Raw genomic sequence first — 108358 nt, 5'->3', positions numbered from 1 at the left:
CAGGGCACTGCTAGTGCTGAAGGAAGCGTGTGGTTACCAAGGGGGCGGAGAAAAGAGTACAATTCAGCAGTTCAGTATATTCACAGAGCTGTGCAATCACCAGCATGATCAACTTTAGAACATTTCATCACCCCCCAAAGGAATCCCTGTATTCTTGCAGTCACTCCTTGTTTCCCACCACCAGCCATCCCCCAGCTCTGGGAACTACTCATTTACAGTTTTTCTCTATAGATTTCTTTGCGTATTCTGGACATGTCATCTAAGTAAATTATACAATATGTGGTCCTTTGTGTCTGATTCCTCTCACTGAGCATATTTTTAAGGATCCTCAGTGTCATGACTTCTATCGGTACCTCTCTCCTTTGTACTGCCAAATAATATTCCATTGCAGGTATATACTATAGTTTATTTATCCACTTATCAGTTGATAAACATTTGGGTAGTTTCCACTTTGAGGCTATTATGAATAATACTGCTATGAATATTCATGTGCAAGTTTTTGTGTGGACATATGCATTAATTTACCTTGGGTGTATGCCAAGGAGTGAGATTACCGCATCATGTGGTAACTCTATCTTTAACCTTTTGAGGAACTGCCAAATTGTTTTCCTAAGTGGCTGTACCATTTACATTCCCACTAGCAATATTTGAGGGTTCCAATTTCTCCACATCTTCTACAACACTCATTATTATCTGACTTTTTTATTATATTCATCCTGGTGGGTGTAAAGTGGTTTTGACTTGCATTTCCCTAATGACTCATGATGTTGAGCATCTTTACATGTGCTTATTAGTCATTTATATAACTTCTCTGGAGAAATATCTATTCAAATCCTTTTCCCAGATTTATTTGAATTGTCTTATTATTCAGTTCTAAATGTTCTTTATATATCATATATAGTCACTTATCAGGTATATGGATAGCCAGTATTTTCTTCCATTCTGTGGGTTGTCTCTTTACTTTTTTGATAGTGTCCTTTGCGGCTCAAAACATAATTCTGATGAGATCCAATTTATCTGTTTTTTTTTCTTTTGTGGCTCATACTTTAGGTGTCATAGTTGGAAAACTGCTGCCTAATGCAAAGCTAGGAAGATTTATTTTCTTATAAGACTTTTATAGTATTAGCTCTTACATATTGGTCTTTGATCCATTTTGAGTTAATTTTTGTATACAGTGTGAAGGATAGCTTTGTTGTTAAGTGTATATATGTTTATAACTATCATCTCTTAGATGGATTACACTTTTTATCATTATAAAATGTCTTTCTTTACCTTTAGTAACTTCCTTTGGTTTAAAATCTATCAGGTCTGGTGTAACACAGGCGAATATAGTCAATAATATTGTTAACAATTTTGTATGGTGACAGATGGTATCTAGGCTTATTATGGTGACCATCTCTTAATGTATATAAATATGGAATTATGGGGAGCCCTGGGTAGACACTCAGTGGCTTAGTGCCTGCCTTTGGCCCAGGGCGTGATCCTGGAGTCCTGGGATCAAGTCCTACATTCGGCTCCCTGCGTGGAGCCTGCTCCTCCCTCTGCCTGTGCCTCTGCCTCTCTCTCTCTCTCTTTCTGTGTGTCTCTCATTAATAAATAAATAAAATCTTTAAAAAAATAGACTGAGTCTGATATTAGTATAGCCTCTCCAGTTTTCTTATGATCATTGTTTGCATGATACATCTTTTTCTGTTCTTTTACTTTATATCTATTTGTATCTTCAAATTTAAAATGTGTCTCCAGGGATCCCTGGGTGGCGCAGCGGTTTGGTGCCTGCCTTTGGCCCAGGGCGCGATCCTGGAGACCCGGGATCGAATCCCACATCGGGCTCCCGGTGCATGGAGCCTGCTTCTCCCTCTGCCTGTGTCTCTGCCTCTCTCTCTCTCTCTCTCTGTGACTATCATAAATAAATAAAAATTAAAAAAAAAAAAAAATAAAATGTGTCTCCATAGACAGCATATCGTTGGATCTTATTTTTTAATTTGGTCTGGTGATCTCTGCCTTTGGATTGGATTGTTTAATCTATTCATATTATTTATATAGTTGTATTTGCCGTTTTACGTTCTAAATATCTCATGTCTTTCTTGTTCCTCTGTTTCTCCTAGACTGCTTTGTTTTACATTGTGAATATTTTCTAGCATAAAATTTAAATTATTCCTCGAATTATTTTTTCATACTATTTTTTAAGGACTTTATTTATTTTGAGAGAGAGAGAGAATAAGCAGGGGGACGGGCAGAGGGAGAGGGACAAGCAGACTTCCCACTGAGCAGGGAGCCTGATGCGGGGCTCCATCCTGGGACCCTGAGACCATGACCTGAGCTAAAGTCAGACGCTTAACCTGAGCCAGCCAGGATCCCTTACTAATTTTTAAGTTATTTTTCTAGTGGTTGCTCTAGGCTAACCTGTGGACAGCTTACTATGCTGTCTTCCTGTCCCATCCAGGTAAGCTGTTCCCAGGAAAGGTCCTGGGCAGGAAAGTTACCTAAGGAAGGATGGTCTTGGACAACTGATGCCACCTGGAGGAAGACTGAAGCACTGAGATGGCCACACGGTGGCCTCCGTGAGCGATACGGAGGATACAACTCTGGTGGAGTATTGGGGGGCTGCATAGCCCTTGGGATCACCTCAGATTTTAAGTCAGATGTTCAGGTGCAGGAAAGCGTGTGTCCTAAGGTCTGGGCGCAGCCCATTGGGAGCCCTGTGGTCAGGCTCCAATGCTGCTTCTTCCAGAACCTTGAATACCTCCCAGTAGAATCCTGGAATGGATCCACATTCCCTTCTGCCCCTGGCAGGCTGTGGGGGGCAGCGCTCAGTGGATGGGGTAGCTACCCCCTGCCTTTTCCCTAAAGTATCCTAAAATTCAAAGCCGGAGCTGAGCCAGGCTAGAGGGCAGACACACAGGGGTGAAGGCTGGAATGGGGGGATCTGAATGAGAGGAAGTGTGAGGAGTGGACAGCTGCTGAAGCTTCTGCCTTTCTGGTCAACCAGCAGCTCTGCTAAGAAAGCAAAGCATCCCTGTCAGTGCATCTGGGAATCTTTGGGACTAGACCTAGGAGCAGGGAGCAGGTGGAACACAGGACAAGGGGAAGACCAGGGTCACCACACCCCAGGGATGAGTTCACTCACTGGAGATAGGGCTCCCTGCTGCCCACTCAGGCTTCGGTGGGGTCCCAGGCCAAGAGCTCTGGGGGCCAGAGTTCAGCTCCTGGCTGGGGCAGGGGGAAAGCTGAAGCATAACAAGGGGTACTCTGCCCTTAAACCGTCACCCCAGGCCTCTGCTCCTCATCCCAGGTACTGCCCAGTACGGGGATTTGTTGCCTTCCCAGCTCTGGTCCAAGGTAGAAGTGGGGGACATGCTGCCTGAGGACCTCCAGGAGAGACCTCTCAGAAGGGGACCTTCTGAGTGGCCTCCCCACTGCCCACCCTAACCCCCACCCCAATCTGCTGGTGCTTGGACCCTGAGACTGAGCCCTCATGAGGTCTTAACCACCTCTCTGCCTAGACACCCTTGGACCCACAATAGCTTTCACCAAAAGCCCAGCCGGATCAAAGGAGGTGCAGGGTGCGTGCGGGAGGGGTGGTTTACGACCTGACCAGGACCCTCAGGGGGAAGGATGTAGGACAGAGAAGGCACATGTACAAGTGCCTCAGGGGCTGAGGAGAAAGCCTCTTCCTCCCCATCAACTGCCACCAGCCCTACCTCCCAGGGCACTCTGAGAACATTCGAGGTCCCAAGACCAAGCTCTGCTCCTCCCACTGGGGGCTTGCACTGGGGAGCATGGGGGCTGCTGTGCAGATGTGCACACTACAATAATCAGAGTGACAGGCCCCTTGGTCTTCACTCTGCTGTGCCTCCCCTCCCCTGCAGCATCAACACCTGACTCAGCCCTGCGAACTTGCCCTGAGCGGCCCAGATGGAGAAGATGGGGTCTCGGTGGGGGGTGGATGGTAGGGGGTGGGCACCTCACCAGGGTGTTTCCAGTGAGAGGGGGGAGCAAGGCCTCACGTGAAGGACCACGCAGGCTCCCTGGTGCCTGGTGGCACCCCCTGCCTCTGCCATGGCCTCTGCTTCCCTAGCTCAGGGGCCTTTGGAGGCCTCCAAGTGGGTACTCAGTTCTTAAGGGTCTAGAAGGGCAGAAATCATGGGGAAAATGATCTACCTTATTCTCAGTGCCTGTAGGAGCCCGCCTCTTCCCATTCGATCCATCACTCTCCCAGGAAGAATTCATTCATTCATGCAGGAATTCCCAGCCTGGAAGAGGAGCTTGGATGTTTGTCCCCCAAGGGAGAAGCCCAAGGTAACAGTGTGCCCCAGGGTGTGCCCCCGCACCCCCATCAGATCCCTCCCTTCCCAGCGGCTCTGGTTTCTCTCTGCCTGCCACCCCTCCCTATCCATCCTCTGCTTTCTTCTGCCTTACTCCATGACCCAAGGAGGCTGACCTCCTCAGCCTGCGTGCCTGGGGCTCCCTTGGCCTTCAGATTCTGGGTGGATTTGGCTAATGGGAGGCAGTGACAAGAGATAGGGGCGGGGATATGGAACTGACTGTGCCCCACACCTTGCTGCAGCCACAGGTCCTGGAAGGTAATCCCTTGGAGGCTTCCCCACTGATGCTAGGCCCTGGGTGCCTGGACATTGCCCCTGGCTTTCATAACTCTGTTCACGCCTCTGTGAACTTGCCTGCATTTGACGGCACCTGCCCAGGACCCTGACGTGTACACCTGTCACCTGGAGCCACTCATACTGGGGGTTGGCCCTGTGTCTGGTTCCGTGGACAGTCAGGGAACTTAGTAGAAGTCGGTCAATGGTCAGCCTCTTGAGAGCTGAGAGGAGGTCAGGAGAGGGGTTGCAGGCCCCCAAGAAGCCAGGCTGGAGGGAGGGAGAAACAGAGAGCATGGGGGCAAGGCATCGCCCCCGCCAGTCTGTGAAGGATGTGTTCTTTTTCTTTGCTTTGCTTTTTAAAAATTATTTAGAGTGTTTATGCTAGATTTATGTATGTATGTATTTAGTGAGATTTTACTCATCCATTCATGAGAGACACAGAAAGAGAGGCAGAGACATAGGCAGAGGGAGAAGCAGGCTTCCTGTGGGGAGCCTGATGCGGGACTCGATCCCCGGACCCTGGGATCACGACTGAGCCAAAGGCAGATGCTCAACCACTAAGCCACCCAGGTGCCCCTATGTTAGATTTATTTAAAGGGTTTTCTAAGACATATTTATCATATATCTGACTTCTGCTTGCATAAAGAAGTAACTACAAACTAAGTAAATTTGTTAAACTGTTCCCAAAACTTGACATTTAGAATTTGGCTCTTCTGGATCACTTAAAAAAATTTTTTTTTTAAAGATTTTATTTATTTATTCATGAGAGACAGAGAGAGAGAGAGAGAGAGAGAGGAGAGAGAGAGAGAGAGGCAGAGACACAGACAGAGGGAGAAGCAGGCTCCATGCAGGGAGTCCAATGCGGGACTCGATCCTGGGTCTCCAGGATTGTGCCCCGGGCCGAAGGCAGGCGCCAAACAGCTGAGCCACCCAGGGATCCCCGGCACCCCACTTTTAAAATCTTTGTCATTCCCATATGATAAAACTCACTCTTTTTAGTGTACCCACCATTGTTACTCTTCCCACCACTTCATGCTGCTCCTTTGTGGTCAGTCCTTCCCTGCACCTCACCCCCAGTCTGTTCTCTGATACTATAGTTTCTCTCTCTCTCTCTCTCTCTCTCTCTCTTTAAAGATTTATTTATTTATTTGAGAGAGAGAAAGAGAGCACGAGCAGGGGCTCTGAGGGAGAGGGAGAATCTCAAGCAGACCCAAAGAGGGGCTCGATCATGAGATCATGACCTGAGCGGAAAACAAGAGTTGGACGCTCAACTGACTGCATCACCCAAGTGCCTCTGGGGAGTGGGCAGCCTCTCTCAGGCACTCCAGTTATTCTCTGGACACACGGACCACCTTTTCTTTCTTTCTTTCTTTCTTTCTTTCTTTCTTTCTTTCTTTCTTTCTTTCTTTCTTTCTTTTCTTTTCTTTTCTTTTCTTTCTTTGAAGATTTTATTTATTCATGAGAGACACAGAGAGAGAGGCAGAGACACAGGCAGAGGGAGAGGCGGGCTCCCCCCAGGGAGCCTCGATGGGGGACTTGATCCCAGGACCCCGGGATCACACCCTGAGCTGAAGGCAGATGCTCAACCACTGAGTCACCCAGGCACCGCTGGGCCACTTTTTCTACACAGACGACCTCCAGGGACTTGAGCAGGAGGAAGGAGGCCCCCAGCTGCTGACTCCCCCTCCCCTCTCCCTGTCATGAAAAGCAAGTGTGACTCCAGTGTTTGGTGCAAAGTAGGTTACATGTTAAATATGGTTAGGGGTTGAATTGTGTTCCCTCAAATTCATATGTTGAAGTCCTAACCCCTGCCCCCACCCTGTCCCTCAGAATGGTGCTTTATTTGGACGTAGGATCATGGCAGATGTAATTATTTCAGTTAAGATGAAGTCATTAGTGTGGGCCTCAATCCAATATGACCGATGTCCTCATCCAAAGGGGAGATTTGGACATAGGCATACAGTGCAGGGGAAGCACCGTGTGAGGATGAAGGCAGAGATCAGGGTGGTGCTTCTACAAGCTGGGCATAATCCTGACTACAGAGAAGTAAGCAGGGTAATTTGTTCAAGTTCACCAGGTTAGCCTGTTTCTGAGCCTGCTTCTTTGTCAAGGGGGATACTCAGAATGCCCACTGCATGTTGGCCGGTCAAGACAATTAAATGCAATAATATATGACAAGTGCTTAGTAGTGTCTAGCATGTATTAAGGGCTCACTAGAATGATCTGGTTGCATTTGCTCCTCGGGTCAGCCAGGCACGTGGCCTGCCCCCTCCCCCCTGTATCCAGTTCCAACACGGCCGTGAACCAGCGTGTCCCCTAAGCCTTGAGAGGCTACAGCACCAGTGGTGACCGCTCCTGGCCCTGCTCCGTAGCTTGGGATAGGCTGTCCCTCTGCATGGCACCCACTGCCCTTGTCTCTCTCACCTGAACCTTGGGCCCCAAACCACAGTAAGAATGCAGGAGTGAGCACACTCGCTCCCTAAGTGGCCAAGTTCCAAGTGGGCCCCAGGATCCCTGGGCTCACTGTCCCCTTGCACAGTTCTTCTGGGAACTCTGTGACCTGCTGCTGCAAAGCAAAGCCCTTGCAGTGAGTGGGGGATGGGTGGTGGCGATGAGGAAGGACCCGTGAGCTCTTTCCTGTCGGAGTAGGTACCTCTTTCGTTTTCCTTTTCCCACGATGGGCCCTGGATCAGCTGTCAAGCCACGCCAGCCTCCCTGCAGCTTTGGGAGTGCTGCCCCAGCAAAGAGGAAGGAGGATAGGCTGAAAGAGGATATGCATGGCCCTGTAGACTGGCACAGATAGTGGAGACTCCTAATTCCACATACCCACCAGCACCTCTGTTGCTCTGTGCCAGTCTGCCTGGCTCAGGGACTCAGGGGGACATCAGAGTTCTACCTGGCTCCTGGCTTGGAGATCTGTGAAACAATGGGGTTCTAGAACACTGGCCTGGTAAGAACCACTCCCCAGATGCCCCTCCAGTGAGATCTGACAGTCAGCCTCCTCTTCTCTGGGAGGGCCTAAGAGAGCAGGGTAGGCCTGTCAGGATCCTTTAGCCCTTAGAGCATTCCGCTTTCTGACTTTCAATCCCTGGCATCAGAAGCTACCAGAGCAGCAGAGAAACCTGGGGGACACCCCACCCAGGGCCCCCCAGAAGCCTGACCCCCAGGGAATAGTAGGCCAGGAATACCTGGTTGGCAGGAACCAAGCACCTGTTCCCACTACTACCAGCCCCCAAGAGTTCCCACTCCTCCCTCCACCCCAAGTGGGACATGCTCAACTCACAACCCCCACCCAACCTGCCCCTTAGAAGGCCAAAGAGGGGCAGGGGACATCCCCCCTCTATGGTGAAGTAATGAAAGGCCATGTAGGATGAATATCATGCCCCTTTGCCCCCCTCCCATGACCTCATACTTCAGCTGCTCCAGGCCAGAGATCACTTCTTGCAGAGTCCCAGAGCCAACCCTAGACCTTCTGTAATCTCCCCACCACCCTGAGGTCCAGCTGTGAGAAGAGGAGCGCCCCCCTATGCCTTTGGGCCCAGCTGACATCCTGGATAGAATTGACTCCTCCCTCATTTCTCACCTCAAAGGAACAACAATCCTGCACCAGGCAGGATTCCAAGCACTGATTCTAAGCTACAGGGGCTTGAGGTGGATTTGGCTGGTAAGCGCATTGGAGCCTGTGACTACAGGGCCTCCTGCACCCCAACCAACAATGGGTGGGCCTCGTGCACCTGAATGGGACTCCAGTCCCTGGTGGGAACATCTACAGACTCTGGATTTCAACCAGGTCTGTTTGGGACAAGACAGGACACTGAGGTCCACACCTGGATCCTGTGAGGCCAAGTGGCCTCTGTCCCCCACAAAACAGCCATTCACAGTGCAGGACCCTAGAAGGCTTGGGTTTTCTCCTCTTTCTTTTCCTTCTTATCCAGGTGCCTCTTGCTCTACACAGGCAGGAAGGATGGAGTCCTGATCCCTTCTATGACAGAGCCCAGGAGAGGGGAGGGAAGTGGTTTGAGTGAAACACTGAGCTCAGCAGATTTGGGGAGCACTTGAATCATTGTGTGCAGCAGTGAGGGTGGGGTGGGGGTGTAAGGATGCCTGGGTGAGGCATCCTGGCGTCTAGAAGGAGGATGTGAGTGGGGGAGGGGTCAACAGAAGGACCAGTGATGACTGCAGCAGGAGGCAGGGCAGCCCTACTCGAGGGGGACAATGTTAGGGCACTGAGGTGTGTGAGGAGAGTCTCCACCACCTTTATTTAAAGAACTGATGAAAAAAAAATAAAATAAATAAAAAATAATTTTTTTAAAGAAAAAAAAATAAAGAACTGATGAGAGAGGCACCTGGGAGGCTCAGTCAGTTGAGCATCTGACTCTTGATTTTAGCTCAGGTCATGATCTCAGGGGTGTGAGATGGAGCCCCATTTCTGGCTGGGCAGGGAACCTGCTTAAGATTCTCTCTCTCCCCCAGGGGCTCAGTGGTTGAGCATCTGACTTTGGCTCAGGTCCTGATCCCGGGGTCCTGGGATCGAGTCCTGCACTGGGATCCCTGCAGGAAGCCTGCTTCTCCCTCTACCTATGTCTCTGCATTTCTCTCTGTGTCTCTCATGAATAAATAAAATCTTAAAAGAAAAATAAAAGATTCTCTCTCCCTTTCCCTCTGCCCCTCCCCTCCCCCTGTCCTCTCTTAAAATGAATAAATACATAGCAAACCCATGAGAAATCTAGGCAACAATGAAACCCCGGGATTGGAGAGTTTATATGAGAAAGAGATACAGAGACCAGAGTTTCTGGGAGTTCCTGGGACTTCCAGGGCCTGTTTGAACTGTGGGACCGAGGTTCAGAGCCAGAATCCATGGAAGAGGGGTAGGCCAGGTTGCCGGCGTGGGGAGGTGGGGGTGGTCAGGGCAAGGAAAGGTGCTGACTATGAAGGAAAAGGGAAGTAGCTTTTGCTCTTAAAAGGGCCAAGGGAGCAGAAAGAGCCAGGTCTGGGATGGATGGGGCGACAGCACAGGTCCTTAGGCCTCAGGCCATGTGAGGAGGTAAAGGGAGCTGCAAGTGGGGGAACATGGGGCAGGAGGTCTAGAGGTGTGCATGTGACAGTGCTGGCCAAGTAGGGGACTTCCAGGTCTTGCCCTGGAAAGCTCTGAGGAGGTGGCAGTCACTGGTAAGAAACGGGGAGGAAGTCCCAATGAGGCCTCCTGGGCATTGATCCTACTAGAGCTACCACTTGCATGCTTACAGGAGCCCAGAGAGGCCGAGTCAAAGCCTAAGTCAGATCACATGGGCTCAGCCTGCACGATGATCCACAAAGACCACTAATTCTGTTACTTAAGCATCTGCCTCCCCAGAATGGAAGCTCCAGGAGGGCGGGGGGTTTAGACCAAACAGACTCTTGCTCACTGTTTTATCCCAGCATATAGAAGGTGCTCACTGGGATGTGCTGAATTTAGGCCTCACCACCAACCTGTGCAGTGATGGAAATGGGGATCCCAGCGAGGCTGTGGTTTGCTCAAGGTCACACAATGCCTCAGTGGTAGAGCCAGGGAGTGACTCAGGCCTGTTAGACTCCAGAGCCTGGCATCTAGCCAGCAAGTTCCCAGAAAGAGGGGTATCTAGGAGACAGGTGAGCCTGGGGAATCCCAAGGGCTGAGCCTGAGGGGATGGGTCTCCTGGAGGGGCGGTCGAGGCAGCTCTCATTCAGGCCTGCACTGAGAGGGGCAGGTCCAGAGTTGGGCGGGGGCTCTTGTCCCACTGCCTCTTGCACCTTTGTCCTCTCTCCCTACCCACTCACACTCAGCTTCTTTCAGTTCCCTTTGGTGATACAGCTCCCCCCACCCACACACTCATGCACCCTGGCCTCTACCGGAATTGGGCTTCTCACCACACCCTCAATCTGCTACCCCAGGCAGGGGAAGTGGGGGCAGGGGCTAGTTCACCATTGGGAGTGAGGGGCCTGGGCACATGTCCGGGGCTGTGGAGGCCAAGTCTCCCTGCTTCCTTGTGGCCAGGCCCTGCTGGGGGCACAGGGGTGGGGTTGAGAGACCAGGAGTGATTGCACCGGCATTGGGTGTAGCCTCACTTTCCCTTTGCTTTTGCTTCACCATGGGGACCCTTCTGTTTTGGAAGAGCCTGGAAGAGCCCCTGCTCCTTCCTCCCTATGCCATGTCTCTGGCCCAGAGTGGTTCTTCCTTCAGATTTCCCCCAGTCTGCTCAAGGCAGGCCCCGGTGGAGCAGAGCTCCTGTGTAGCGCCTATCACTGGAGCCTCCTGCCAATGCTGTGAGCTCGGTAACATCTCCCCTTTACAGACAGGGAATCAGATTCATAGAACCTGCCTAAGGTAACTTGGCACCAGAGATGGATGCCAGCTCAAGTGTGGTGAGCTTCCTGTACACAGGCCCTGTAGGGGTCTCCCCCCCCCCCCCCCCCCCCCGCAGGGCTCTTAACAGAGTTCAGAGTCTCTAAGAGCTGGGACCTCACCTGAGCAAGAGGGGCAGTGGGTAGAGGGCAGGGTGCAGAATCCTAGAGTCTCATGGTCCCTCAGACTCTGTGTGGGACATCTGACAATAAAAGAAGTCTTTTGGTGGCTCTTGCTCCAGATATATTTTCTGGACCAATGTAGAATATTTTTCTATCAAGCATTGGTGGGAAAGGGTTCCCATTTTGTGGTGGCCACTTTCTACTTAATGGCAGTTTCATTTTTACAGAAGAAAAATATAAATCTACTATCCACACTTTAAATTTTTAAAAATATGAAATAGTGAAATACTCAGCAGATACAAATAATAAAATACTTGTACATAACTGTATTTCCATTTTACGTTAGGACTGAGGTTTGGGGGAGAGGAGAGGGAGATGCAGAAATGAAGAAAAAAAAGACAACACATAATGAGTAATGATACATATTAATAATGAAGAGCAACCCAGGTGTTCCTAGAGGGAAAAGCAGAGGAGGGAAAGGTCAAAGTTCTGATTCATCAACTAACACTGAATTTGCAAAAAATACAGTGCCCGCTTTAAAGGGCAAGTAATACAGCTCCCCCCACCCACACATTCACGCACCCTGGGCTCTACAGGAATCTGGCAGTATTTTGATAATATTAGAAAAAATGAATATATTCCAGTTGCTATCTAAAATTTAACTTGGAAATTGCTCTTCATTAACATTTTTTTAAATTAAAAATTACTAGAGAAAATGAAAAGACAAGAAGAGCCCCCCGAGTAAGCTGACTGCAGGGGGAATCAGACATTAAAAAAAAAAATTCATAAATGAAGCCAACAAGGACGAGCTTGGGAGCTCAGACACCCGACCAAGGAGAGGAAGTCAAGGTAGGCTTTCCAGAGGAGGTGATGCTGAGACAAAATTCAGAGAGCAGCCGTATGAAGGCAAGAGGAGGTGCTCCAGGAGAAGGAACAGGGCATATGAAGGCTGGGGCCGGAACCGCAAAACGAGAACCGCTCAGCGCGGCAGATGGACGGTCCCAGCCGCCGTGAGCGTGACGCGCGGGGCGAGGGGCCACGCACTGGCGCTGGAAGGTCCCCAGGGCGGCCGGGAGGGAGAGCAGGCGGGCGGTGCGAGGGCTGAGACCCAGAGGGGGGCCGAGCGGCGTGGGGCGCCCCCTGCAAGCCCGTCGGGGCGGGGGTGTCGGGCTCGCGACGGCGGCGACCCGGCCCGGAGCGCGGCGCCGAGGGGACCTTCCAGGGCCAGGGAGGACCCGGCCGAGCTCCGCGGCGCCTGCGGCCGGGCTGCGGGGCTGTCGGACGACTCTTCCGCAGCTGCCGGCGCCCGAGCGAGCCCAGGAGTCGGCCTGGCGGGCCCGGCGGGGCCGGATGCGCCGGGCGCTCGGCCGCGGGGTCGCTGCGGGCTGGGGCGCCTCCGGGGTGGTCCCGAGGGGCAGGGCGGGGCGCTGCGGGCGCTCCCCGGCTCGGCGGCCGCGGCCCAGGGGCGGGGGCGGGCGACGCGGAAGTGCCGGGCGGGCGGGCGGGCGGGAGGCGCCGCTCGCGGAGAGCGCAGCTCGGCCCCGCCGCCGGCCGGTGCTCCCGGGCGCAGCCACGCGGGCGCAGCGCACACAGGTAGGTCGCGGCCGCCCGCGCTCCTCTCCGCGCCCTCGGGGCACCTGCCGGCGGCGGGCGGGGGGACGGGGCGGGGCGGGAGCGCGGGAGGGGTCGCGTCCGGCTCCGCAGGCGGCCGAGCCCGGGCGGCGGGGCGTTGGGGGCGCCGACTGCAGGGCGGCCTCCTCCGTGCCTCCTGCGGCGCGATGGGCGGAGGGCGCGCCGCCCGGCAGCCTCGTCCCGCAGGCGCCCGGAGGGCCCGGGGGCCGCGCGGCGGGGGGCGGAGCCCGGGGGCCAGCTCGGCTCTTCGCTCGCTCCGGCTCGTCAAGCCACCGCCAGGACCGGGAGCGCCCCGGCGCCCGGCAGCGGCCTGGCTCGGGTCTTAGAGGGGGCCCCTAGGCATCCCGCTTTCGGCCAAGAGGATGAGGCTTAAAGGGCTCGTCTCCCCAGGACCTTAAGGCCAATGGCAGGACCGGGGCAGAGTGTGCGGGAAGACGGTGTCGGGCGGGGGCGCCTCCTGCCTCGCGACCAGCAGCGAGAGGCGCTGAGCCTCCCTGCAGAGAAGAACCGCGGGAGCAATTCTTGGACTAGGTCCTTCCTTCGAACTTAAAACAAGGAAGAGTCTAAAAGTAGAAGGAAAGGCGGATGGCCGTGGCCGCGAGGCGGGTAGAAGGTGTCCCCCTCGCCACCCCGCCCGCAGGAGTCTCTGGGCAGGCCCTGGGCAGCCCCTGGGGTGGCGGGGCGCAGGCAGGGGGCGCCGTCAGCGGGAGGAGCCCGGGAGCAGGCGAACGCGCCGGCGCCCTGGAGGTGGCTCCGCGGGACCCGCCAGGTTGCCCCCCAGAGCGGGGCTAAGTGCCCAGGAGCAGCCAGGACGCAGGCGGCCCGCGGAGGAGGCCAGGAGGCCCACCGGGCCAGGGCAGAGTCCCCGCCCTCCCTTGAACTATCTGGTCTGGCAGCTGGCTCCTGTCAAGCCTAGGGAGGCATTGGGAAACCACTTTTTTTTTTTTTTTCTTTTAAGCCTAAAGGCCTTACTTTGGGGTTTCCCCCTGCACCTCTGCTTTCCCCTGAAGGAAGCCGAGAGAGGCATCTGCTTGTCTCAAGATGTGGTCAACTCACCTGGAGGGTGTGGGATTAGGGTGACGCAGGTGTAGGGAACCCTTCGCCTTCTCCCCGAGTTTAGTGTGGGGTTTGCAGGGAGACAGTGTAATCAAAGTCCAGAGGTGGCAAGGGGCTTGATGCTCCTCACACTATGGGGCTGCAGAGCTTCCTTCCCTAGGGGTCCCTGGGCCCTATGGGGTTCCAGGCTCCTCAGGTGGTTGCCTCCTGGAACTTTAGGGTCCCGGTGTGAATTGTGGGGCTTCCCCACCCCAGCGTGAGCTCCTGAGGTGCCCCTCTAGATGCTTCACTTTTATATAATTCACCCATGAGGGCTTCCTCAGATCCTCAGCAGCCCACACCTCTTTTCCTCATTTCCGTGGAAACTGATGCAGGTTCTTTTGGCTTTCCCCACTCTCCAGAGCTCAAATCCTAGGTCTGGAGGCTGCAGAAATGTCACCCCCAAGTCTCCAGACTCCTGAGAAGGCAGGCCTGAAAAATCAAGTCCTCACAGCAAGGGGGGATAGAATGTAGGATGGAGTTTTTAGGTTGTGCTATAGCTTCTGAGGTCCCCTGGGAGTGTGGGTGACTGTTTCTATCTGGAGGGAAAGTAGGGATGGGGTGCAAACGCTTTGAGATTCAGAACTCTTAGCATTAGGATAGTCTGAATTAGATCTAAGCCCACCTCCAGGCAGGAGGAAGGCTCCTTGGGAAACACACTGAGCCTGGTCTTGGTGCACCTGAGGCTGAAGATGTTTGTTTGGCCTGCTGGACACCCTCCCTTGGCCCTGGCTGGACTTGTCCTGGGAGCCTCTTCTCCATACCCCGCTCCTTAGACTGCCCAAAGGGATTGTACATTACTGACATGAGTCATTTCAAAATCTTTGTATTGAACAGCACTGCTGGGCCAGGCTAGGTGGCAGGACTCACCCTGACTTCCTCCTTGCCCTGGGCAGAGGAGTAGGCCTCTCTGGTCTCCCCGCTCCACCACCCCACGCACAGCTGCTGGCCTGACCATGTGGAGAGATGATCATCTGGTTCGCTTGCCTTCTCCTCTGGGTCTTCAGAGCTTTCCTCTGTCCACCTCCACTTAGCCAGAATTGACAGCTACCGGTGCCTATCACCAGTCTGTTCGAGGAGCAAGGCCTCTCTGCAGAGGGTGCAGCTGGGAACTATAAAAACTGATGTGGTGGGCGAGGCTCTACCCCCTGCTGTGAACCACGCTAATGTATAATGACCATCAGCAAGCTTAGGGATGGGGGGCAATGGGCTACAGGGTAGAGGATTAAGAATGTGGTCTTGGGGACCCAAATGTCACTTTTTCCATGTTCACAGTGAGTCAGATTTCTGAGTTGTCTGGTCTGGCCACTTTCATTTCCCCTGGGTCTGGGTGGAGTTTGGTTCAGAAAGGGGAACTGAGCCACCAGTCTTTTGAGGCCTGGGGACTGGGCTGGGGGGTCTCTTACTCTTCCTGTCGCAGCCCGGATCTGGGCACTGCTCTGAAGAGAGGCCTGGCCTATGGAGACTTTTTAGCAGCGTGGAAGTGGCGCTTAACAACTACAACCCAAAAAGGTACCGGGCAGGGAATTTCTGGGGAAACCGAGCTCCAAGCAAGCCTGGAATGATGGGGCCCACACCTGAGAGAGCCTCTCGCTCCAAGCTCACCCCAACGGCAGGCCAGGAAGCTCACCTGAGCTTGAGTACCTTCAGACACCAGTTGCTCCCAGGCCTAGCCTGTTTGTCACATGGCTTTAGCTTTCGGAAAGTTCTTTTTTTCAACCTGGTCTCTAGTCTGCCTCTGTGGAGGCTGTTCAGGTGTTGACTCAAACCCTAGTCCTTTTGTCACACGGTGGTACCACAAACGCTAAGGATAGCTCTTGTCCCCATCTGCCACCCGGATGCCCCATTTCCTCCAGCCATTCCTTCCCTGACAGGCCTGCCCCACCTTGGACCCTTGCCTGTGTCACAGCCCCAGCGGCCTTCCTCTGACCTCTGGTCTCACCCCACTCTGAGTCAGAGGAGGATCCTGGAGAGAGCAGGGCCGGTGGAGGAGAAACGGGTGCAGGACAGAATCTTCTAGCACCTGGGGTATATCACTTGGCTGGTATTTCTCAAGTCCTACTTAAGGCTGCTGTCCTGGAGATGCAGGAGGTGGGCTGAGATGGCTGGTAGGATTTCTCTCAAGACGTCCAGCTTTCCTCAGAGAAACTTCATCCCTGAGGAAAACTGAGGAAGAAAGGGAGTTCTGAGGGATAGGCTGGGAACCCTCCCTCCATTCACACATGGTGACCTGCTCTTGCGCCAGGTTTCCTCGAAGGTGCTGTAGGGAGGGAGTCCTGGGGACAAGGAGAGGGAGGGCAGCAGGGTGGGCAGGAAGAAAGCTGAGCAAAGATGTGGGATGGGCTGGAGGCAGCCTTCAGCCCGGCCGCAGGCAGTTCTGGAGCACACGTTGCACCGGTTTGCTCCACGGAAGCAAGGAGACTGGCTTTTTCTCCTCACCTGTCAGTCACATGGGCCCTGGAGGGAGCCCCGGGAGTGAGACAGCAGTGAGCAGCTCAGTGCCTTTGTGCTGCTCCAGCCTCACAGCAGCTGGGGAGCTGGTGCCCCACTTGGGAAAGCATGTCTGGGTGCGGCACGCACAGCATCCGCTGTATCTGTAAACCCCGTCCCCCCCACCCCCCCAAACTCAGAGCACAGATGTAGTGACCCTGTGGCAAGAAAGCTGATGGTTGGAAAAGGGAATTGTCTGTGCAGGCTGGAGACACTCTGGCCCCCAGTGCTGGGAGGAAGAGAAAGCCACAGTACCCCTGGCTTGGCAACCCCCACCCTGGGTGCCCCCACCCCACGTCTTTGTGCCATAGGCAGCGTCTATCTGCAAAGCTTCTGATGCGCCGCCTCTGGGTTTCTCCCACAGACCCCTTGGCCATGAACCAGCCTGCCCCCAGGGCACCCCCTCCGCCCCGCCGCGTGCGACTGAAGCCCTGGCTGGTGGCCCAGGTGAACAGCTGCCAGTACCCAGGGCTTCAGTGGGTCAATGGGGAAAGGAAATTCTTCTGCATCCCCTGGCGCCATGCCACGCGACATGGCCCCAGCCAGGAGGGGGATAATACCATCTTCAAGGTAAGCTCTGGATGGGGGTTACCGCCTGGACTTCGGAGGCACCACCCCCAGAAGAGGATCCCCCATATACCAAACTGACCACTGTCCCAGCTGCCCTGCTGCAGGTGACCCCAGGCTTGGACTAAGGGGATGCAGGCATTCCCACAGCTGTGCCTTTTTTTTAACCTGTTGCCCAGAGCAAGGTGGGGACAGAAGCCCCTCCCCCCCAGGAGACCTTCCTCCTCCTCCCTTTTCCTTTCTCATTCTCATCACACGTCGGTACATGCGTGTGCAGGGCGCCTGTGTGGAGTGCACATACCCTAAAAGAAGACCCCAGAATGCCTCCGTAATGTTAACACTAGGAGGTAACGACTTTGGATATTTTTTTGCTTCTATTTTCAGTTTTCTGTATGTGTGTCTATAAAATTAAAAAATGAAATCAACCGTATATTGTTTTGTATCCTGTATTTTCCACCCAACATCAGGCCCAGCTCTCCTCTGCCATAAATGTCACATCACTTTCAGTGACCACTGGAGGGGTTAGCAGTTTAGTTATCCAGACCTGGCTTTTGGACACCTCACTTGGCTTTTAGTGTTCCGGTATTGAAGACCTGTTGCCATGTACACCTTCTAAACTCTTACTTACCCTTTGGATATCATAAATGATTTTCTTTGGGGTTAGTTGCTAGAGTTCAGCATTGCTGGGTCAAAGAGAATCCTTATTTTTAAAGATTTGGATGTTTTCCAATAGTCTTTGCAAGTAGATACTTCCTTAGTCTTTGCAGGTAGATATTTTACCCTTTGAAGGTTCTTTTCAAATCTGTTTCTTATTTTGGAATAGGTAATGCAATGCAAAATTTAAAAAAGTGTACAATGGTTTGCAGCAAAAAGGCCTCCCTCCCACCTCTGTCTCCAGCCACCCAATCCCTCCCTGGAGGCAATTAGTATTGTCAATTTCTCGTTTCTCCTTCCTGAGGGATTTTTGTGCATACACACAAATAGGTACCTATCTTTCCTCCCTGCTTTTCACAAAATGACAGCTGTATAGCTACCCTTCTGTACCTCATATTTCTTGAAGATTATGACTTTTCAGTATATCAAAAGCACCTCCTTTTTTTTTTCTTGCTGCCCAGTATTCCATTCTAAGGATTGGCCATAATTTAATCAGGTCCCGTTGATGGGCATTTATTTATTTGGGGTCTTCTGCTTTTACAAATAGTGCTGCAGTGAATAACCTTGTATGTGCAGAATTTTATGTGGATGCTTCTGTATCCCCAGGATAAACTCCTAGAAGTCAAATTGCTAGGTTAAAGGGGAGAAATAGGGGATCCCTGGGTGGCTCAGCGGTTTGATGCCTGCCTTTGATCCAGGGCACGATCCTGGAGTCCTGGGATCAAGTCCCACATCGGGCTCCCTGCATGGAGCCTGCTTCTCCCTCTACCTGTGTCTCTGCCTCTCTCTCTCTCTCTCTGTGTGTGTCTCTCATGAATAAATAAATAAAATCTTTTAAAAAAGTGTGTGGGGGGGAATATTTGGAATCCTGACATCAGCCAACTTACCCTCAAAAATAATACCAACAGCTGAAGTGTATGGAGCCCATCCGAAGTGCAGGCACAGTTCTGAAAGCTCTGTGGGCTCTGGAGTCTTCACTAGCACACTTGTGAGGGGACACTCCGATGGAGACATTACAGCAAAAAGAGGCAGAGTGACATGCTCTTGGCCCACAGCTGGTGGATGGCAGTTTCCAGATTCAAATGAATCCCACTCCAGATCCAGTGTTCTTACCTTCCATGTTGCACCGTCCTGCTCGGAGATTTTATCTATTTCCCCTCCCGGGAGTGGCTGATGAAATGCCTTTCAAAGCACGTAGGTTTCCTATAGTTTGTCGGAGCCCTGAGGAGACTGGGGAGGATTGCAGGCCCGTCTCCCAGTCTCCCACCTCGCAGAGAGATGCTCTGGGGCTCCGTGTGTCCCTGAACTTCTCACCGCTCAGCAGTGACTTCCGTAGGCGAGGAGGGGCTGGGGCATTGCTGAGGGTGGTTCTCGGCGGTGGCCTATCTTTTCTCCCTGCCTCAGGCCTGGGCCAAGGAGACAGGAAAGTACACCGAGGGGGTGGACGAGGCGGACCCAGCCAAGTGGAAGGCCAACCTGCGCTGTGCCCTTAACAAGAGCCGTGACTTCCGCCTCATCTATGATGGACCCCGGGACATGCCGCCTCAGCCCTACAAGATCTACGAGGTCTGCTCTAATGGCTCCGCTCCCGCAGGTATCAGGCCTGGCCCTAGGTGGGCCACCTAGGAAGCTGTTCGGGAAGGCCCAGGGTCCCTCCAGCGTGCAGTGGTCAGGGACCTGCTTCCAGGTCCTAACACCCCAAGTTCCCGTGAGTGGCCTGCCATGGGGCCACTTATGAGGCCGGGAATGACTTGGCAGAGACCAGGCTCCATGTCTACCTTCCTCAGTTTGCCCTGTTCGTGGCTCTTGGCTACAGGGAGTGTAGGTCTAGTGACTTAAGAAGCTTAGTGCCATGGGGTCAGGGAGGTCCCCAGTGATTCCTGGCAGCTATGTGGGGTTTCACCTCACTGTGGGGGCCACTGTGGGTGAGGAAGAACCACAGCAGGAGCTGCCCCGTGGAGCCCTGGTGGCCTTCCTCCTCCTCCTCCACTGACTCCCTCTGTTTTCTCTCCCTACTCTACAGAGTCCCAGCCTAGTGAGGATTACACTTTTGGTGCAGGAGAGGAGGAGGAGGAAGAAGAGGAAGACGTGAGCTCGGGGCCATTCCTGGCAGCGTCGGCCTGCACTGACGTGGTGGGCCTTGTCGGGACCTCTCTGCTGCGTGCTCTGCTTTAGGATTCCGCGGTCCTTCCTCCAGGCTCCTGCAGCCTTTTTAGTAGCTCTGCTGTTGAGTTTCTTCTTGGGGTTCTGAGGCTAAGGGCACAGTCACTGCCCTGAACTCCCTTAGGGCTTTGTTGGCACAAAACACACCCACATGTTGTCTGACACACCCGCACAGGAGCTGGGGCTGAGTAGGGACCGCTACCTGCAGTGAGAGCTCATGGAGCCGCCTGGGAGGGCAGAGCTGGGATGGAAGGCAGACTCTGGCCTTGCAGAGCTGAGCACCGGGGAATTGCCTGTTGTTCTCATGTGTTTCTTTAGCTTCAGATCAATTCATTAACCTGTCCTCCCTTCTATCTCTCTGGCCTATTCCCTCGTCTGCCTGGGTCTTCCCTTCAGCTCCAGAGGATGTTACCAAGCCTGAGCATCACAGGTGGGGCCGGGAGGTGGTGTGGTTGGGGGCCTGGTAGAAGTAGAGGCTGCAGGTACCATAGGTACCTGGGAGGGGGCTGAAGGGAGGCTGGGGGGATGCCCAGGACTGGGAGTAGGTGGGCCTAGGGGGAAGTTTCCAGAAGTGGCATTAAAGCTCTGCCTGCCCCCACCCTCTGTAGAAGCAGTGCAACCTGGCCCCCCCATGGCACCCTATTCTTTACCCAAAGAGGATGTCAAGTGGCCGCCCACCCTCCAGCCGCCTGTGGTGCTGGGCCCTCCTGCACCAGACCCCAGCCTGCTGGGCCCCACCCCTGGCAACCCTGCTGGCTTTGGGGAGCTTCTCCCTGAAGTCCTGCCGAGCCTGCAGCCTGGGCCCCTGGCTGCCAGCCTGCCCCCCACAGGCGAACAACTCCTGCCCGACCTGCTAATCAGCCCCCACATGCTGCCTCGTAAGGACCCACAGGAGGGCTGGGTGGGTAAAGCAGAGCTGGGGGGTTGGTTTGCCAGAAGGGTGGAGGATGAAGAGCAAAGATGCTCAAGCCAGTCCCTCCTTGGGTTGGGGGCAGGGTGGGGGGGCAACTGGGATTGCTGACAGGATGGTCTGGCCACTGGGCAGAGGACAGAGCAAGTCAGTGGGCTACAGAATGAGGAGGCGTGGGGCTCATGGCCTGGGCGGGACTGCCCTCTGCCCCACAGTGACGGACCTGGAGATCAAGTTCCAGTACCGGGGGCGGCCACCCCGTGCCCTCACCATCAGCAACCCCCAGGGGTGCCGGCTCTTCTACAGTCAGCTGGAGCCCACCCAGGACCAGGTAGAGCTCTTCGGCCCCGTGAGCCTGGAGCAAGTGCGCTTCCCCAGCCCTGAGGACATCCCCAGCGACAAGCAGCGCTTCTACACAAACCAGCTGCTGGATGTCCTGGACCGCGGCCTCATACTCCAGCTGCAGGGCCAAGATCTGTATGCCATCCGCCTGTGCCAGTGCAAAGTGTTCTGGAGCGGGCCCTGCGCCTCGGCCCACGGCTCACACCCCAACCCCATCCAGCGGGAGGTCAAAACCAAGCTTTTCAGCCTGGAGCATTTTCTCAATGGTGAGGGACCCGCATCGTGTTCTTCCTGGCTTTCTCTCATCCAGGGGCATGGTTCTAGCCTCTAAGGGTCTTGATCTTGCTGCAGAGCTCATCCTGTTCCAGAAGGGCCAGACTAACACCCCACCGCCATTTGAGATCTTCTTCTGCTTTGGGGAGGAGTGGCCTGACCGCAAACCCCGAGAGAAGAAGCTCATCACTGTACAGGTATACCGCCATCTCACCCCCTACTCTGCTTTGGTTTGAATATTGGGGAATCCTGGGGATCAGCCGTTGCCCCAGGTAGAGGCCCAGGGCTCTCTGAGCAGTGGGAACTCCGTGGCCAGAGATAATCAAGGCCGGAGGCTGCCCACACATCAGCAGCCTTTGTATGAAGTAGAAATTGGTGCCCCTTCTTCTTCCTGGTGGATGCAGTCCACCACCTGCCCTCTGGTGAATGCCTCAGGCACAACTGGATTTGACTGTTTTTGTCTCTGCCCCACAGGTGGTGCCTGTAGCAGCTCGGCTGTTGCTGGAGATGTTCTCAGGGGAGCTTTCTTGGTCAGCTGATAGTATCCGGCTACAGATCTCAAACCCAGACCTCAAAGACCGCATGGTAGAGCAGTTCAAGGAGCTCCATCACCTCTGGCAGTCCCAGCAGCGGTTGCAGCCTGTGGCCCAGGCCCCCGCTGTGGCAGGCCTCAGTGCTGGCCAGGGGGCCTGGCCCATGCACTCAGTTGGCATGCAACAATGAGACTGCATGCAGACGGACATTGGCACAGCTTCCCACCTAGGGGTGTGGGCTCATGTGAAGGGTGATGGCCCCAGTGGGCATCTGACTGACTACGGGGCCCACTATCTGGGTGTCCTGGAGTGGATTTGCACGGAGAAGGGAGAGGGAAGAGAGGTCCAAGTTCCAGGCTCTTTCCCGTAGCATCTGAGGGAAGCTGGAAGCCAGTTTTGCTTTGAGGGCTGTCTCCCTGTATGTGCCTCTCCTCTGCTCACTCTGGAGGAACTCAGCCATAAGCCCCAGGAAGCAGAGAAGTAACTCCCCCACCACCCCTGGGGGGTTCGTTGAGAGGGAACGGTCTCAGAGTGGCCCAATCTTGTGGTTACCCCAATTCCTGTGGCCAGAAGAGCCAAGTGCTATGGGCCATGCTGCCTCAGCAGGGATGGGCCTGATCAGGTTGTGGGGTTCCTTAGTTTGGGCCTCACTTCTTCACATCTCTCTCCTTCCTGAGAAAGGCACTTAGGTATCATACCGGATCCTTAAGGCCAGCAGCTACCTCTTTGGGGTAGAAATGGAATTTTATGTATTTTTCAATTAATAAATATTAAAAACAGATTCAGCTTACTTTTTCCAGTACCATCTGCTTCCATGATCTTCTACCAGACCCTATTTCTGGCATCAGCTGGCCCTTTCCCCTAGCACCTGCCTTCCATCTCTAGGGCTGCGACAGGAGGAGGGCCAGCCTTCCAGGTTGATGAGTCAGTGGGGCTCCATAAGCACTCAGCTGGCTGGCTCTGCTTTCCAGGAGGAAGCTAGCTGAAGGGTGGGCGGATTTTTAGATGTGTGCGGTCTAAAATCCTGTCCAAGTCAAACTCTGAGTACAACTGAGGTTATGCAAGAAGGTTCAGTTTTACTGATTCCAAACACTATATAGAGCTTTGCAGTCAAACTTATTAGCTCAAAACCCAACTGCTTTAACATACTATGTGATCCTATTTATATAAAACTAAAGAAAATGCAAACTAATCTATAGTGACAGAAAGCTGATTAGTAGCTACTGGAGGATGTAAGCGGCATGAGGAAACTTTTGGGAGTAAAGGTATGTTCACTATCTTGATTGTGTTAATGGTTTCATGGGTGTATCCTATGTCAAAGCTTATCAACTGTGTAACTGAAATATGTGCAGCTTATCCTGTGTCAATTATAGTGCAATACAGGTTTCTTTTTTTCAAAGACCAAATACCATAGTCAGTGTGTTAGGAATCAGTGGGTTAGGAATCTACTTGGGTGGCTTTGTAGAGAATATATGTGCCGCATTTTTGTTTCACATGTGTAGGGACCCATTCTCTTGGCTCCTGAGGCTATATGAAAGAATAAAGTGTAGCACGAGGAGTTTTAGGATGAACTAGAAGAATAAAAGATGCAGGAGCCATTTCTGAAATATGAAGTATCCGTGGCATCAAGGGCAGGGGCCTGCTGTTTAAACTTGATCCACAGCCATCTCCCAGGTAAGGGCTAAGACTGCTCACTCACGCAGTCTAGCTGTATCATTTCAGAGCTATGAGGCAGTGAAAAGAGGAAAAACAAACACTGATTAAATTTTAAAAATTTATTATTTTTTTCTTTTCTTTTCTTTTTTTTTTTTTTGTTGCTGTTGATTTGTTCTTGCGATGGCTACAACACCAGACAGAACAGTGCCCTCATAGCTAACACCTGTGCAGGGCTGCAACTCCTTTAAAACATTAAGATCTGCTTTGGGCTTCCCTCTCCCGCCTCACCCCTCAATGAAGTCAAATAATTTCCACATTTTTTTTAGTAAAATACAGTTAGCCCTGTAAACACTTTCCCCCATATGCCCACCCTCTTTTTTGTCCTCTCTCATGTCTGGGGGTGACAAATTAACTAAAAAAAACCCACAAAAATCTTAAAAAAACTAAAACTTAGAATATACATTTGTATCCCACTCACCCTAATTTTGGCTCTTTTCTCCAAGTTTGATGACAATCCAATGGGGATTAGAAATGGATTTAAGAGATTGGATAGGGTCAGGGCTGGGAATATACATGAATTTTGGCCCTGGCAGGTCCTAGTATCACTGATGTGACCATGATATAAAACAAACAGGCTCCTCCTTGTCTGAATAACTCTAGAGGTGGGAAGAAATGCTGGGGAGAGTGGGAGGAAATTTCCACTCATTTTCATTAAAAGAGAGAGGAAAAAGGGAAAGAAGGGTGGGAGAAAGAGGTAAAAACAATAGAAAACCTTAAAAGATGATCCTGACCCTTTTCTTTCAATTGCAGCTATTTAGTCTGAATTCCCATTTTCCCTAAGTAAAGGTTTCTGTTTCACAAAAATTTGTACTTTTATTTTATTGTGTGCACATGCATGTTAGCATGTGTTTAGGTACATGTGTGTGTGCATGTCACTGCTACCAAGTGAACGTTTCAGTTCTGTTTTCAGTTTAGTTTTCCTTTTTTTCCTTTTTTATTTCTTTAAAATTATTTTTCCTTTTGAAACAAGTTCACCAGGAAACCAGCTCCCCTCCCACCACGCCGGACAGGCCCGCAGCCATCTTTTTTTAAACCGCGCTGATTTTCCCTCACACCCCCAAACAGGAACTCCTCAGGATGGCCTCTGAAGGCTGGAGTCTCTTCCTGTCTGGCGGAACGCCGTGGTGGCGGTGAAGGCCCCTCTGCCACAATGGAGGTTTCTGATTGTGGGACACAGTCTGGTTTTTTTTTCTTCCTGTCTTCTAATTAAAAAAGACATTCCTGACAAAAGAGACAAAACAGTCAATAACTGTGGTTCAGGAGATAGGAAAATTTCTACCTTGACTTTATAAGAAGCTTATTATTTGCTCAGGTACCTCACTGGCTTTTGCCATAAGAACTCAGTGAAAAAAAGAAAGTTGGATTTTTTTTTTCTTGTGATTTCAAGAGGGCTACCGCTGTAATGATACTACCTGCAGTCCCCTTCTGAGTGTTGTAAAACTAGGGATGATATGTTGGGGGTAAAGAGTGAGCCAGCAGGTCTAGGCTACCCACCTTAAACCAACCAGAAAATCTCTACTTTAGTCTAAATTCTGGTGTGTTTCATGTAAGAGTTTATGCTGAAGGAAGACTTTGTCTACTAACAAAAGTTTAAAAATCACTGATTTAGTCTGTATCAAAATGGTACTACGTGAAAGTATGAAGTAGAGTGGTTAAAAGTGAGGACTCTACCACCAGAATATCAGTGTTTGAATTGTGGCTCTATCAATTACTCACTGTGAAATCAAATCGTTTAACATGTTGGAACCTCTATTCCCTTGTACCATGGGAACAATAATGGTAACTAAGCCAGAGAACCACCTGAGGATGATCTTAGCACTTAGAACAGTACCTGGCGTGCACACACACACACACACACACACACACAGCGCTCCATAAGTGTGAGCTAAGAGCATCCACAGCTGTCCACCAACAAGCCTATGTGTACCAACATTAGCTGTTACTGACACTGCACAACTTGAGGATCCCAAATGATATCACTACTTGCTAAAGAATAAAATTTAGAAATAATTTCTGGCGTGGCAAGGCACTGCTGAAAAGTGCCTTAATCTACTAATACATTTAATGGCCACCAGTGAGGTGCTGCATATCCACTGAGAACTGCCTCCAGGGAGGATAATGTCTAAGACGTCAAAGAGAGGGCATAGGACAAGAGCTGCCTTTCTTCTCTCAGTCAAGAAACTGGTACCCAAATCCCACTACCCACTTCTTTCTTTCCTTAGCTAAGATTCTTGCTTTGCTTTAGAACCAGGAGTCACAGAAGCACATGGAGAAAAACTGATGATGAGGAGCCAAAGATGCTACCTCCTGTCTTGGTCAGAACCTGGCATTTTGGAGTTCACAAACTTAAGAGTGTTAAGAATAAACATCTCTGCTCATTAAATCTGAAAAGTCAGTTTTAGGAGAATGGTGTCAATGTAATTATAGTCAACTTTAGGTCAGCACTGTTTTCACCAAAATAACCAGATTAAAAAAATATTTATTAACGTATATACTTACCAACCTCAAGTGTCTGTAAAGGATGAGAGGAGTAATGTTTTTTTGAGATCTCCTACAATAAGAACTTTCCTATGGGGGTGAAGAAGCAGGTGCTTTTCCAAAAGCACCTGACAAGATCATGGCTGCCTTGACCTAAGCAAATCAGGGTCCTGCTTTTCTTCTCTCTCTCTCTCTCTTTTTTTTTTTTTAATTTTATTTATTTATTCATGAGACACAGAGACAGAGAGGCAGAGACATAGGCAGAAAGAGAAGCAGGCTCCATGCAGAAAGCCCAATGCGGGACTCAATCCTAGGCTCTGGGATCATGCCCTGAGCCAAAGGCAGATGCTCAACTGCTGAGCCATCCAGGAGTCCTGGGTCCTGCATTTCTTAACCGTTCAGCAGTGTTAAACTGTTAAGTCCTTTCCTAACTAGCTATAGTACAGGTTCCATGATAGGCACTAAAACCTATGCCATCCCCAGGCACTGCTGACAGCCAGGGAAAAAGCCAGGAACTATAACCACTCACCTGGGTGACAGGCACAGTGCAGGAGTGTAAGCTATCGAAACAACCTGGTGAAGTCCCGCAAGGCCCAGCAAACTTGTTTACATTCCTCAGCACTAGAAAAGAAAAAGTAGGTTGGTCCCTGATGAGAAAGATAAAATATGCTCAAAACAACTACAACACCGAGGTCCACTGGGAACTATCCTAGTTGTTTGAAGCTCTCTCCATTGTCTCTGGACTCTGCTTCTGATCTTTCTGTAACTCAAGGGCAAACATTAACTACTGCATGTGAAATAATTATAAGCTGTATCGTCCCTAAAGACTGGCTTTAGACAAAAACTGCCTAGGTTTGAATCTTGGTTCCACCACTCTTGGACGAGTTACTAAGTTGCTTCATTTACCACGTTACCTACCTTATAATGTTTGGAGGACTAAGTCATTCAACACTTGGTTGAAGTCCCTGACATAAATACAAGAAAGCCAGAACCCCCGAATAAAAAAGCAAGCATATTCACCTAAGGCTAATAATTTTAACTCTATGAGCTGAGCTAACTTAGGTATCCTGGTTTCCTCATTCTCTTCCAAAGGCAGATTTTGTTTACAAAGCCCATTCCAGCAACTAAGTCTCTAGCAGTCAGCAATTTTCTAGTTGGACAGGCTGCTCAGGGTTTCCTCCTGTGGGAGGAGAAAGGAGAGGAGAGAGGAAAGGGTTAAGGCATGTAGAAAGTAGGGAGGGAAACAGGACTGGGTCCTCAGATAAGCACTGAGATGGGATTTGAAAAGCCCAATATTCACCTGACCCTATTTCTTCAAAAAGCCTTTGTCCAAAACTGTCCCTGAGAATCCAGTTGATGCCCACTTTGTTCTTTTGTGTCAATCTTCATAATAGGCTTCAGTAAATGGGCATGGAGCTAAGCTAAAAACAGGGGGAAGAGGAAGAACTTCCAAATATGCTCATTCTTCTGTGGCCCTCTCTTTGGTTCTAAAAAAAAACTCAGGACCACAGCCTACTGCCTAGGATTCAATGTTAGAAGAAAGTGCTTTCTCCTTCTCATAATGGTTAAACGGCAGGGGAAAGAACTGATAAGTGGTTCCACAGAAAAGAAGGTGAAAGGAGAACTATCTCCCTTGTGCCTACATCTGGATTTCCCTACCTTTTACAAGGTTGGAAACATTAAGAACCTTGATTCAGACTCCAGGATTTGATTCAACCAAAGATTCTAGAAACTTTCTTCCAGTCTCTCCACCCAAAAAATTTAATGAAAATGATAGTCTTTTGGTTTTATAAAAATTCTGCCATTTGTAAATTTAACATGCTTCAATACAACCATTACCTTCCCTCACTCTATTTCCAAATCAATACTATTAAGGAGGCAGTTGGGTTGGCAAGCACATAATCGCTCATGCTCCCACGGTCACAAAGGAAGAAGATATGCAACCCACGAGAAGTCACTGTGTGGCATGTTATCATAAGGAACTATGACAGTACGAAACAGTTAAATGTGGGGCAACAGTAGAGACTTAAGATTCTTTTGCTGTTCTAATGCCTCACATGTTTTAATTCTACCCTCTTTCTACCCTTGGTTTAATCCAGAAGAGAAATGATAATTCCATCCTTCACCTCTCTTGTGACACAGGAGAAAAAGTGCCAAAGCCAGAATGCAAGTACAGAGAACTGTGTGAGCCAGGGTGAAGGAGGGGTCGGGCAGCATCTTGAGTCAGCTCAGCTCCGCTCCCAGTCCTGTCAGCAACTGCCCTGGTGGGGAGAACCTCAGCCAAATAGTTAATGTGTCCTTGGTGATTAGACCCAGAGAAATGGATTTAAAAATAACAACCAAACTTAAAAGCTACTACTATTTTGTTTTCTGCCTCAGTTCTTCTGGCATTTATTTTCCATTTCATCTCATTTCATTCATTCGTTTAAAATAGGCACTATTTTTCTAAGCTCTATCTTCTGGCTTCTAGTCCCACAATTCTGATCCTTTCACCATACTTCTGAATACTTTTATGGTGCTCGTTCCTCAAGCCCCGTAATCCTAGCAGTGTGCTGAGAAACACAGCCCTTTTCACCTGATGTTCTGGTGGATGACAGAAAGTAACCAAACTCTAACTGATGATCTGAGCAAGAAGATACCCCATACTGGCTTCTAACTCTAGAATCAATGTTTCCTTAATTCAACATCTTCTGACCTTGTGATCCTCATGCCAAGTGTTAAGAGTCAGAGAATAAACATCAACACAGAGAAATGGGAAATGATGGCAGGATTTCTTCCAGTCATAATTAATGGTATCTGGAGAGCAAGAATATTTCAGAATGAAAAACCTCAGCTTTCTTCAAGTTGACCAACCAAAAATGTTAGAGAATTAGTTAATTACCAGTACCATTTGAAAAACAGGCTTGGACTTGCTGAAATGAAACTGAACCAGTTTGCCCTCCCTGTTAGGATGGCAAACAAAGCAACATGTTGAGGCAGGAGTTATAAGACCTTAAAACCAAAAGGGAGACTGAGTCATGCATGGAACAGAAGGTTCAAGAGCAACACACATACTAGAGAAAGAGAATTACTATGAGGTGAGCAATCACAAACCTTCTCTAGCACCTCAACATTACCTCTTCTACTCATTTCCCACGACTGTGTCACAGCCTACTCTAGGAGGAGCAGCAAAACTTGTTCCGCAATGAGAGATCAAGTAGGCCAGGTTGGTAGTGCACCTTATTTCCCCATATCACAAGGCAAAAATCAAAGATATTTTTTTTTGTAGCATTGCATTATTTGGGGTCCTTTCCTGTGTGCCTCAATTTTCCTTAAACAAGGTAATGTCCATGACTTTTCAGATTTATTCTATTGTTCTACCTATCATAGATTAGCCCAGATAAGGGAATACAAGTTTGGTGGAGACCTATTCTAGAATGTGTGGGTGGCTGCCTTAGAGCTGTCAGGAGACATGCTCAAGCTAGCTTTGCAAATGCTTAACAACATTCCTGCAGATTCTGTTCCAAGGAGAAAGTTAACATTCACTGATCACCTACAACATGCCAAATCTTTAGATTTCCACATGGTATCTCATAATAACCCTTTATGAATAAGATAGGTATTATCCTATTTTACAGATGAATAGGCTGAGGTTCAGTAAGTGGCAAGATTCATGCCAACATCCTTGACTCTAAGCCTAGTGGTTTGATGGTTCTCTCCAGGTTCCCATTTGCTTTAAGGAAATTAGAACCAATATGATCTTCCCTTCTATACCACTAGATGGGATAGAGCAAAATAGAAGCAGAAAGAAGCTATACTCTTTCCCCTGAGACTGCTTATGGGTGGAATAGTACTTCCACTGGGAAGATTCATAGTAAAAATAAATAAAATAATTTTGTAAAGTCTTCCCAGTCAATATACACCTACCTAGAAGAGGGGAAATTCCCTTCTGGCAAAATATGTCATGAAGGTAGTCACAAGCCATTTTTTGGTCATGCATGTCATTTGGCCTATGGCCAAAAGTCAGTTACTCCTGGGACATGATGTTAAGCCACTTCTAGTAAGCTACAAAATAGAACGCACAGGCTTTGAATTTTAACAAATTAACAAAATTATTGGTGAAACCCTGGGAGATGAGAAACCCTGGGAGAACCCAAACACTTGCATTTTGGAAAGCAAGATCAAGAAATTAGTCTCAGAAAAGATTAGCTCTTGTACCACCACTTCATAAGTTGTGGTGGGGAGGAACAAACAGATTACTTGCTAAGCACAGAGCCCGATGTGGGGCTCAATTCCAGGACCCCAAGATCATGACCTGAGCCAAAGTCAGACACTTAACTGACTGAGCCACTCAGGCACCCCTCTCCCCCCTTTAAAAAACTAGGTCTGGTTTTAATTACAAAAGTATACCACATGCTCATGAAAAAATGAAAACAATATAGAAAGTTATGAAGTAAAAAGTCTTTTCTCCTTTCTTGGTCCTAGCTATCTTTCCAGAAATTTACTATGGATATATATAGCAGTTTTTAAAAGTGCAAGTTGGTTCCTTTACAACTGGATCAAAAAGAATGTAATACTTAAACTATAAGACACTGCTGAAAGAAATTAAAGACTCCAATAAATACAAAGACATCTCCTTGTTCATAGACTGGAAAACTTAATTTTGTTAGGATGTCAATACTACTCAAAGCAATCTATAGGTTCAATGCAATCCCTATCAAAAATCCTAATGAGGGCAGCCCAGTGGTTTGGTGCCGCCTTCAGCCCGAGGTATGATCCTGGAGACCCCGGATCGAGTCCCACGTTGGGCTCCCTGCATGGAGCCTGCTTCTCTCTCTGCCTGTGTCTCTGCCTTGCGTGCGCGCTCTCTCTCTCTCTCTCTCTCTGTCTGTCATGAATAAATACAATCTTAAAAAAAAATCCTAATGATATTTTTTGTGAAAATAGAAAAATCTATCCTAAAATTCATAGGGAATCCCCAAAGACCCCAAACAACCCTGGACAAAGAACAAAGTTAGGGGTGTCTTATATTTCCCAATTTCAAAATTATTACAAAGCTATAACAACCAAAGCAGTATGGTACTGACATAAGACAGACACAGAGATCAATGGAATAGAACAGAGGGCCCCCAAATAAATCCCTCAATATATGGTCAAATAATTTTCAATAAGGGTGCCAAGACCATTCCATGGGTAAAAGGACAGTGCTGGGAATTCTCTTCAATCCAAAGGAATTGAAAGTAGGGTCTTTTTTTTTTTTAAGGGGGGAGGGGCAGAGAGGAAGAGAGAATCTTAAGGCAGGCTCCATGCCCATCACAGAACTCAATGTGGTGCTTGAGACCATGACCTGAGCTGAAATCAAGAGTTGGACACTTAACTGACTGAGGTTCCAGGTGTCCTGAAAGCAAGAGTCTTAAAGAGATATTTATACACCCATATTCATAGCAGCATTACTTAGAACAGCCAAGAGGTAGAGGCAATCCAAATGTCCATCAACAGATGAATAAATAAATGTGGTATATACAGAAAATGGAATGTCATTCAGCCGTAAAAAGGAAGGAAATTCTGTCACATACTACCAACATGGATGAACCTTGAGAACATTACACTGAGTCACAAAAGTACAAATACTGTATGATTTCACTTATATGAGGTACCTAGAGTAGCTGAATCATAAACAAAGTAGAGTTTATGGTTGCTGGGGACGGGAGGCTAGGAGGAGGGAGAGTTGATGTTTTAGGAGTATAGTTTCGGTTTTATAAGACGAAAAAAATTCCGGACAGTGATTGCACAATGTACTTAACACTCCTGAACAGTATATTTAAGAATGGTTAAAATGATAAATTCTATCTGTATTTCATCACAATTAGAAATTTAAGAAAACCGTCAGTAGAAGCTGGGTTGGTTATATGATACTGTTATTTTTCCCCTCTATAATATACCTTACATATACTTCTGTATCATGACATTCTTGCTCCTTTTTGTTAGTGCCTATTTATTTACATTCTGTTAATCAGTTAACCAATTTCTACTAATGAGCAATTAGAATATTTATAGTGTTTTTCGCTATTACCAACCCTTCTGCAACACTCAATTCTCAGACCTATAAATAATTCCACTACTGTATGACTGTAAGCTAATACCTAAAATCTAGGCAGAATTCTAGAAATACTAGACATATAAAAAGATGTATTGGGGCAAGGTAGCACACAGTTACAAAATACAATTGCTATCAAGAGCCATAAAATCTCATAATCTTGATCCAATGACTGCATTTTAAGGAAAATAGTCAAAAAGAAGGAAAAGGCTAGAGTTTTAATATTACCTGTAATACTGAAAAATAATCTAAATGTATACTAACAGAGGCACCGTCCAGAAATTAAACAACTCCTTTACAGCTATGAAGTAGTAATTAAGACTATGCAGCTACACTTATAATGTTTACTATGTTCACAGTAAAAAAAAATACTCATGTATACTTCTTAACATTTTAACTAAGCTTCAAGCAATTGACTCATGGGCTTAAAGCATCTCAGATATTTCATTTGGCCTGCATGCAATTAGAATTTCAGTATCTTAGGCATAATGAGTATTTTCCAATTCACTTCAGTTTACATCATCTATGTTTTACAACTAATGGTTTGCCTAATTCACATCTATAGTTCTGATCCCTGAATACAGACAAGAACAGAGGACTCCAGAAAGATAAAGATAGATCTTGTGAAGGGTAGTGGTCTGCTGAATGTATTTTTCTCTTGGAAGAAATAATGCTTCCACTTACCCATAAAGATCTTATACCTGTTAATAAGTTTGTACAGTAAAAATGATGCACACCTATACAGCATGGTGATATTTCCCCTCAAATTGGTTTCTAATGTCAATGTGGGCAATTCAACGCTAAACAGACACTGAATTGTGAATTTTAAGGCACACGAGAAACATACTCCTGGGTGTATCTGGTATAAGAAACAAAGATATATTTTTTCTGCACACCATTTCTGTTCACATTAAAACACAACAACAAAAAAAAAACCCCACATCACTCACCTAGTGACTTGTTTGTGGAAATCTGTAAGTTGTTTGTGTGTCACTGTGACCGCTCCCACAGTTGTCTCCTTTGGCAAACCTTTCAAGGAGTTCTCTAACCATCGACAAAAAGTCTGTGCAGAGAAGATGGTTAGAGTTTTAAGAAGAGGCAGGGCTTACTCAACTGGACTCTACAAGTAAATAACACAACCCGCAGGTTTTCCTTAGCAGCAAATTAACAAAAGCACTACTATGTTTAGGTCTTCTAACCCTCTGGGGTTTGGAATGGTCTACAAAGGCAAATCTAGATTTCACTTCAAAGGTGCAGCAGGCCATCATTTCAAAAGCACTTCTCTACCTTAGAAATGAAGTCTCTTCTGGATGAGACTATTGTTCTGTTCCTATCATTAAACTTCTGTAATATTTCAAAAATTAAACAGCTGCCAGAAAACTCGAGTACAATGATCAAAGGCAACTTACAGCAAAAGTTCAGTACCACAAAGAGCAAGGACAAAAAGTATAGTAAGTAAACATGTCAAAGAATATACATATAATACGAATCCAGAGTCTAAAGGATTTTAAGGTCAACTATTCAGTCAACTCCTTTGTGGTACCTGCCTTTTCTCTGGGCCAGAAAATTTTATTGCTCACTCTGGTTGCTATCTATCTATCTATTTTAAAGTTTTTAGAGGTTTATTTTTTAAAATTAATTAATTAATTAATTAATTAATTTATGATAGTCACAGAGAGAGAGAGAGAGAGAGAGAGAGAGGCAGAGACACAGGCAGAGGGAGAAGCAGGCTCCATGCACCGGGAGCCCGATGTGGGATTCGATCCCGGGTCTCCAGGATCGTGCCCTGGGCCAAAGGCAGGCGCCAAACCGCTGCGCCACCCAGGGATCCCTCTGTTTGCTATTTAAAAGAATATTATTGGGGTGCCTGGTGGCTCAGTGGGTTGAGCATCCCAACTCTCTGTTTTGGTTCAGGTCATGATCTGATGGATTATGGGGTCGAGCCCCATGTCGGGTTCCAACGCTAAACAGGTCATCAGCTTGGGATTCTCTTTCTCCCTCTGTCCCTACCCCAACTCACAGACTCTCTCACTCTCAAAGAAATACAACTTTTAAAAAAATGTTGTAAAAGAATATTTTTTATATCTGAGCACAGTCTCTCTCTTTTTTTTTTTTTTACAGTCTCTCTCTTTATACCTTTCATATGCAGAAAAACTGTCTACCCCTACCCTTCTTACTTCCTTCCTCTTCAAACTAAAAAATCAAATTCTAGAGACTTCCTCTGGGTTATTTTCAGTTGAATTGTTCTTTTCTGAGTTAGCTCTAATTTTCTACACCTTTTTCTTTAAGATTTTATTTATTTTATTTATTTATTCATGACAGACACACAGAGAGAGAGGCAGAGATAGGCAGAGGGAGAAGCAGGCTCCATGCAGGGAGCCCAATGTAGGACCCGATCCCCAGACTCCAGGATCACGCCCTGGGCCAAAGGCAGGCGCTAAACTGCTAGACCACCCAGGAGTCCCTTCTACACCTTTTTTCTTTTTTAACACCTTTCTTAAGTAGGGTGTATATTTTGGTCATAGTTTTCAGCAGTAAAATAACCTTTTATAACTATATTTTTTTACATTATATATTCCATTATGTTAATTTATGGTAACAGACTGGAGCAAAAGTAAATATTCCATTACAATGTTTAAGAAGTACTGCATAATTCTCCAAGTGTTACTCCCAAAGAAGACAATACTACTAAGATAAAAACAAGCAGGGGCAAGAAATTCTGGAAGAACCATTAATTGATAAAGTTTTGGAATCCAAAAACAGCCTGTGAATTTACAAGATAGCCCCAAATGGAACAATCAGAAATGAAACTAAAAAGCAAAACTAATCAGCTAGCACACAATGGGTCTAATCATCTACCAGTAAAGGAATCTGAGAAATCTGGTTGAAAACACTGAGTAAATGGCTACAGATGGGTATCCAACAAAGAAAGAGAGGAAGAGAGGTAAGGGTTTAATAGTATATTCAAGTCACGTGATGAAGATGATACACCATCTTCTATTGAAGAATCTGTGTGCTGAATTTTGAAAATGGTACGATTAAGAAAGTGCTCAATGCAAATTTTCTTTGGACTTACATCCTTAGAGAATTTCAATCAGTTTACAGGGTATGGACAACCCAAATTTATGTAAGAGTTCCTTTACAAAAACTTAGCTGTAAGTTGATGTTTATAGAAAACAATCTTTTTAAATTGCTTGACCACCATTCTGTGGTTATCTATATAGTAAACTCTTATGAGCCCATGGCTATTTCATTTCTGTTCCTGCCTAAATGTGTGGTTCTAATTTTCTTCTTCTGTTAGCACTTAACCATAGATTTACAAATCCAGAATGTTTTCGTTTTTATTTTTTTAAAAATATTTTTAAAAATCCATTTATTTGGGGGGGGGGGGGGACGGGGGACGGAGAATACAAGCAGAGGGGAGGACCAGAGGGAGAGGGAGAAAAAGACTCCTGAGTACGGAGTCCCACATGGGACTCGAGCCTAGGACCCTGAGATCATTACCTGAGTTTAAGGGAGCTGCCTAAGTCACCCACGGGCCCCAAGAATGTTTTTATAAAGTTAGGTTTAGTGCCACTCTTTTGACCTATGCTGCCCTGTCTGCTGCCTCTGGGGAAGAAGGGAAGCAGGAGAGGAGCTCGCGTCGGCCGTCACCCAGGTCCTCCAGCCACGCCGTTCCAAAGAGTGTATGATGTTTGCCTGCGCCAAGCTCGCTTGCATCCCTGTTCTGATCCGAGCTGGATCCAGAGTTGCATACAGACCAATTTCTGCATCATTGTTATATCGACCAGAGGCTAGGACTGGAGAGCACTCTACAGTATTTAATCGGGCCCAGAATGGTGTGCCTCAGCTAATCCAAAGGGAGTTTCCAACCAGTGCAATCAGGAGAGACATTGATACTGCTGCCAAATTTATTGGTGCAGGTGCTGCAACAGTGGGAGTGGCTGGTTCTGGTGCTGGTATTGGAACAGTCTTTGGCAGCTTTATCACTGGTTATGCCAGAAACCCTTTGCTGAAGCAGCAGCAGTTTTCATATGCTATCCTGGGATTTGCCTTGTCTGAAGCTCTGGGTCTCTTTTGTTTGATGGTTGCTTTCTTGATTTTGTTTGCTATGTAACAGAAATTACTGCTTGAAATGTTGGCATTCATATTAATTACAGATGTAATTCTGTGTACCTTACTGTGACTCCATAAACTGTACTATTGGTGTCGTGGAAATGTACATTTCCAAGGTCATTTCATTAAAGATGAAAACTTTAAAAAAATAAAGTCAAATTTACATAGTAAGTTTTCTGTTACCTGGGAACCAAGTATATTTGTAAAAAAAAAAAAAAAAAAAAAAGTAACAGTATGGAAATTTCACTTCTCATGTCAAGGACTTTTGGAATTAAACTTGGTCCTGAGGGGTTCACAGAGTACTTTCTTTAGGAAAACACAAAAATATAGCCATATTAGATTGAAATAGAACATAATGAACTACTAGCAATAGGAACTATAGACACTATTCATTCCTGAAGCATTTGAGCTTACATGGAAGAAGTGCAGAGCTATCTGATGAAACTAGAGTCACATAGAAGTCTCAAGAGTTTGATATATCAAGAATTGGGGGTGCCTGGGTGGCGCAGCTGGTTAAGTGTCCAACTCTTGGTTCAGCTCAGGTCATGATCTCATGGTCATGAGATCGAGCTCTGTGTTGGGCTCCACGCTCCGCATGGAGTTTGCTCGAGATTCTCCCTTCTGCTGCTGCTGCTCCCATTTCTGCTCTCTCTCAAACAAATAATTAAGTCTTAAATCAAGTAAAGCATATACTCACTTGGACAACATACACTGATCACTAAATTTTGGAGATAAATACACAAATCCAAGGCAGAACCTTTGGCTCAGTAACATCTGTTTTGTGAAACTGCTGAAGTTGAAGCTAACAACTATTATCAGTGATACAAAGCAGGAAACAACATTAAGGTGCATGTGGACTTAAAAGTTACAATAAACTTGTGCATCTGGATTTTTCTGTAGTTCTGGAAGACAGTTCACTTTAACTGAAGCAACTGTGTACTTTTCTGAACTGCTTTTATATTAATATTAAAAATTATAAATCCTATTTAAAAATCATGTACAGGCTATATATACTTTACCACTATGCTCAAAACTTTCATGCAGTACATATAACCTGATTTATGATCATGTGGCCCAGTAATGAAATTACTGGATAACCTAACAAAAACTTCCTTGCTCAGGTGATAAATGACCTGGATCAAGAACTGAAACATCAGGGGTGCCTGGGTGGCTTAGTGGGTTAAACATCTGCCTTCAGCTTGAGTCATGATCCCAGGGTCCTGGAATCGAGCCCTGCATTGGGTTCCCTGCTAAGTTTCTCCTTCCTCCTGCACTAGGCTCCCTGTTTCTTGCTTCTTCTTCTCCCTCTGCCTCTCCCCCCACTGCTTGTGCTCTCCCTCTCTCTCTCAAATAAATTAATTAAAAATAAAATAAAAAATAAAATAAAAAAAATAAAATAACTGAAACAAGATGCAAATTAACCCAAAGGAGAAAAAAAATCCAAGAGTATGTTGTGAGCTAATTTTCTGCTTCTATATCCCCAAATGCCCTGGCTAGATTTATTAGCATGGAAAACCATACAGTGCTATCTAAGGAGCTTGAAGTAAATTTACTTCTTGAATATATCCATCTGTATCATTATATAACTGATATATGGGCATCTCTTCACACAAGTGAACAAATTTCTCACTGGCCAGCCACAGAACTGAATTTAATGCTTAGTATTCACTTCAGGTAATATAAACCCTGTTGACAGTGAAACCAACATGTTTCAGAAACCTAATAATGAATCACTGGCCTTCTGTAGGCCCCATCATCTATTAATTAAACTTAGCAATATGCCTAGAATAGGTTCCATGGATATATAATAGAGCTGTTTCCTTTTTTTTTTTTTTTTTTAAATTTTTATTTATTTATGATAGTCACACAGAGAGAGAGAGAGAGGCAGAGACATAGGCAGAGAGAGAAGCAGGCTCCATGCACCGGGAGCCTGATGTGGGATTCGATCCCGGGTCTCCAGGATCGCGCCCTGGGCCAAAGGCAGGCGCCAAACTGCTGCGCCACCCAGGGATCCCCATAATAGAGCTATTTTCAAAGTTATAATCGGCCTCCAGGAACTAAAGTTTAGGACTGTGAGAATGGGTTCTTCATGAAAATGATCTTACCGGTCTGTCAACCTGCATGATCTCCCAGAGTACTTCAGCCACATCTGGTAGGGTATAGGGGGGCAGACAAAAGCAGCATGTGTGGAGCAGCTGGCTTACAAGCTGCTGTCCAAGCTGGTTCATCACTTGTCCAATCAGTTCTTTCCGTAATTCAAAATCTTCTTCATGCTATAAGGAAACAGAGTAAAAATAAGCTCTAATTTCAAATCTCCACTCTAATAGTAATTCCTCTTTCCTAGAGAAGGAAATGTATATATAACAGCTAGATTCACAGATGCCACTAAAATGTTCTGTCATTAGGAAGAAAATATTAAGAGTTTAGTATCAAGGAAATGGGCATGAAATCAGCTGAGACTAACTTTAACCCTTAGATTTTTCATGAACAGAAAGCAGAAGAGAAACAATGATTAATGGTTATAGGTAGCAATTTTAATTCTTTTTCTGTGAAAAATAGTGTCTATTTCCTTTTTAAAAACCAACTGATGGGCAGCCCCGGTGGCTCAGAGGTTTAGCGCCGCCTTCAGCCCAGGGCCTGATCCTGGAGACCCGGGATCGAGTTCCACATCGGGCTCTCTGCGTGTAGCCTGCTTCTCCCTCTGCCTGTGCCTCTGCCTCTGTCTCTCTGTCTCTCTCATGAATAAATAAATAAAATCTTAAAAAAATAAAATAAAACCAACTGAAAAATCAAAGACTTCTCTCAGATACCTAATCTTTTCTATCAAAAAAACCCTTATTTTCTTCCTTTCTATAGTCTTGAATATACATATACTTCTAATATCTTTAAAAAATTTTTTTTTATAAATTGCTTTTCACATAGTTTTCTTCTTTTTCTTTTACTACCAAACTTGTTAAATAATTAGCCCATTCATGTAATTGCTTTTCTTTTTCTTTTTATTTTTTTGTAATTGCTTATTTCTTTACTGTTCTGTTACCTTCAATTCTATTCCACATTTAGCCAAATCTACCTTTGAAAATTTTGTGAGCCATTATATACTCCAGCCAAACAGGTCTTTTGATTGTCTAACATACTTAGTACTATCCTGACTTTCTCTGGCTATATTAATGCCCCAATTAAGACTACCCTCCCCCTCTCTAATCCATCCAAATTCTATCTATATCTGATGGTTGCACTGAGGTCCTGCTTCTTCCAGAAACTAATCCCAACCCACTTCTGACCAAAGAGCTTTCCCTCCTCTGATCTCACGGTAATCATGACTTTTATCAGTCATCTGGCAATCAAATACTGCTTTTCTTTTGTTATTTAAATCTATATATTTATTTATCTCTTCAGCCAAACCTAAATAACATGGAGGTAGAAATATTTTTAGACTGTTTTATGTAGCTTACAGCACTTAGTAGAGTCTATCTTAAATCTAATAATGTTTTGGCTAGTGAATGGTATGTACCTACCAATACATATCAAATAAGGAGAATCTGGTTTTCCCCTAAGAAATGAAGAAGAGATATAAAAAAGGCGGTGAGCTGCAAAATAAAGTACAACGTTTATACTTACATCATTGGCTACCCCTGTATGGATAAGGTCTCGTAGGAACCTCATGACACTGCAATTGGCATCCCGGTGGTCCAGGGTAGTAGAAGCAATGGCCCACTGTAAGATAGGGATGACCACTTGGCTTCTCAGCAAGGTAACAGGGCTACGCTGAATAAACCTGGTGTAGAAAGATAGGGTAGGTATAAATGACAGGATTAGGCTCTACAAGCAACCAGAGTAAAAAGGCAAAACTATGAATACAGACAGTAAATAGATCAGTGGTTGCTAGCCATCAAAGGGTAAGGGAGGACTCAACAGGTGGAACACAGTGATTTTCAGGATATTAAAACTATTCCATATGATAATGGTAGATACATGTCATTATACATTTGTCCAAACCCACAGAAGGTACACAACCAAGACTAAACCCTAATGTAAACTATGGACTTTGAGGGAGGCGTGGGGTGGTAGTGGTGCAGGGGGTGTATGGGAACTCTCTAAACTTTCCACTCAATATGACATGAGATTTCTCAGACCCTTTAATGTACGTGGAGAATCTCTGCAAAAAAGACACAATATTTTCCAAATTTACTTTACCATGCTTATTTGTGCAAAGAGCATCTCTGGGGATCAGTTTTTCAAGGAACACACAGTGGGAAAGCAGAGACTAGAGAGCCTACCCAACAGTTCTCTCATATCAATGATGACAACAACAAAAACAAAGGTGTTTCTAACTTGTCCAAAAACTAACAAAAAAAGTGTTCAATAGTCAATCCTGAAACAGTCAATACTATTTTGCATTTTTAAGTGATACATATTAAATGTATAATTACATATAATAATCTATTTTTAATAATTTTTAAATGCTTTTATGCTCACTACTGATTTGGTTCAAATTCCTTACCTAGGGACTAAAGAAAGAATTCAAAGGTTTGGCAATAATATAGTCAGTGTTACTGGTAGAAGGAATTTAAGCAGTAATTGGGGTGGAAAGCTGAGGGTAGAACCAGAAAGTGCAGAACAAGTTAATTTCTAAGGCACCTTAAAATCTTAAGAACTTTTTACTCTGAAATATGATTTTATCTAAAAGATGCCAAGCCTCCTAAAGGAAAAAGCTGAAGTGAAGCATGTCATCATAGCAGCACAGAAAGTTAAAACTAGAGGGGATTCTAGAGATTTTCTAGTCAAATGTTTTTTGTCAAGCTGGTTTTATTGTCTTGTGCATGTTCCCTCCTTTGTTATAGAAACCCAGCTGCTTTCCCCCACTCCCATCCAACTCCTCTTCCTCACTTACAGGGATATTCCAGTTCATATTTAACTTTGGGCTAGGAATCATTAACCTACCTATACTCCTCTAACCTCATTTATAGAGAAGCAATCAAGTGTTACATGACAAGACTAAGCAGTGATGGGGATAAGCAATAAAGTAAGGGTTGCTCTTCAGAAGGACTGACCTGGTGGCCAGCCTGAACAGATCATCCACAGTGTCAGGGTGATTCTGGAGCCCATTCTGCTGTTCCAGCAGCTGAAAGGTGGGGATGCACAGTGCCTAAAACAGAATAGAGATTTTAAATAAGTGCTAGTACATAAATCTAACAGCATTCAGACTTGCTAAATATCACAACATACACAAAAGGAACAAAGTGGGGGAAGTACAGATGGGAAAAGAAAAACACTCTGAGGAGAATTAGATCAAGAAAAGGAAGAGAGAAATCTTTCTCAGTTGATGTAGTTTTCACATATGAAGTGCATATTTCAGATAGGGTTGAGGGTATAAATTTTAGTTGATGAAACTAGATAGATGTCATCTCAAAGTTTTAGAAGTTTCTGGGGGCACTGGAGTGGCTTAGTCAGTTGAGCATTTGACTTTTGATTTTGGCTCAGGTTATAACCTCAGGGTCATAAGAGCAAACCCTGTGTTGAGCTCAATAGTGGGCATGGAGACTGCTTAAGATTCTGTCTTCCTCTGCCTACAGGCGCACCTTCCCCCAGCTAAAAAAATTTAGAACTTTCTGAAAGTAAGACTGCTTATGTACTAGATTATCAGGTGCCCCTGATCCTTACATTCATATGGCCAATCTCTCTCTCATTCTCCCAGGCATGACTGTCCAGAGAGTAACTAGAAAGTTTCTACCTCCCTGTTATTAGGTAATCAATATGCCTGGAGGATAAACACAGAGAAGCAAGAGAATTCAAAACATGGTGAAGAACAAACTGCTAAGCCTTTAGTCCCTCCAAGAAACTCCCCAAGAAAAACAGACCTGAAGCATGTCTAGGAGTCCCTGCCGACAGCCCTCTTCCATGCCATATTCATCCACGAGGATACTGCCAAGGTACAGGAAACAGGAATGCTGATGTACGTGGTATACATTCACCATCTGCCAAGGGAAAAACCAGTTAGTTCAATTCTTTACTCCCCAAAAAGTATTAACTTAGGAAACTGTTTAGATGAAGAAATTCAGAGACAGACTGGTTTCTTCTCTTTGAGACAACACTGTAAAGCTTGCTGGCTACATTTTTTGAAAGAGAGGGCTCAATTCTTCAATAATTTTCCAGTACTCTTTTTGGAGTCCTTTTATGCCTTTGACATTTATCTTCCCAAAACAATATTTTAAGAGAGCTGATAATACTTCAAGCTGGAAGCCATTAGGATGCTAGAATCCAGGATATTTGCAAAATCCTAGCATATATCCTAACAACTTAAAGGTCGTTCTTATTTGCATTAAAGATTAACTCTTTAAAAAAAAAAAGCATATATAGCTATAGCAGGGCTAAAAATGCCAACTATCCTCATCCTGAAAGAGACTGTGAAAGCACTGTTTAAATTTTGAGTGGCTCCTAAACCCTTCTACTTAAACTTTTAAGTAAAAAACAGTGTTTCTGATCAAGATACCTGGATCTCAAGAGAATAAAAATGTTAATATATATACCTGAGTTAAATGATTTGTTTAGGATTTTTCCCCTACTCTCCTCCAAAAATTAAAAGGTATCTATACATTCATCTATTTAAAATGCCATTACAGGGGCACCTAGGTGGCTCAGCAGTTGAGTATCATCCTCCCGGGGTCCTGGATCAAGTCCCAGCATTAGGCTCCCTGCAGGGAGCCTGCTTCTCCCTCTATGTCTCTGCCTCTGTCTCTCATGAATAAATAAATAATATCTAAAATAAAATAAAATAAAATGCCATTACAACACATGTATTGATTTTTTAAGTAGGCTTCATGCCCAGTGTGGAGCCAAACATAGGGCTTGAACTTCGAATCCTGAGATCAAGACCTGAGCTGAAATCAAGAGCTGGACGTATAACTCAGTGTATTGGTTTTATTATATAAATTTATCTCAATGAATGTGGAGGGGGCTGAAAGACAAGTGACTGACTCTTACCATTAACATATACCATAGAATGGGCTATGATGGGAGCTATGAATCTGTTTGGTGTTGTATACTCAAAACTATATGCCCTACTTGAATGATTGAAGTCATGAGCTGGTAAATTTTTTTCTTTCTTTCTTTTTTTTTTTTTTTTAAAGATTTTATTTATTTATAAATAAATAAATAATAAATAATTTATATTTTTTTAAAGATTTTATTTATTTATTCATGAGAGACACAGAGAGAGAGAGAGAAGAGAGAGAAGAGAGAGAAGAGAGAGAGAGAGAGAGAGAGAGAGAGAGAGGCAGAGACATAGGCAGAGGGAGAAGCAGGCTCCATACAGGGAGCCTGATGTGGGATTTGATCCCGGGTCTCCAGTATGGGTCTTCAGTATCACATCCTGGGTCAAAGGCGGCACTAAACCGTTGAGCCACCCAGGGATCCCATGGTAAACTTTTTCTTAAAGGGCCAGATAGTAAAAATTTTAGACTTTGTTGGCCATATCATCTGTCTACTCAACTTTTTTTTTTTTAAAGATTTTATTTATTTATTCATGAGAGACAGAGAGAGAGAGAGAGAGAAAGGCAGAGACACAGGCAGAGGGAGAAGCAGGCTCCATGCAGGGAGCCTGGTGTGGGACTTGATCCCGGGTCTCCAGGATCACGCCCTGGACTGAAGGCAGCGCTTAAACCGCTGAGCCACCAGGGCTGCCCTGTCTACTCAACTTTGCCACCGTAGCACAAAAATGGCCAATACAGAATACGTAAATGAATAAGCATGGCAATCTCTAAGAAAACTATATTTACAAAACTAGGTGACAGGCCAATTATAGTTCTGGTTTACTGACTTCTGAAATTTGGATTTAAAAAAATACTTTTCATTTTTTCACGTGTACTGATTTTAGAACACACTTCCTATACAAGGTGCTACTCTATTGGGTTGGTCACATAATCAGCAGGAATAAAAACAAAACAAAACAAAACAAAACAACAATAAAAAATAAAGTCATGAGGGTATCCTCTAACAGCAAAGAGGCATTAAATCAAGTTACATTTGATCCAGAATGTATTACACTGAGGGGGATACATACCGAAGATGGAAATACATGCAGTACAAATATACAGTGTCCTCAGGGTATAGTAAATGTAAACTTTAAGCTAATCTACAATATAAAGAAGGCAGGGCTGTGCATATGCCAACTGATACTTCACTAGCATGATCCTACTTGAAGGTGAGTGCTTCCTTATGATTGAGGTACCCAAGGGTGCCTGGCTGGCTCAGTCAGTGGAGCATCCAACTCTTGATCTCAGGGTTGTGAGTCCGAGCCCCACACTGGGTGTAGAGCTTACTTAAGAAACACAATTTTAAAAAGAAAAAAAAAAGGAATGAGGCACCAGGGTGCAGAATTTAAGGAGGCACTCACTGTCAGGGTCAGCTCCCCAGAATATTTAACTCCTTAAAATCTGCATCATGGATACACTGTCTAGGTAGAGAAGGGTCACTTCAGGCTGAGGAGGTGGCCCAACCTGGAGCTGTGCATTTTCCCTCAATGCATGGAGGCAAAACTTAAGAAGGCACTTACTCCAAGTCCTGTAAACACCAAGGCTGACACTTTGCCTTGCCTTTCAATTCTGTGCCTTTCTTCAATCTGGTCCTGGCTCTGCTATAAGGTTAACATCAATTACTTAGTGATTTAAGTCACTAATTACAGGCATCTCATATGGAGTAGTTCTTGATGTGAATGTGATCTTACAGAACCTCATACAGTGAGTCACACCATCATAATTACGTATCAATCTTGGTGATTATAAAAGAGTCAAACATTTCTTGACAAATAACAGACTTATGTGACTTATGTGACCAAATCTGGTCAAGTTAGAAAAAAATTCCTTTGGGCCAAGAAATGGCAAAATTTGACATAACACATTTTAAAAAGAAAAATTAGTATAAAATGCTTAGTGCTAGTACATGAGAGCTGAGCATTAAAGTCATTCTCTTCCTAATTTCATGCCAGAATGTGTTACTATTTAGACTCTCACTATACAGAATAGATTATAGGCTGTTTCCCTCAGAGACAACATACCATAGGTACTACTTATCTCCTTCAAATATTTTGGAGTTTGTATTTAATAAACACAAGTATTCCATTTCATCAGCAAAATTTTTGTTCTATTTCAGGGGCACTTTGGGGCTCAGACAGTTAAGCATCTGCCTTCGGCTCAAGTCATGATCTCAGGGTCCTGGGATCAAGCCCTATGTCAGGCTCTCTCCTTCTCCCTCTCTCTCTGCCCCTCCTCCCTGCTCATGCTCCTCTCTCTCTCTCTCTCTCCTCATCCCCCAAATAAATAAATCTTTTTTTTTTTTTTTAATTTTTATTTATTTATGATAGTCAGAGAGAGAGAGAGAGAGAGGCAGAGACACAGGCAGAGGGAGAAGCAGGCTCCATGCACCGGGAGCCCGATGTGGGATTCGATCCCGGGTCTCCAGGATCGCGCCCTGGGCCAAAGGCAGGCGCCAAACCGCTGCGCCACCCAGGGATCCCCAAATAAATAAATCTTAAAAAAAAAAAAAAAAGTGAAGACTCCTACTTCAAATTCTATACACTGTACATTTTCCCTCTCAGGAAGAACTTACCTGTGTAACTAGTGGCTGCAGCAGGGCTGCAGATCCTTTGCCTACACAGCGAACAGCAAAGCGGAGGCACCTGCAACAACGCTCTACAATCCGATTATCAGCCCGGTGTTTATTTAGAGTCTCAGATAAAACTGGCCATATCTGAGTCAAAAGTCAAAGAGCACAAGAAAGAAAACAATGAACAATTAAGAGATGAAAAAAATGCTCCAAGTTGGTAACATCTAATTTGGTTTTCAAATAATTTGGAAAAAGCTTTCTTTATAGAAAAACATGTGGCCTCAATCTGGTGTGCATGAGTGCACACATGCATTTGAGTGTGTAGAGGGTCAATACATTATCCAACACTAAAACACAACCACTTCTTAAGAGAAGCATAGTGACTCTATAGAACAGGAAGAGAAGCATGTCTAACTTTCCTAAAAGATAAACTTTGGACTTCCTAATTCAGGATGAAAAGAATTAGTATGAGTTACAGAGGAAGAGATGTTTATAGACAGTTGTGAGTTGGAATACTTTGAACAAAAGGGCTGGAGCTAACGAAATGGGATTATCTGATACTGTCAAACACTAATGGATACTTGGGGATTTCCCACTGAAGCCTGAAAAGCACTTCTCATAACATGCCTTTTGATCCTCATTTTACCGTCAGTGAAAAAAGCAAAAGTACATTTACAATGGGGAAACAAAAGCCATGAGGGATAAATGGCTTTGTCAAAAAAATTTTGCTAGTATTACACAGGCCTCCTACTCCTAGCAACTCTAGGATTCACATAGATAATCTCTTTCTACTTCTCTGGGCTTTGAGTACATTTCCCCACAGTCTGTTTTCTTATCAAATCTATAGTAAAAAATATTTATTTGAATGGTTCTCTCTTCTATTCATTGAAACTTAAACTGTATCAACAAACTGAATCTTCCTGTGAGCCTAAAAGACAGTATCTTCTCATTTTAGTTACCCACAGCCTTATAAGGAAAAAGGAAGGAAGCCTTGTTTCACAGGCATGTTAAGCACTTACTTCCTGTATGACTTTTTGGCAAGGATGAGTTTGTCCATTTTCCACAATGGGATTGGTGTGTCTGGGGAAAGACAACAACCCAAAACATTAAAAGAGCAACTTAACTGAAGAGCCATAGCTCTGAATCCTGCTGGCTTACTTAGTAACACTGTCATCACATAAAGAATACCAAATAATAAAGTTATTTATGACTCAAAACCTTTTCCTTCTATTCCAGTCAAACAAACACAAGCACATAGTTTAAATCATCCCTTGCGCCGTTTTTTGGGTCACCTTTAAGCCACTTCCACTAGAACATGCCAACTCAATCTAACTCTGGCTTACATGGGTTGTGGAGCACTATAATTATCTTTTTCATTTTTTTCTCTTTAAAAACCAGACTTTTCCAAATTAATAAAAAATATTAATTAAAAACCAGGCTGTCTCAATCGACTATAAGAAACCAAGTACTGCTCCAGTCTCAGCATTAAAAGGCAAAAGCTTTAAAAATTCTAGCCTACCCAGTATGTTTTTCATGGCTGTAGTCAGAATCCAATGATATATAATATGGGCCCACTTACAATATGCCAAATCCAAATACTTTTCTAGTTCTAGAATCCACTAATTTGAAAGAAAGCAGGAAAACAAAAAACAAACAAACAAAAAAAACCTGTATGATTACCAACCTCTTTAAAGGAAAGAAATTCTTGAATTTCAATAAACTCAACAGCATCTTAATTTTTTAAAAAATTTCATTTTCTTTAAATTGGGGGATTTCCATCTATTGCAGATATTCCATTTATTGTGAAATAAGGACTGTTGGCTGGACTTTCAGAATGTCAGGTAACAGGGCTATCATAATTATACAAGAAAAACACTGCACCGGGGATCCCTGGGTGGCTCAGCGGTTTAGTGCCTGCCTTCAGCCCAGGGCTTGATCCTGAAGTCCCGGGATCAAGTCCCACATCAGACTCTCTGCATGGAGCCTGCTTCTCCCTCTGCCTGTGTCTTTGCCTCTCTCTTTCTGTGTCTCTCATGAATAAATAAATAAAATCTTAAAAAAAAGAAAGAAAGAAAGAAAAACACTGCACCAAATTAAAAAAAACACCTGTTGAACAAATAAGCTAAAACACCTCAGTTTTAACTTATTCCACATAGGCTTTTACACAACTACTCTAATATTCCACTTATATCTATGGGTCTGACAAATAATAAATTATGTAACTCAGGAAGGATCACTCTGAACACTGTCACTCAAATTTTTTTTTTAAACATTTTTTTTCCTTTTCTTTTTAATTATTTATTTATTTATGATAGTCACAGAGAGAGAGAGAGAGAGAGAGAGGCAGAGACACAGGCAGAGGGAGAAGCAGGCTCCATGCACCGGGAGCCCGATGTGGGACTCGATCCCGGGTCTCCGGGATCGCGCCCTGGGCCAAAGGCAGGCGCCAAACCGCTGCGCCACCCAGGGATCCCTCAAATTTTTTTTTAATCATTAGGCTTCCCTTGAACTTCAAAGAAGGATTAATTTCACCTGATCAATGAAAAGGCTTTATTATATTTTGCACCCCTACAATACACAGCAATAGTTCTGAAGTGTGATCCTGGGAATAGCAAGCAGCAATGACAGCATCACATGGGAACTTATTAGAAATGTAAATTATTGGATCCTACCCCAAATCCAACTGAATCATACTCTGGGGATGGAACCCAGCAATCTATTTTGATAAGCCCTCCCATTTGATACCCATTTGATAACATGGCTGTTATGCATGTTAAAGTCTGATAATCACCAATCTAGAGATTTAAAAAATTAATTACATTTTAAAGTATCTTTTGACAAAGGTCTATCAAGAATAAAGTCTTAGAATTTGTCTTTGCACCAAAATTTCCAGTAATGGGCTTTTCAGTCTCCTAACAGAAGTACAGGAAGACAGAAAGACAGAAGACAGGAAGTACCTGGAAGTTTACGGAAAAAACACATGCTTTTTAAAATACATAATGGTCTTATTTGAGCTGTTAACCCAAATCAGGCAACCAGTCTCCCTTCTTACCTAAATATCACTGCAAGGCGATCTAAGAACACAGTGGGATCTGAGGATATGCCATTGCTGGGCTCCTGAGACAACAGCTGAAGAGACAGAGAGATATTAAAACTCTGTTGTTACACATACATACCTACAGCAAACACTGCAACATACATCCCTATACATCAACCTCCCTCCCAATCTCTGCTTATTTCCTTATAAGAGATTCCCAATAGTTACTACTTTTAAATTCATATTGTCAAATTACTTTCCTTTATCTTACTGCATCATGGCCAAGACTGCATATTACTACATGATCATTGTGGTGTGGAAAAACAGTATTATTTTTCCCCCATTTACTTTTATAATACCAAGACATTATATGCATTATATAATATAGATCATACACAACATTATTATATAATCCTTATTTTTATTTCACTTTCTGTTACAACACTTCAAAATGACTAAGGCTTCATAATATATATTTTTTTCATAATATATTTTAAGAGATAAAGTAAGTTGCCTCTTATTGTTTCCTAAAACTTCTTAAATAGTTCTAGCAGGATATCATTAGAGATAAACTTTAGAATCATTATGTCAAATTCTTCTATTATTGCACTACAAGTGTAACTTGAGAAGAGCTGACATCTTTTCAATATTCTTGAAGGAAACATGGTAGGTTATGGTTTTTTGTTCCTAACTTAAATGGTGTTTTTTCCATTATATCTTCAAAATGGTATTACTGATAGTGAAAATCTACTGATTTTAGAATAAACCATGGATGCAGCTTCTTTGATAGACTTATTAATTTTATTTTATTATTTATTTTTTTAAAAAGATTTTATTTGACAGAGTGCAAGCACACTCTCTGTGTGCTTGGAGTGGCAGGCACACTCTCTGTGTGCTTGGAGTGGCAGGCAGAAGGAGGCGGAGAAGCAGGTTTCCCACTGAGCAGGGAGCCTGATGGAAGACTTGATCCCAGGAGGCTGGGATCATGACCTGAGTCAAAGGCAGACACTTAACCAACTGAGCCAGGCACCCCTGTCTACTTTTAGTAACTTTTTAGTTCATTCTCTTGGCTTGTCTATACATAAATAAAAGATCACCTGTAAATACATAATTTCGTCTTTTCCTTTCTAACATGTAAGCATCATATATATATTAAGCCTCTTATTTAATTGGGACTCACCTTTTTCAATGCCATAACCTGAACAGAACATAGTTCACTAAGGCATTCAGTAATCTTATCCAAAGGTAATCTGGCTAGGACAAGTGCTGTCCCTGCAAGACAAAGAAAAATACAAATAAAACAAAAGTTCAACTGAGGGAATTCATTGATCTCTATCAGTTGGCTATTAGAAGAGGCTGGCTGGTTTCATTCTTTTCAAAAGATCAGCACTGTTTTTTCAGTTATAGTATTTTGTTATTTAGGTTAGTTTCTCTTTATTTGGCTTAGACAAGGAAATCACTTTCACTTAACATTCACAACTGAAGTTAATATTAAATTCTCTCTCCTCAGCCTATGGGTTTAAAGATGTTTAAATACAACTCCCCTTCCAATTCTTCAAATACTTTTTAAAAATTCCTCACAAAGCCAATATCAAAGCTATTTTTATATAGCATAGTAGAATGGTTCTCAAACTTCCCAGGGGTTCTGATCTAGCAGGTCAAGGAAAGCCTTTATTTTTGATAAGTACTGTAGGCAATTCTTTTCATGAGATAAGTTTGAGAAACAGAGACAGTTTTTTTCCTAAGAGGTCTGATTCTAGTTATACCATAACAGAATCTATGAGGTAGGTAAGGTATGATCTTTGGGCCTGTAAAATGAGTGCTTTGAACAGAAGAATAAGTTAAGTTTGCCTTTCTTTCATTTTTTAAATAGTTGCAAAATCTCCCCCCCATCTCTTCCATCTCTTAAGTTGGAATGCCAATAGGTTAAAAAAAAAAAAAAGTACCTAGCTTAAAATGGGAACAGAAGGCCCAAACCCTTCTCACTCAGCCTTCCTCTTGTCACAATCCTCATCAAATACTGAAGCATCTCCCCTTAGAGCCAAAGAATTACATATTAGCCTAGTTCCTTTCCAAGGTAAAAAAAAAAAAAAAAAAAAAAAAAATTCCAGGACTATGATTTTTCTAATCTCCCAAAATTTCATTCAACAGAACAGTTATCAATCCATAAGTCTTCAAATGTGAATTAAAAAACTAAATGATTTCTCCTGGTAATCTATAAGTCATGGATGAGTTAGACCTATTTAAAATCAGAGGGAGGAATTTAACTTAAATAGGATTTTTCCTTTTAATTCAGTAGGTAAGTAGTAAGAATATTTGATTCTGTTTCAATGCCTTATTATCTATGCCTATGAAGGGAAACAACAACAACAAAAAGCCATGCTATAAAAAGAAAATCTGTCTTGGAAAATGCAAATATACTAGCTGGAAAGGAACTTGGTCATAAATATAAGAAAGAACAGTTAGTTCACAGACAAGGTCATCCAACTTAGCCAAGACTAACTTGTTTTTTACTCACAGAGGCTTAAATAATGCCACACAGGTTGTATTACCCAATCTTTTATTTGATATACCCTCAATTCCCTCTATTTATCAGCTATAGGATTTCACTACTTCACAGGGCACCCCAATCTGTTTTCAGAGTTTAGCTTCAAGTGTTTTCTTTCTAAGAGCCAGTACATGTCAACAACTAACTCCTATTCATAAAATAAACTGTTCCCTCTTTTATAGGACAATCTTTCAAATATTTAAAAATAGCCACCATGCTTAAAGTCTCTTCTGTCTTTTCTTCCCTAGCTTTAATATCTCTAGTTCCTCTTCCTCTGAACTTCATCATCACTCTGGCTCCTTGCCTCTAGACAGGCAATCACTGAATGTAAAGCTGATGCATAATGGTTAAAGACCAGTAAGAGACCAAGTTTCTACTGACAAGACTGATCACACACTATCTTTACATTTCCAACTACCTCTTTGGTATGGCAATGCTATTTGGTCTTTTTTATTCTTCCCCCAACTTAAAAAGGAACTATGTTTAGTTCAAATGTGTCATTGCCAACCCAAAATCTAGGTTCTAGGTCTGTGCTACACAAACTGTAAGCAGTTTGAATTAGTTATATAGCCTTAAAATATTCTAAAGAATGCATCTATATATAATCAACACCCTCCTGAGTGGAATGGCTGACTTTGTCCATCACTAAGCATGCTGCAACTGAAAACCTGGGATGTCACTAGTAGAAGATAATCCCCAGAAGTGACTTAGAGATGTTATTGGTTATCATCTGAAGTAAATACCTTTTAGCAAGCCCACAGCAGCTTCTGGAGACAACATGAAGGAATCAAGGGAACGGGCAATCTCCAGGAGTCCATTAAAGTGCTGAGCCATGTGGTCTCGGCAGACAGAGCAAATGTTATGAATGGCTTTGGCTGCAGCAGAAGCCAGAGGCTTTTCACACAGGCCCTTCATCAAATAGCCCAACACGGGATCTAACAAAGAAACCACACAATAGAGATTACATATCTGAAACTCAAGGAAAACTTCTAATTTCTTAGAACAGAGGTTTATATCCCTGTCCCCTTCCCCCCTTTTAAGCAAAAGAACCATCTTAGAAAACGAAATGTGTTCAAACTCCAATATATAAGACATACAAAAGGAGCTGATCTCACTGACATAGTGTAAGGGAGCTTTGGGTCCTAACTATTCCCCTTCTAATTCTTTCCTCATGGCTAGGCCTTCACACAGTACAATTTAAAAACCACTGGTGGATAAGACCATACAAGTATTAAGAATACGGCAATATAAAAAAGAATATGAAGTTCAGAAAGCTACCATTATTTACACTCAGAGATGAGTCACTATGTAAAAACAGCCTATGTTAATTAAGACAATGACGGTTCTCTAAAGTGGACACTTTTATACTTGCTTCCTTTTTTTTTTTTTTTTTAAAGATTTTATTTGTCAGTGTGTGTGCACAAGCAGGGGGAACAGCATGCAAAGGCAGAAGCAGGCTCTCTGCTGAGCAAGGAGCCTGATGTGGGGCTCGAACCCAGAACCTTGGGATTATTACCTGAGCTGAAGGCAGACGCTTAACCGTCTGAGCCACCCAGGCACCCCTATACTTCCTTTCTTATAGTCAGAAAAGGCTTTAAAAACACATAGATTGAGCTTTAGCACTTCTAGAAAAATTGTTTTACTTTGTGGCAAATTGTGCCAAAGAAACTAATTATAAAGGTGAATTTCTATAAAAAATTATATTATCTTTTACCTTACTTTGTAAAAATCACAATGTTTTTTAAGTTTTTATTTATCTGAGAGAGAAAGAGAGAAAGAGAGAGAGAGACAGAGAGACAGAGAGCACACGAGAAGAGGGGTAGGGGTAGAGGTTAGAGGGAGAAGCATACTCCCCACTGAGCAGGGAGCCAGATGCAGGGATTGATCCCAGGACTTTGGGATTGTGACCTGAGCTGAAGGCATACACTTAACCCACTGAGCCACCCAGATGCCCTCAGAATGATTTTCTATGGGAAAATCACATATGACTAAAAATCACTTTGTGAGTACTTTATACTCTAACTTCATACCAAACCATAAAAGGAATCAAAATAATAGTATCTTAAAGCACATTTAAACATTATCTTCATTTCCAGTCTAATGACTGATATGATGCACCAACCTCCCTGCCCCCTCCACAAAAGACGACTAAAAACTTTTAAGCCTAAAAATCAGAAAAACAAAGTATAGGCAACTATAATACTGCAGGCTTGTTGTGATTCTCAAATGGAATATTTATTGTTTTAACTATCCTTTTTTTAAATGTTTTAGATTTTATTTATTCCTGAGAGACACAGAGAGAGGCAGAGACATAGGCAGAGGGAGAAGATTCCCTGCAAGGAGCCTGGGATCACAACCTGAGCCAAAGGCATTCGTTCAACCACTGAGCCACCCAGGCATCCTGTGTTTTAACTATTCTAAAGTAAATATGAACATGAAGCAATCTGTCACAGTGTTGAAGTTTATTTGAATAAAATAATGCAAGGTGATAGTGAATGATAACAAACCCACTTTGTTTCTTGTGGAAAAATCATTCAGAAAAGCAAGCCAAATGTTGAGACAGGTAATAGATGTGGAGAAATCTAATCTATTAGAAAACCTATTAGAAAATAGGCTGGGATGCCTGGATGGCTCAGCAGTTAAGCTCTGCTTTCATCTCAGGGCATGATCCTGGAGTTCAGGGATCGAGTCCCACATCGGGCTCCCTGAGGGGAGCCTGCTTCTCCCCCTGCCTATGTCTCTGTCTCTCTCTCTCTCTGTGTCCCTAATGAATAAATAAATAAAATCTTTAAAAAAAAGAATTAGAAAATAGGTATTTTTAAAAATTTAAATGATATGTTGAATTTGAAAATGTTTCAGCTATAATGTGAGCATGTCTGTCATATGCTCTGTATACAGAAATAAGAAAAAAGAAACATCACTTCTTAAGCAAGAGTTTCAAACAATAAAGTATATATAAAATAAAATCAAGCTGAAAGGTGGTAATAAATGTATAATTCAGTAATTCCACTACTGCTTATTCACTCAAAGAATATGAAAACACTAATTCAAAGAGATATATGCACCCCTGTTTAATGCAGCATTATTTATAATAGCCAAATTATGGAAGCAACCCAAATGTCCATCGACAGATGAATGGATTAAAAAAAGGGGGTATACACACACACGCACAAATATTACTCAGCCATAAATGACTAAAGTCTTGCCACATGCAACAACATGTATGGATCTAGAGAGTATAATACTAAGTAAAGTAAATCAGTCAGAGAAGAGAAATACCATATAATTTCACTCATATATGGAATTTAAGTTCCATATATTTAAGAAACAAAACAAAGAAAAAACAAAACAACCAAAACCAGACTCTTAACTAAAGAGAGCAAACTGATGGTCACCAGAAGTGGGGTGGGTAGAGGGATGGGTGAAATAGGTGAAGGGGATTAAGAGTACATGTATCTCGATGAGCACCAAGTAATGCAGAGAACTGTTAATCACTACTTTGTACACCTGAAACTAATATAACACTGTATGTTAACTCTACTAGAGTTTTTTCTAAAAGGTGGTAATATAAGCATAGAAAATACATCAAACTTAATAATATAATTAATGATATTCACAAGTTTGGGGGTTCTTAAAATTCTCAGAATATATCACTACTGAATAGCAGGGGGGCTTAATATTATCCAAGATAAATTATTTAGTCTTTTTGAATTTGTTTATTTGCAAAATGAGAGGGATAAAAGAAATGATTTCTACTATAATATTTATATTTTCAGGCCAATAAGTGCATCTAGAGGTTATATAATTCAACATTCTTCATTTAATTTGAACTTACTTTGTTTCAAATGATAATTCTTGATTTTTAAAAGGATCATGTATTTAACACTGTAAAAAAAACCTTTGGGGAGCCCCAGTGGTTCAGCACTTCAGCGCCGCTTTCATCCCAGGGCGTGATACTAGAGACCCAGGATCGAGTCCCACGTCAGGCTCTCCCGCATGGAGCCTGCTTCTCCCTCTGCCTGTGCCTCTGCCTCTCTCTCTCTGTCTCTCATGATTAAATAAATAAAAAATCTTTAAAAAAATAAATAAATAAAAATAAAATTTAAAAAACCTTTCCTTTGCTTTAGCCTATTAACACTAAGTTAGAACTACAAAAAAAAAAAAAAAAAAAAGGTTAGAGCTACAGGCAAATCTGATTAGCTCAACCATGTGCCAAAGACTAACAGACAGAAATGTTCATGCCAAAGCAGACTACTAGAAGCAAACTGTTTCCCTATCTAAAAATCTAATCTTTCAAAGATTCTTTCTCCAAAGTATGGATTATAAATGTTGTGTCAACTAAGCAATCTCATAATATTTACTCTTAGTGTCTAGAAACATTCTACCTACAAATAAAAATAGAAAGCAAGACAAGAGCAAAAGCAAGAGAGGAAGAACAAAATCAGAAAAATCAGACACAGTAGCTGCAGAGGAGTAAGTTCACACATACCAAGAAATTGAGGATTTCGATCAACCACTTCGCTCATCTCTCCAACCAATTCAATGCTGGTATATCGCACAGCTGTATGTACAGTCTCTGGAAGACGGACAACTCCTTCTAGGACCTCCACAAGTGTTGGATTGTTCTCCCTGGGTACAAAAAGCAAGTATTCATAGTTACTGATTTCAAAGGTTAGATTCTGGCCTAATAATAGGCTGCAATGAGATAAATCATTGCTAAAGGGCTTTTTTCTAAACATATAACCATTTGGATGAAAGTGCTTAATATTTGGTATGAAAGTTTTTTAAATATTCAAAAAGAGGCAAAAAGACAGAAATAGAAGATATTGTTTCAGGAGGAGCATACTGCTCCTTAATCTTCTAAATGCCAGTAAAGTATCTAAAGACACATCCTGCTATCAAATAAGGCTCTTCAAATTGGAGAGGCAAGTATTTACTGTGGATGAATGTCTTCTCTTAAAGAATCCATTTTAGTTATTCTTATAACTGCAGTACCTAGAACAGTGCCTGGCACATAGTGGGCACTCAATAAATATTCCTTTTTTTTTTTTTTTTTTAATTTACTTATGATAGTCACAGAGAGAGAGAGAGAGGCAGAGACACAGGCAGAGGGAGAAGCAGGCTCCATGCACCGGGAGCCTGATATGGGATTCGATCCTGCGTCTCCAGGATCGCGCCCTGGGCCAAAGGCAGGCGCCAAACCGCTGCGCCACCCAGGGATCCCTCAATAAATATTCCTGAATGGCTAAATGAATGAATGAATAGACCACTTGCTATTAGTTCTTCTCCAAAGATTTCTTATAGCTGGATACTGGAAACTTTAAGAACAGGTAAGTATGGGAGGGCCAGCTCACTAACTAAAGGAACAAGAAAACAAGCTGCAGAAATAGATAAATGTGCGACTTGGAACCTAAGGGAAAATTAAAGCTAACCAAATACTCTCCATGGCTCCATGAATTTATTTTCCCCCTTTCCTTATCTTTTTCCACTCCACAAGAATACTGGTTGAAATTCTTTATTTCCTCCCACCCCACAGTGGTAGGATATAATCCAGAAACAAAAGATGTTTAAAATCCAAATAATGTCCTGGATTAGAGCAAAAGCACTCTGTGTTGATAAACTAAGTCTAAGTCCTTTGTATACACTAAAAAATTGTTATCACACAGTTTGCCTGAAATGTGGATAAACAAAAAACAACATAAAATTTCTCGCTTATGCCTTGTTTCCTGAGAGCACTAATTTTTGAGACTCTCTACCCACCTCTTTTCACACCAACACATATCAGTTAGGATATTAGTGATTTTAATAATCTTCAGACTATCACTGAAGGTTCCAAAAGATACCAAAACAAATTTAAGAGCAAACAGTATGATCTGCAATTCAGGACCAGTGCATTTTAATAGAGAAAAAAACCCTACTCTATCTCCTTGAGTATTTACTGGATTAGAAACATGTAAGACTTCATTGACTAAACCCTGAAAGGCAGCTAAGAAAGCACTATACTTTTCATAAATAGATACCTTAACTATCTCTCCAACCAAGGCATGGGATAGGGCTCGATTGCAGGTATCTGATCACAACAGGAAAACTTGATAGATATTAGCATCAATTTATAAATTCACATCACAAAGAAAATTCTGTCTTTAGGAATTCATGTTAAAATCATAAATAGAATTTCTATGCTATTCAAGTAGAAATCAAATTCTAATAACTTAAAATTTCCCATGGCAATAACAAAACTAATAATTGCCCCTTAGATTTTGCTATTCTTTTAGGGTGAAATGGTGCCTCTCTTGCCTCTCAAACTCACAAATGATTCTCTAAGGCAGATGAAAAGGAGAACAATATAATGAAATACTTGTAAGGATAACTTACCAAGGTCCAAAGGAGATGAGAGCTAATTAGTGCCTATTCAACTGCTTTTAAGCAAGTACCAACAATTTAACAGCCTAACAAATTTTTTATTGTATCAACTTTCACAGGGGAGCCTCAGTTCGAAAGATAAATCAGCATTACCTTCTTAGCATCAAGAACAAAATAATTTTAATTCAAAGAAATATAGTTTAAAAAAATGGATATCAGCAATACATGCTACTCTGGAACAGACTCTAGAAGTCAGAAGACTAGGCAGATTACATTACAGATGTAAGACGTTTTAAGAGTTTCCAAACATATACCATATGAGGAAAAATGATGTAATTTTCCTTCCTTTCATATTTAGAGTTCCCAGCAAAAGACTTATTAGACACTCACGGATCAACACTCTTTGCTATAGCAGCCATGATAAAGAGAACCGCTTCTGTCACCTCCCAGGGTGGGTTGCCTTCTTTCAGAGTAGAATATAACTAGAGAAGAAGAGGTGGATTATGGATCCATTAAAAGGACAACAGAATAGAATTCCAAAACAAACAAAACAAAAAAATCCTGTTAGTTAAAATAAATCCAGCCCTTTGTTTCTAAATCTATCTCTCAGAGCCAAGGAAGAATATTATTTTCATTTTTCACATCTTCACTAACTATAAGTAACTACTATTTTAATATCTGAAATAAACCCAGTTATATTCCCCAAGAGTATATCAAAGTATCATCTGCCCCCACAAAATGAGGATTATGGAAAAGCAAAACATATGATTACATGAGTGTCTTTTCCTGATCCCTACAATAATAAACACATAAATACACATAAGATTGAGATACAATGTAAACTTCTTAAATAGGTACTGATTTTACATTTCTATTGTTTTAAATACTTATCTGCAACAACACTAGCAGTAGATATTAAATTCTTAAAAAGTAGCTATTTAGAATACCATATCCAAGCAAGGGGAAGAAGAAAAGAGACCAAGCAGAATACTCAGAGATGTTCTAGTCCAGGTATATCCACCTCTGGGATGTGACTGGGTGTTAGTCTAAATAAGATTTCTGTAGTCAAATAACAAACATTGCTAAGTAAGATAAAATTAAATAATTCTCTTGCTGTAGGACTTCACTGAGCCTTTAATATATTGTCTAAGTCATTTCTTAATTTTAATTGAGGATTCCCCCCCAAAAAAAAATCTCATAGGACTAGTGTTCCACAGAATACACCTTGGACAACACTGATACTTTATGTAAATTTGTACACTGAGATTTGAAAAACAAGTAACTTGCTCAAAGCCACACAGTGAATGACAGAAGAGCTGAAGTGTAAACAAAGGTCATCTGCCTGTGATCTGGTGATCTCACTGAATCTGTTAAGAATCTCCAACTCTTTGTAATTAGATCAATAAACACACTTTGCTTGTTATAAAGAAAAAGTTATAATTTTATTAACGCTTTCTAAATCAGATTATGCCCCAAAAGACACAAAATGGCTGGGTTACCAAAAAAATAAAATATAATAAAGGTTAGTTCAGTATTCCTGACATCAAAACTAGTATTTCAGAACTTAGAGCACAATCTAGCAATATGAAAACTGCCTGAAAACATGCTAATGTTAAGTGATGTGGAATGGTGATGAATGCAACCTTATGAGGTAAAATGTTACTCACTGTCAGGAAATTCACAGGACTATGAATCTTCTACTCTAGTATAGTCACCTCTGGGATGAAACTGCACAGGAATCTAACCATAAGTATGGACAAAGGAAATGCCAAATAACTAAAAGAGTTGCCAGGAGTTGGTACATAATTAATAAAGCAGAAAAACTTGCCAATTTTTCCTGGCTAGGTCCAACTTCCCTATAAATATCTTGGGGCCTTAAGGTTTATCTATGATTTTCCATTCTGAACAAAGTAAAACAGTTTTCAATAGCAAGAATAAACCATAACTGAACCAGCCACAGACTGCAATTGGCTTCTAAGAAACTAAACAAACAAAGCTACTATATGCCAGGCAGTGTGCTAGGCACCTGCATATCTACTGTCCTATTTAGCCATTAAAATTGAAGAATAAGGTGGAACATTTACAGAAAATACAAAAGTGAACATAACTAAAGTGATCTGTAAAACCAGTAAAAATCTCCAAATGGACTTACCTGAGCAAAACACTCCATAGACCCAATCAAGAAAATCAAGTCTTTCACCAGATCTGATACCCTCATCCGAAACTCTCCAAAGTCATCAGTCTCCTCAGGAACCCCCTCCTGAAATTTCAAGTCGGATAACATTTCTTTTAAACTTATCAGTAAAGCTTTACTGACCTCTATAAAACCAAGAATAGGGACACCTGGATTGCTCAGCGGTTGAGTGTCTGCCTTTGGCTCAGGACATGATCCCGGGATCCAGGACGGAGACCTGCATCAGGCTCCCTGCGAGGAGCCTACTTCTCCCTCTGCCCACGTCTCTGCCTATTTCTCTCTCATGAATAAATAAATAAATCTTAAAAAAAAATTAAGAATAAAGAAAAAGCCACTAAGCAATTCAGTCCCAATGAACAAGAGATAAGTTGCCTAATCAGGGGTATTTTACTATACAGTATGTCAACAAGTCAGTACAACTTATCCTCTACCCTTACTATGAGAAACTCTTCTCCCTTTCCCCATTCCCAAGCCACATCTTGCTGTTGTTGAAAATATCTGGAGCAGTGGTGTGGGAAGTGACCTGGAAGAGGTGGTAATTTATATAAGTTTATCTTATTTTTAGTACTGAATAAGCCTCTGAAGCTTCATTGTTCAAGTTTTACCAGAATCAGTCATTATCACAACTGGATGCAGAATAGAATTTTAGACTTTAAAAAGAATTCTATATAAATAATATATATAGATATATAATAAAACATAAAACAAGTTTTAGCAGAGTTTAGGTAGTAGGTATATAGGTAGTCACTATAAAATTTTGACCTTTGCCAAATATTTGAAAATTTTCATTAAAAAATAGAGATCATTTATATTTCGTGCTTCCATCTGTGAGATGGTTAAGGGCATGTATAATAAGCTTTATCCATGACTATCTGGAAAAAAAAAACAATATTATTGAGAATTGCTGATCTCATCCAACCTCCTTACTTTAAGATGAAGCAATTAAAGTCAGAGAATGAGGAAGAAATAATGGCTATCTTGAGGTAAAGAATTAATTATAAAGCACTATATATTCCACAAGTATAAGGAATTACTGCAAGGGAAATGGTGCCAAGGAACTAGCAAAAGGGAAGAAGGGGATCAAACAAGTAGGGCCAATTAAAACAAAACATAGGATCATAGGGGAAGAGAGGAAAAAATAAAAAAAGATGAAATCAGAGAGCAAAACAAACCGTAAGGAGACTCGTTATCACAGGTGGGAGTGGGGGGATGGGGTAACTGGATAACAGACATTTAGCACATGTGATATAATGAGCACTGGGTGTTAATATAAGACTGATGGCTCTCTGCCCTGACCTCTGAAACCAGTAATACATTATATGTTAATTAATTGGATTTAAATTTTTTAAAAAGAGGCCTTGTTTTTATTTACATATCAGGCTTTCACATAAGATGTAGTTGAAGATAGAATTCCCCAGTTAAACAAAACAAGAATGTTGAAAACCACTAGACTAGATCATCACTAAGATTCTTTGAAGATGCAAAATACCATGACTCAAACAAAAATGTTAACATTAAAATGAAGAGAACAAACACAGTTATAGTTTTCATGTCAGATTTAATTGTGAGCAATGAGAAAAAACTCTCTTCAAGTCCTAGGTTAAAGAACAGGAATTTAACCAACTAACCAACCAACCAAAAGGATGAAATAAATAAATGCTGTTAAGATTTAAGAGACTGAGCAAAGAATGGAGGTTAAAGAGTTTTCCAACTATTTTATAGTATTTCTAGTATATATTCTTCTAAGCAAGAAGATTATTTCTATATTTTCTCATAAGTTAAAAAATCAGTAAAAATATAAAGAAAAATGTGTATTATGTGATCATATGTATAATTCACCACATTCTCACACAAATACTTCACTTCTGTGTTAGTTTAAATCCAATTACGTTATACTATTAAAAATACAGCCTATAAACTTTTACATTCTGATATTTTTCATTTAGCAAACCAATTACTTTTTTTTTTTTTTAAGATTTTATTTATTCATGAGAGACACAGAGAAAAAGGGAGAGACATAGGCAGAGGGAGAAGCGGGCTCCTTGCAGGGAACCCGATGCTGGACCAGTCCCAGGACCCCAGGATCACAACCTGAGCCAAAGGCAGACGCTCAACCACTGAGCCACCCAGGTGGACCCATGACCATTTCAATAGTCACTATTTTAACTCTTGCATAATGATCCATCAAGTTGCTACATCATAATTTATGTAACTTCCTATATTGTTGTACATGAATTTATCATTTTTTTACTTTACAGAAAATGCTTTATATATATAAAACAGCCACTGTTTTTCCTTCAGCAGAATTATTTAAGGTAAATTCCCAGGAGAATAATTACTGGCTCAGCAAAACTGACTTCTTTCTATATAAGCCTTATACTCACTCTTCGTTACACTGTTATGGATTCCATTAGTATAAGCTATAGAGTGACAGAAAATCTGCACATTCCATTAGCTTTATTTTCATATCTTTTTAGTTCATGTTTAAATTAGCACTGAAAAGAGTAGGAAATTAAGATCTGAAGAAGTGGAGAAGGGAACTTACATGGTCTGGTTCTAGCTGGCAGTGTCGAGCCAAGGCATGAAGCAGCCTCTGAATGTAAGCTTTGAAGATTCCATGAATAACTTCATCATTAGTTTTGTACAAATGCTCCCCTAGTCGGTACCAAAAGTTAAAGGAAATTTCTACTACCTGTCAAATTAAAAGAGAGAAAAAGAAAAGAAAGTTTATTTGAATCAGAAAAGGGATGGAATATGAAGACAGTTTTATTACCAAAACTACACAGGGAAGATATAATCTAAAATAATAGGAGTAAAACCAGTTCAGAAGCCACATGTTCTCCAGCAGATTTATTATTATCCTCCCAAAGTATCTTCCCATGATAGGCCTCAAAACTCCATTTAGGATGAGTGGGGGTACAGTCCCTCTTTAGCTGATAACTTCTTCAAAAGTATTATGGATTCTGAATTTAGAGAAATTGATACAGAAATGGAAGTCTCCTTTTTTTTTTTTTAAATTTTTATTTATTTATGATAGTCACAGAGAGAGAGAGAGAGGCAGAGACATAGGCAGAGGGAGAAGCAGGCTCCATGCACCGGAAGCCTGACGTGGGATTCGATCCCGGGTCTCCAGGATCGCGCCCTGGGCCAAAGGCAGGCGCCAAACCGCTGCGCCACCCAGGGATCCCCTGGAAGTCTCTTTAAAAGTATTTTTTTCAAATCTAAAAATCATTTCATATTTGAGATTAAAACACCTCTTAATAGGCAAAGCGTCTGCAAATCCCTGAACATGCTAATCTTATGTCATTGTTACTCATCAACTTTCCTAAGTGGGACTGAAAGGGAAGAAAAAGTCCAGGACTTTATCCACAGCTTATCTTACTTATAGCACTATTTAAAGGAGTGATAATTATTACATGGTGCTATACTTCCTCCCGGAAATGTTTTGTGTTTCATCTAAATCTGGGTATCCTCAAAAGATCAAATCAAACAAACATTTTTTATGAATAAAAGAAAAAGAAATGAGAATCACACAACTGTGCTCTTAAGGATGCCCTTACCATCCTTTTTCGATCAAGGGTCCAAAATAGACCTATCTAAAATAATACCCAAATTGGAAGTTCTTTCTCACTTATACTATTAAGAGGAGGTAAAACTTCTTGAATAAACAAGATTTTTAAAAATCTAGTCAACTCTTTTTAAGAAGCAGAGTACTATAGGGATTTTGGAATGGAGTAGACTTTTAAATCCTTTCAATCCCTTTCTCATTCCCACCCACAATTTTTTTTCTTAAGGATTTTATTTATTTATTCATGAGAGAGACAGAGAGAGAGGCAGAGACATAGGCAGAGGGAGAAGCAGGCTCCCTAGGAAAGCCTGATGTGGGACTCAATCCCAGGGACCCGGGGATCATAACCTGAGCCAAAGGCAGACGCTCAACTACTGAGCTGAGCCACCCAGGTGTCCCTCCCAACCACAATTTGGAAAAAAAATTTTGGATGTTAAGACTTGTGCAGTTAAGATTTTGTGGTTTTGTTTGTTTTGTTTTTTAGCAGTAAAGCTCTAAAAAGAACAACTGGACCTAAAGAGGGGGCTCAGTAAAAAGGCAGTAAGCTTTCTTCCTACAGCAGTCAGCCCAACTAACCACATAAGAAAACAGAAAAAAGATTCAAAGCAGAAACTCAAATATAATTTAAAAAGAAAAAATTCCAACACAGAGGAAACTACCACGTCACATTAACCAAAAACAAGACTATAGTTTCCCACAAATAAAAAGCTGGGCGGGTGGCAATGAAATATAGGTAATATACAACATACAATTTGGCGAATAATGGGCTTAGATGATATAAACACTACCTCATACTGAGGATGTCCTGCACAAATAAGCAGCAGTTCCAGAGTTCGGAGGTCACCAAGACCTTGGCCTGGAGTACAAACAATCTTTTCAAGAAAAGTTTCACATAGTTCAGTGAAAATACGGCAGTAATTCAGAACTCTGTAGATGAAAGAGTAGTGACAGCACCAAGTCAGAAATCTGTATATTATATGTACATACTTACAGACAGTTAATTAAATCAGTAAAAGGATCCTCAGTCTAAGGGACACGTAGTGATTATTAGCTATCCTGTATCAAAATCTCTACAACAGCCACTTTTCCTTATTGTGTATTTTTATACACATAAGCATATGACTCATAAGTCAGTTTAAATTCTCAATTACTAAAACATTTGAATAAAATCCTTATCAAATCACACTCGATATTCCAAGGTTCATTCCTAAATCTTAGAGCCTTATGCTCTGTGAGTGGAAAAATTTACTACTACTTTCTATGATTCCAACCTTTCCTTCTGCATCTAATTTGCCAGTCTAGGTTCAGTAGAGAATAGCAGAGCATTTTTAGGATGAGGTGTCTATATTTACAAGGAGTCATAAAGAATCACAAAGGATGGAACCTAGGGCTACTGCCTGAAATAATCACTCACTTGTCTAAATCTTCACGTGCCACGGCCATATGATAAGCAGTCTCCAATGTTAGGACTCCTTGAAAAAGTTGCATGGCTAATGGCAAGTTAGTCTCCACATTCTCAATGGCATAGAGAGCTGAGCACACACAATCTGAAGCAGCTTCATGTAGGTTGGATGAAGTCTTATCCTGTTGCTGGGAGATAGTAGGAACAGAAAAGACATGATCATTAAGCTATAATCCAAGTACTAGCAAAACAATTATAGCTCGTTTCTGAAGTATACTTTAAATGCATAACAGCAGGATCCCTGGGTGGCTTAGTGGTTTAGCACCTGTCTTTGAGTTCGGGTCCCACATCGGGCTCCCTGCAGGGAGCCTGCTTCTCCCTCTGCCTGTGTCTCTGCCTCTCTCTCTCTCTGTCTCTCATGAATAAATAAATAACGTCTTAAAAATAAATAAATAAATAAATGCATGACAGCCTAACAGTCATGACCTTCAACCAGACAATATTCATCAATCTTCCCTGTCCTATTTCTATTTCTCTATATGCCAAACATATACAGCCTTTCCATACCTCAATCACAGTCACATGACTTCTAAAGTTCCATGTTTCCCCCCACCCATACCAGCTGCCCCTAATGTAATGCCATGTGTTCTCTACCCCGTTTTAGTCTGTGGAAATCTTTTCCATCCTTTTTCTTATATTCAAGTACTATTTTAAAAAGAAAGGATTCAGGGCACCTGGGTGGCTCAGTAGGTTAGGCAGCTGACTCTTGGTTTCAGATCAGGTCATGACCTCATGGGTTGTGGGACTGAGCCCCACGTTGGATCCTGTACTCAGAGCCAAGTCTGCTTGGAATTCTTTCCTATTCTCTCCCCTTCTGCTCCTCCCCTCACTTGCAAACACTCCCCACTCCTCTAAAATAAATAAATAAAATCTTTAAAAATATAAGAAAATAAAATGAAAGGGTCCATATTTCAGAATACCAAGGTTCAACAAAGGTTTCTAAAACTTCTGGGGATGAGAGAAGGTAACTTTGATAGGAGCAAAAAAATCAGCTATTTAGTTTCTTCTAGCAATGATGCCTGCCAGTATATACAAAAGAAAGGCCTTAGAAATCCTGAGGGAAAAGAATATTAAACCTAGAATTATAGTTAAACCACCAATCAAGAATGAAAGTAAAATAAAAGTATTTCTCAGGAATGCGAAAGCTCAAAGTTTACTTCCCACATATCTTTCTAAGGAAGGTGTCTAAAAACGTTCAAAACACAATCCAATCCAAAAGCATAGTAAAGAGAAGTTCCAGAACAACAGCTGAGGAGAAGATCTAAAGAGTAATTGGTACAAATTAGAGCAGATCAGAAGGTTCCTCTAGGGCTTCTTTTTAGAAGAGTACAGTTGAGAGGATGGGTAAATTTAGTGAAAGCATATTAGTCTTTTGTGAATAATAAAAAACAAGGACATTTAGAATCTCCAGGGTGGGGAAGGAGCAATAGAGTGAGGGTTGGGAGAACACACAAGATAGATGCAAATTATTCATTAGGTTATTCTTAGGTTGAGAGGTAAATTCAAAAATATTTATTGTTATTATATGATTTAAAAGTTAAACACTCAAATTTATTCTTTTGTGTATATATATTTTGTGTGTGTGTGTATATATATATATATACATATCTCCAGCATTATATTTGTAAAAGCTTAAAAAAAAGAACTGTGGGAGAAAAGTTTATTACAGTTTATTACACCATTATAATAAAGTTGTGGTCTGCACATAAACCAAACTAATGGCATGATTCTGAACCACTGAATGAATGTAAGAATGAGAATATATTTGACACTGACTCTAAAATTATCCTTCTTTTAAATAGCAAAGGGGTCTTGACACACTGGATCAGTGAAGAATATAATCCTGGCACACTACTTAGCTTGCTCCTTACCCCAGTCTTAATTCCCAGAAGTAACCAAGGTCTTGTGTTTGATGTGTATTCTAAACTGCCCTCCCTTCATATGTAATCAATTATACTCATAAATTTTTTTAAAAGATTTGAGAGAGTGTGCATGAGTAAGAGGGGCAGAGGGAGAGAGAGAGAGAATCTCAAGTAGATACCCCACTGAGCAGGGAGCCCAACAAAGGGCTCCAATCTCATGACCTTGAGATCATGACCTGAGCTAAATCCAAGAGTTGGCCACTCAACTGACCTCACCACCCAGGTGTCCCTCATATTCATAAACTTTTAAACAAAAGTAGGATTTTAATTTATTTATACTGACTACTCTTTATACAATTTAGTAAGATGAGAATCAAAATTACCATTACTGAGGTAGGGCATCAATAGAAATGGAGACAAAGACAGTGACTAGCAAAATAATTATTAGCAGCATCCTAACTTTCCTGCGTCTTAGCTCCTGCTCCTGAAAAAACACAGCATAAATACACTAACAATAGAATACCAAAAATGTCTTTTTGAAGAATGTGCTTTCCTTTCCTTTAATTCACAGTGGTATCAATCTATTATCATGCTATCATCTTCTTTTTTTAAGATTTTATTTATTTATTTGACTGACTGAGAGAGAGAAAGAGCAGGGAACAGCACAGGAAGAGGGAGAGGAAGTGGCAGATTCCCCACTTAGCAGGGAGCCCGACATAGGACTCATTCTCAGGACTCCAGGATAATGATTCAAGCTGAAGGCAAATGCTTTACTGACTGAACCACCGAGGTGCCCCTACCACCTTCTAAATAATAGTGCACTAGCACACAACCAGTACACACAGAGCTTCCAAACTAATATGATTTTATGGAAGGACATCATCCAGGAAAAGGGGACAAAACAAGAAAAAAAGAGACCAATGGTTTTTTGTTACTTGGAGTTTAATATGTAAACCACTGATCTACATGTAAAACTGCTTTCCTATTAAACCTAACTACATTCTGTTCTGAGTATTAATACTAATACCTTCAATACTTTTTTTTTTTTTTAAGATTTTATTTATTTATTCATGAGAGACACACAGAGAGAGAGGCAGAGACACAGGCAGAAGGAGAAGCAGGCTCCATTCAGGGAGTGTGAAGTGGGACTTGATCCCGGGTCTCCAAGATCACACCCTGGGCTGAAGGCAGCGCTAAACCACTGAGCCACCTGGGCTGCCCCCTTCAATACCTTTGGTACTTGGTAACAAGCAAGAGAGAGACACTGCTTTCTTATTATACATCCTCTAATCACTGTACAGAAATCTGAAAACACTGCTATGTTCCAGAAGGTTAGTTACTACTGTGACTATGTGGTAAAAATACTTTCATAAACAAACCCATTACTTACCAAAACCTCAAAAAGGAGTGCTAGTAACTTATTGTTAGCCATGAAGTTACTGTCCAAAACTCCTAAGTTAAACCAACTTCCCAAACAGCGAAAGACCTTCATAAGCATTTTCTCATCTGTTCCTGCTTTTTCTACACAGGTCATCTGAAAAGAAGGAAAAAAAAGTTAAATAATGGCAAACTTTATCTTTAAACCATTATTAAAATCATCTTGCAGGTATAATATTGAGAAGGATAATAATATTAAGAGCCAACAGTTCAAAGCGCTTTGAAAGTGTCAGATGCTGCTCTCAATGCCCTTAATTTATTAATCTCAACTAACACTACAGCCAGGTACTATTTCTACTTTCTCAACTGGGAAGCTGAGATACACCGAGATTAAAACTTGTCCAAAGATAGTTCTGTTTCAGAAATAATAGTTTCTTAGATCCCTCTTCTGCATTAACATAATCTTATCAAAAAATTATCTTAAAATAATACTCATCTACACAGTTGATTTTATAAAAGTAAGCTAGTCCTACTATGAAAAGCTGATGTTTCAGCTACACTTGATTACTCCAGTAAATACACCATTCCACAGAAAAAGACACTACTGTAAATATGGTGGGTTGATAAAAGAGATAAAAGGGAAAGTCAGACTAAAACCACTGTTTCTAAGGATGCCTGGGTGGCTCAGCATCTGCCTTCATTCAGCTCATGGTGTGATCCCAGGATCAAATCCCACATTGGGCTCCCTGTGAGGAGCCTGCTTCTCCCTCTGCATGTCTCTGCCTCTCTCTGTGTCTCTCATGAATAAATAAAAAACCAGTTTCTCTTTGCAAACTGTTTTTGTGATGTATATTTTTTCCAAAGTAAAGTGTAGTGCAACTTTGTTTGGATTTTTTAAAAAATGTAACTTTTATAAGCAATGATCAGAAATAACATAACTGCCATGGGGTTTAGGTTGCATATGGTGGGATACAGAATCCCATAGTGATTTAAACGTTGACTCTTGTACTTTTCGGTAGCCAGGTTCCTCCTATTATTGCTGTATCAGACAATTATAATTACATTCTTCTCAATTAGTAATTGTACTGAATGGAATTGAAACGAAAAAAGAAAAGATGCTTCAAGCAAGTTCATGGCAACCACACACACATCTGAATCTTTGAAGGTATAATCATTACACAATTGTTTGGCCTTTATACTTCTTGAATGACATTTCAATTTACTAAGACATGATATTTACAAATGGAAGGACTTGACTGTATATTCTAACTTCTGACTCAAACTTAAGAACAGAATTTTGGAAAAATGCTACATCTAAATCTAGTTGCTTTGAAGAGAAAAAAAAAAATCACTCATTGAATCAAATACACACCATAAAGCTTCAGAACTTAGAAAGGGTTACCTTGGCTTCCTCTTTAAGAACTGTATTATTAAGAATTCTCTCTCTTAAAGCAAGGCCTCAAAGCTGAAACATAAATGCCAGAAAAGCTCACCAGTAAAAATGCAGCAGAGGTAAGTAAGAATTAACCTTGGATTAACAAAATGAAGAACAAATGAAGGGAAGAAAATTAAAATATATTAGAGGACAGGCTCAGTTCAACTCTAAGGGCAAGAAGAATAATATTTAAAGTGTTTAAAAGTTCAACACAATGTTTAGAAATGGCTTCATTCTAATGGACCACAAAAGTGTCGTACTGACAAAATGGGATGGAATAGAATGAATAAGAGGAATGGGGAAAACCATGAAAAAGATTTAAGAGGCCTCTGGTACCTGATATCACAGCCAACCTATTTTTCCTGGCAATTCTGGACATTTCATTTTCTGGGTTCTATAGCATGACAAGTTACATGACAGAATTATAGACCTTATTAAGTACTACAGGGACAAAATTTTCAGATTTCTTTATAACAAACCAAGCTATTGCCTGTTGTCAATTATGAAGAAGTATTAAGTCAAGCATATGCCTTGGGAGTCCAAGTGGCGGCTGCACTTGACCACTGTGCCAATAATGATGATTATAAGAACTGCAGTTATGACTGGATTCTTTTGACTTCATATGAATGCTTACAAAAATAAAACAAGCTCAGGTCCCTTAACTCAACTTAAATCATTGTCTGAGAATCAAAGCTTCCACAACCACTCAGTATGAGGCTCTTATTTTGTGTAGCTCCAGGGCTGATATACACACACATAATAGTGTGGTTTACTGAATTATAAACAGCTGAATGCACAATCTCACCAAATTTCTCATGTGAAAGTTAAACTGTAAAGCATGGAATTCTGAAACTTGGACTACAGACATCTGGTTGGACCCTAATGAAATGGATAATCTTGAACTCCCAAATTACTGAGTATCCCTTAACAGCAGGTGTAGTCTGCCTTCTAGTGTCTGAGAAGACTAGCCTTCTAGTTCAAACTAGTTTGAAAGCTCTGTAATAGCCTAATTTCAGGTGCCTTTCAAAGGGGATGCCCATTCTCCTCAAGATCTACCACAACCATTTCTTGTGTCACCCATAACTATGGTCAAATCTTAGCATGTTCTGGGAGACAGGTATATAAATACAAGAGGAAATAACAAAAAACTGTACAACTTTGTTAACATATACCTGAAGAAACCGGAGGAACATATGTGGGAATGATTCTAAGGGTATTAGATGAAGGGAGGCTGGAATATACTACTAACTTGAACCAAACTCATTGATATGAGTGTACTTCTTAGAGATTCTGGATTTAATGAATATATGGCACCTGTGGGAAGTATAAATCATAGTGCAAATATCTAGGACTTGGGAGCAAATCTATATCTTCTTCTACAGGTAATTATTCTTTTGAGAAACAGTTTCTGGCTTACTACTGAACCTTGGTAGAAACCAAACATCTATCCACAGAACATCAGGTGATCACGTGGCCTGAGCTTATCATGAAATGAGTATTATCTGAACTAACTAAACATGGCGATACATACATAACAGCAACCTGTTATCAAAGAGAAATGGAATATAAGAGACTGACTTCAAAAAGATATAAGAAAGTTGCATGAGCAGATAGGTCAGATTCCTTTGACATCAACTATTCTTGCACTGGCTTATGTTCCTCAATTCATGCCCGTTGTCTCCTGCCTCTTGGCATGTTCCTTAAGACCTAAATGACTAAAGAAGAAAAATCAAGCCTGGATTTCAGAATGATGGACGCTACACTAGGATTAACATGGACTTCCACTAAGTTAAAACTACTGATGAGTGTCATATCTGCCAACAGCAGCCTAAAATGGCACCTTCTACCATGGGAACCAGGCTGATTGATTACACTGGACTTCTATCACAAAAGAAGCAGACATCTGTCTGGAAGGACAACACTCACAGGAAGAGAGAGACTCACATATGCTGGATATGGATTTGCTTTCCCTGCTTGCAGTGTTTCTGTCAGTGCTTCTATCATTCACAGACTCACAGAATGTCATATCCAACCACCATGGCATCCTATCTAATCAAGGAACTCATATCAGAGTAAGGGAAGTACAGTAATGAGCAACTTTACCTTTGTTGGTTTGGAGATTTTGGTCCCCAAGGAAGAAATGCTTCTACCCGGAAATACAAATATGATTCCAATAAACTGGAAGACAAACCTATTCACCTGGACAATTTGGGCCTCTCATTCCCAGGATGCCTGAGTGGCTCAGAGGTTGAGCGTCTGCCTTCGGCTCAGGTAGTGATCCTGGGGTCCTGTGATCGAGTCTCACATCAAGGAGCCTGCTTCTCTCCCTCTGCCTATGTTTCTGCCTCTCTGTGTCTTTCATGAATAAATAAAATATTTGAATGAATGAATGAACATTCTCACACACTACTATATAGTTTCTCTCTTCTGACTAGATTCAGACTGATACTAATAGGAACCAAGTATTCCAGATCTAGAGCAAAGAGGTAACAAGGGGAGTATCAGTCATCTTTTTTTTGTTAGAAAGGAAAGAAATGCTCCAGTGGCCAAAGTTATGACATTTTAAGCACCAAAAGAATGATTTTTAGATGAGACCCTACATCAGTGAAAATCCTGAGTCATGATATTCCATAAGAAAATGTCAGAAAAAAATAACACTTGAGGCAGATTTAAAACAAAACCTTATTTAGCAAACAGGAAATTTAAAAAGAATTTAAGATTTATCGTGCCTTTCTAGTAGAAGAATACCAGAGTACTCACAAGAATGCCAATTTATACACAGAAGGAATGAAAGAATTATTAAAATATTATTTTGCAAACTACAATGAAATTATTAAGACATTGATTACACCAAGTAGAATTTGAAATCTTTAGGCAAAGGTTGATACAGAATTGAACATTTGTTATTTTACAAACTACCACCATATAAATTGCATTACAAGGAAGAAAACAAACTTTATAAATGGAAGAATCAGATTGTCATCATCCTAATCCAGTCAACTCTAATGTCACTAATGGAAGGTCATCAAAAAGTATTTCTCTTCTGATAAGATGCCCCATGAAGTATCTATGATGTATTCCAGACAAAAATGTTTAATTAACCTTTTGATGAGCTTCAGTGCCTGATTCTTGATTTCGGCTCAGGTCATGATCTCAGGGTTGTGAGATCAAGTCTCGTGTCAGGTTCTGCACTGGGCATGGGGCCTGCTTAAGATTCTCTCTCCCTCTGCCCCTCCCCACCCATAAAAATAAATAAATAAAAATTTAAAAATGTTTAACCTTTTATTTCTTTTATTTTTTTTTAAGATTTTATTTATTTATTCATGAGAGACACAGAGAGAGAGAGGCAGAGACACAGGCAGAGGGAGAAGCAGGCTCCATGCAGGGAGCCCAATGTGGGACTCAATCCCAGGACTCTGTTATCATCACACTCAACCACTGAGCCACCCGGGAGTCCCAAAATGTTTAACCTTTTAAAATCAATCATTAAGCCTTTCTGTCTTTCTCAACCATGGTTTTGAAAAGAATTAAGCCTTACAGAAAATGATTTGGGTGACTGTTTTTTCCATTATCCTATGGATAGCATGCTCCTACCATTATTAATGCATAGGAGAGAATCTGTTCCATAATGGATGCCTTAGGGCATTAAGGCTTAATTCTCTAGAGGAATGCCTACTGAGAAGGGCTGTTTTAGATACAACTTCCAATTAAGGGAATACAGAGAACAGAAAAACAAACTAAATGAAACAAAGACAAGGCAACCAGAAAATCCAAAAGGCAAGGTAGTCTATAATATAAATAACCGGTCCAATCTCCTTGAAATCAGTTATGTTTTGAAAAGGAAGGGGAAGAGGGGCACCTGGGTGGCTCAGTGACTGAACATCTTTCTTTGGCTCAGGTTGTGATCCCGAGTCCTGGAATCAAGTACCATATCAGGCTCCCTGCAAGGAAGCCTGCTTCTCCCTCTGCCTATGTTTCTGCCTCTCTCTCTCTGTGTCTCTCATGAATAAATGAATTAAAAAAAAATCTTAAAAAAGAAAAGAAAAAGAAGGGGAAGCAGAACTGTGATTAGGAATCATAATAAACTGACACAGGCATGGTTCTAGACTGGATATTGACTTAGAAAAATGCTGTAAAGAATATTTTAGGATTGAACGTGGTAAATGTGAATATGGTCTGGGTATTTATTAGATGATATAAAAATTTACTGAAATGGAAAGATGAAGTTGGATAACTGAAGTTGGATAACTGGAGAACAGGCTGTAGGAGGATAGGCAAAATATAATTTCACTTGTAGTTAAAAAATTTGTCATATGTTCATAGTGGATATGTACTAAAGGGTTAATAATGTGATCTCCAGATAGTTTGAATATAATTTGTCTGTATTTTCTAATTCTCAATACTATTTCTTTAAAATAAACGTTAAGTTGAAAAATGCATGTAAAAGAATAATTTTCCAGTGAATCTCTAACACCAATCTGAACACAATTAAGTAAAAAATTTACTTCTCAAATAAAAAGTTCTATGATGTTGTAAAAGTACTGAAACAAATTCCTGAAAAATAATCTATAACTACATTATTGAAAAAATTCACCTGACGAGAAAGACCTAAAAATGAGATAATGAGATACGGGCTAGACAATTTAATACCATCAAAGTTCAAGAACCAGCAAATATTTTCCTTAAAGTGCCAAATAGTAAATATTTTAGATTTTATAACCATATGTAGTCCTGAACTATTCAATTCTGCCATTTCAGCTCAAAATTACAGATATGCACAATACATAACTGAATCACTGTCTTCCAAAAAAGTCTATATACAAAAGACAGGTGACTAACTCATAGATTACCCATAAATAAAAAAAACAGGTGACTAACTCATAGATTACCCATAAATTTACCCATCTCTGGTCTACAGCATTAAAATGTCTACCTAATCAAAAAGGACCTAATCACATTTAACTTTTTTTAAAAAGATGGTGTAGTATTATCTAATCTATAATTATGATATTCAAAGGTCAAAGTCCTGAATCACCTCCCTATCAAAATTTCAACTGATCTTTAAGAGAGGATCCTCTCCCTAAGTAAATTTATACACTTTCCCTTAGCATGGTCCTTCATCAAGAGCCACTAGTTTGTAGCATGAAAGAGTAGAAAAGCAAGAGACGTAATCAGAAAAGCCTGAGTTCAAATTCTGAATTAGCAATTGTATTAAGTCTAAAGCTCATAACTCATTCATAAAATGGAAACAATATCACCCTTACAGCACTACTACAACTCAAAAGTAGTTTCTGAAAGTATTTAACTGTAAAGTGTTCTATAAATGCTATAATATCATTGCCAATTTTTGCAAAGAAAGCTGTATTTCACAATAATGCAACTGAGTTAGAAAATAACCACCAAGGTTTTTTGCCTCTACAGAACAACTTAGTAATTCACACTTACCAATAGAGATACCACTGTACTAGAGTAGAAGGCCAAATCTTCTATAATTTCTGTACGCCGGTTAGCCCCAATTCGTAAGGAACGACTATGCACTTCTTCAGGTAACACTGTAAGGATTTCCAGCAGAAAAGGCAGAGAAGTTACATCATTGCTATATCTGGAAAAGAAAAGGAGAGAGACTGAAGTTATTTACAGTCAGAAAATACACAATCACATAAGATAACAACACGCTTCAGAATAATCTATAACAACAAAAGCAGCATTCTCATTACTGTTAAAGTGGAGGAAAAAACAGCTAAAATTTTTTTGGAAAGGTATCTGGAAATCAAAATTTCAACTTGCATAATAATCTTTGACCCAGTAACTCCACTTGCAGAAATTTCTCTCTCAGAAAAATCTCACATACATATCCAAAGTATACAAAAATATGCCCTGCAGTACTTTTTTATAATAGCAAAAATATTGGGAAATTATAAAGGTCCTCTATAATTAGGATAAAAAAAGGTTACAGACAGTCATACAATGGATCATATGTAGCCATTACAGTAACTGAAATATCTATGTCCTAACATGAAAAGATGTCCATAGTGTATTAAGTTAAAAAAAAGTGTATGAAGTATATTATATATGAGGGAACAAATACATGGGTATATTAAAATGTATATGCACTTACTTATTTCAAGATGCTTAAAGGAAAGTCTGGAGGGCTATACAGTCAACTATTAATAGTGGTTACTTATAAAATACAGGAATAGGGACAGAGAGAGGCTTTTACTTTGAAAGCTTCCATACTATTATAATTTTTTTAAGGAACATATGTTGATTTTCTTAATGAAAATTTTCTTAAAGTCATGACACATTGTAGTTGGAGTTAAAAAGGACATCCATTCTGTTCAAAAATAATTTCCTAATCAAATGCTGAAACGCAAGCAAATATGAAGATTATCTGGCTAAGACCATGAGGAAATGCTTTTATTCAAAGTAGCAGGCTCTGGGACACCTGGGTGGCTCAGTGGTTGAGCGTCTACCTTTAGCTCAGGGCATGATCCCTAGTACCCGGATCGTGTCCCACATCAGGCTCCTTGCAGGGAACCTGCTTCTCCCTCTGCCTTAGGTCTCTGCCTTTTTCTCTCTGTCTCTCATGAATAAATAAATAAAATCTTAAAAAAAAAAAACAAAAACAACAACAAAGTAGCAGGGTCTATGTATCTAAAAATGATACTGTCCCTTTGACAGATATGAAACAAACCCCAATTAGTAAGAATTTTTACTCATAATGATTTTCAATTTAATATAATCTTAAACATTCTGACAATGTTTTTTTGAATTGCTGACATGTCAGGTAGTAGGAGTGATCCACAAGACAATAAAAGACTTTGTTGCAATTAATTCAAAGAACATGTATGTTATAAGTTATGAGAGAGCCTTTTATGTCCCACATGACAATTCTGTAATATTTAAATTTTAAATGATTTTCTTTTATTCTAACAGAAGTTAATAATAAATAATTCTTGGTTAAGAGTTTGGGGAAATATTCCAAATGTCTAGTTAATGCTAACAAATTTCTCTTTGTAGGTTAATAGTAATTCCAAATGCTAGTATATAGTCAACATAAGTGACTTACTTTTCCACCAATGTTTGTACACATCCCTTCCAGGAAGGCATTTGTAGGGCAAGGTCTGCTATTGCTAAAGCGAGCTGAGTAAGAAGAGAGATTAAATAAATGAAATGAATAATGAATAGAATAGATGAACAGAAATAGGGTTACCAACAATATTAATTGGAAAGCAAAGAAACTAAACTTTTTCCAAATAATATGACAAAGACTGACACCTCCCCCACCTCTCCTCACTTTCACAACTACATATATCATGTAAACTCTTCTGGACTAGCTACAAATTGCTAGGATTTAAAAGTTTACACCTAAAAATGAAAAAAAAAAAACAAAAAACAAAAAGAAATCAGAAAGAACAGACTACAGATTTTCCTCAGAATACATCAATACTTACTTTTATTTGGCAATACCATAGAACTTCATGGACAGATAAATTATACTTTGCCAAAAGGCCAGAGCTACTGACAAAGTCAGCCCTTTGGCTCACTCCTCAAGTAATGGAATGGCATTTCCCTTCTCTTTCCATTTCTCATCTTGAAGCTTTATGCAAAAGCCTCCTTCCTCTTCAAGGGCACTTCTACGCCAGGCAGAGAACATGCGTGAGTATGTATTCACTGAAGCTTCTTCCAGTTTCCCTTTCTAATGTATTTCCCAGTCTAAGGGGGAAGGGCCAGATGGTTCACTATTTCATACATGAGGCTTTTACTAGTCAATTAGTCCAGAAAGGATTTTTTTTTAAAGGCAAGTAGGCAGACCTCTGACCCAGAACAGTACAGTATACAAAATTTTTATCATCTGCAATTTTAATGGGGGGAGGGGAGTGGCACCACACATGCCTGCCTGTGAAAACCTATACTCATCTCCCCCATTCCTGGTACTTAAATTGGTTTGAAATCAAATGAACTCTAACAGTAACACAGATTTACATTTTCACTTTCTATCCACTTAAGAAAATAGCAGTAACTCTAATAAAGTTGTTAACATTACTTCACGTGGCCTAGCAACATCAATCAAAATTAATTTGATAAATCCAAATGGCCTTACAAATTTCTCTAATGAGAAGCACAGGATTTACCTGCGTTACAATGACAGGTGACAAGTCTTTCAAGTTCTGGATATGGGTTAGTAATGAGTCCCGTAAAGAGGCATGAGAATCTGTGGGGAGCTCATAAAATGAGGTCTGAATCTTCATTTTCATGGTCTGTGCAGCAAAGTAGCATGATTCCACATCCTGTCGGATCTGTAACAATTGGTCTGAAATCTCCCATGCATGAACCTGAAAGCAGACAAGACAAAAACGACTATTGTCCTAAGTAATTTTAATGTTACACCTCAATACACGTAATATGTAGACCAAAGTATAATAAAAATCTGACCAGCTAAATTACCCACTAATTTAGCCAATACCTCAAACTATATAAGCCCTGTTCAACAAAAGTATTACCTAAATCCTCCTGACTCATTCTAGGAAGGCATGAGAGTCAATCAGATCACTTGATCTAATCTAGCTGATAAGAATCATTAATTGTATAGGGGGGAAAGCATGAAGAAAAAAGTCCCAAAAGCTCCCACTAAAACTCAAATGTCACTGTATAACTTCCAAGCCTACCTAGAGGTTGGATGCTTCTTTTCCACTTAAAAAAAAAAAAAGCTTTTTGTTCACTTTGAGAAGTGAATCTGAGAACCATTTTAATATATCTATAAATAGGTCTCAGCAGGCCTATATTTCAATCTTTAGCTCCCTTTAGCAGAAAGATCATCTCACCCCAAGTGAATATTTCACATACTTCTATTGCTTTCTAATGTATTGTTTGGCAAAGTGCTATACGTAATACTAAAATCATTTCCACAGGAGAAAATAAATGTATCTATGGAAATAATAATGGAATGAAAACACTGGATTTGGTCTTTAACAGTTACAGAAAAGAGTTCTATTTTGAAAGATAACTTTGAGAACAAAGTTGTGCAGTACACAGTAGGCAACTAATTAACAACTGATTAATTTTAATCCAAGTCTACCAAACTGCCTCTTCTTGGGAGAAAGCTAAAATAGGTAGGCAAGGGGCAGCCCTGGTGGTGCAGCAGTTTGGCGCCGCCTGCAGCCTGGGGTGTGATCCTGGAGACCCGGGATCAAGTCCCACATCGGGCTCCCTGCATGGAGCCTGCTTCTCCCTCTGCCTGTGTCTCTGCCTCTCTCTGTGTGTGTGTGTGTGTCTATGAATAAATAAATAAAATCTTAAAAAAAAAATAGGTTGGCAATAATGAAATGAAAAAAATTTTTCAATCTCAATTCAGAAGTAGAAGCAATTGTGGAAAGAGATCACATAGATTTACCCAGTCAATTTCTTATAAAGCTAGAGCACTTCACAGGTAACATATAATGATTCTTCAAATGGCCTGTACAAGTTCCCAAAGTAAACTGAAAATAGAGACTTAGCTTTCAATCCAATAAGACGGTGGAAAATAAGCATAAAACATGTCACAAAAAATCTTCCAGCCACATAAGTTTTTAGCTATTCAGTATCTAACCAATAATTTAAGCATATCTGTAGTTTAATATGCCATAAACATATTTTGCTCAAACTGATATTTTATAATCTAGTCTTTCTTTTGTAAGTAAGCTCTATACTCAACATGGGGCTCAAACTCACGACCCTGAGATCACAAGTTGCATGCTCTACTGACTAAGCTAGCCAGGTACCTCTCAAACTGTTATTTTAAAAAAATAATAATAGCAAAAAGATTCTATGAAACCTTGAATCTCCATAAATGACCCCATAAAAACAGCAGTTAAAAAGCAAAACTAAAGAACTATGGAATTTACAACAAAACCAGGTATTATCTAGTTACGTCTAAGAACCTGAAAACTTAAGTGGTTGAGGACAAACCAGTGAGTGACATAAGACCTGCGTGGTTTCAGCTTCAGTAAAAAGCATAAGCAGAGGAAAATAACAGGGTCTCCAATGGATGTAAGAGCAAAGGAACACCAAAAAAGCCAAAAGGTATTCAATGGAAAGAAGAGAGAGATAATTTGAGGACTGAAAATAGAAGACGTTTTGTGCATTCTAAAAGCAGGTGAGAAGAGGTGAGTGGAAGAAGCCTACATAAAATCTAAGGAGATGGTACAGTCTAGTTTCTATAAACTCTTGAAATGGAAAGACAGGACTCTAAGCAGGACAGAATGCTGTGAACAGAAGCAAAATTATACAGTATAAGTAACACAGAGACAAAGGAAGAAGAGAAGGTAACAAAGCTAGGAAATCTTAGAAATCAAACCACATTTGTAAATACTATCAGAAAAGGAAGTTCTTTGAAGATGAAAATATTACCTTTAACATGCCTCCTGAAGCTCAGAAAGATTAATTTCTCTCTCTCTCATATACACACACACACACACAAAAATGAGGTTAAATGCTATTTATAGCTATAGGGGGGGGAAAGAAAATAATGAATAGACTAATCTCTCTACAAGGAAAGCAGACCAGAGGAACATTTTAAAAACTAGTCTACCAGAAAAATGCAAAGATATTGGACATCTACCTAATAAATTGACGTGATAACATTAAAAATTGCTGAATCTAACAAAAAAAACAATAATAATAAAAAGAAAACACTAGTCTAAAGTCCAAAGGATACAGAAGCCAACCTGAAACACCTCAATGGCCAAAGATAAAAAACCTAGTGTAAGAAAATGAATGATGACAGTATTGGATTATAACTCAAAGAATAGGGCGCATGGGTGGCTCAGAAGTTGAGCATCTGCCTCTGGCTCAGGGCATGATCCCGGGGTCCTGGGATCTCCCTCTGCCTATGTCTCTGCCTCTCTCACTGTGTCTCTCATAAATAAATAAATACAATCTTTAAAAAAAAAAAAAAACAACACTCAAAAATAAAGCAAATACCCATAAGTCCATACTGATGTGAACAATAACCAAGTAAATAAATAACTGCGGACAGGTTATTTGCAAGACATAAGATATTATTTTTACAGAAAACTGCTTAGTTAATAAAGGTAATAAGGAATGAGAAAAACAGATAATCACTATTTCAATACCACAGTAATAATTGCTACAGGCAATATTCATGGATAGGGGATAAAATCAGCAGGTGAACTTTAAAAAGAAACAGGATCTATCATCTATCAAAGAATCTCTCCAAAATATTTGTCTTAATACTTATACAATTTCTTGGACAATTACTATATAAGAATTCAGATTTCTATACTGGAGAGACAATGTAAAGAGACCTAAGACTACATGTAAAGCAAGAGAAGCACAGCTAAGTCTATCTTCCAGCCATTTCTGTAAGTGTCAGGTATGTAAATGAAGCCATCTTTGAACCTCTAGACCAGCCCATCCACCAAATTTCATGAAATAGAATTATCATCCACAGAGCCCTGCTAGAATTTGTGACCCACAAAATTATGAGATACAATGAAAGATTTTTATTTTTGTTTTTTAAGTTTTTTAAAGTAGGCTCCACACCCAATGTGAGACTTGAACTCACAACCTTGAGATCAAGTGTCGAATGTTCCACTGACTGAGCTAGCCAGGTGCCCCAAAACAATTTTTAAGTTACCAAGGTTTTTGTTTTGTTTGGTTTTTTTTTTGGAAGATTTTATTTATTTATTCATGAGAGACACACATAGCAAGGCAGAGACATAGGCAGAGGGAGAAGCAGGCTCTTCTGCTTCTGGAGAGCCTGATGTGGGACTCGATCCCAGGACCCCGGGATCACGACCTGAGCCAAAGGCAGATGCTCAACCACTGAGCAGCCAGGCACCTCTTAAGTCACTAAGTTTTAAGGTAATTTGTTTCACAGTAGATCATGAGAACAACCAACCAAATATTATGTGCATCCTGATAAAAGAACAGGATATCACAATTACCAGAGGATCAAACTTGTGTCTCATCAAACCTCTAGATGCAGCTGGCAATTTGCAGGAAATAGAGGAGACTAGAACTACATCATAACTATGCAATAGGCAAAATCCATGGTGTAGGGAAACTCAGTAAGTCAAATGAAATGGCCCAGATTCCTCAACAGTTAAATATTCTATAGAGACAGAGAATCTATTGATTAAAAGACATTCGAAAGACATATTTTTAACAAACTAAAGACTAAAAACTATAGTTTTTTTTTTTACAAGAATAAAAACTATTTAAAAAACCACAAAGAAAGGATTACTACGAAAGGACAGTGGTTACTTTTAGGGAGAGGGAAGCAGTTATGTCAAATAGAGCCAAGGAAGACTTCTGGAATGGCCATAAAGGTTCTACTTCTTGTTTTGGGTGGTAACTGTAAGGGCACTCACATACAGTAATTTACCAAGTTATATATTTGTTCCACCCTATTTTCTGAATATGTGTTTAAAAAACAAAATAGAACTCCCCCCCCCCCCAAAAAAAACCCACCAAACCCCAAAAACCTCCAATATTTCCTGTTAAAACTGAACTAGTATGATGTCTTCCTCCCAAGTGAAATCTGTCAACCTACCAGGTCAGGACTCAGGAAAAAGTTCATTGACTGTACCATGCCACATTGTGCTTTAATCTGAATGGCAGAAACCAGTAAAAATTCCAAATGTATCATTCTGAGTTAATTATATTTCTAACTTAAATGTTTCTCTGCCTTTAAAAGTAGAGATCTCAAAAATAAGGGCAGAACCAAAAATCAAAACAAAAAACCCATTTCCTCCTAGATTGTTAAACTTGAGGGTGGGAATGCAAAGATTTTTAAAAAGTAATCTCTATACCCAATGTGGGGCTCAAACTCACAAGCCCAAGCCAGCCAGGTACCCCAAAAGTAAAATATTCTTAAAACAAACAACGGGAGAAGAAGGGAAACTGAAAATATCTTAAGATAAATGAAAATGGGGAATCCCTGGGTGGCTCAGCGGTTTAGTGGTGCCTTTGGCCCAGGGCACGATCCTGGAGTCCCGGGATCGAGTCCTGCATCGGGCTCCCGGCATGGAGCCTGCTTCTCCCTCCTCCTGTGTCTCTGCCTCTCTCTCTCTCTCTCTCTCTCTCTATGTCTATCATAAATAAATAAATAAATACATACATACATACTAAATCTTATCTTTTTAAAAAAGATAAATGAAAATGGAAATACACATACCAAAATTTATGAGATGCAGCAAAAAGAGCATAAAGAAGGAAATTCACAGCCACACACATTTATGTTTTAAAAAAGAAATATTTCAGCAATGAAAGATCAACAACCTAACTTTACCCCTTAAATCATATAATGATTCTTCAAAAGGAACTAGAAAAAGAACGAACAAAATCCAAAGCTAGCACAAGGAAAAAAATGATAAAAATTGGAGCAAAGATAAATAATACAGAACAGAAAAAGACTAGATTCTTTGAAAAAAATTTTTAAAAATTGCCAAAGCCTTAGCTATATTAACTAAGAAAAAAAGAAATGAGTTACTACCAATTTTACAGAAATTTAAAAAAAATTATAAGAAATACTATGGAACAGCAGTATACCAACAAATTGGATACTCTAGATGAAATGGACAAACTGGGATCCCTGGGTGGATCAGCGGTTTAGTGCCTCCCTTTGGCCCAGGGCGTGCTCCTGGAGACCCGGGATTGAGTCCCACTTCGGGCTCCCTGCGTGGAGCCTGCTTCTCCCTCTGCCTGTGTCTCCGTCTCTCTCTCTCATGAATAAATAAAATCTTAAAAAAAAAAAAAAAAGAAAGAAATGGACAAACTGCCAAAAATATACAATGTACCAATACTAAATCAAGAAGATCTAGAAAATCTGAAGGAACTACACTGCTATAACTAGTAAAAAGATTGAATCAGCCATCAAAAATTTCCAGTAAAGAAAAGCCCAGGACCGGGATCCCTGGGTGGCGCAGCGGTTTGGCGCCTGCCTTTGGCCCTGGGCACGATCCTGGAGACCCGGGATCGAATCCCACGTCAGGCTCCCAGTGCATGGAGCCTGCTTCTCCCTCTGCCTATGTCTCTGCCTCTCTCTCTCTCTGTGACTATCATAAATAATAAATAAAAATTTAAAAAAATAAATAAATAAAAAATAGAAAAGCCCAGGACCAAATGGCTTTACCAGTATATTCTATCAAACATTTAAAGATTAATTTTTCTCAAACTCTTTCAAAAAACTGGAGGAAGAGAGAATGCTTTTTAATTTATTCTATGAAACCAGTACTACTCTGATACCAAAGCCAAAGATACTACAAGAAAACTACAGACCAATATCCCTTTAAAATATTGATTTAAAAAACCCTCAAGAACATGCTAGCAAACCAAATTCAACAGTATATTAAGGATTATATACTATGACCAAGTGAGATTTATTCATGGAATGCAATGGTGGTTCAACATAAAAAAAAGTAATATACCACACATTAACAGAATGAAGGGGGGAAAAAACGACAAATTTCTCAATTGATGCAGAAAAAGCATCTGACAAAATTTTACACACTTTCATGATAAAGACACTCAACAGGGGATCCCTGGGTGGCTCAGTGGTTTAGCGCCTGCCTTCAGCCCAGGGTGTGATCCTAGGGTCCTGGGATCAAGTCCCACGTCGGGCTCCCTGCATGGAGCCTGCTTCTCTCTCTGTCTGTGTCTCTGCCTCTCTTTCTCTCTGTCTCTCATGAATAAATAAATTTAAAAAAGGGGCAGGGGGGCCTGGCTGGCTCAGTGGTTGAGCATCTGTCTTTGGCTCAGGGCATGATCCCGGGGTCCCAGGATCGAGTCCCACATCAGGCTCCCTGCATGGAGCCTGCTTCTACCTTTGCCTATGTCTCTGCCTCTCTCTGTGTCTCTCATTTAGAAATAAATAAAATCTTAAAAAAAAAAAAAAAAAAAGATACTCAACAAACTAGGAAAAGAAGAAAATGATTTCAATATAAAAAAAGACCATATGGGATCCCTGGGTGGCGCAGCGGTTTGGCGCCTGCCTTTGGCCCAGGGCGCGATCCTGGAGACCCGGGATTGAATCCCACATTGGGCTCCGGGTGTATGGAGCCTGCTTCTCCCTCTGCCTATGTCTCTGCCTCTCTCTCTTTCTCTCTCTGTGACTATCATAAATAAATAAAAAAATTAAAAAAAAAAAAAGACCATACATGAAAAACCCACAATGAACATCTTACTCAATGGTCACTGACAGTTTTTCAAAACTCTAAGACCAGGAACAAGACAAGGATGCTCACTTTTGTCATTTAAATTCAACAAAGCATTGGAAGTTCTTACTGAAGTTCCAGCAAAAGCAAATGCGAAAAAAGAAACAAAAGGCATTCAAACTGGACAGAAAGATGTAAAATGATGACTATTCACATAAGACATAATCTTACATGTAGAAAACCCTAAAGATTCCCCAAAAACCTGTTATCATAAATGAATTAAGCAAAGTTGCAAAACACAAAATCAACACTTCCAAATCAGTTTTTATACATTAACAATGAACAATTTGAAGAAGTTAAGAAAACAATTACATTTACATTAGCATAAAAAAAAACAGAATACTCAGGAATAAAGTAAGGAAGCAAAATTGTACACTGAAAACTACAAAACACAGGGCACTTGGGTGGCTCAGTCGCTTAGGCGGCTGCCTTCAGCTCAGGTCATGATCCCAAGGTCTTAGGATGGAACCCTGCATCAGGCTCCCTCCTCAGTGGGGAGCCTGCTTCTCTCTCCTCCCTGCTTGTGCTCTCTCTTGGTATCTTGTCACTATTTCTGTCTCTCTCAAATAAATAAATAAAATCTTTAAAAAAACTATAAAACACTGCTGAAAGAAATTAAAGATGACATCAATAAATGGGAAGACATCCTGTATTAAAGGATTGGAAAACTTACTATTGTCAGTACTATCCAAAGTGATCTACAAATTCAATGCAATCTCTATCAAAATCCCCATTACGTTTCTTGCAGAAATAAAAAATCCATCTAAAATCCATATGGAGGGGAGTGTCTGGGTGGCTGTCAGTGGGTGTCCAACTCCTGATTTCAGCTCAGGCTGTGGTCTTGGGGTCCTGAAATTGAGCTCTGTGTCAGGCTCCCCACTTCACAGGGAGTCTGCTTAAGATTCTCTCTCTCCAATGCCTGGGTGGCTCAGTGGTTGAGGATCTGCCTTTGGCTCAGGTTGTGGTCCCAGATACCTGGGATCCAGTCCTGCACTGGGCTCCCCTACAGGGAGCCTGCATCTCCCTCTGCCTGTGTCCCTGCCTTTCTCTGTGTCTCTCTCACAAATAAAATCTTAAAAAAAAAAAAAAGATTCTCTCTCTCCAAAAAATTAATAAATCTTAAAAAATAAAAAAAGAAATCCATATGAAGGGGCACCTGGATGGCTTGGTCAGTTAAGGATCTTCTTGATCTCAGGTCAGGTCTTGATCTCAGGGTCATGAGTTCAAGCCCTGTGTTTCACTACTTAATATAAAATGAACATAAATGAATGTATTTTATAATAAGCATATTTTAAAATAAAAGAAAAAGAAAAAAATCCATGAAATCTCAAAGGACCCCCAAATAGCCAGAACAGTCTTCAAAAAGAACAAAGCTGGAGGTCCCACATTTCCCAATTTCAAAATTTATTACAAGACTGAAATAACCAAAACAGTATGGTATTGGCATAGAGACAGGTACATAGACCAACAGAACAAAAAGAGAGCCTAGAAATAAACCCTCACAAATACAGTCAAATGATATTCAACAAAGGTGCCAAAACTACACAATGGGGAAAGGAGATATTCATACACACACAAAAAAAAGAATTATGGGAAAACTACACAATGGGGAAAGGAGATATTCATACACACATACAAAAATTATTCATACACACAAAAAAACTACATAATGGGACAATTAGATATTCATAGACAAAAAAAGAAGGTGGACCCATGTACAAGATTAACTCAAAATATATTAAGAACTAAATTTAAGACCTGAAAACTGTAACTCCCAAAGATAACATGGTGGGGAGGACATCATGACACTTGATGGTGATTTCATGCATGTGACACAAACAGTATAGGAAACAAAAGCAAAAATATACAAACGGGACTACACCAAACTTTGAAATTTTATACAGCAGAAGAAATAATCAACAAAATAGAAAAGCAACCTGTGAAACGGGAGAGACTATTTGGAAAGCATATTTCTGAAAATGGGTTAATATCTGGAATATATAAAGAATTATTACAAGTCAAAACAAAAAACCAAATAACCCAATTTTTAAATGGGCAAAGGATTTGAAAAAATATTTCTTTAAAGATGATATAAAAATGGCTAACAGGCATATGTAAAGATGCTCAACATCACTAGTCATCAGGGAAATGTAAAATCAAAACCATAATCACATATCACTTCACACCTGTCAAACGGCCACTATCAAAAGAAAAAAAAAAAAACAGAAAATAAGTGTTGGGAGAGAATGTGGAGATACTGGAATTCTTGTGCACTGTTATAAAAGCAAATGTAAAACAGTACAGCTGCTATGGTAAACAGTATAGAAGTTCCTCAAAAAAATTAAAAACAGAATTACTTTATGATCCAGCCCTCCACTTCTGGGTATATATCCAGAAGAACTGAAAACAGATTCTTAAAAAGGTATTTACATACCCATGTACACTGCAGTATCCACAATAGCCAAAAGCTGAAAACAACTCAAATGTTAACTGACAGATGAATGGATAAACAAAATGTGGTAATACATGGCAATGGAATATTACTGTCCTAAAAAAATAATGAAGTACTATTACATGCTATAACATGGATGAACCTTGAGGACATTATGCTTTGTTTTGCCTTTTTTTTTTTTTTTGAGAACATGTTATATGAAGTCAGTCACAAAAAGGCAAATACTACATTATTCCACTTATATGAGATAGCTAAAATAGTCAAACTCAGAACTGGGATGAGGGTAAGATGTTTTTCAGTAGGTATAGAATTTCAGTCATGGAGAATGAGAGGGGTCAAGGGATCTATTACACAACAACATACGCATGGTTGACAATATTAATGTGGTACTGTACCCTTGGAAACAGCTGAGAGGATGAATTCATGTTATGTGTTTTTTGCCACAATAGAAAAAAAAAGGTATGGTACTGGCATAAAGACAGACACAAGACTAATAGAACAGAAAAGAATTCAGAAATAAATCCTTCCATATATGGTCAAATAATTTTCAACAAGGACAAACAGGACTCTTATTTTGCATCATATACAAAAATTAATCCCAAAAGGATCACAAACTAAATTAAGATTTATAACTATAAAACTCTTTGAAGAAAACACAGGGGGAAAGATTCATAAATGAGATTTGGCAATGATTCTCAGATCAAAAGCACATGCAAAAAAGGTAAAAATACATAAACTGGACTACGTCAAAATTTAAAACTTCTATTTATCATGAAAAGACTTGGTAAGTATGAAAAGACCACCCACAGAACAGGAAAAGTATCTGCAAATGATAAATCTGATACGGAATTCATATCCATAATATATAAAGAACTCCTATAATTCAACAAAAAAGACTTCAAACAACCCAACTAAAAAATGGGCAAAGGCCTGAAGAGACATTTCTCCAAAAAGATATACAAATGGCCAATAAGCACATGAAAAGATGCTCAACATCACTAATCATTAGCAAAATGTAAATCAAAACCGCAATGAGATAGCATTTCTCTCATTACGATACCTAGTATCAAGAAAACAGAAAACAGTATTGGTGAAGATGTAGAAAAACTGGAAAACTGTGCATTACTGGTGAGAACTGAAAATAGTACAGTCACCATGGAAAACAGCATGGCAGGTCCTCAAAAAATTAAAAATAAAATTACCGCGTGACCCAGCAATTCTGCTTCTGAGTATGTTCCCAAGCCAATGCAAAGGAGGGACTCAGATATTTATACACCAATGTTCATAGTAGCATATTTCAAAATAGGCCAAAGTTGAAAATAACTTAAATGCTAACTGACAGAGGAATGGATAAACTATTTAGCCTTAAGAAGGGAGTACCATTACATGCTATGACATGGATGAAACTTGAGGACATTATGCTAAGTGAAATAATTCTGATTGCCAGGTGTTGAAAGGAAAAGATAATGGGGAGAGTTATTGTTTGATGGGGAGTTGAAGAGGATGAACAGTTTTGGAGATGGACTGTGGTAATGGTGGTAAATTAATGTGAATGTATTTAATGCCACTAAATGTACACTTTAAAATAATTCAAATGGAGGCCTCTGAGTGGAGCAGTCAATTGAGCAACTGATTCTTGGTTTCAGCTCACATCACAATCTCAGGTTTCTGGTATCAAGCCCCACGTGGGGCTCCGAGCTCAAAGTGGAGTCTGCTAAAGTTTCTCTCTCCCTCTGCCCCTCCCCGCACACATGTGTACATGCATGCACTCTCTCTCAAATAAATAAATAAATCTTTAAAAATAAATAGTTTTAAAATGGTAGATTTTATATGTTATGTATATTTTACCACCAAAAGAAAAAAAGAAACACAGTTTAGAATCTGCTCAAGTTCTTCGTAAAGGGATTTAGTCCTATTTTAAAGACCTGCCAGAAGCGAAAGAAATCATGTCAGGAGGAAAACATCATTTATTAACCCTTCAAATTTTCATAAACAATATATCCAGTATCAAACAAAAGCAAGATTAAATAACATCAACAAAGGGAAAAGAAACTGACAATAGAAAATAGTGTACCTATGAGATGCCTGGGTGGCTCAGCAGTTTAGCGTCTGCTTTCAGCTCAGGGTGTTGATCCCAGGATCCAGGATCAGTCCCACATCAGGTTCCCTGCAAAAAGCCTGCTTCTCCCTCTGTCTATGTCTATGCCTCTCTCTCTCTCTGGGTCTCTCATGAATAAATAAATGTTTAAAAAAAAAAAAGAAAATAGCGTACCTAGATAATGAAATGAGGACCTAACAACTATGATGTCTTAACTGAAGTGATAAAACTTAACATCACCAATAACAGAACAGATTTTATGCTACTCATGTGAATCACTGAAGACAACAAATTATCATCCAGGTAGTATTCCCCCAAAAATATTTTACCTGAATAAAATCATGAGAAAATGATGAGATAAAACCAAATAGTGGGGGTATATCAAAAACATACAAAATGGGACTGTATTTGTTTTTCTTTTTTTTTTTTTTGACATGTATTTGTTTTTCAATGTCACTACCCATAAAGGAAAAACAAAAACACCTTGAAGAACTAAAAAGACCAACTACAAGCAATGCATTTTCCTTAAATGAATCCTGGATTAAGAAAAATTTTAAAAATAAAAACTACTGGGAAATGTGAATATAGGCTGTGTATTACATAATACCATTACATGAAAGTTAAACTTCTAGAGAGTAACAATAGTTTTAGTTTAGAAAAATGTCCTTGTTCTTACAAGATATGTCCGTTTTTAGGCATACAGCATTATAAGGTCTTCAATTTACTTCCAAAAGGTTAAAAAATATATACTCAAAGAAAAACAGAAAGACAGAAGCAAATGGAACACTGCCAAATTGTGGAGAAGGGTATATCAATGTTCACTGTAAGGTTCTTTCAAGTTATGAACTTTTCAAAATATTAATATATTAATATTAATTAATATTCAGGGAATTAATATATTCAGGGAATCAGAAGACAAATTGGAGAATGGTCATTAAGAAATGTAATCTATAAAAGGGTCAAGTGGAAATTCTAAAACTGCAAAACATAGTAACAGAAATTAAGAACCAAATGGAAGGGTTAAAATAGTAAATTAGACAACTGAAGAAAATACTACTGTACTAGAAACAGATCAAGAGAGGGGTGCTTGGAGGGGGCTCAGTTAGTTAAACGTCTGCCTTCAGTTCAAGTCATGATCCCAGGGTCCTGGCTTCGAGCCCCAAGTCTGGTTTCCTGCTCAGTGGGGAGCCTGCTAATCCCCCTCCCTGGCCCTGCCTTGTGCTCTCACTTGCTATCTGTCTCTCCCAAATAAATAAATAAAATCTTTTTTTTTTTTAATAAAATCTTAAAAAGAAAAAAAATCAAGAGAAAAATAACAAGACCAAAACACAAAGTCAAAAAAGACAGACTCTGAGTGACACATGGGACACAAGTGAAAAACTTTTACATATAACTGAAATCCTAGAAGGAAAAGAAAAAAATGGGGCAGAATCACTAAAGATTTATGGCTGAGAAACTTCCAAAGTGGTACAGATACCAACCTACAGACTTAAGAAGCTCTATAAACCCTAAGGACAGAAAAAAAAAAAACAAAAAACAAAAAAAAAAACAGACTTAAGCACATCATAATAACACTGTTTTAAAGCCAGAGAGGACAGGTGCCTGGATGGCAGTGTCGGTTGGTTAAAAGTCCAACTCTTGGTTTTGGCTCAGGTCGTGATCTCTGGGGAACGAGATCAAGCCCTACATTGGGCTCCACACTCAGTGCAGAATCTGCTTAAGACACTCTGCCCCCTGCCCTGTGACTGTGCACACAAATGCAAAATCTCTCTCAAAAAAAAAAAGAAAAAAAATCTTAAAAAAAAAAAAGGCCAAAGGGAAAAATCTAAAGGACAGTAAAAAGAGGAAAAAAGATATATTACCTTTAAAAGAACAACAAGACTGATAGCTAGCTTGTCAACATAAACAATGAGAACCAGTATCTTCAAAGTACTGAAAGAAAATAACTGCTAATGAGTTATTTTATACCCAGCAAAAAAACCCTTCGAAATGCAACAAAATTAAAACACTTTAAGGCCACAAACAAAGGGATGCCTGGCTGACTCAGTTGGTAGATGATGTGATTCTTGATCCTGGAGTCACGAGTTGAAGCCACACGCTGGGCCTAGTGCTTACTTCCTTGTTTGCCTGCTTACTTACTAAATAGCTAACTAAAATAAATAAATGAAAAATTTAAAGACTAATAATAAAAGACAATTTATAACCAACAGACCCAAAAAGAAGAAAATACTAAAGGGTGTTCTTCCTGGAATAAGAAAATAATTCTGGATGGAAACATGGAAATAGGAAGAAATGAAGAGTAATGGAAAGGTTAAGTATGTGATTAATCTTTATGGACACTGACTATATAAAGCAATATCATCTTGTAGAGTTTAAAACATCTGAATAAAAATATCTGAGAGGAGTTCTACATCTAAGATGTAGCAAGTCAGAAAGAACACTGCTTTTGAGTTAACAATAAACAAAAGCAAATAAACTACAAAATAACTTTTCTTAAAATGCATCAAAAGCTGAAGTCCCAGGGTAACCAAGTAGATTGAAATCTAAAGACAGACCTCTCCAAGGAGACAGGAGGCAAGCAATGAATGGCTCCCCTGTGGTGTAACAAATGAGGAAAAGGCATAGGGTACCAGATACCCAAGTAATAAAAATTCTAAAATTATGAACAAAATGATAAAGGCTGAGTATGGACTAACATGAACATATAAAACCCTTGGGACTCACAGACAAAGGAAGTTCACAACATCTACAGGCTCTTCTTCACAGACCTCCCCCAGATACTTAGGACAAAGACCGGAGACAAGGCAAAAGACCAGAGAAAACGACCTTTGGTACAATGATCCTGGACAGGAACAGCCTCAACAGCACAGAAGGCACAAAAAGCTGACTAGATCCTCTCCCTTACTGAACAAAAGCCTCAAGCTGTGTGGGGGTAGCAAATCCTGTCACCCTCACAACACAGGTTAAGACCTATTGCCCACTGGCAATACGAGGTCTCCTAACACTGAGGGAAGGGCAAAAAAAAAAGTATCCTGCACAAGACCTGCCAGATGGAATGCAAAGCAAGAATGCCATAGGTGAGGCCAGGATCACTGAAAAAAACCCCACCACTGAGATAGCAGCACTGGAATTAAGACTATAGTAGACTGGGGCAACAGAGAACATTCCCATCCCCCACTCCCACACAAAAACCCATCATACTCAAACTCCTGAAACAGTGATTACAAGAAAATATTAAAGGCTTTCACACTGGCTCTGTAACAGCTCAACTATAGAACTTTGTACTATAATTACTTGGGCCTTTGTTCATCTTTTCTAATAGACTGCGAGCTCTTCCAAGATAAAGAACAGGGATCCCTAGGTGGCACAGTGGTTTAGCGCCTGCCTTTGGCCCAGGGCGCGATCCTGGAGACCCGGGATCGAATCCCACGTCAGGCTCCCGTTGCATGGAGCCTGCTTCTCCCTTTGCCTATGTCTCTGCCTCTCTCTCTCTCTGTGTGTGTGACTATCATAAAAAAAATTTAAAAAATTAAAAAATAAAAAAATAAAAAAAAATTAAAGAAAGAACAACTGTAACTATCTCTACATCTCACAAAATCCTTCGCCATAAGAGGTACTTAAAGTATATATTAAATAAGAAGCAAAAATGACAAGATACTATATCATCTCCTAAATCTCTAACACCTCTTTGCTTTCCCAAACATGAAAAGCCCATCCTTCTACTACATAGCTAGATACTTACTAGGTTGGGAATCAGCTCTAAGAACAGAATCCAAAATGTTTAGAGAGAGAAAGGGCAACAGAGAATAAGCAAATCAGTTCTTTACAGATAAAGAAAACAGAGGCCCTGAAAGGATGAGACATTTTTCATTCAGAATCTTCATTTGTAGAACTTCATATGCCTTGCACAGATGGAGCCTTCGTCTCGTTTTGTTTTAAATACATATTCTGTTTTAGCAATGAGAGGAAGCTCAATAATTTCCTAGCTAAAATCTGAAGATTCAGACTTTAAGAAAAATTTCAGTGAAGAGAATCTTAAAATCTCCCTAAAATGGTAGTCTTCTGGAATGAGCTTACTTTAAAATATTACCAGTACTTCCGAAATAGGAAAAAAGAGAACAGCACTTAACTTCAAGCAACTAAATCACATATAAAACTTGTATCTTTTAATGCTAATTATGTAGTTATCTGGATTTTTTTTTTAAGATTTTATTTATTTATTCATGAGAGTGAGAGAGGCAGAGACACAGGCAGAGGAAGCAGGCTCCATGCAGCGAGCCTGATGCGGGACTCGATCCCAGGACTTCAGGATCACGCCCTGAGCTGAAGGCAGGCACTTTAACTGCTCGTGTCCCAGTTTTTGTTTTTTAACTAAACTAAAATACAGATGGCAGCTGTATGAAATTCCAAGGACACTTCTATGAGAAACTGGTCTTTGGAAAATTCCCAAATTGCTTGTAGTGCAAATGTATCAGGTAGAAGCCAAAGTCAAAGAGAAGTCCTTTCATTTCAACAATCCTTATTTACCTTGATGCTGCCTCATCCACTGGTCAAATGTGCCTCTCTTTTTAAATATTTGTCTTTTAGAGTAAGAATAAAATAGAAGAGTGATCTCTAGAGAAATTTGGCAAATCTGAGTATCATAACTACTAATAATCTGTCAATAAAAAATTACTTGGGATGATACTGCCAATACCATATATTAAGGGGTCATAATTTATCACTTCATTTTGAATTCTAGGAAGGTTTAAGAATTGTTGATATCTAAAACCAAGCAATCTTGTTTTGGTCACTGAGCCATAAAGAAAATGCAACCAAATCCTGATATCCTAGACACTACAGTATATTGCTCATTGTACTTCCCCTCTGCTAAGCTGCAGAAGGAAGAAAAGGAAGGAAGGAAAAGGGATTCTTGACAAGGAGAGAATAAAGCACTTACACTTCATAGGACTTTCTAGCCACAGATGCCAGGTGCTACCCACTGAAATCCAGGCTTGGACTAAGCTCCACATTTCTGAAAGGACCATCTCAACCGAAGCCTGGGGCTCAGAGTCAGCAGGAGGAAGCTGCAGCTCCCACCAGCAGCACATTTCAAAGAGGCTGCAACAAGAGAACATTTTCCATTTAAGCATCTAATTCCAATCTTCCATTTCACAAAGCAGTAGCAGAACAGGCCTTTATATCAGTCTTTTCAAAAGATATTTCCATGACTATGTGATGAATATGAAGCAGGCTATGGCCCAGCAATCCTTTCACTAACATACTCTGTCTTTCATCATACTTCACAGCAGATCCTAAAAATACTTGCCCTTTCCTTTTCTTTATGGTGCTCTGTTGCTCCAAGACTCACTTCTACACCAACAGTTCCAAAACTGTCGAATCAACCTAAATCACTGAGCAGGCGGACTGTCAACAATGCAAGCACACACCCAGATAGGAGCCTAAGGATTCATTGGCTGCCAAGAATTGGAAGCGGATTAGGGCTGCTAGTTAATCCTACAAAAACTCCTCAAATTAAGCAGAATTACTTAAAATACTTCACTGAGGACAGAAGAGCTCTGGCAAATAGAAAATGAGGTTCTGAAAATACAAATATTTCAGTGAAATTTGAAAAGTAACATAAAAGGGTCAGGTTGCTGTACTTTTTTAAGCGTTTCAATTAGAGAATAATGTATTTATTAAATAAAGACTTTTAAAGATTTACAGCATATTGGGAGAAAAAGAGACTAAGACAAAGCAGAGTGAAAAGAACTAAACAAAACAAAAAAATCATCAGTCCACAAACGCAGTTTTATACATATACCCTATAACAAATGTGGTAAAGAGCTAGAAAACCAGAATTTCCCCAATCAAGAAAAAAATCATTCCCATCAGACAGGTAAAAAAAAAAAAAAAAAAAAAGTAAGTTGAATTTACCTGAAACAGAGAAAGTAACTTTTTAAGCTAGTCAACTATCTTAAGCCTTTGTATCTAATATTTTGTGAGAATTTTACAAATATAGGACAATCTGCTAAGTCTGTCATGAGTTACTTTCTGAAGGTTTTCTTAGCAGGGAGAGAAAATGGTTTGAAGGAATATTAAGAAAAACAAACTATGGGGTTTGGCACATTACTACCTAAAAATGATGTTTTTCAATATAACTTGTGTTATAAAATGGCCTGAAATGCAGAAACCATGATGGTATGAACTTAGCTAATAACTTCACCACAGCAGTGATAAGTAAACAACTCCCACCTCCAATATAAATGAAAGAGTCATACAAAGCCCCTAACAGGCTCCCATACCCAGAAAATACCCTTGCGTGCATAAGTAACTTTTCTAGAAGCAAAAAGGCTCGTTCATAGACACAAATTCAGCCAACTTAAACATTTTCACAGCCATCTCCATAATAACTGAATAAATAATTAAAAGGGAGATGCTATTTCCTTTATGGGAAGGAAGAGATTTCTAGCTAAAAATAATTCTTTAAAAGATCATAAACTATTCAAATTCCATGACAAATATCAAAATACTCAAGTCAACTTTCAGTAGACTGTAGCGTCTATAATGTGCTGTTCCATCTTGAGGTGATGATGAAACAAATCAGTAAGACCAAACGACAGCACTCAACCCTATATGGCCTCCTCAGTTTCTGATGAGATTCCCCATGTTTCTGGGACAAGTATCTTCAAACAATCCTAAGTCATAACTCTGTCATATGAAATTTGGCTCAAATTTGTCACATAATATGGTCATGAATAATATGGTATTGAGAAATCTTGCCAAAATATTTTCATGACAAGTAAAAACTCTTTATCCAAATTTAAAATCCTCTATAACCTATATACGTGAACACTAGCCTCAAGAATGGCCAAAAAAAAAAAAAAAAGAATGGCCCTAAAAAAATGTAAGTAAATCTGGATCCATAAAATCAAGTTGGAAAAAAAAAAAAAAAATCAACTTGGGTTGGGAATGACTGAAGCATGCATCCCTTGGTAATCACAGTGCTTGCTGTGGGCCTTACTAATTATACTAGGCAGTCCTATTTTAAAAGCAGAAAATGCCAAACTTAAAATCATATGAAGCAAAGCTGATATAAGTACTTCCTGAAAGCCAAAAACATAGAAAATGTATTTCCTTTAATCACTAGTCTCTATTCCTGCCCATCTGTGCCAAGTTTTACAACAACTCATATAAATCAGATTACCAAGGGATGCATGCTTCTTCAGTCATGTTAACACTGTGCTGAAGAGTCAAATTTTTCAATATTATAGGAATATGAAATGTCTATGTAAAAGTACAAAATATTGTGTTAAAAAAAAGGCACTGAAGTGTTAGAAAACTCTGAATCCTTATGTTAAAAAACAAGTAATTTTCAGGTTTAATTCCAAGTATATTCTTGTGTTTGGGAGCTACTTAAAGAGTACTATACTATGGCTGAAAATGAAAATACAAAGAAACAATTAATACAGAGGAAAAACTGAAAAGAACTGTGCTATGGGCTTGAGAAAAATAAGTAATATAACCTCCATTAACAGAAAATTTCTGACCAAAAGAAAAAGAAAACTCATATGTTTCATAATATTGTCATTTTGGAAATTCTACCAGAAAGGAAAATTAAGTCAGCATTTTTAAGGAGTTCTGAATGACAAACACTACAAAATTTTCCCCTTTAGCAGCACTATGAACTTCCAATAAACAGAAATTAAGCTTCTATGTGAGACTTCACCTGTACGGCAGTAAAACACTCTGGCAGTATTTCAGTATCAGGGTACAAGCTAGAAAAATACAGGAGAGGTAACCTGAGCAATATCGACTTCCTATGAATTAAATTTGTTTTTAAGTTCAACAGAGCTTAACATTCTATAAAATGTGGAAAACAGTATGGTGGTTCCTCAAAGAAACCCAGCAAAACTATCATAAGACTAGCAATTCCCTTTATGGATATATACTCAAAAGAATTGAAAGCAAGGCCTCCAAAAGGTATTTTGTATACCCATGCTCATAACAGCATTACTTGCAATAGCCAAAAGGTAGAAGCAACCCAAGTGTTCATTGTTTGACAGATGTGTGGATAAACAAAATATGGTACAGAGATTATTATTCAGCCTTAAAAGAGGATGAAATTCTGACACATAATATACTATGGATGAACCTAAGGACATTATGCTAAATGAATAAGCCAATCACAAAAGTTCAAATACTGTATGATTCCATTTATTTTTTTAAAGATTTTATTTATTTATTCATGAAAGACAGAGAGAGAGAGAGAGAGAGAGAGAGAGGCAGAAACACAGGCAGAGGGAGAAGCAGGCTCTATGCAGGGAGCCTGACGTGGGACTCAATCCCAGGTCTCCAGGATCACGCGCTGAGCTGAAGGCTAAACCGCTGAGCCACCCGCGCTGCCCTGTATGATTCCATTTACAGGAGTACCTAGAGTAGTGAAATTCATAGAAATAGAAAGCAGGTTGCCAGGATCTGGAGGGTAAGGTGGGGAAAATGGGGAGCTAACTGTGTTTAATAGGTAAGATTTTCAGTTTTACAAAATGAAAAGGTTTGGAAATAAGATGGTGGTGATGGATGCACAACAACATGAACATACTTAATGCCACTGAATTGTATACCTAAAAATGGTTATTTTTGTTATGAATATTTTACCACAATAAAAAAAAAATCCATGCAATCTGTTTTCCATTTCCCTTACAGACACCAATGCAATCAACATGAACAAAATGATGAAATATCTGGAAAGCTCTGGAAGAAAACTGTGTTATAATTAGAAAATGCAGCACTGCCCTGATAATTTTATACCCTGAATCGCACCACCAACTCTGGTCCAAGGCCTGGGAAGACAAGAAATAAACTAATCCAAACATGGATGAATGCCACCAGCTAACAGACTACCATGCCAACATAAATACCATCACAAATTCTCATTCAGAGTCTTCAATACACCAAAGACATGAAATGTCTATATTTGCACTGTCAAGACTTGGAATATGGCAAATACAGAACTGATTTTAACTTTAATTTTAATTAATTTAAGTAGCCACAACAGCCATCTGGCTAACGCCTACCATATTAAATAACATGGCCAGATTGTTAAACTCTGCAATAAAGGTCTCTGGTTTTTATCATTCATGTGTTTCCAATTCCAGCAATGCAAGGCATACAGTATTCCTGTTAGTTGAATTAACTGATCCACAGAATTTGTAGATGAATATTTCTCTTTTCTGAAGGCTTTTCTTTCAAAAGCGTGTCATGTTTTACGAGTTACTTAACTGGAAAATGAAAGCATAAGCATAAAGAAAGCCCAGGTTTTCAGATAAGTCAGTAACTGAAATTGCTAAAAGAAAAACCAAAGACCATAGGTTTTTTGAACTAGGCTAAAGAATCAAAAAATTCCAAAGAGGAAAATTACTAAGAAAGAAATTTAAAGCTGAAATTTTATGACCCATGACTTTCCTGACAGGACATTTGGAAGAAAATTCCCAAGGACATATAATAAACCAAACATGACAATGTCAAATTAGTCCATCAGGGCATGATCTGATTTGACTGATGCTTTTTATGATTTCATCATTTCTTTTCAGTTTCCAGACTCAACTATAAAACTTTTGAGCTAACCTCTGAGCCACAGATTGTCTCTATAAAAGTAGTCTCCTTATAGCCTAAATTATAAACCTAGAACAAATGCGTAGCATAATTCATTAGCTGTATAAAGAGACAGTCTTTCCTTCTATTGCTTTCTACACAGTCTACTCTTGGGTTACCAAAAGTGGACATAGTTCACTGTCAGGCCTCCTTTGAGATCTGTCTAAAAATAACTTGCTTTATTTTAAAACACTTTGGATATCAGTGATACCTGCCTATCACATAAATCAAAACCATGGCGGGATCCCTGGGTGGTGCCGCGGTTTGGCGCCTGCCTTTGGCCCAGGGCGCGATCCTGGAGACCCCGGATCGAATCCCATGTCGGGCTCTCGGTGCATGGAGCCTGCTTCTCCCTCTGCCTGTGTCTCTGCCTCTCTCTCTCCCTCTGTTACTATCATAAATAAATAAAAATTAAAAAAAAAAAAATCAAAACCATGGCTATATATTGTTTCCATGAATTTTGACGGGAAAAAAAAAAGTTATAAGTAATGAATATAGGGATCCCTGGGTGGCGCAGCGGTTTGGCGCCTGCCTTTGGCCCAGGGCGTGATCCTGGAGACCCGGGATCGAATCCCACGTCGAGTTCCCGGTGCATGGAGCCTGCTTCTCCCTCTGCTTGTGTCTCTGCCTCTCTCTCTCTCTCTCTCTCTCTGTGTGACTATCATAAATAATAAATAAAAATTTAAAAAAAAATAAGTAATGAATATAGATTCTCTGGCAAATGGCTGTTCTAAGTAAATATCAGAGAAAAAGAAAACATGCTCATAGCATAGACTAAACCATTACTAAATTACACCCTTAAACCAAATCTATTGTCACTAGGTCATTAGAACTCTACTAAATGACTTTTGGTTAGTAAAATGAGAGTTGGAGAAGTGATGAGTTTTTTCAAAATGTATATTCTTCAAAATGGTTTTCAAACAAGCCAGGCAAATTCATTAACAACCAACTTGAAATTAAAACACTATGCAGGGGCAGCCCCGGTGGCGCAGCGGTTTAGCGCCACCTGCAGCCCAGGGCGTGATCCTGGAGACCCTGGCTCGAGTCCCACGTCAGGCTCTCTGTATGATGCCTGCTTCTCCCTGTGCCTGTGTCTCTGCCTCTCTCTCTGTCTCTATGAATAAATAAATAAAATCTTTAAAAATAGATATAGATAGATAGATAGATAGATAGATAAGAAAGAAAGAAAGAAAGAAAGAAAGAAAGAAAGAAAGAAAGAAAGAAAGAAAGAAAGAAAGAAAGAACACTATGCTGTAACTACGCTAGACCAGACCTTTGGTCTGTACTTAGTAATTGATTACTCTGAAAAAGCCTTATTGAGTCAAAAAGTTCCTCTCCCTTCCTGTACTTAAATCTTTCAGAGAATAAAATGAGGGCAATATAAATTCATCTCACAAAGTTTTTCTTTCCCCCCAAAGATTTTATTTGAGAAAGAGTGAGAAAGAGCACAAGCGGGTGGGAAAGGACAGAAGGGAGAAGTAAACTCTGCTGAGCAAGGAGCCAGACACAACAGGCTCGACAGGACAGGCTCTGCACAGGGCAGGATCCCAGGACCCTGAGACTATGACCTAAGCAGAAGGCAGACACTTAGCTGACTGAGCCACCCAGAAGCCCCTCATAAAGGATAGAAAGACTGAAAACAGGGACGCCTAGGTGGCTCAGCGGTTTAGCGCCTGTGTTCGGCCCAGGGCATGATCCTGGAGTCCTGGGATGGAGTCCCACATCAGGCTCTCTGCATGGAGCCTGCTTCTCCCTCTCTGCCTGTGTCTCTGCCTCTCTGTCTCTCATGAATAAATAAGATCTTTTAAAAGAAAAAAAAAAAAAGACTGAAAACAGAACATCATAGGAGGCTGAATAATATTGTTTATTTTCAATTAACCACAGGTATAGTAGAGAGAGGCAGCAAAAATAAATGAAATTCATAGATGAAGACAAATTTGAGATACCCAACTATCCCTTTGGAGGTGCCTACAAGTAGCTATTCATTCAACATATGTATATATTTTTAAGATTTATTTTATTTTATTATTTTTAAAGATTTTATTTATTTATTCATGAGAAGCACAGAGAGGAGAGAGAGAGGCAGAGACACAGGCAGAGGCGGCGCTAAACCGCTGAGCCACCAGGGCTGCCCAGATTTATTTATTTTAGAGAGAGAGAGAGTGCAAGCAAGGGAAGGAGCAGAGGGAGAGGAACAAGCAGACTCCACGCTGAGCACAGAGCCTGATGATGTTGGGCCAAGATCATGAGCCAAAGCAGAAACCAAGAATCGAACGCTTAAACTACTGACCACTCAGGTGCCTTTCAACACACATTTTAAAGAAATGTGTCAGGCATCTTGATCACTGCTTTCTTAATAACCATTAAATTATTCCCTCAAGTGTAAGTATCACATAAACAAATAAAATGATTCTGCAGTCCAGTAGAAGGAACAAACCAGATTTTCAAAAAAGTAAAAAAAAAAAAAAAATTTATAAATACAATTGTATAAAGTGCTCTAGATATTCAGTGGACACAGAAATTATTTTCATTTGAAGAGATTCAGTTAAGATTTCAAGGAGAAAGGATTTTGGCTGGGCTTTGAAAAGATGGGTTAGTTTCTTCATTTGAAGACAAGATTATGAAAGAGTAAAAGTACCCAGGGACGCCTGGGTGGCTCAAGGTATAATCCTGGGTCTGGGGATCGAGCCCCATGTCGGGCTCCCTGTGAGAAGCCTGCTTCTCCCTCTATGTCTCTGCCTCTCTCTGTCTCTCAGGAATTTAAAAAAAAAAAAATTTTTTTAAAGAATAAAAGTACAGAAGTATGAAATAATCAAAGAAATAAGAAAATTGGACAAAGGAAGCATTCTCTGCCACGCTTCCCTCCCCATCATAACCATTTGCTTACTATGGGAAATACTACAGCTGTATGAATGTTGATGGGAAGAACCCAGTAATGAGAGTTTGAAAACATAAGTGAGAGATAGGATAACCAAAAGATCAAGGTTCCTAAGAATTCAGAAAATGAGATGCAGAGCAACCTAGACCTGATAGAAGTGAGAAGCAATTGGCTATACCTAGGAAGTTTTACTAAATCAGAGGTGAAGGGTTGATGGTTACAGTATATTTAAGAAAATGACTACAATTATAGACCTTATAATCCAAATTAGAAGATAAGACCTAATGAAGAAAAAATTGGAGCCAGTTTTGAATAAGGTTTTGATGAAATTTAAGAAGTAATGCAGGGATTTGTTTAACATAATTGAACTGAACACATCTGTTTGCTCACAGGTCCCTTCCAAAAATCCACTAAAATCAGAGTAAAGAGATTTTTTGAAATGGGGTGGGGGGTACCACAAGGACAAAAAGAATAAAACCATGACTATTATTAAGAAAACTGTAGGGACACCTGGGTGGCTCAGGAGTTGAGCATCTATCTGCCTTCAGCTCAGGGCGTGATCCTGGAGTCCCAGGATCAAGTCCCACATCGGGCTCCTTGCATGGAGGCTGCTTCTCCCTCTGCCTATGTCTTTGCCTCTGTGTCTCTCATGAGTAAATAAATAAAATCTTAAAAAAAAAAAAAAAAAGCATTAAGAAAACTGTAGAAACTAGAATGCTAATGAAGAAGTTAACTGTCTTAGCAAGACTGAAAAAGTTGAAACTTTCAGAGGAAGGACAAGATGAGAAAGGGAAAGCCAAGGGGCAAAATGATTCATGTTGCAAAATCTCAGTTAGGCTCAGGAATTAAAAGTACCAGGTACATCTGAAGGCAGATGCACAGGTAGAACAAAAAAACAAAAGAGTGGGCTCAAAATCTGTATAAGCAGTCAGACTGATATTTTCTCCCTGACTGAGTGGCCAGGCTACTATCCTCCCACCATCATAGAAGACTCACTTTGGGAGGACTGACACAGAGGGATTCTAGACTCTTGGCCAACAGACTCACCTAAGGACAGGAATATCATATTTAAAACAGATTAAAGCCTACATACTTAGTGGTAAAATCCATCCCCTGGTTCCTTCTCCTACCTGCCAGCGGCAGCCCCATTTATATCCAGAGGATTGCTCTCAGGATAAAAGTGGTCCAAGAAAAGAAGACCAAACAGAAATACAAGAGAAAAGGGGTAAAGGTTTCCTTCTCAATTAGTCATCAAACGAGGGAGTAATCCAAGAAAAGATCATAGGATCCAGGATTATAACATAAGAAAGAACATAATTCTCCAGGGTGTTAGAGATCCCAGAACAATAATTATGCAACAGACCTGGAGAATAACAAGGTCAGATTGGAGGAGGAAGATAGAATGCTCTTGGGAGAGGTTTCCTTCTACCAAAAAAAGGAAACAGATTACCAAACTGAACATACTAAGGGTATTTACATATGCAGAAAGTTTTGGACAGGGTAGCCCCCACGGCTCAGCGGTTTAGCGCCGCCTTCAGCCTAGGGCGTAATCCTGGAGACCCAGGATCCAGTCCCACTTCGGGATCCCTGCATGGAGCCTGCTTCTCCCTCTGCCTGTGTCTCTGCCTCTCTCTCTCTCTCTCTCATGAATAAATAAATAAAATCTTTAAAAAAAATAAACTAAAAAAAAAAAAGTTTTGGACAAATTATTGCAGATATACAGAAAATGAAGCAAATGTGAAAGAAAGAAAAAGATAATGACTACCACGAGGAAAAAAAGCTGCACAACAAAGGAGAAAAGCTGCACAATAAAGGGAATATTACCACGTTGCTATGTGGTTCACAATGTGTACTGTGTGTATTTAACCAAAACTGATAGAACTATATTAGAGAAATGCAATGGAAGACTTTCATAGAAGAAAGTCTAAACATAATTGCTCTTTTACAGTCTAGGCCTTTCTTGTAAAGTTTCCATTTTATAACTTTTTAAAGTTTTAAAAGTTTAACTTTAAAAGATTTTAACTTTTAAATATATAACTACATAGTTTTTTTTAGAGAGGGAGAAAGTGAGCAAGGGATGAGGGGGCTAGGAGAGAGAGAATCATAAGCAGACCCCACACCCTATGCAGGGCCCCCACAGAGGGGCTGATTCCGACCTGAGCCAAAAGCAAGAGTTGGACACTTAACCGACTGGGCCACCCAGGCATTCCATAAGTTTTTAATTTTGATAAAAATTAAAAATATAGATTTCAAAAAATGAAACTGTTATATGAGGTTACTTGAATCCTTAAGCCAGCAAACTGGAAGAGTGGGCTGTGATCAGAGCAGATGTTAGTGATGTGGGGGGCTGGTGACTTTTTTTTAAAAGTAGGCTCCACAACCAGCCTGGAGCCCAATGTGGAGCCCAATGTGTGTTTTAACCTCATGATCCTGAGATAAAGACCTAAGCTTAACCAACTGAGCCACCCAAGCACACACTCCTCCTTTTTAAAGCAAGCTCTATACCCAACATAGGTCTTGAACTCACAATTCCAAGATCAAGAGCCACATGCTCTACCAAATGGGCCAGCCAGGCACCCAGGCTGGTGACTTTTTAAAAATGACAAGATTCAGGGTGTGACTGTGTGACCATAAGACTGAGTTAGTGCCATGAGGGATTGCTGACTTTTTAGTAATGACAAGACCCAAGATGTGACAATATGACCATGTGGCTGAGAAAGGGAGGTAAAGGAATTAAGGGGCTGAAATGTCAGCTGAGTTGTGGATTCTTATGCAGACGTTGCCTATAAATGATGATGTGGGACTGTGCTAGATGTTTTTTCCAGGTCAACTTTTCCACTCTTCCCTGGTTTTTGCCCCAATATGCTGATCTATATGGACTATTATCAACAAGTTCCTGTTTCTCCTAGCTTTTGGTTGGGTTTGCTCAAAGAAGAATCCCAGGAGGTTCGGGGAATAAGGTCAATATAGTTATTCCTCCAGCCCTCTCCCTGAAAAATCACCTCATGATGACTATGTCCCTTCAAATGAAAACTGCTACTCCTCTCAAGGCAACCAACTCCATACCTCCCTTCAGAGTTCAAGTAATCACTTCCTCTCCTATTCTTTCCAGCCTACAAATGTTAACAATTTGGCTACAGGTTACTACACTATCTCTTATAGTACCACATTAGACCAAAACCTTTATAAACAATACTTTTATAAAATAAACCCTCCTTGAATTATTCTATTACAAATGTGCTATCTGTTCCTGTTGGGACCCTTACTGTAAATAGTAATAACGATGACGATGTAAGATTATAATAGAGAGCAGTGGAAAGTAAGAAAAGTACCATTTAAATAACAACTACTAACATTTTAAACTATGACTTCCCTAAGCTCTTTGCAGATAGTAACTCATTTCATCATCACAAACATACTATGTGGCAAGTGGAAATTTTTGTCTGGTTCATTTCCATATACCAATGCCTACCACAGTTGCTGGTACAGAGTAAGCACTCAAAATATTAATGTAAAATACAAACGGGATGCCTGGGTGGCTCAGCATCTGTGTTTGGCTCAGGTCATGATCCTGGGGTCCTGAGATCAAGCCCCGCATAGGGCTCCCTGCTTGGTGGGGAGTCTGCTTCTCCCTCTCCCTTTGCCATTTCCCCCAATTGTGCTCTGGCTCTGTCAAATAAATAAATAAATAAATAAATAAATAAATAAATAAATAAATAAAATCTTTAAAAAATAAATAAAATACAACAATAAGCAAGTTTAGTAGGGAAAAGGTGACTTTTGGTATGATGTATCAGATTTGTGACTCCCCAAAAACAAACTAAGCATTAAATAAGAGTATATGTGGGGCACCTGGGCAGCTCAGTGGTTAAGCATCTGCCTTTGGCTCAGGTTGATCCCAGGGCCCGGGGGATCAAGTCCCACCATCAGGCTCCCTGTGGGGAGCCTACTTCTCCCTCTGCCTATGTCTTCACCTCTCTGTCTCTCATGAATAAATAAATAAAATCTTAAAAATAAAAAAAAAGAATATATGTGAATGGTTTTTTCTTGTGTAGCCTACAGTGAGTCTTACTCCTTTATCTTCCCATGAGGTTATCCAGAACTTGGGGTTCCCCAATTTTTAAATGTAATATTTAAAACCAAAGCTGCAAAATTTTAAATATGTACTATGTACCTGCACAGCCGAGAGCCTCACTTAAAAGGGCAAAGCACCCTAAAGTATCAGTTACTAGTTTTTAAAAAGAAAGAGAAGGGAGTAAACTTTAAAAATATGCTTGGGAAAAAAAAATAAAATAAATAAAAATAAAAATATGCTTGGGAATATAAAATGCAAAAATAAAGGTAAAGTCAGTAAGATCATCGAGTATACACACACACAAATAAGACACAGGAAAAGTGAATATAAAACATACAGGATGGTAAGACCTGTGCATCAAAGAGTGCAGAGATACAATAGGTATAACAGGTTGTAATTAAACCCCTAACCGGATATCCACACATTCATATGGAATAATCAAGGCAGCTATGATACCAGTATCTTATAAAGAAACTAAAGTCAGAGGAGAAAAACCAGGTCAGAGAACAAATATGCATCAAAAGGTGAACTAACTGCAAGAATTTCCTGAAATCAGAACCGGTATTTTTTTTTCTTTGCATCATGGTGTACTCCAAAACACGGCGGAAATTCACGTGTAACAGAAATCTAGAAACCTGAGAAGTTTCGAGAATGAGAGACTCAAACTATCGCTGTTAATGAAAAATCAGTGAGGCACACACAGTGAGGTGTAAGGCTACTGCTGGAATGGAACTGCCAGGCTCAACACTGGGACACCGAGAGGAGACGGAGAAAGCATCCGTAAGTGGAAGATGGAGAAAGATTGGGACTGGATTTGGCTGAAGGACGACTAAACGCAAAAGCAGAGCCTAAGAAGTAGCAAGCGTAAAACTTAAACACGACCAGATCCGTGCCCCAAGCGAGAACGGGACCTACAAATCAAGATTCTACGGGGTGGGGAAAGGGCCAGTTCGCGACCGACCACAAGGAAGTAGTTTCCGAAAAGCGGCGTAAATGTAGCTTCGCAGCCCCACCCCGCGGCAGCAGCTCCTCCCTAAAGAGCATCTCACGAGGCCAACCGCCCTGCTCAGGCTCCAGCTCGAGCCCGGGTCCCACCCCGCCCTTGCCCCGCGGCGCAGAACGGCCTCCCTGGGCCCCTCACCGAACGCTGCAGCTCCCCAAGCCAAAATGAGGCGCGCTCCTTTCCGCTGGGATCTGGGTCGTGGTAAAGCGCCTGCACTGCCTGGTATACGAGCTGCAAAGTCGGCTTTGCCCCTTCCATGGTGGTGGCAGTGGTAGCGGCAGCGACGGCTCTGGCTGTTCTCCCGAGGCTTCTCCGGTTGCTCCGCCTTCAAGCTTCCTCACTGTGTCGGCCACGGCCGCTCCCTGACTGGCGCCATCTCCTCTTTGGCCGTTACCAGGGCAGAGGGGTTCCCGTGGAAGCTGCCCCCTCGGAAACAGAGGTTAGATTGTATTCGGGTTCCCGGCCTTTTTTCCTATCCTCCCACTAGACTCCAGACTTCTGAGTTCAGACGCCGATACTCGCCTCTTCACCCACTGACTCGCCCTCCGAAGTCTGTCCTCAACGCCACACAAACCACGCAGCGTACCTAAGCCGCGTTAACCCGGACCGGAAGCCGCGGCACCGGTACCTTTGGCACACTTCCGCCTGGTGCTTCGCAAACGGCCTCCTTCCCGGCACGCCTCCTCCCGTCTCCCCGCCCCCTCCCGGAAGTGGTCCTGCCAGGCCGGGAGCCGGGAAGAGGCAGTTGGATGTGATTCTCTCCGTTACTTGCTTACGACTGGAGCAATAGGAGCGGCGTGTATTCTGTACCTGAGCGGCTCTTCTCTCCTTGAAAGTGGTCCGAGGTCCTTCCAACGCCCTTCGGACTTCTCCATCCCTATCCAGGGAATCCTTCCTGACGCCCGTGGAGAAGGCGCCTCAATCCAGCCATCCGTGCGGTATGCACCGTACTGGAAATGCAAAGATGACTGAAGACAGGGTTCCTATCCTGGCTGTAGTAGATGAGACAGACGCTTAAGCAAATAATGTACAAAACTGAAATATGTGCCACATCCAGATGAATCAAAAATGCTTACAATCCCTGTATAGCCCCCTTCCTACTAAGTTCTTACACCCCAAAAGGTGTTTCATTCTATTGCTCAGGACACTGAACTCCACAGTATTTACATACATTTCTAGGGTCATTGAATTGAATTTTTGTGTGTATCTTTCCGAATCAGAAAAAAAAAAAAATCAATGGTCTAACAATTCTTAATTCATAAAAGAAAATAGGAATTTTGGAATCTGCACTCTGAAGAAATTTTGGACAAAAGGGGAGCAGCATGTTAAAGGATTGCTCAACATTGATGCTAGTCCTTTGCAATAATAAATGCCACTATTTGATGAATGCTTACAACGTGTAAAGCACTGTAGTTAAAAAGATCTG

General features: G+C 41.1%; 3 protein-coding genes across 9 annotated transcripts; 2 read left to right on the top strand and 1 right to left on the bottom strand.

The window, feature by feature from the left end:
* The first annotated feature begins 11704 nt into the window (after positions 1-11704).
* IRF5 (interferon regulatory factor 5) lies at positions 11705-22524 on the top strand. 6 transcript variants are annotated; one of them, XM_035698624.2, is made up of 10 exons: positions 12661-12677; positions 15232-15323; positions 16666-16871; positions 18927-19116; positions 19546-19655; positions 20082-20115; positions 20294-20563; positions 20811-21203; positions 21289-21407; positions 21685-22524. In XM_035698624.2, the coding sequence occupies exons 3-10, from the start codon at positions 16677-16679 to the stop codon at positions 21931-21933; spliced, it is 1560 nt and encodes a 519-aa protein (XP_035554517.1). In that variant the 5' UTR covers positions 12661-12677; positions 15232-15323; positions 16666-16676; the 3' UTR covers positions 21934-22524. The 6 variants fall into 6 exon arrangements, with proteins under 6 accessions (XP_025327393.1, XP_025327392.1, XP_025327391.1 ...); XM_025471608.3 differs by lacking the exons at positions 12661-12677; positions 15232-15323 and adding an exon at positions 11705-11933; XM_025471607.3 differs by lacking the exons at positions 12661-12677; positions 15232-15323 and adding an exon at positions 11994-12140.
* A 979-nt stretch (positions 22525-23503) lies between these two features.
* Positions 23504-107567, bottom strand: TNPO3 (transportin 3). Of its 2 annotated transcripts, XM_025471603.3 has the most exons (24): positions 107071-107567; positions 94283-94443; positions 77711-77911; positions 76645-76718; positions 75021-75177; positions 68154-68297; positions 64854-65029; positions 64228-64366; positions 62417-62563; positions 59830-59937; positions 58068-58159; positions 55804-55943; positions 52058-52249; positions 49947-50038; positions 48782-48858; positions 46749-46809; positions 45733-45873; positions 41988-42104; positions 41181-41275; positions 39748-39904; positions 38235-38402; positions 32964-33076; positions 26467-26558; positions 23504-24680 (listed from the first exon to the last, which is right to left on the bottom strand). In XM_025471603.3, the coding sequence occupies exons 3-23, from the start codon at positions 77831-77833 to the stop codon at positions 26498-26500; spliced, it is 2574 nt and encodes an 857-aa protein (XP_025327388.1). In that variant the 5' UTR covers positions 77834-77911; positions 94283-94443; positions 107071-107567; the 3' UTR covers positions 23504-24680; positions 26467-26497. The 2 variants fall into 2 exon arrangements, with proteins under 2 accessions (XP_025327388.1, XP_025327387.1); XM_025471602.3 differs by lacking the exon at positions 94283-94443.
* Positions 35687-36192, top strand: LOC118350644 (ATP synthase F(0) complex subunit C3, mitochondrial-like). Its single transcript, XM_049093371.1, has one exon. It carries the CDS (start codon positions 35702-35704, stop codon positions 36128-36130), a length of 429 nt encoding a protein of 142 aa, XP_048949328.1. The 5' UTR covers positions 35687-35701; the 3' UTR covers positions 36131-36192.
* Positions 107568-108358: the final 791 nt, after the last annotated feature.

Source organism: Canis lupus, chromosome 14 (assembly GCF_003254725.2).
Source record: "Canis lupus dingo isolate Sandy chromosome 14, ASM325472v2, whole genome shotgun sequence".
NCBI classification, from domain to species: Eukaryota; Metazoa; Chordata; class Mammalia; order Carnivora; family Canidae; genus Canis; species Canis lupus.
This window is presented reverse-complemented; position numbering and strand designations above follow the sequence as displayed.

What these genes read in the sequence shown, in the direction of transcription:
- IRF5 (XM_025471604.3), top strand. Translation starts at nt 15,077, where the DNA reads ATGTTCACAGTGAGTCAGATTTCTGAGTTGTCTGGTCTGGCCACTTTC. An exon ending in AACAACTACAACCCAAAAAG is followed by an intron (nt 15,324 to 16,665) that starts GTACCGGGCAGG and finishes TTTCTCCCACAG; the next exon opens with ACCCCTTGGCCATGAACCAG. An exon ending in TAATGGCTCCGCTCCCGCAG is followed by an intron (nt 19,117 to 19,545) that starts GTATCAGGCCTG and finishes CCTACTCTACAG; the next exon opens with AGTCCCAGCCTAGTGAGGAT.
- LOC118350644 (XM_049093371.1), top strand. Translation starts at nt 35,702, where the DNA reads ATGATGTTTGCCTGCGCCAAGCTCGCTTGCATCCCTGTTCTGATCCGA.
- TNPO3 (XM_025471602.3), bottom strand. Translation starts at nt 107,190, where the DNA reads ATGGAAGGGGCAAAGCCGACTTTGCAGCTCGTATACCAGGCAGTGCAG. An exon ending in TGCAGCCACTAGTTACACAG is followed by an intron (nt 42,105 to 45,732) that starts GTAAGTTCTTCC and finishes TTCCCTTGGCAG; the next exon opens with ATGGTGAATGTATACCACGT. An exon ending in GACTCCTAGACATGCTTCAG is followed by an intron (nt 41,276 to 41,987) that starts GTCTGTTTTTCT and finishes ATTCTGTTTTAG; the next exon opens with GCACTGTGCATCCCCACCTT.